The sequence below is a fragment of the Poecile atricapillus genome, chromosome W, assembly GCF_030490865.1.
Source record: "Poecile atricapillus isolate bPoeAtr1 chromosome W, bPoeAtr1.hap1, whole genome shotgun sequence".
NCBI classification, from domain to species: Eukaryota; Metazoa; Chordata; class Aves; order Passeriformes; family Paridae; genus Poecile; species Poecile atricapillus.
In genome coordinates this window covers 39,374,721-39,518,899 of record NC_081288.1, presented here as the reverse complement: position 1 = coordinate 39,518,899, position 144,179 = coordinate 39,374,721, and the positions used below count along the sequence as shown (strand labels likewise).

At 40.9% G+C, this 144,179-nt stretch overlaps 2 protein-coding genes across 12 annotated transcripts; both read right to left on the bottom strand.

Annotated features, from left to right (window-relative positions):
- Positions 1-48,413: 48,413 nt before the first annotated feature.
- LOC131591586 (Bardet-Biedl syndrome 10 protein homolog) lies at positions 48,414-50,493 on the bottom strand. Its single transcript, XM_058862423.1, has 2 exons — positions 50,264-50,493; positions 48,414-50,194 (listed from the first exon to the last, which is right to left on the bottom strand). Exons 1-2 carry the CDS (start codon positions 50,458-50,460, stop codon positions 48,442-48,444), a joined length of 1,950 nt encoding a protein of 649 aa, XP_058718406.1. The 5' UTR covers positions 50,461-50,493; the 3' UTR covers positions 48,414-48,441.
- A 2,766-nt stretch (positions 50,494-53,259) lies between these two features.
- On the bottom strand, positions 53,260-134,291 carry LOC131591585 (oxysterol-binding protein-related protein 8-like). Of its 11 annotated transcripts, none has more exons than XM_058862410.1 (24): positions 134,200-134,291; positions 104,899-105,000; positions 99,589-99,625; positions 95,725-95,859; positions 79,162-79,232; positions 75,768-75,848; positions 74,862-74,963; positions 73,985-74,188; positions 70,150-70,234; positions 68,870-69,041; positions 65,501-65,735; positions 63,940-64,124; positions 63,167-63,248; positions 62,381-62,479; positions 61,839-61,935; positions 61,363-61,461; positions 60,503-60,600; positions 59,741-59,830; positions 59,036-59,172; positions 58,473-58,658; positions 56,086-56,173; positions 55,578-55,680; positions 54,920-55,025; positions 53,260-54,699 (listed from the first exon to the last, which is right to left on the bottom strand). In XM_058862410.1, exons 2-24 carry the CDS (start codon positions 104,938-104,940, stop codon positions 54,564-54,566), a joined length of 2,670 nt encoding a protein of 889 aa, XP_058718393.1. In that variant the 5' UTR covers positions 104,941-105,000; positions 134,200-134,291; the 3' UTR covers positions 53,260-54,563. The 11 variants fall into 11 exon arrangements, with proteins under 11 accessions (XP_058718393.1, XP_058718398.1, XP_058718395.1 ...); XM_058862415.1 differs by having other exon boundaries at positions 95,725-95,856; XM_058862412.1 differs by lacking the exon at positions 134,200-134,291 and adding an exon at positions 130,172-130,190.
- Positions 134,292-144,179: the final 9,888 nt, after the last annotated feature.

Genomic DNA, 144,179 nt, shown 5'->3' with positions numbered 1-144,179 from the left:
ACAGAGATGTTTGAAGGTTGGTCTGGAGTGCATTGCCTCCCAGGCACATCAAGAGACAGTGAAAGGACTGAGCTCAAGGCAAAAACTTGCATTTTGTGTTTTTTTGATGGAAGAGGAGTTGCCCTATTTTGAATTTAGATTATTTTTTAGAATGCCATTTTAATTTAATTTTATTTAAGCAGCTTCTAAATCCCTCAAATAAATCAAATTTGAAATAAATAGACAAAATAGACAATGACAGGAGCAAGGGTGGTGGGAAGGAAACATGTTACCTACTTCTTTTCAGAGGAGCATCCTTTTTCATGGGAAGGAAAAACAAGTCAGAATTCCTCTAAGAATGCTATTGAACTCATAGCCGCTTAAGATACATATATATATATATATTTGCAGTAGAAATGTGTAAGAAAAAATATAGAGCAGCTGAAATGAAATGGGTACTTAATCCTTAAAATCAGAATATCATCAGACTGAGCACGTCCTTCCTTTCAGCTCTCACAGGACACTGTTTTTGCTATTCACTCATGTTTTTTAAATTCTCTTTTATTCCCAATCAATGCAATTTTTCAATCAATACAATTTCCCAATCAATGCAATTGAATAAAGCTGCATTGCCTGATAGGCCACAACTGTTTTCTGAACATTAAGTACAAGGAAATTCCCTGGGCTTCCAGGTTTTGTTTACATTCCTTTTTTCTACAACTTTTTATCCACGTGGCTAAGCACTTCCAGTGCTGGAATTCACATTGCAAGTGGCAGGTACAAATGATCCTTCCTTATAAGAGAAAACTTAGCAAAGTGAGTCCATTCAGTAATAATTCTCTGGAGAAGCACCAAATAACCCTAAGCAATAAAGAATTTTGCCTTTAGCTCTTTTCACCCTCATGGTTTCTAATGGGAAGAAGAAAGGCAGGAAGAGTGTGGTTTTCCCTTATTCATGTGAGTTTCAGTTCATGGTAAATGGGCAGAGATGGTATGCAGGTAGAGTGGATTTTTAGCAGTCAAGCAATTTGTCTGGGTAAGGTTTTTCCTCCTTAGTGCCATTTAGCAGCATTATTTTTGGATGAGACGTTAAAGAGAGAAGAAAGGGGCTGTGCAAAAATATGCAATGCCATGCCTAGATGCAATTTCCATGTGAATTATTTTAAATCTTCACTTCCAGAATGTCAAACATTAGGAAATAAATGCAGACAATTCTAGTTTCTTCTCTGAAGGAGATTGTAAGTACGAGATCATGCTTTTTGGAAGGTCAGATAATGCATTAAAATCCTGTAATTCCAACTTTGAGTAGGCAGTCCTTGCAGCAGCTCTAGAGATCATTCTGTGCTTGTTCCCTTTTAGATTGTTGTTTCTATATCCACTCTCGGAAAGGAAAAAGATGTCTGCAATACCTTGATCTGTTTATTTATAAATTGCCAGAACTTTGGCTGGAAACATCCCAGCACAAGAAAAAAAACAAAAAACACAACAAACTTAATATGGAATGCTATATTTTAATTAAATGGGTTTATGTTATCCTAGAATTTCTTTGCTAGTTTATTTTCTTTTCTGATTAAAAAAAAATATTTCACTAGTAGCAATGTACTTGTCTCTCATAGTTGAAATTAATCTTCAAAAGAATGGAAGTTCTTACTAAATATGACTTAATTTTATAATTTTGATGAAAAAAACAACATCAGTTTTGCATTTATCTCTCATCCTCACTGTCTCCATTTACATTTTCAGGAGAATCTGGAGCTCAGAAAAGGTGCCAGACTGATGGAGCTGGAAGCCAAGGCCTTTGCTGCTTTTCATGCTGCCACACTGGGGAGGGGACTGGGGGTGCCTGGGAGTTTGGGAGGAGACACAGCCAGGACAGGTGACCCCAACTGACCAAAGGGATGTTCCAGACCATCTGACATCACACTCAGTGTATAAAGTGGGGGGAAGAAGGAGGAAGGGGGTGATGTTTGGAGTGATGGTGTTTGTTATCCCAAGTCACTGTTATTTATACCTGGTGGGGCTCTCCTGGAGATGGCTGAACACCTGCCTGCTTGTGGGAGGTGAGGAGTTCATTCCTTGTTCTGCTTTGCTTCTGTGTGTGGTTTTTGCTTTCTCTATTAAACTTTCTTCAGCTCATCCCACCAGTTTTTACCCTTCTGATTCTCTCCCTAGTTCCACTGGTGGGGGAGTGAATGAGTGGCTGTGTGGGGCTTGGCTGCTGGCTGGGCTAAAACCACAACAGCTGACAACAACAGCAAGTTATTGGGCTTGAAACTATTCCTGCAGGTGCTGAGGAAGAGGATTATCTTCCATTGGGGAGTTGCTGTGTAATCTGACATTTCTGTAGTGCATCTCAAATTAAAAGTCCTCTTGCAAAATCTCTGACTAGCAGCCCCAAAGTGGCATACTGGGGAGGAGGGAAAGAAACAAATAATCCATCCTGAAACTCCACCCTGAGACTGAATGAGGCTACCTGAGGTGTGGCAAGGGGCTTCCAAAGTGAGGAGGCCATTTTTTCAGAGACATTCATTTTTGCCATGTGTTGGCATTATATCTAGAGGATGCCTCTCAGCAGGGCAAATGAATCTATGCCGAGTTCCCTGTAGCAGTGGCAAAATTGCATCCTGTGCCCTTGGTCAGCAGGAGCTCACTGCATCCCTCTGCTCTTCCCTGGGGCCTGCAGGACGGACACCTGATTAGCAGCTATGAAAATGGTGGAATTTTGCTTTCTTCCCAGTGATTTAATTTTCAGAAGGACAAAATTGTCAAAACCAATGGTGTTCTTATTCTGCATGTGTACAAGAATTGAGCCTGGGGCATTGGTGGGTGAGAATGAAAAAAATTAAATGCTCAATCTGCAGTTTGAGGAGAGGAGCACGTGGAGGGGTACAGGGACATCAATATGCGCATATCTCACTGGATTATTTGGCACTGTTTGTATGGGTTTCACATGGCAAGGTCTTGGTGTGAAGTGACCAAAACCCCCATACCCCATCTCCCTGCGCTGCTGGAGGGGAGAAGGAATCAGGAGCAAAGTTAAACCTGGGAAGAAGTGGGAAAGGTGATTTATGATTTGGTTTTATTTCTCATTATCCTACTCTGATCTGATTGGCAATAAATTCAATCAATATCACCAAGTCAAGTCTGTTTTGCCTGTGACAGTAGTAGGTGAGTGGTCTCTCCCTGTCCTTTCCTCCAGCCAGAAGTCTTTGATTGTATTCTGTCCAGCTGGGGAGAGGAGGGGTAGAGCAGCCTTGGAGGGCACATGGCATCCAGCCAAGGTCAATCTACCACATTGTTACAACATTTCTACAAAGAAAAAGGCACTTCATTTGTTAGAAATAGTCCGCTTTTTATAGTTTCTTTTTAGGTAGCATACTGTATATGGACTCTGTTGTCATTTGCTGTAATCCTTGCTGCATTAAAAGTTGTGTCTTGCTCAGTTGCACATGTGCAGTTTATGATGTGAAACACAATGACCCAGCTGACAGGATGTCACCAGTGTAACCCGCATAATCTGTCTCAGACACTTGTTCCAATGTCAAATTTCTGATATAAATCTATGGCAGTGAGTGCAAACCAATTCAAGACAGATGAGATGGCAAACACTGTGGTTCAGCAGCTTATCAAACTATTTTCAGGTATTCCATGAAGGCTTTTTTAGTGAAATTTTGTCCAATCTTCAAACCATTTCATTGAATAATTAGATTGCTTGGGCAGGGTGTGTCTTTTTTTGTGGGATAGTTTTGCAGATGGCTAAAATGAGGTGACACAAATTACCCTCTTGCTTTTCTTACCTAGGTGTTTAATCCAGCTTTTAAAAGCTGGATGGAACTCACAAGCTATCTGGTCAGGACACCAGAACAAATATTGTTTGGGGCAACCCTTCAGAAAACGATCTAAAAGATCACTACTAATGAATTTCCATGAAAATGAAATGTAAACTGCCATTAAGTAATGGTCACAATACTGTCTTTAACACGACTATCTCCTTTTAGTATCTTGGGGCTGTGCCTATGTATGCTACATACAAAAATACAATACAGAAAATGAAAATAAAAATAGGAATAGAAGATTTGGTGTTCCCTTTAGCTGAGTATTTAAATATCTGGTTTTCAGAAATTATTTCTATCCCATTGGAGAAAAAATGCATCTTGAAATTTCAGGAACAGGTGAGAATATTGCCATTTTGGGCAGCAGCATAGTGGGCCCAGAAAGCCTTAGAGGCAAGATCTTTTTAACAACTAACATAATCTGGCAAGCAAACAAATACAAAAGGCAAAGTGTGATGCTATGGGCTAGTTAGAAATGAGTACCACTTGGGATCTAAAAGCCTTTTTATGTAATATATGTGGAACCAGTTACCCATAGACCTGAATTCTGAAAATCTCCTTATCCCTGCTATTATCATTTTCTGGCAGGTGAGCTCTTACCTTTCTCACACTGCCGGCTGTTCTCTTCATTACCACAGCCCTCAGCTTACACAGGGGAAGTTACTGAGCTCATGCACACCAGTGAATCTGCAGATAACTCCAGTGTTACCAACAGAATTACCTTGTATTTTGCCCAGGAGAAAAAGAAAGAATAAAAAGATAATTTGTCCTGAATAAATAGGTGTTTTGTCTTTGACTCAGCCAGGTGTCACAGCACTCTCTCAGGTCCCATGTCTTTTTTTTTTTCCAAGGGCTGGACTTCACCTGCAAAACTGAGGCCTGAATCCATATGTCCTCACTTGTTTGTTACCCTCCAGACCACCAGCATCATGCAGCACTGTCTAGACCCCCATTCTTCTGGGTTATTTTGAAGTACCCAGTTCTAATGCAGAGTCATCCTACAAGGCACCTGAAGTTTATTATTTATTTCTTTGTATCAAGATATTAAGGTACAGACCTTCAATAGTGGCAAACTAAGTTTTTGTCCTTTCTTCACAGAATTTTCTTCCCTCTCTATTTCTGTATCTGGCAGAGCATGAAAAGATGAGACACACATTTGCCTGAATACATCTCAGAGGGCATTGCAGCAGCTCGGGTGGTAAACACAGCCTCTGTCTTCATATTGACAAAATAAAATAGGCCAGCACTCTCTCAGAAGCCGCATAATCTGCAAAAGCTGCTGACTGTGGGTAGCAGATGCTTGTGATTATCCTGGATACAAAGGGAATAGGACCAAGGAGGTCAAGCCAGAAGTAAATAGGGGCCATAGGATCTAAGTATGCAAAGGTAACATTAAAGATGAAAAAACTGTGCTAATGCAGATGCATGACTGACCAGTGGAAGGACCTGGTGAGGAAATTTGTAACACCAGCTTCAATTTTACCAACAGGAAAAAAATCTCAGAAATCTACAGTAACAAGCACAGAGTGACCCAGTAAGGTATTGTATAGCACAGGAGAAAGCACTTGGTCTCTGTACTCCTTTCTTTTGCTCTCTTTTATAGCACTCTATGGGTCAGAGCCACAGTGTCCTAGCAGGACAGGCTGTAGGACAAGGAGCTGTGCTTTTTCCAGGGTCCGTGAGCTCTGCTGAGAACAGGGCGAGAGATTCTCCTGCCTGTATATTATGCCTTGTTTTCACAAATACATCCTGAAAAAAAAATGAGTGCTTTGACTGCTAAAGTGCTTTTCCTTTGAACCTGACCCAGATCTTTCTAAACCGTCTCAGCTACAGAGCTAAGTGGAATGTGGCAAAATCCCACTGCTTGCCCTGGCACACGGCGCACCTCCCGCTGCACGACCGGAGTGAGAGCTCAGAGGAGCGGAGGTGGGCTCTGTGCTGCACACAGTCTGCACAAGCACTGGCAGGCATGGTGGGCATCTGTCGTGTCCCACTGCTGGCAGTGTGCTCCTGTGTTTCAACAGTGGCAGACATCTTCAAAGAAATGCTGCATTCTTTAATATTTAAACTTGCATTACTTTGCGGTGGGATTGCACTGTGTATGGTGTCCTCATGAAAATCCAGTCATACACTGGCTCAAGGTTTCACTGCAGTGTGCTGGTTGAAAACCAAAGGTTATCTTTGTACTCCAGTGCATTGTCAGTACAGGATTTCAGAAACACAAGAAACAATAAAATACGTGGGTTGGAAGCTGCCAGCGACCTTTTCCAAGGACTGACCTCCCCGGAAGTGTGTGGCAAGGATCCAGTACTGAAAGATGTTTTTCAAACAGACAGCCAGCTGAAATCCTAGCCAGGTAGAAGTACATGGGAGTTCTGATCAGCAGATTTCCACCTGGTTTGTGTAATAGGAAGGCTGAGGTGGAGCTAACATTTCAGTTTCAAACATTGGGTTTCAAACATGGTAGCCAAACAGTGAGCAAAGTCTAATAATAAAAGCAGGACCTTGAGGATAGCAGAGTCAAGGTCTGTGTCTACTCTTACTCCAGGCTGGTTGGACAACCTTGGCAAAAACTTGGCATCAAGGCATTCCAAGGCTGCACCAGAGTAAAGTAAATGGAAAGATGGAGCTTGCAGGAGACAGCTGCTCAAGGACAGAGGCAGGGCCATGACATTAGTGTGAGACCAGGCAACGGGTGGGGGAGAGAGGACTTTTGGGGAAAGACAATCAGGCACACTACTGTTCCAGGAGCTTAGCTAGAAAATCACAGGCACTGACAAGTGGGAGGAGGGGAGGCATATTTTTCTCCCACAATATAGCAAAATCAGTGCTCATTAATGGCTGCAAAACACTGCTGAATATGCAGAGCCCCACCCAGGCTGCTAACAAAAATGTGAGAGAATGGACAGAATTATCCTATTATTATTTTGCAACATTCCCAGGAGTAAGTTCAAATGAAGGATCCCTGCTCCACTATAGATAAAAGGTCATTTTACCTCTTAAATAAGGACTTTTTTTTTTTTTTTTAAAGAATGGTTCAGTAGAAATAATTCCCATGTAAGTGACTAGAGGCTGGAAGTGCACACGTGAAATCCTAAATTTTCAGAAAACCACAGCAAAATTGTATTCTTCATCTGGTCACGAGAGGGTGAAATGAAAGGAATAGCACAGGTCTGTCCAGAAAATCAAGAGATGCTTGTTGAAAGAGCTTTTCCTAGTGGTTATTATGCTCTCAGAATGGGGCAGGGGGTGGAATGCCAAAGAAAAAATATTAAAAGAGGCTGAATAAAAATGTAGCTATTTCCATTTCCCTAACCGTTATGAATTTTGAAAAGATGTTTCATCTTTTGAGCGAGACTAAATTACAGACAGGATGACAGATGGGGTTTGGGCTGAGTACAAGGCTCTGCTGACATCAGACTGCAGAAATGCTACCAGTTTAGGGACTTAGAAACACAACCATTCAAAGACCATTTATTGATTAGTTTGCATAAAATCAGAGGTTAATAAGATGCTCTTTTCCCCTATACATGAACTATGTGTGATTTCCTGATCAATGCTGAGAAGTGTTTAGGCAAGTGAAATGAACCAAATCTTGCTACAGCTATGCAGCTGCTCTGCATCTCTTTCTGTGGCCACCCCAGATGTGCTCACTGCCTAGCCCAATCTCCTGGCTCCCTGCCGTGCCAGTGTCCTCTTTTCCACCAGGAAGATGTCACTGTGCTGGGCCATGCAGTGAGCAGGTGGGCTTGTCTTCACACATCAGACCTAATGTGTAGCAGGTTGAGTTTAGGCGAGGCCACAGCACAGGGAAGAATCCCCGTTGCCAAGTGGCATTGAGGAGCCCAGCCATCTGCAGCTGATCACAGATCTCATGGGCAGGCAGATTGGCACATGAGGCTGTGGGCTGGGAGGTGGAACTCAAGGACAGCACATATTTCTGCTTGCAAGGGACTGTGAGTCAACAAACAACCGTGGGTGACCAAGACTGGTCGGTCTTTCCCCTAATCCTGTTTTTGGAAAGGTGCAGTGCTAACAAGGTCATGGTGTCATGCTGTCCTATTGCTCCCAGCAGCAGCAGCATGTTCCTGCCCCTTTTCCTGACAGCTTTTTCTTTCTCATAACAAGGCCTGGGAATTACCTTGTCTTGTGATTCATTCTAATGCTCCCACTGCTGTAATACCTGGTTTTCACAAAGACCTGTCAGGGTATTATTCCTGAGAGGTCGCAAGCATCACATCACCAGTGGAGCAAAGCAGGAGAAGAGGCACATCTGCCACATGGAGCACAGTGTGACACAGCAAGTGCTGAGGTCCCATGGACCCTGTTCCAGAGCTGGGACCTTCTCAGCTGTGTCTGGCGCGGTGCTGAGTGGGCTGCAGGCAGCTGGCTGGCACAGCCACCTCCCTGGGAAGCTCCCAGGGACAAAACTGCATGTGGTGACAAGGTGCCACATCAGTGCCTTGCTCCACTGCTTGGACGTGCCCAGGAATGTCCCAAAGTACTATTTTTAGGATATCAATTCAGCACCATTTTCAGGCATAGATATTCCAAATGGAAAAGACCTGTTAGCTCTCCTGACCATCCTTCTTGCCTAGGAATGGTTATGAGAGCCACTGATACCTGAATTTGCATCAGTCTTTCCAAGTGTTCTCTTTGCAAGTATAAGCACATTAGCTGCAGATTGTTCCTAACTTGCAGCTTCTGAATCAGACACACCACTGCTAGTGCTTAAGGGAAAGCAGGGAGCATCTGGGTGCAGCTTGCCAAAGGACAAGGCAAATCTGTGGGCAATAGTATTCATTCTTCCTAGTCTGCCTCCTAATAGTCACAGAAGAGGACAAGAAAAGAGAATGGCCTAATGTGTAACAGCATCATGCTTCTCCTGCATGCACTCACCCCTCCTGGTGCCTGCAGGACAAGTCAGATTTCCTGGGACGGGAGATGTTAGGCTTAATTCCTTATTTTGTCAGTCAAGGCAAATATCTGGAAATGTTAATTCCATCTCTGGAATGTGAGGAGGAAGCAACTATCTTGCCTTTACATGCTTAAATATCATTGCCTCCTGGGGATTGGCAGAGCCTGTTTGATGATTCTTAAATTGGGCTCGTAATTGCTTTTAGGAAGTACACAGGTACTGCTCACATTGCCGAACCAAGCACTTGCTTTATTATGCTAAGACTCAGATCAGAGGAGAGAGAAACAAGAACTTGTGAGCTCCTTTATACCCCTTTGCATCAGGAGTATCTCAGGTGAGCCTGCAAGGGTTAACCTGGCGCAGAGCTGCTGGGAAGGAGAAGAGAAACAGGGCCCAGTAGCAGACCACTTAGCTAGAAGCTAATTTCTCTTTTGCATTCTTCTGTTTCCCTAGTGCAAGAAGTTCCCAGCTTGTGACAGAAGTCACAGGGAAACTCGCTGAAAGTACAGCCTCCTGCCACCTCCACAAAGGAGCCAAAAATCACATAGCGCTGGTGGGCTGGGAAGGTTTATAAAACATCTTAATGTGATGCTGCTGTTTGTTAAACACTGAGGGCAGAATACAGAAACAAGGAAGCAGCGAGCCTGGCGCTCCTTGCTGGACCTATAGGATGATGGATGGGTGTTTTTTCTCAGTGCACTCAGCACTGCCCAGCTCCCCTGCTCATTCAGCATTTCTGCGGGGCTCTCTTGGCTGCTGTGAGCAGCTGAGGGTGAGCCCTGGCAGTGCCTGGCTCTGCGGGGTACGTGTGCCATTGCAGGGGACACCCCGCACAGAAACCGGACAGTACCACACCCATCCTGACAATTCATATGCTCGGACAAAGCAGCAAAACCAGAGAAATTGACACAGTTATCCTGCCCAGCAGCAGCTCTAAATGGACTAGGAAAGCACTAGAAGCTGCACAAAACCTTGAATTTTTTCAAAGAATAAAATCTGTTTTCTTTAATGCAATATTCCTTTAAATTGGTTTTTTGATTTTTTTCAGACAACTGAACAAACACAGTAGCAGATGGAGTCCCTGTTTCTTTTCCTGGCATGTTCACAGCTGGAGTGTGCAAAGCCTTAATCTCCATTTATAAGAATATTAGGAAATATATTTACATTCAGTGTTGCTATGGAGGCTGAACGGTAAATAATTATGATCTCAATATACTGAGATGGTTGGCAAGATATTAGCAATCAGTACCACAATACTTTTGTGTCATACTGCAATACCGAAAGATTTCTATAGGAAAATACCTGTTTTGATGTATTAATACATACAACAAATACAGAATTTTACTGTTATAATCCTACATAATACTGAGGTCATTTATATGGATTTTTTTTTAAAAAGAACAATATATAAAATTATTCTTTTAGTATGACAAGGCATAATTTGCAGGAGCTGTCTAAGGACTAGATTACTTTTAAGCTACAGTTTGGGAAAAAGAATCCAGCAGCTTCTTTAAAACATGTTCTGGGGTCAGCCCTTCAGTTATCACCTCAGTATGTGAGGGTGCCAATTAAATTTGGTGTTGACAAAAACTTATGAGGTTTTGTTGGTCCAGGGGCAGATGGTGGGGTGGTAATCAGATATCCAGAGGGCTGAAGTGGCAGGAATCAAATTGTATTTGGCAAAGCAAGGTGGAGGAACAGGCACCAGGGGATTAATAAGATGGTAACCTCAGAGCACATCGGCTGGAAACTGCAGGGGAGGAGAAACACTTGGGTACAGCAGTCAAACTCAGAGAGACTATGTGCTGGCAGTGTGATGCCTCAAATGGTCCTTGGGGACGTATTTCCAGAGGCAGGGAAATATGAGGCAGTGGCTAACTTTAGGCATTATAACAGTTTGATACTATGAATTATTGATATCATAAATGTTAAAGATTATCAATACATCGAGACCAAACACAAAACCGAGCAGCACAGCAAACCCTCCCCTGCTTTGGTGTGGAGTTTGTCCTGTTTCTGGTACAGCCACACACCACTGCAGTGGATTGGATATGAGGAGCCACCTTGTTCCTGGCTGGAATCTGCCCCACCTGCCTTTTAGGACAACCCCTACATCATCCAGATTCCTTCATCAGAGCCTGCCACCCAGGCTTGCTCCAAAGTTGAAAAGGAGCAGGTATTTTGGGAGCTGCAGTGTGTTTGATCTATTTTAGACAGCTCCTCTGGGGTAAGGCATACCATGTCCTGGAAGTGCCTGTTTCACTCCGTCGCTAGACATCTACATCTGCTCCCACCCTGCCTGCCATCAGCAGGCTCAGTCGAGTCCTGGCAGCCCAGCTGACTGTGGGAAAGTTTTGCTAAACAGACAGATTCCTCTCTGTATATTGCTGGTTTATTTACTTTTCAGGAGGGTGTTATTTATTTAGTTTTATTTTTGTTCAGGATCTCTAAATAGTTTGAGGGGTGAACTCTGTGTTTCAATTTTGAACTGCAAGTATCAATTTAAATACTTATTCTTGTTTAAGAATAAGTATTTTTGCTGGAAACTTCTTTCAGAGAGTTTCTTGAAAAAAAAATAACAAGGATTTTAATTATTGTGTAGTTTGTGCACTTGCTTTTAGGAAACTGATTTTTTTTTTTCCAGAAAATATATGACAATTAGGGATTTCTAGCCCTGATCTAATTTGAGTAAGCTGGCTTTGAGTGCTTGTAAGAATCCCAGCTGCAGATTTTAGACCTCATTTTGACTGACACATTCTTAATTTCAGTATGGCAACAACTGAGAAAAAGCAAGATTTTAACAGCCGCTCTCATGGTTTTACACCAGCAGTAGGAAATCCAGTTGCTGTTTCAGTCATGCCCCATAAGTGACTGAAGGCCTGTTTTGCAAAGCAGGACGATGCCTGTGTACATTCCCAGGCTGATGCTACCTGTTTGTGCAGAGAATCATAGAATCCTGGAATCATCAAGTGGTTTGGGTTGGAAAGAACATTAAAAACCATCTGGGCAGGGATAACTTTCACTAGACCAGGTTACTCAAAGCCCCATCCAACCTGACCTTGAACACAGAGATGGGAAATTCACTGTCCCACGTTTCCCAGAACAAGTACATTTGGGAACATGGAGGTTGTATATTGAGGACCAGGGCCAGAAGATGTACCAGTGCTTCCAAGGCAAAGCCATAGGTGGTTTTTCTTGGAAAAGAGAAGAATGTATATTACATTCTTTCATATTTCTGACTGTGATTGTGCCCCTTCCTTCAGCGTCTCTGAAGCACCAGCTCTGTCCCCTAGCAGACAGCCATTACTCATTACACCTAAGCCTTGCCATTATTTTGAGGCTTCAACATTAATTTTGTTGGATTCTGTTATGTTGTTTGAGGTGTTTCGAGGTGGTTCAGGCATCCACAGTGATCTCCAGGCAGTGCAGACCTGTCCTGTATTCACGCAGGTGATTCCCACTCACTGAAGAAATCCTGCTCAAGTAAACGTCAGCAACAGCACAAGTACAGAACTGTATAACCAGACTGAACACCCTGGAAAATTTTGCCATCAAAAGAAAGACAGCTCTCTGGAGCTCTCCTTTTCATATTCATGAAAGATGGCAGAACTGCAGAGGAGTGAAAGTAAACACCATGCATAATTTAACAAGTATTGGCTGCAAAAATATTTTTAAGATTACCTGCAGAAGACCCAGAAAAATGTGACTAATTCATGTTGTGTGGTGAGGAAAACAAGAGAGCCCTCATGCAGTTTGCCATGCTGCCTGCCTGCTGGTACTGCTGAGTGATGGTACAGCTCATGGTACTGCTCTGATGCAGCTGTCCCTGTCTCTGGTAGATATTCCCACAGAGTGGTGGTGTTGCTCTCAGTGCCATGCTTGTGCTCATGAGCACACCTGCAGCCCCATTTCCACTGACAGGCAATACATCTGCTTCCTGCCTGTCCTGAGAGCCCAGCCATGTGGTTAGGAGAGATGGATTTTGGCTGGGTTTCCCTGGCATCAGCCTCAGTGTTATTTCCATCTAGCTGTTCCTTGCCATGGCAGAGTAAATGTTGCTAAAGGCAACTTTCTGACAGTTTGGGATTTGGGTTGGAGAATGGATGGAAAAGAGTGGAAGCCCTGCTGGCATGCCATGTCTACCTACATACACCTGCTTTGAAATAAAAAGGAAATATGCAGAAGACAGAGTAAAAATCACCAGTTTTTAGCAAGAGGCAGAAGAGTGGCAATACTGAGCTGGCACTCTCTTTATATCCTCTCTCTGTATCCTCTCTCTAAAAGCAGCCTAGAACAGCTGCCTCCAAGAAACCTGGACACTACTATTATTGGTTCATTTCCCCTGGGTAAAATGTCTTTTGCACCTGTATTAAATGAAGGGTGTTACAGTCTGAGAAATGAGTATTTACATGTACATCAATGTAAATGTAATTTACAATTTATCCCTGTCAAATAATCACTTCCAACACCATGAATAGAAATAGGAAGCCTTTCTTAAACAGAGGGAAGGATTCCTGAATTCTGGTCTGGGCATACGGTTTGATTTTCTTCCAGTTTCAAGTCAGTGAAAATAAAGACTCATAGAGAAATCAAGGCCAGAAAGAGCAAAGAAAACTAGGCCAAAACAAAGCCAAAAGTCTGTAGGAATTTAATTTCAGAAAGCAAAGATGGAGTGCAGGAGAGAGGCCATTGTCATTCCAAGCTGGGTTAATGCAAAGCCTCAGAGCCTGAGAAGCTGGTTTGTTTTCTTCCTTCTTTCTCTGCCATATAGATATGGCCTTTGGGTAACCTGGGCATACAGCAGAAGAAATGTCAAGAAATCAAACCGAGTTTATTTTTTGGGGAATACCCATCAAGCTGCATGAAAGAAAAGGTCACTATCTATTTGACAGGGTTTAAAAACATTCCCTAGATTCTATGGCTGGTACAAAAGCCAAGGTTGTGTAATTCTGGGGAAGCATCAGTGGTCCTAGTGGTGTTTCTTTCCCTCTTCTCTGGAGAGAGAAGCCAATTAGAAAAATTAGCAATACTTAAAATTCTTCTAACTGCATGAAGTGTAGGCTTTTCCATTTACTTTATTCTGTTGCAGGCACTTCAGTTGTTGGATGAGTGATAATCACTGTGGGATTTGTGGAAAATTAACCTTACAAGACACCTCTTTCAGGACTGGTTGCAGGTAAGTTCTCCAGAGCATCATTTAATCAAATGGTTGTAGCCATAAATTATTTTTAACTAGAAAACAGATACATTTAAAAGAGTGAGATGCTGAATCTTGAACACTTCAAAAACAGTGAACAAAACTCCCCAGCTTTTTGAAAATTGCCTTGAGTTACTCAGATGTAATTAAACTTTCATTTTAATTAAAAAAAAAGAGAGAAAGGAAATTGTTACACTTTTACAAAAAGCTATTTTTAAAACTTGAATGGCCTGTTTCTCCTTAGTGTTTTTATCTGTGTTGAATGAAGTGTTAGGGATCCAAGTACAGCATCACTTCCCTCCCTGTTTCAGGGCTGTGTGGGCACTGGGTGCAGAAAAACATGATTCTGCATGGTCCTCCAGACAGGCGCTTGGGAGCCCTTTGCACATACCACTCAATATCTGGAGGCGAGATCATTAGGTATTAATAGCCATGTTGGTTTGTAGATGGCACAGAGAGCCCGAGGGATTAAAGATTTCATCTCTTGACTCCTCCTTGTGCACTGGAGGGGTGCAGTGCCCAAGAGATGCATCTTCATGAGTTTGCACAGCCATTAACTGCATCTGTTTTCCCCAGCTTCTCCTCCAGCCTGGGCCACGCTCTCTCCAAAGGGATGGTGGGCAGAGCCAAATTTCTGAGCAGTGGGAGCTGAGAACTGCTCCATGGGTGGGTATGGGTGTGTGTGTGTGGGTGGGTGTGCATGGGGGAAGGTGGAGGCACCCCCAGCACCTTACTGGGATGTGTAAGCGCAGGGGCCAAAGCTGGCATGGGAGGAATTGTCCAACAGCTGAGTCCGAGCCCAGATGCAAAGAGCCACTGCAGCTGTGTGATTTACACAGCTTTTGACCCTGTAAGAAACACAGCTGATCCAAAAAATATTCCACCCACATTTTATAAAGGGTAAAAAGGCCTGTTCTCCATAACGTGTTTGGTTTCTGCAGGTTTTGTCAATAAGCCCGACACAGATTCGTGCTTTAGGCTCCCAGACACCCACAGGTTTCCTCTGTGCCCTTGAGAGGGAGTCAGGGCCCTCCCTCCTGCTGCTCCCTCTCCATACAATGAACATCACCAGTTTCCTTATGTCACAGGTGTGTGGTCATGCTAAGGGCACAGAAAGCCAGTTTGGCAATAAAAATGCAGGCAAGTATCCACTCTCAAATCCAAAGGGCAAAGATGAACTCTTTCTCCAGAAAACCTTTGTCTGCAAAGAAAACAGTCCTGCTGCAAGGCCCTGCATGGGAGGTGCAAGTGAGTTTCTGCATGCAAAGAGCAGAGTTCCCCCGGGAAAAGACTTTTACTGTAATTCCCACCTCATCCATGTTTTTCTTTCAGCCCCTGTTCACCATTAATTATTTTTTCAGACTCTACCAATTTCTCCTGTCTTTTTCCCCCAGGCAATTGCTTCAAGGTACTTCAGCGTTAATGGACCATGTGTTTATTTTTAGCTCTGCATCTCTTTAGTGTAGGAGAACCTGGTGGATGGCAAAATAAGTACTTCTAGCCATCATGAACAAATTCTGCCTCTGGTGCCCTTCCAGATACTATTTTGTCATTTTTTCAATTAAGTGACAAAATGGTGACCTGCTGCACAAGATGCAACCTGTGCATCTCTGTGACAGGCACCTGCAGGCAGACTGCCTGGAAGGGCAGAAATGCTTCCAGCAAATTGTGGAACACCAGCTTCACCTCTCTGCAAGTGCACAGAAACAGCAGAGAATGGAAGAATACTCCAAAAGTACACCATTCCTCAGTACAAATTGCAGACCACCCCTTCCACCCCAGCTGGAAGGACTTCACAAAAGGTATGTCAGTGCTGAAGCACCCCAGAAAACATGAAACTATACTGAAGGTCTAACTGGTGGTGAGGAGGGTTGGGACAAAATGCTCACACAGGCACAGGGACAGCCCAGAACAAGCCCTTGGGCTTCTGAGTAGTATTTGCCAAACAAGTTCCTGGCTCAGGCTTGTTTTGTCTGAGGCAACTGTGTGCCAGCACTGCAGGTGGTGCAGAGCCCCCAGCACTATGGCGAGACCTAGAAACAGAACTCAAAGATGACAGCCCTAAATGATATGCACGCACACTCTCCAAGCCATGAGAATTCCCAAAACAGGGAGGGACCAACCCAGAATCAAAAGGTATCTTCAATACAGAAAAATGAGGGACCTGTATGGCTCAGTTAACTGGAACAGGGCTTATTCCTGCAATGTTTTGGTTGATCTGTTCAATGTTGGGCATGACTTTTCACCAGTGGGACACTCTTCTTGGACTGGCATTTATTTTACATTGTGCATTATTTGTGTGGTGCTTTTTAAAGCTCAAGGCTTTTCCTAACCATTTCCTAGACTAGTTTTTCATATTGACACCTGAGGTCTGCAAAGCAGAAGTGACACCACCACAGTGTTCCCTAAAGGACTTCCAAAACATTTCACTCAGCACGTGTGGATGTGGATCTTACCCAGCAGTTGGGAGCATCACTGTGGCTTTGCTGGGCTGCAGTATAGCAGCCCAATTACATGAAACACACAGCTCCCATGACTGACTTCCCAGACCTGGCACCTTGCTGATTGCACAAACAAAACCTGTAGATGAAGGCTGTATGTCTCATGACCTCTTTGCAGGATGCTGACACAGCAGTGTCCTGTGCAAGCAGCAGGAAAAGCAGGAGCCAGCACAGGTCACCCCAGGACTGGGCCATGTTTGCAAGGAGAAATGCCTCCTGACAAGCTCCTCTTTCCAACAGGCAGGTCTGCATGCTTATCTCTGGGGCTGAAGGCTTTCTTCAAAGCAGGCGTCAGGGAAAAACACCACCTGTACTTTGAATGCTCCTGGCCTCCTTCTGACCTTTCCTCAGCCCCCCTCTGGGAGTGAAATCTGGATGAAGGCAAGGATTACCTCTCTCCTTTCATATCAGTAATTAAGTGCAAAAGGATAAGGAGAAAAACTCTGGGAATTCATCCAAGAGAGGCCAGGACAGGGGGCTGGGAATTTCGTGTGGGTAAAAGTGTGGAGGTCAGGAGGTCACCCATCCTGGCATAGTGCTGGACAAGGATGGGTGAGCAAGCCCCATTCATCTTTGTTCCTCCAGTTGCAGCATTTTAATAATGCATGATGCAGGAAAGTGCTGCATAGAGCAGCTACTCATAAAGTCCATCCAACTCATGTGTGAATGAATTCCAAAATATTAAGTTTTCCCTTAGCCCTTAATAAAGAACAGGTTGAGCCCCATTTGGATCATTGATTTTAAGTGAGGGTTCAATATCAAAATGCTTTTGATGTATTTGCCACCTCTGTAGATTGTAGGAGTTATTTGCTGTTGCTGCATTTTTGATTTGTCCCCTGACTCTGGGAGCAGAGTTGGCAAGTGTGATCTCAGAGAGGGGGGCCCCTCTGGCTAGCTGATGGCTGGTGGCTGGCCTCCAGGATGACAAGGTAATGAGATTTGCTTGCAGAAGGTGTCAGGAGCCCCTGTGCCACAGCCAGCCTCTCTGAGGAAAGCACAGGGACTGGGCAGGAGAGGGACACAGGGATTCATCCACTCCTGTCAGCTCCTGCCCATTTCAGAGGTCAGCACACATGCTAGGAGGACGTGTATGCAAGTTCATGAGCTTTTTTCAGTCCAGGGGGAAAATATCTCACTGAATTGGATGGCTTTTGACCCTATTTTGGGTCCATACCATGCCACTAGAGTTTGTGGAACCTTATTAAGCTGGAAGCTCTTCTCTGAGGGAAACTAGTAAATTCTGTGAAGACTGTTTTGCAAAATTTTATAGTGCGTTTTATGTCTTTTTTAATTTTTTAACAGGAGAGCTCCACACTGGATGTTCTTTCATCTTCTTGCTTTCCTTCCCTGTGGTTGACAGTGATTCAGATCCACTGAGGGCAGAAAAGTCACGTGAGTACTTAGAAGGTGAAACATAAAGCTTAATGCTTAAATAAAAATTTGCACAAAGATTAGGCACTTTCTTGTAATTAATACCAATCTATAAGTTTTGTTGATGAACATTTCAGCCAATAAATGCATTGTATAAGTCTATAAAGTATTATATAGACTTATTTTCCCAAATTCCTTCATAGTCTTATAATTATCGAAGCTTGATATGTTTTAATCTCCATAACGTAATTGACAGCTGGGATCAGGAAGAAACGTATCCGTATGCCATACAGATATGTTCTACTTTCCCCAGTGCATTCTAGTGTGGATTTGTTTTCTTGGAGGTGTTTTTTTGTGTTTTCTGTAGCTTCATAAATAGGTCGCTGCTGAAGAAACAAGAAACGAGACCATCGGCAAATCGTGGTGTCACAGTTTATGCATTCCTGTGCAATATGGGGATGTGGGGGAATTCTCATTGCAGTGGGTGAAACAGTTTCCTTTAGAGGTCCCTTCCAACCCAAACTCTTCTATGATTCTATCCTGGCCTTTGGGTCAGTGACATCTTGGTCTTTATTCCCAAATCTGGTCTGTTTTGCTGAGGATTAGGATAACATTAGGATTAGGAAGTTTTTGCAGGGGTGTATATGTGTGCCATGAAGTTGCTCCTTGGAGTCAAAAAGAGAGCCCGTGCTGGTGCAGGATTTGACTGCTGGCGGTGAAGTATGATGTCCTCTCAGAAAGAGGGAAATTGAAGGAAGACATTTACACATGAGGTGCTGGCCCATGTGTCAGTTAGGCCACAGCTTTCCTGGAGAGGGGAAAGAAGGTGCTTGTGTCCTTGAAGCCATGTGAAGGCAGGCAGAAGGAGAGGGCACACAGTGCTACAGAGACCAGCACCCTGTGTCAGATGGGTCCGAGATGGGGACTGGAAAGGGACCACCTTCTAGTTGGGGTTACGAGATAATAAATCAGATGTCAGGCAGAGAGATGCATTGCCTGCAATTGTTTGCAGGCCCCTGTATGTGAGTTTATGCAAAGGGAGGAATGAGAACTGTGATGGAGGATGCAACAGAGGCTCTGCCAGTCACGTTGGATGTCCTTTGCATAGGGTCACCATCCCAGGGCACAGGCATGGAGCTGCAAATCCAGGTGTTGAATGCTGGAGCAAAGCCTGGTTGCCCCAGCTGATATGTAGTCCTGGCTATGTGGGCAGCAGGCTGTTCTGCAGGCACATGGTACAGGCAGCAGTCAGTGGGGGATGCACTTCTGGGACATAGGTGAAATGATGCTCTGAGGAATCCTTGCAGGGAAACATAAGGGCAAAGCATGAACAAGGGTCTTTCCTCGCCTAAGTGGGCACATGGTGTGCAGTGTTGAGCCCACCTAAAATTCTTTGTGCCCTTCAGATGGAAATGAGCATTACTGAAATGCTTTGAAGATGCTGCATAAGAATTCCCCCAACCCAAAAAGACAGATGTTAAAGAGCACTTTATGATGAATAAATGATGTGACAAAAAGGAACAAGAGTGAGTATGCAAGTGCTTCCCCCCATCACATGCATGGGCTCAACTCTTCCCTGCTGCTTCCTCACAACCTCTTTACCCTTTCTATTTTGTACTTATGGAAATATGCATCCTGTACTCTAACATACCCTATAGCCTTGCTTTATAATCCTCTGTTATCACTTCATCTTCCAGCACTTGACCACAGCACACTGCACAGCCTGACCCACCTTTGAAATAACTCATTTGAGCTCCCTCTTTGAGGGTCTGACTCGCAGCAGCCCACGGCTGCTCCGTGCACTGCAATGAAAGCAGGGCATGGCACACAGTGGGCTCCCTCCCACGGGTGGGCTCCTTTCCACAGCCCCCCAAATTCATGACTACTTCTTCTGCTTCTGTGTAAATGAAAACTGCAGGATCAGAGCCCTTAAGGGCTAGGAAATATTGTAGTGTTAACATTTAATCAGTCTCCTTGGGCAGCTCAGCTGGCAGGTCGTTAAGTAACAGCTGAGAAGGAGGCAGCAGGCAGCAGTGTTTGAGAAGAGAGAGTGAGAGGGAAGGAGGCGATGGATAGAGCTCACAGCAGGAGCTCCTAACTCTAAACCCTGAGCAGCTCAAGCAATATGTGCTGTATGTCAAAGGCAAGTAACAGGCAAGGAGACAGTAGTGGTTTTCATTTAATAGGGAAACATAATTTCTGTGAAATGCTGCCTGCAATATTTTGCCTCTCGGCAGCACAAGTGGTATTTGTGGGAGAGATCAAGTGTTTGCAAGCCATTGAGCAGGAATAAAACATCTCTCATGTTTCTCCAAGTGCCTGACTGCCTGGGGGGCAGTCACTGGACTCATTGAGCCAAAACCAATGGGAATTTGACAGTGTGGATCTTCTTCCCCAAGGATACCAGCACCCATTCTTCAGGCAGTGTGCTCCATTCCTAGCAGCTGGGCATGAGGTGCACAGCACTCTGAGCAGTGTGGTGGCACAGGGCAGTGCCAGGACACACAGCTTGTCAGGTCTCACCCATAGCCAGGTTCCAGGGGCTCTGCTCACCCTGCCAACATCAGAGACAGGGCAAAGGCAGAGCAAGTAAAAGGAGATTTGCACATCTCCCAACTCCCCATCTTATTTTCCCACTTGGATTGCAAACTCTTTGGGTAGGGGTCATCACTGGAACACAACCCAGAAATGTTTGGCATTGGAGATAATCCAGTAATAACAGGAGGTACTAGTTCTTCAGAAAGTTTGTTGCTGGATGCTCATCTCCTTGGATGATTCATTATTGATGGTCTCCACATGACTTTTTTCAGCAGTCCCTTTTAAGTTCAGTTATATGCTTCATTTGGAGAGAAAGAGGAACTGAATGAACATGTCACCGGCTTGTCACTTTTTCATTCCTCTTTCTGCCATGGCCCTTCCTTTAATAGTCTGTACCAATTTTAGAAAAGTCTCTGATGTCATTGGTGATCCATGGCCTCTGAGAACTGGAGAGCCAGCTACCAGTCAACGTGGGCTTGCTGCCACTTCCCAGGAAAGAACAGTGTTAACACAGGCAGTGTTGGTGCAAAGCTGATGATGTGCTGTGCGATCTCCTGCAGCTGCTTCAAAAATTCCATTTTTAGTCCTTTTATTGATTAAACTGACAGATCTTACCCCTGTTCAAGAGACATTTTAGGCTGAATGCAGCTATCAGATATAGAGGTACTAAATATGCTACAAGAGAAAAACAATAAATCTTTAAAGCCCCGGTGCCCCGCAAAGACAACTTGTGATCTACCTCAGTGCCCTTAACGCTTGCAGTCCAGCGCTGTGCTCAGCCCAAGCCCTCAGTCCAGGTCTTGGCGTACCTGATCCTCATTGCTAGGAGGAATAACGGAGGGCTGGACTCCCCTATAGCTGAGCAATATGTTCTTATTCTAGCTAAACATGTCATTGCATGAATAAAGAGACAAATCTAGTTCAGCTCTGTCTCAACCTCACTGCTGCATCAGTGCCATGAGCCCTGCAGACGGAGCCTGGGAGAGACAGCTCCTGGCTGGGCAGCAGGAGCTCCAGATGGCAGCTCAGCTCTGTGCCTATTTTGCCACAGTTGGAGCCAGAACTAATGAAGAAAAGATTTTCTGATTTTCCATGAAGTCAATCCTGGACTTCCCTGGTTGGACAAGAGCGGTAGGAGTGGGGAAGAACAAAAAAATAAAAAAACAACAAAAAAACCCCCACAACTTTCTCTCCTCTATCAGTGAGAGGGAGATAAAAATATGAGGGTGGAATCACATGGGTGAAATTAGCACTCTGCCAAAAGCCAGTAAGGAGTCCTCCATGGATTTCAGAATATGACAAAAAGAGGAAAACCCAACACATTAAATCTAGCCAAGCTTGAAAACTATAGCACAAAATCATTCCTACTCAGATGCCAAACCTAAACTGTGGTGAGAGAGAGACTTTGCTTGGCTGGAGGTTGGGCTAGCAACACACTTGGTACCAGCTGCTGTACTGTGTTAATGACTTCTGTTCAAGACACATATTGAAAGATGTTGCTCAAGCCATATAACTGTAAATTCTTATTAATTCTGGCATAAAAATCACCTGACAAAGGTGTTCCAATAATATTGCTTATTGTATCAGTTAGGAACAGCCTGAAGTAAAATCCCATTTTACTACAAAGAGCCTGTTCACAGCCTGGCATGCAGGAAAGGCCTTTGGAGAGGTTGTAGCTCACACACCCAGCGAAGTCACCTGGTGGCTGCACATGTCCCTGGGAGAGCCTTCATCCTGCAGGATCCACAGAGGCCTGCTGTAAATGGCTCTGCACTGCCAACCCTGGAAGTGCTGGAGGAGAAACAACAACAAAACTTTGACGTATGGAGGCTCTGGACCTCTGGGCTTTCTGCACATAGGAGCAAGACAGGTAAAGCCATGCTGGCCACTCTCACTGGCTGTGGCTGATACAGCAGCTGAGTCTCAACACCGCAGGGATGGCTCAGCAAACGTCCCTGTCAGGCTGGTGCCTCAATGGCTGAGCAGCTCAGAGACATGAGGTCCTCAAACCCCTAATCTGAATGTTCCTTGGATGATGGGATAATTCAGCACACACACTGGCAACTTGTCAAAGCCAGGCTTTTGCAGGCTGTCCTGTGCCTGCAGTGAAGAGGATCCTTCACAGCAGAGGCAAATTTGACAAGGCAGTGGTTTATGTCACCATGATCACTGACCAGGTAGATGTTGCACCATGCCTGGCGAGCAACAGGGACCAAATCACACACTAGGAAAATTCTCCAGAAAGAGAGTCCTGTGGTTCTGTCCTGTGGTTATGCTAAATGATAATCCTCCCACATCTAGCTGGGGCTTTTTGTTTAAAGTATCCATATGCTTTGATTTGCAGGCAGCAGAAAGCTCTGCTTGAGACACATCCATCAAAAATTAGAGCTCTTGATTTTATGCTCGACTCTTCTGATTTTATGACCAGGAATGGTGACTTGTGTCTGATGAGATTTATTGCTTTGCTGTCACTCTCCTGTCACCGTGCCGCCCAGCACCCAATGCTGGCACCCAGAGGTGTGCTGAGGTGTGCAACAGCACTGGGTAAAAACAGGCTGGGCTGGTTTTATTTCTGTACTCATTATCATTTCAGATTTATGGTGGCCTTTGTGTGCTGAAGTCAGAGCAGGGTTCAAGTAACATAAATTCAAATCCAACCCATGCCTAATGCTTCCCTTGTTCTCTGCAGGAAGTTGCATAAACTCCTAAGCTGCAGAATAGAGAGAAACCCTCCTAAAACTTTGCTGCCCCTAATGCATTGTCTGGACAATCTGCTTAGACTAGTTCCTTTGGACTCTTAGTTACTTCTGCAGAGGTGTTTGTACATCTGGCCCTGAATGTGGCTGAAAACTTGCTCTCCACATGTGACAAATCAATGAATTGCATTTACTCCTTCTGGCCTTCAGTAAGTGAGAGGCTCCAGAAAAATCCTCTGCAGGCCTCGGGATGCCACAGCCCCTCTGCCCAACAGGATACAGCAGCCAGGCACTGCAGGCAACAACTCAGTACAACAGACAAGCCATTGAGGACTTTACCAATAAAACTAGGCTTCGGTGTAGCTGGAGAGAAAATGGATTGATGCCGGACCTAGACAGCTATGAGGTGACAAGAAGATCCTGTTGGGAATTTGCCATTCCTTAGATCCATGTTTCTGCCCTCATACATGCGCAGTGCTGTTCAAAAACATTTCTGGGGGGTATCTGCAGCTTGTGTCCATCAACTGTCAGCAAATCATCGGCAGTGCCTGATGATGAGGAGATCGGGGTAGCTTGTGCCAGCTAAAATTTTGTCCTCCTGGCAAAAGCCATGTCAGGCAGCCAGGACATCCTACCCCAAGAACAGAGGAAATGGCAAGGCTGTGCTCTCATAACAGAGAGCAGATGACAGCTCAGGGATATTTTATTTGTTTTAATTTGTGGTATGCAAATTCAGATGCTGCAGCAGATGTTCTGTAGTCTTTAGTCAGAATATGTTCTCTGAATGTCACTTTACTGATCTTTCCTGCTTTTTTTGTCAGGTTGGTGATCCTCTGCATTACATTTCCTTTTAGTGCTTCTTTGTTATTTAGTGGCAAAACACCCTGCAAAACAAGCATTTTTTCTTCTGGAGGTTAGTGTGATCTGAATATCATCTGGCCTATTTCATATATTTTGTGAAAATATCCACAACCTTCTGCAAAGCTGATGTGGACAGAATTCTGACAGTCATCAAGCTACGAAAAAAAAATCTTAAATTATTCCATTTGGGGAATTTCTACCGGAAAGATGACACAGAGTGATGCACTTCACTCAAGTGTCCTTGAAAATACTTTTTATCACATCACTTTCATGTCAAGAAAGTGCTGAAAGCACTGATGGAAAAAAAAATCAGTATTCAATGTGCTTTCTGAGAGCTTTCTAGCAAACATACAGGAGTGCAGCAAAAGCCTCCATTTTTATTTTAATATTTTCATACAACTCCTCATCAGAAAACCAGGCGTGCTGGAGCTAGCAAGCTCCAGAAGGGCTGTGGCCAGCTAGCAAAGGGAAAAACATTCCCCAGTGCAAAAAAAATGAATACAGTTTACAATCTTGCAAAGTACACAGTAGCCCCTTTGGCTGGGCAAAAAGCTGGGAAAAGGGCTGGATGCTTTTCCCAGTCTTTCTCTTGGGAAATCCATGAATCAAGGGCTGGGGCATCATGCAACATCTCCATGAGCTGTAGGTTTGCAGTCATGTGGGGAAAATTTCCATCCAAAGATGAGTGGGATCTTCCTCTGTAGCTCTGTGGGGATGCTGCAAAGCTCCTGTGTGAATGTCAGTTTGAAGGTTTTGTTGCTTCAGCCTCTGCTCATCATCACCTCTCTCAGGGCTGCTTCTCCCAATGGGCTGTTTTCCCTCCTCCTGTGCTTCAGGTTTCACTTCATGTCATTTCTGAGCCTCACCTAAAAAAGAAAAATGTAATAATCTTCTTTGTCTAGAAAATTATTTTAATTAGCAGTAATTTACTAAAGAGTTCTCATGTGAACAATGAGAAAGATTAACATTACACATTGAAAATACATTCAAGTGACAGACATGTTTCTTTTACAAGACAGCATTTGACTCACTTAAATTTCAGTGGGTACTGGGAGATTAGTCTCTAGTAAATACGATCCAAATCTACCTTGCTGAGGGGGCAAATGTCTGTTCATCCAAGTGAAATATTGATTCCTCTGATGAATGCTAAGCTAACTCAAAATCTTAATCATCTGAACTGATTTCTACAGGAAAGTTAGGGTGACAAAGGTATTATGTGTTCAGACCAAGGGTCTTTCCATACTAGATGTCTCTGAAGCCAAGCCACCACACATTGGCTCTGCATAAGCTAGAATGTGGCCGTTTTCATCCTATTTTGTGTGTCAGTGATCAGGAAAACTTGGAGAAACTGCTGAGAATACTGCTTATAGTAGGGGGAGCACAAGGTCAAAAACAGAGGTTGATGATTTTGACCTGCTATTTGCATGGGTTTTGTTTGTTGTAGATCAAAGCAGGTACTCAGGTGGTGCGTACAACAATGTGCATATGTTAATGTGTGCTCTTATATATATATATATATATATATATATAAATATAACCTATGGAGGACTTTGGTTGCCGCTGTGAACAATTGCTTAGGGTTGGGCTTCAGGAGGGGCTGGGTGGCAGCAGGCAGCAGAGCAAACAGCAGTGTGTACATGATACAAAATGTATCACTGGGAGGAGCTGCTGACTCCCTCAAAGGCAGGAGGGCCCTGCACAGAGACCTTGGCATACCAGAGGGCTGGGCAATCACCAAACACATGAAGTTCAACATGGAAAAGTGCTGGATTCTGCTCCTGGGACAGGACAGCCCTGGATGGACAGACAGACTGGGGAATGAGAGGCCAGAGAGCAGTGCCAGGGAAAAGGACCTTCCTGGTGGATGGAAAGTTGAACCTGAGCCAGCAGTGCCCTGGCAGCCAGGAGGGCCAACCCTGTCCTGGGGGCATCAGGCACAGCATGGTCAGCCAGGCAAAGGAGGGGATTGTCCTGCTCTGCTCTGCAGTGGGGCAGCCTCACCTTGAATATTGTGTGAAGTTTTGGTCACCAAAATTCAAGAAAGATGTTAAATTATTAGAGAGTCCCCAAAGGAGGACAAGTATGATGAAGGGCTTTGAGGGGAAGCCCTGTGAGGAGCAGTTGAGGTCATATGGTCTGTTCAGCCTGGAGGAGACTGAGGTGAGACCTCATGGCAGCTACAACATCTTCATGAGGAGAAGACGAGGAGCAGGCACTGGTCTCCTCTCTGTGGTGCCCAGTGACAGGACCCAAGGGAATGGCCTGAAGTTGTTTCAGGGGAGGTTTAGGTTAGGAATTAGGAAAAGGTTCTTCACCCAGAGTGTGGCTGGGCACTGGAACAGGCCCCCCAGCACAAGCACCAAACCTGTCTGAGTTGAAGCAGTGTTTGGACAATGCTCTTGGGCCCATGGAGTGACTCTTAATGATAGTCCTGTCCAGGGCCAGGAATTGGACTCAGTGATCATTGTGGGACCCTTCCAATTCAGCTTATTCTGTGATTCTGTGAATATCTGCCTGTCACTGATAGAAGTCAAGGAGAACAAAATACCACAGTCCTGAGTGAGGACATCCCAGTTGTTCAGGCTTAACACTGCTTAGTTCAGGGCAGGACAGGAATCATCATTATGGACAAAAATAAACCCCAGTTGCTGTTGGAAGCTTTCAGAACAAAAGCAGGCTCGGAGCACAGCCAGTACCCTTCTTCTTGGCTGTCTCTCCCCCCAGAAACAGTTGGAAAGGCACAAAAAATGGGATTTTATTTTTTTCATTAGTCACAATGTTGTTTCCTTTCCATCTCACTTGTCCTCTCTGGAGCACTTGTTGGTGCCCACAATTTTTTGTTCACTACTATATTTCTGTGAAGAAGGACACAATGCCAAGAAGGCTGTTGCCACAGCGGTGGTCTAAGGTCAGAGGAGAAGCAAGATTTGCAAGGAAGAGTCATGTCTTTTACACCAAACAATACACTCAGAAAAAAATGGAGACACCCAAATGCCCCAAAACCTGCCTGCTCTTTTCTGCTGCCTGTGTCTGGTGGTCTAGTAAAAACTGTGGGCTCTCCTGACAGAGCCTGTCTCCTGATGCCAAGGGATGTTCTCTTTGCTCTAACGCTTCTGGTGAGCACAGAGACTGCCAGGTGCTTTGTCCCTGCATTCAGGAGTCCCATGAGAGCCTTCCCACATCCTTTGGTGGGGGTAGACCTGGAGCTCCCAAGCACGAGAGATTTCTCTGTTGTACAAAGCAGTCCTTTGCATAGTGAGACACACTGAGGGCACTGAGCCACCTGCTCAGCTAATTGTCTCCAAATGCTTTCCAGCATGTATAGACAAACTCCAGAGCAAGGAAGCACTGTATGTGCTCAGTCATGTGCTGTGAGAAACACACAACCAGCCTGCAGCCTTTGTCCTCACCAGCCAGCCATGCCAGCTAATATCTCTAAGCAGAGCCTGTTTTGCCCTTGATGGTATTTGATGAATGATCTCTCTCCCTATCCTTATCTCAACTCATGAACCCTTCATTAAACTTTCTCTCCTCTGTCCAGCTGCAGAGGAGAGCACAACAGTCAAGTCCCAGGCATGAGAATTGCCCTGTAAGGCTGGAAGAGCCCTCAGTACACACAGGCTGGTTTAAGTGTAGAGGACAAGGTCTGCAGGGAGCCATGGTTTTTTCCATCCCAGGGCTATCTTGCTTTGGGCTTTGCAGGTCAGTCTAACTGGGCCCTGGTGAGCACAGGCTGGGGTTTCCCTGGTCAGGTGCTCCTCACCCTGAGGTCCCTGGGAAGCAGATTGCTGCTTGCTGCCTTGGGGAGAGGGACTGCCAGCAGGATGCAGGGGACATGAGGGATGGGACAGTATCCTGCTTTGCACTTTTGGGGTCCCTGGGAGCCTGGGCCCTGCAACTGGTTTCTGAATACTGAGGAAAGAGTTATTTCTCCTCCTGCCCTAAAGAGAGGGCAGAATGGTTTCAGGTCCCTGCTGGCACTGCTGATACACCTTGGAGCAGCCACAGCTGAAAATGCTTGCTTCCTTGAACAAGGATTAAATAGCTCACCAGAATAAGCTTGCTGTGGTCTCTGACTTCAGTTTTGCAAAAATATCAGAAGAGGGTAAGGCCAGGGAAAGAGTTCACTTGCTCTTGTATTCAGATTGCTCTTTGGAGACAGTGGCTGTAAAGACCACTCATCCCTGAGCTCCGTTCCCTCTCTCTGTGTCCTGGCTGAATGGGGCAGCAAGGCAGCTCCTTCTGTGTGCTCAATTTTCACAGCCACACATAAGCAGTTTCCTTTCACCTGTGGCTACATGTAGCATCATTCAGTCTTAGGACTGAGTATTTTATCAAAATTTTGCAAATGGATGCCCCTCTTCCCCAAGTAGTCTGAACTCTGGAAACTCATTTGATTACTTCTTTTAATGCATGATGTCTGCTTCAGTTCTGAGTCCAAATAAAGATAAGGAAACTGCAGAGATCTGCTAGGCAGAAAGAGTTGAATTTATCTTTTTTTCAACGTGACAGGGAAAGGCCAGTATAAGCAATCCTGGAGGAGATATGCTCCAAGGACAAGGACAAGAGCTGGCAGGGAGAGTGGGTGGCTTGGCAAACCACCCTTCAGTGAAACCCAAGTGAAACCACAGCTCTGCTTTCACCTCAAGACTGCTCACCCTTCAAGCTTGCCTGAAGGGAGAGCCCAGAAACACCCCATATGCCCCCACACTCCCCTCCTCATGGTTTGTGTTTTTTTATTTCCATGTGCTAAAGCAAAGCGGGCAGCCAGCAACTCCTGGGGCCTTTTCTCTAACAGCCAGGGGATATTTTTGGAGGTGGATTAGGGGACTTGTTTGGTTGACTTTTGCTTGGTTGTCTCTCACTGGATCAGATACCAGCAGCTCATCTTCCCAGGACAAGAAGGTCTGGCAGGGAGTGTGCTGGTAGACATGGCTTAGCCGGCTTTCCTGCCTTGGGCAAATTGCCTCTCTGCATAATGAAGGCCATATCCTCGGGGCTGGCATGTGCCAGGTAATCCATACTGCAGGATGACTCTGCTCCAGAGGTCCTGAGAGCAGCACTAAAACCATCAGCACTTGGGCAGTCAGTCAGGAGATGCGGCAGCCTCAGTAACCTCCAATCCCAGCCAGGAGACGTCCTGAAGGAACCTGACCTCCAGATACCTTTAATTTTAGTCTGTACTGAGCTTCAGAAGGGTAAAATGAGAATCAGTGTGGGTGAGTCACCTCTCCAAAAGCGTGACAGACAGCACCTGTGGCACTGCCCTTTGCTGTGGATGGTGCTACAGGTGGACCTGCAGCCCCGTGGCCCTGGGCAAGCAGCTGTGAGCCACACCAGCCTCAACACCACGAGCCCCTGGAGCCGCCACTCCGGGTCAAGGAGCTGCATGCTGCAGGAGGTGATTGCTGTCCCTGATGGTGAGGACTCAGACCAGCCAAGGGCACACAGACAGGGAGCAGCAGCAGAGCTGAGATTGGGGCAGACACCCCTGTAGGGTCTGATACTGAATCAACACCACCAGAGCGCATCACAGACTATGATGCCAAAGAATGAGCCAGCTGAAGAGGATATTCCTCCTGAAAGCCCAAAAGGCATAGCAAGACCTGTGTGACATCCCTGTTTTCAAGCTCTGGAGGACACACACACATCCTGATAGTGGAGGCCTCATGTCACACGAGCAGTCTGGGCAGCTGCTTTTGGCTGACATGGTTGGGGCTGAAGGCAAACTGATGTCCTGCAGGCTCTTCTTTCCAGCAGATAAGAGGGATGTTCAAGATGATTTTAAGCATTTGGGCAACAGCAATAGCACAAGAGTAATCCTTTAGAGATAAGGGAAAGAAAGAAAGAAAGAAAAATTTGCAATGGCCAACACCATTGGGAGGGCATCTTGTCAAAACAAAGCAAGAGTCAGCTGGGGCTGAGGACAGATGGGCTGCTTTTGCTCAGCTGTGATTTTGTTGTTTATGCAGCCTCTGAAGCCAGCCTAGGTCACTGATCTCAGCTGTCAAGGACCACGAGCCCTTGCTCAGAGGAGTTCAGAGGACACTGCTCTCAGGGCAGCACAGACACGCTTCCACAGCACGAGGCAGGCAGAGATTTAGTGTTAGATGTTATTTTTTCTGGACCAGCCTCCCAAGCAAGGAATGAGCTACCAAGTACCCCCATTTAGACATTCCATCTGTATCCCTCAGGCAGTTTCTCAGGAACCAGGTTGATAGCTCTCTCGGTTAGAGTCAAAGCTGCTGTGGAATTCCCACTTACCGAGCTGGAGTCAGCAATGCTGAGGCTTTTCTGGAGTTTCACAACAGCCATGGTGCATTGATATCACTTACTAACTTGATATCACTTACTAACTAAGCAGAAAGTGAATTAAGGAGTCTGTGAGCCAAACCTCCTTTGGTCACCTCTATGTCCTCACCTACAGAAGATGCAAGTTGAAAACTTCCCACACAGCAGACCTGACCTCCTCCTCGCTTTCCCACTGCCAGTTTCCAGTCTCCAACTGACCAGCAATGGGAAATGAGAGATTAACAGTATTCAAATGGCTGTGTAGCACTCCTTACAATACCATGGCACTCCTGCTGTTTGTTACAGCCCAAAATGAATCAGTAGCCTAGCACAGGTCTCCAGACACCTGCATGGCCCTTGGTGAACACTTTCCTGTGCTGATGGTCCATCTTTGCATCCCTACCTCTGCCCACCAGGTACCAGTCTTCTCCCCAAACCTGACTGGGCACAGGGGAGCCGTTCTTTGAGGCTGAGGGCATTGACCTGCGCAGCCAGTTTAGCTGCTGTTACACACAAGCTATGTACCTATACATACCAGTACCTGGTCACAGGTATGCATACGTACACGCAGGTGCACACACCTGTGTGTGTGCTCCGGAGTGAGCAGAGGACCCTGTGCCCAGAGGCAGGAGGCTTTGTGCACACACGCTGCTTGCACGGGACCTGTCAGACCCCGATGGGTGCCGAGCCTTTCCTGTGCAGACGTGGTGCTCCAGAGGTGCAGAAACAGGGAGAGCTGCACCCCCACAAGGTCCCTCTCCATTGCCTTGGGCGAACGCGTCTGAGTCTGGGTGCAGCATCCCTGGGGACAGCAGGTGACGTGCCTTTTGTGCCCCATGGCCAAAGCACAGGAGTTCTCTGGCTAATTTAGCAGCTCCCACTCAAATCACGACTGCTCAGCCCCACGTGGGCTGCTGAGGTGTCCCAGGATGACCGTGCTGCCCATGAGTAAGCCCGAGCTGGCAGGGGCGGTGCTGGCTGCCTGCCGGAGCACAGCGTGTCCTGCCCCTCTGCCAGGCCCGCAGCTCCCTCCAGCAGCCAATTCTTCAGCAAAGCTGAGGTGACACAGCAGAAAGAGCAGTGTTCACTGGCAGAATCATAGCATGGTTCGAGCTGGAAGAGACCTTAAAGTCGTCTAACGCAATGCCGCTGCCATGAGCAGGAGCACCTTCCACTATAACAGGTTGCTCAAAAACCCTATCCTGCCTGGCCTTGAGCGCTTTCAGCTGAATCTCCTTCCCCTCTTCCCCTTCTGAAAAGCAGAAGGAAGGACGAAGCTGGATGTTCAGCTGTGTGACCAGACACCCCAGAGCCATGCATGGGCACCATGCAGGCAGGGGTCTCCTAGAGCCTGCCTGAAACGCTCCAGCCATCAGGTCAGTTCTGGGGGAGGTGACCCAACCAGGAGCTCATTCGGATCAGGCACACACGAGCTGTGCAGCAATTTCTGCATGAGCACTAATGCTTGTGCCACCACTGTGGCCTGAATTAGCAGGGGAAAGGAACTCTGCGTAGTACATTGAAGCAGCCCCACAAATTCACATTTCAGTGAATTCACACGTGTTCTTCAGAAACTGTCTCAGGGAACGGATGCTTTTATAATGTGCAGATGGGTACAGGTGTTAAAACTGGCACAAGTACAGGGTAGGACAGGTCTGTACCCATGCAGAAAGAACAGGAAATTTTGCTGCAAAAGACTGCTGTGGGAGACCTCCCTTCCAGCTGTCCTTCCCAGGTGTGACAAGATTTCAAACCCAGCTGAAGCAGCCTTCCTGTGGAGACCTGGTGCAAGAGGTGGTCTCCCTCAACCCACCTGCACCTGCATCCCCCCCTTGAGACCAAAGCTGTTGCTTTGGGCTATGCAAAGTGTGGAAACACCTCAGGAGGAGACACCAGTGATCAGGCAGACTGCTCCAAGCACTGGGCAGCTGGCCCTGACCAGCCTGTGGTACTCTGGGCACGGCAACCTTTTATAAATGTGGAGGCAAGCACTGTCTGGGTAATGTACAGTTGCGCTGGGTTTATTACAGCCAAAATGTGCCAGCAGGCAAGCTGTCACTGAAGGATTTACCCCATATGAGGTAAAGGACTTGCTCTCTCCTGAGACCACCATGTGCAAAGTCCATGCACTCCTCAGGGGTCAGTTCCCCAAAGCTTTATTCCAGATTCAGTTTCAGGTGAGGAAGAAATTGTTGCAACAGATGAGCTGTGCATGATATCTGCTTGTTATCTAAGGGATAGGTGAGGGAAGGAGAGAAGGAGAGAGAAAGTGTTGTAGGTGGACAAGGCAGAATAAAGGGAAAGAGAAAAAAAACCAAGATGAAGCCAAGATGAAAACACAAAAAAAGCCAAAAATAGCCAACCAACACCCCCCAGAATTAAGCCAGTCAATCTGCCTCTCTTTCAAGACAGTCAATTCCTGTCTTTCACAGCTGATTTCTCACTTGCTTGATGCCAATTGCTCAGGCAGGAATTACCTAATTATAGGCTGAGTTTTCCTGGAGTTTGCCTTACTACTCTACTGTGCATGATTCCCTCCTGGCAGCATCTGCGCCAGCAGCTACTGTCCACAGTCTTTGTATCTGGTGAGTGTGCTGCATCCCCACAGGAGAGGCATGAAAAGGTTGCTCCCACTTTTCAGGATGATTTTTTTTGTTGCAGGCCACACATGGCTGATAGTTCATGGTCCCTAGCCTTGCCTTACAGTCAGGAGAAAATGGATAGTGAGACTGACTTCTTTCACTTTATTTTCTTAATTCTTTTCTATTTCTTTAACATGGGCAACACTGTTCATCCTATAATATTTATTAAAGGCAAGGGAGAAAAAGCATGACAGTGATTCATTCATGCAGAGCAAATTTTATGGGAAAGTTTTGTTTATTTGTTGAGAAAAGGATTAAATTAAAACCAGAAAGAAAAAAAGAACCCAAAATTAAGAAAATACAGGGTTGGGCAGGGGTAGTCAGAAGACAGCTGTCCTGAAGGTGAGGCACAGCAAGGCATCTGTTGTCAGCCATCACAAATAAGTTGGAATCCACTTTCTATTGATTTCATCATTCACACATACCTGAGGAGGCTCCTGCTGTTTAATCCATGGCTTTACTAGAGGAAAGGCTGGAGATTTCAGCAGCAACCCTATTCTTGTGCTTTTCTAATGCCAAGGGTTGCTGTGGCACAGCAACAAGCCAAACACCCATCACACCAGCTGCTTCCTCACCAGCCCAGAGGGTGAATGAAGCACAGGGGAAAGCAGGATCAGCGTTTGGCAGGAGCCAGCAGGGGTTCTAACTCCTCCTTCAGGTCCAGGTCCTGATGCCCAGGTGAGGTTTTCATCCTGCACCACTTCACTCAGTGGATTTACAGACACAAGATTATTTTCAGGTTAGTGCTTTACAAGTATTGTGAAGATTTTTTCCTAACAAGTTAAAAAAAGAAACGTGAAAACATGACTTTAGCTTTCCAAAGCTAAAGCTGCTGTCCTGGGTATACCAGGGTCAAAACCACACGTGGGAAAAGGTGCCTTTCTCATTCTTGTTAGCATCACAGGAGCTGGCAGATTAAAAAGATACAATAAACAAGCAAATATATTTTCATAGTTCTGTGGTTTGAATCTCTAACGGACATCAGGAAAGTACCTCTTTTTGCAGTGAAGAAAAAGAGAAATACTTACAGCAATAACTGGCTTTATATGCTTGGACTGGGTAAAGAAAGGCCTGGTTTGTACCCTGCTGTTCAGTAACAGCTCATTTCTAGGTCTCTGACTCACTTGGAGCACAGCAGCCATGTACATTGTTTGCTGAACTGCAGCAAAACTGTGCACAGTGCTTACAGATAATGCCTGATGCTTTGTGGTGTAGCAGGCAGCAAATGCCTGCTGTGGGTGATTTGTACCTGAAGCAAAGCAGAGGTACACAATGAAACTCAAAGTTGCAAGGACTTGGTCTACTTCTGTAAGTGGAGAGAAGGCAGCAAACATGTGAACTCCTCCTATCCACAGCCACTGGAGGTACAGCCGGACCAACTTCTTTTCCAGAAGCATGACTGGGCAGGCATAAATAGCAGGTTGTGCTCAAAGAAGTCAGCTGGAGAGAACAAACCAAAGTGGTATCAGGGAAAGGGCCAGTTGTATGCAATACAAAGGGCCAGTATATGCAACATTTTAAGATGGTGAGTAGGAGCACTTTGGTTGGGTAATTCACATTACCTCCATTGAGAAGGATAGCAATTCCTGCTCATGCTACCATGTTGCTTTGTGGCAATGCAGCAAAAACATGCCTACAGTATGAGTCTCAAAAACTGGAGATATGCCAATAATTTAAAGGTTATTTGACCCCACAGCTTACCCAATAATTTCTGGACATTTGAAGCTTGCCTCTGCTGGCACTGCAGGAGCTATACAGCAAGATGTGAAGGCGGTTGCAGCACTTGAGTGCCACATACCACGGTGGCAGCTGCCTGGTGTCCCTTCAGAGGGGTTTGGCGTGTGCTCTGCCATCCTTGCTCAGAGGCACTGCCACCACTCACCTCAGTGGCCTGGAGCCCCTGCAGCCCCTGGAGGAAGCAGCCAGCCTCCTGGGGAGCACTGCCCTGCTCTGCTTTCCACGCCTGCCAGGGTGTCAAGCCTAAAATGCTCCCTTTCCAAATGAGTGCTGAGGAACTGGGGTCCCTGCAGCCCAGTCCTGAGATCTGCCTTAAAAGAAAACCATGCAAAAATGATCAGCTGCTAAGAAACAACGTAGTCTTGATGGGCTGCTCACAGGCACACCTCTCGGAATGGGCTGGCAGGGATTTAAAACACTGACAATTAAATGCAATCCATGGGCTTTGGTGGGACTTTTGAAAAGTATTTTTTGAGCAAAGCCTTGTGACAGAACACAGCTTCATTTTCAACAACTTTTAAGACTTTTTGGATTTAATTATAAATAATAATTTTTAAGCCTTTTACAGTTCAGGTTTCAGCTTATTTTTTAGCTATTATTCAATGTTTTCATTACTGCTAACTAAATCCCAGGAGCTTTTGTAGTTTTAGCCTGAATTAAGCCTTTATTCCTCATTTGTTTTAAATGCATGGAAGACAACTGAGTTGTTTTGTTTGATATTCTCCATGCCACGGTGAATTCTGTGCTGGTAGGACAGTAAATGGGCCATGTTGTTCATTAATTACTAATCCCTGTCACTCACATTTTCTGGGGAACACATGCTATATTTAGTCTTTATATTTGGAAAAACAAAGCTGGAGAACTCTCAGGCTTTTTTCTCATTAGGAGTCTTCAGAATATTCCCTAAAATTATAATTCAAGTTAGATAATTCAGTCACCAAGTATAAGTGTTCTTCATTAACCATGGTGGAAATTAGACCCTTGAATTGAGAGGCTAATTAAGATAATTACATCTAAAGCCTGAAAGGAAACTATACAGACATTTCTTAAAATCTCATTTGTCCTTATGTAAATCTGGACCAACTCCACTGTCATTTTCTGGATTTACACCCAAGTAATTGAAAGCACTATTGAGCTCTTCTAAGCCCTCAATATCAGCAAAAGGCATTGAAGTAAAACAATTAACAGTCAGGCTGTGTTTTTCTCTGTAACTTCTAGATGAACTTAATATCACAATGCTCCTCTTTCCAAAGGTATTTTGCCATTCTGATGGATTACTTATTTAAGGAAAAAAACAAATCAAAACCCATGATGTATTTAGAGGGCTGTCACCAATGCTGCCAACTTTTACAACATTAGCAAATGAAGAGAGTTGAAAAGTTCCAGTGTCAACTACTGCCTCCTCCAGGGCTGATGTTATTTTTAAACTGCGTCTTTCCTGTGGAAGGAACTTTCTCCTCTGCTGTTTCTTGTGACTGCCAACTGCACTGAGACCACCGTTTAGGAAAAAACACTGAGTTAATTCTGTACATGAACCAAGCTGAAAAGTGGATAAAGTGCGTGAAGAACACCATTAAATCATACACAGTTATGAGTTTTAGCAGTGTGCATTCCTGTGCAGTCACCTGCCATGCAGCTGTCAGGAAGGCGAACCCCTCTTGGCTTATACTCACTAGGAGGGTTGGGCAGATTTCTGACCACATGATGAGTTCTTCTGCCCCCCAGCCCATCCCACCAGTGATATCAGCTGTAGACAGATCTGTGCCAGTCTGTCTTACACAGAGCAAATGTGAACTGAAAGGCAGCCTGCCTAGACAGCTATGAAACGCCAAGCCCTGCTGTCTGCTTATCTCTTATATCCAAAACCAGTCATGAGAAATGGGGAGAGTTCACAGCTCTCCCTGACCCAGATCACCTAAGACAATTCCAGGAGGCACATACCCTCACATCTAAATTCTGAAGGCAGGCAGGCATTAAAAAAGCTGAAGACCCAAACCCTGCCCATCACCAAAAGTATCACGTTATTCCATACTTTGGAGCTGGTTTTTCTCTCAACCTCAAAGAACTGAAGGAACCAAGAGCAAGAAGCAGCCTGGAGGAGACCAGATGCTTCAGCTGCATACAGTTTACAAAAATACATTAACAGGAAGGAAAGAAGGGGATGGAAAGAAGGGCACTGTAAGATAACAGCAGGACCAACAGCTCAGCCCAAGGAGCTTTGCAGTCTCTTTCTGTAGGCTGATACCTACCAAGCAAATGCTTGCAAATCTTCTTGGGGTTCCTGGTTCTTCCGTGATCCTTTGGTGAGATTTCAAGACTAAAAACTGAGGGAGATTCACAACCTTTACCTGTTTTCACAGGCAGTGTCTGTGTAAGGAGGAAGGCCTCCAGGGAAAGAGAAAAGAGGCTTCCTTTCATCTGGGTCAAAAAAGAGATAGAGGGGAGACAGGTTCATTTAGTATAAAAATACTTAAATTGCTTCTACATATGCCTCTGAAGAGTATCCAGGATACCTGAAGCAGATGTGGCATCTGAGGCCAACATCTGTTCTCATTACTGATACAAAGTGTTGTTTCTTTTTTAAAAATTCTCTTCTTTGGAAGGTTTTTAGTGGCACTCACAGCAGTCAGACAGAGACTGCCAACCTCGGCATGGGAGGCTGCTGCATCACAGGGAATGTTAGCTCGCATCTGGAAGACGGCCAGTTCTCCTGCAGTTCTGGCATCTCAGCAGGAACTGAGAGTCATTGCCTTGCAGACAGCAGATATCCTCGGCTCAATAAACATGCAGGATGGTCTCAATGAAACCGGAGACAAATGCAAATGAAACCCCTCCGTCCAATCCCTGACTCCCATTCCCATTTCACAGCGCTTGCAGTCTGAATTCAAATTTAAGGAGTCCATGCAAGCATTCCATCAGCTCTCTGGAGTTCAGAATCAGCCCTTCCCAAATGTCCCTTGCCTTATAAACCTAAAACCTTCAAGTTGCCATCATGTGAGAACCCAGGTTCTGTAGAGTATCTTGAATTTAGGAAACAAAAGAGGTCTCCATTTCACCAAATGCAAAGGGGAGTTCATGCTTCAGGACTGTACACTCTGGTTTATTTTCCCATTTGTACTCAGGAATTTGATTTTTATATATTAAGGAAAATCATTGCAAGTAACTTCTTTCAGCAGCAGTAAGGCAAAGCAGCTTCCAAGGCAGCTTTCCATGACCCAGGGCATTAAACCAGTCTGCCCCTCTGTGGCACAGCAAAGCCAAAAAAACCTTCCTCTCCTTTCCCAGTTCTATACATTTAGAATGTAATGACAGTAGTCTGACATTTAATGCATCATACACTGGTGGGATTTGGCTTCTCCAGTCAATCTCCTTTGCAGCAGCAGTCAGATTTTAATCAAAATCTGTTGCTTGTTTTATGAGCAACAATAAGCATCAACCTTCTTTGTTTTTAACATAAAATTGGGGTTTCAGTTACTAATGGCGTATGATTCAGTTCTCTCTGACTTTCCCATATGACACTGAGGATAATTAATCAGCTTTTTAACACATTCATGCCTCTCTGTCCTTGTCTTTGCTGCTGGGATGTTCTGTCAAGGTACCTGTGGAAGTTCAAGTTCAGGGCATCTGGCTACAACTGACATATGTAATTCTACGAATAAATATCTAATACTCTACACATTTAAAGAATTGCTATAGAAATGACATTCTGCAAATTAAGTATTATACAAGACACCCAAGCAACGCAAATCAACTCTCAAAACACCCCAAAAAATGTTGTTTTTTTGTCCATTGGAACAAATCTGAGCAAAATTACTTCTTTCTCTTTTACAGACTAGAGCTGAAGGACTGAAATGTGGATTAAAATCCCAGGTAAGAACCTGATTTGTGTTGGAGCTGTTTTTTGTGTAAAGTTATATGTTATACATGTCTATTTTTATTTTTTAAAATGTGATCTCTAGTATCTATGGAGAAAGAAGCAAAATTCCATAGGTAAATGATAAATATGTAGGCATTGGACTCACTATTTTAATGGCAGTAGTAAGTCTTCCAAACTGTAGAATATTTCATGAGGATATTAAAGTTTAGTAGTCAAAAGAAAATGGCAAGACATTTTTATTGTGCTGGTGATTAACAGAAGCAAATATTGGAATTATTTGACGAGTATAACCCACTAAACAGTCTCCATCTCCACATGTTCCATCCTAATGCAATCACCCATCCCCAGTGTTACATGGCTAGTCTGCTGCACACTTAACCCAGGCTCCTAGCAAACCAAGTGATACACTCCACAACAAATGTGTTGTTCCTTAAAAAGTTACACCTGGACTTGGATTAAGGAACAAATAAATGAAAGATTGGGCTGCAAGGGGAGAAGAGAGAGTTTTCCAGGCAGTGATTTTCCATACAGCTTTCCTCCACTGCTGTTAGGAGACAGAGCTGGTGCCAGGCAGTATGGCAATACTCCTGGCTGGCTGACTATGGAGAAGGTCATATCATTGACCTGGGCATCATTATACCACACACAGGCCATGCCAGCTCCAGAAGGGAGGCAGCTTGCCTGGTTCAGCCAGGGATACCAGGGCTTCCTTTGCACCTTTTGGAAGTCACTGCTACCTGTTCTGGCTGGGCTACACAGCACATATCCTGATTTTCACAGAATCACGTTTTTACTTGTTCCAAGCTGCTTGGAGTTCAAATCACAAGCAGTGGCTCAGAGAAATAAAAAATAACAAAACAAAAATAATAATAATAATAAAAAAATTTAAAAAGAAAGTGGAGAACGGGAAAGGGGGTTCATTAAAATCACTGCATTTTAAACATTTCTCTGTACTGCATGCAAAAATCCTTAGCATGTAAGGGAGCTGGATTTTTATTAGAAGGGAAAGGAATGTAGGAAATGGTGCGTGCTTCCTCATTAGCAACTCAGTTTTCCTACAGCAGTCATGGCTAAAGGAATACAATGGGTAATATCCCCAATCCTGGTAGAAGCAGTTTTTCTCACTCTATAAAAACATAATTGAGAGACTGAGAGGATATCAAATACATTGCTTTTTTTGCTTTCTTTTTTTTTTTTTTTTTTCAAACAGACAATGATTGCATTTGCATCTGTCCATGGATTTCCAATGATTTTAAGCATGGTCTGAAACCTTTATGAATATGAAGCCCACTAATATCTCATGATGAAAAATTAATCACATGGGCATTAACTGACTTACTCCAGGCTATGCAGTAAAGCAGTGCCAGCAATGATAAAACCCTGGGGTCTTAAACTCTGCCTCCTCCTCTAGCTGATTACTGTCACTCCATGATATTTAATAGCTATTCCTGCAGAAGACCAACTGTTGGTTAGTTATTTTTACAATAAATGCCTGTTATTGTGAAAAGTTTGAAAAGTCCTCAACATTGGCTTTCTTTAAATTGAATATTCATATCTGCTGTTTGCTATTGAATCATTCAATGACTCTTAAACTTCATTTTTGAATAGGGTGATTAAAAAAATGTGAACAGAAAAATAGTAAGTCAAGAGAAATTCCAGCATCTCAGATTTTTAACAAAACATGACAACTCTCAGCCTTGAGGAAAGAATATAGATAAGGAATGGCCAGTGTCACATGGCACATCAAAACAGTGCCAGGGAGGAAAATTACGGAGGGAAAACACATGTCACATTATGGAAACTAAAGAAAGGTACATGCACACATTTCTTCCTACAGACGTGGGTGTTTTTATGAGTGGAGCAAATTTATTCCAAGTTCAAAACTGGAGCATTTGGAAAGCTCATGATGACAAGTGCAACACCATTAGGAGCTGTAGAGGCAGCATTTCAAGGCACTAGCATTTATTCTACCTTCTGAAGTGAACACCCACTCATTCTGACAACAGGAATCTAGAGGGAATAATGATAAAAAATTTATTTCTCTGCATTTCAATTTAAATTCAGAGTTCATTATAAACCTGAGCAATGTTAAATTGTAAAGATACAATTGTTAAAAAGCTGCACAGTTTATGAGATCCTAAATGCCGTTTGCAGATGCTGCTGGTTCAGGATCCAATCCTAACCTTGGGCACAAATTGTTATAAAACTCCAGAAGAAAAAATCCACTACTTTCCCCCAATGGTTAATGGAGTCAGATTTCCAAGATATTCAGAGATGTTTCCTACGTTTTTATTATAATTTGGTCTTTGCAGTTAAAATGCTACAGCCAAAGTCAGTCAGTTACTGAATCAATAAAAGGCTTTTGAAATCATATATTAATCATATTTACAAAGCCCTAGAGACACCACAGAATAAATGGTTAAAACTCAAATATGTTAAATACAATAGCAAGCAAATGATTGATGATCTTGTTCACGCATTTTAATTCAACCATGGTTTTTTGGTTTTTTTTTCAGCAGGAAAAGCAGTGTGAACTATTATTTTAAAAAATCTGGTATCAATCATCTTCTGCTCTAAAGTTCTAGGCAATTAATTTTACTGCTCTGGTACTCTGTCAATTCAATATCTTCTGTTTATAATCACTTGAATACATTTGAATTAGAGGTTTGGGGTCTGAATATGCAGAGGCTGAAACCTGCTGTTTTCAGTGAGGACTGCCATTTTTCATAGGTGCTAGCTATTAAATAAACAAGATGCTACCAATACTGGATTGGTATTGGAGATGCTGGAAATCTATGATTTTTACAAGAGTTGTTTCTCTTAATATGGTTCAGTCTTCTGAGAAATCAGAACTACACAAGAATTTTTGTTTTCCCTACAGTTCAATAAGGAGGGTAAAAGCACTGAACTCCTGCTATATTTCACTATGAAAAATAAGCTTGGAGGTCCTAGACTGGCTTTCTATGCTCTAACGCAAGTAAATTTAGCTTCATTATCTAAGGCCTAGCAGATGGCAAATTTATCAGCTGATGATTTATGACTTAAGGAAGAGTTCATACAATTATTTTCAAAGCAGTAAACCCAGCAGCTTCCCACTACAGCCCTGTGTTATTCAGTGGGTGCCCTGAAATGCAAACCTGAGTTCCCCAGGCTCAAGCTCAAGCCCTGAGCCCCTCATCACTGAGGCTGGGGAGCCAAACTCTGTGTTGCTGATAACAGCCTGTACCTGCAAAAGACCAAAGGATCAAAGCACATTCCGGAGGTTCAGGACAATGAGGACAAGATGTGCTATCTAAATAAATGTAATCCACACCCAGTAATTTCTTACCCACTCCTAGACACTGAGCTTCAGGAACAGAAATGCGAATCTTTATCTCAGGCTGCTGCAAGTTTAAAGCCCAGGACACCTTGAGATATGTAGACAGACTGTCTCCACAGCTCCTAAAGCTTTCCAAGATAGCTACTCCCTAACATCAGGACAGGAGAAAATCAGTTTTATGGATTTTATCTTTTACCATTTGGCAACTACAATCTACCAATCTTCCAAGGGGAGAGGAGAACTTAATGTCTTTCCTTTGCTACTGCTTCTCCACAGAGAGAGGTGTGAAAGCTGGGGCTGCTTCTCCCCATTTATGTATCTGAGACTATATTCTTCCTTCTACACGACAGTCCTTTCCTATGTTCTATTCATCAATCAACCTTCATCTTTCCTCCCTCTTCCTTTTGAACTGGGTCCTCTTATCTCCTGTCTTCTCTTATCTTGTCCCTCCTTCTCTCCACCCACACACCCATAAAGTTATTACCATATTTCACTGCCTCATGAGCTCTACAGTCAAGCAAAAAAGAAAAAGCAGTGACACAGGAGGGGGAAAATTCCTGCTTTCTGCGTGATTACACATTGGCTCCTCCTGTAACTTCTGCAGCACACAGGATTATAGCCCAGGTGGCAAACTTTTTAACAGAGGGGAGTCGTAGAACAAAATGATCCTGATACTACTTGCTAATTACTGCCAAGTCTTAAAATGTGTTTCACTAAAAAATTCTGCAAGGTGACAAAAATGTCTCAGATTACAGGGAATGTAATTTCTGATACTTGCTGCATTATAAGCACTGGTTGTTTGGAAATGCCAAAAAACCCCTCCGCTTACCTACACCACAGCTTGCAAGATCTACTGAGCTGCTGAAATTGAATCCTAAACACTCTGGTAAGGTGAACTGTACCACATCTAATCTTGGCACCATAGGACCCATCTTTGTGTGACTGCTGGAGTGCAAGGGCAGAGCCACCTCCAGTACCAACAGGAATGGCAGCAGCAGCCCTGCTGTGGGGCACTGCTACTCAGGATTATACTCCTAGCACGAGGACATGAAAAAACACTCATGCTAACAGCATCTCCAGTACAGTCAACACTGATAACAGATTTAAATTGTTTCAGCACTTTGTGAGTATTTTGTACTTTTTCAGGACTGTATCAGTAATTAAAAGTCTCAGTATTTCTGATTTTAGGAAAAAGCTCCCAAGCAGTTTATTTGCTCTACGAGTATAATCCAGTAGTTTCTACAATCATTTTTGATGCTCCAAAAGCAGTGGCATATAAATATAATCCTCATGTAAGATACCAGACATGCATCAAATCTAAAGTTAATATCTCAGTGGATGTTACTCTAATCTGGAGCTCTGTTCCCCACGTACACAGAGAAAGCCCTGCTATGTATTTCCTCTCTGCATTCCCATTTTAAGGTAATATTTAATCACATGCTTAGCCTGCAAAATGAAGACACCCACTGAAAGTAGGTCATGATTCTTATCAGGAGCAAGATCACCATGCTGGATTGTTTTACCAGGAATCTCAAAATAAGAACAGATTAGAAAATCTGTGCAGTAAAACAATACCTTTTTTAAAATACCTTTAATGGAAATTTTATCTTTTATAGTGATTTCTGCTGTTGATGGCTTAGGACACAGCCATGCACGACAGAGCATTACTGATGTGCCCTTAATCCCACACTGGACCAAAGCCTCAGTGTAACAGTTCTTTTATCTGCTGGTGACTTTGTGAGAAGCAAGCTGTTTGCTGAACCAGCACAAATGGTGTCCCTATGGAAAACTGTTTTGTTTCCTTTTTGCCAGGACTGTTTTTATAAAGGGTACACTGCTTGATCTATTACAGGAATAAGCATTGCTTACAAAGTCTGGTCCTTTATTGAATCATATCATAAAGAAGGAACTACTATGTGTTACATATATTACATTTTTGTTATTGTTTTTAGTTTTGGAATGCACAAAATTAAAATTCTTATTTTCTGGAAATAATGATTAGCTTAATATTCTATTAAGGGAGAAGTAATTTGCATAATCCTTGATCTAAACATCTATTTTTAGTCTCATTAACAGAATGCAAATGACACCTTACACAAAATGATACTGCAAAACTATAATCATGTTAATTATGCCCAATGTATTTCAGCCAATAATAATAATAATAATAATAAAACAAAAAATAATAAATAATAAATAATAATAAATACAGCCAATGCAAAGTGACTAGTCATAAATTCAGACATTTACTCTCTTGTTTTTTTAGTTTTAATAGCAATAATGGGATAAATACTATAGTAAATAGAGAAAGTATTTAATATCTGGGTTTACTAGTGACAAAACCATAGTAGTTTCTTAGATTTCAAGATCAAAATTAAACTAAACAGAATTTTACAACTGAACATTGAAAGCTTTTCTCTCTTAACAAGAGATTTAAAAGAACCTGACTAAAAACAATATGCAAGAGGATAGATTAACCTAAACAAGGATAGAAATAAATCAGCAATGAAAACAGAAGTTTCTACCACTAATAGCAGATCTGTCATGTAACAGAAAGGAAATTCAGAACAGATGAATGCAATTCTAGTGAAGTCCAGGAGATACATGCAAGTGAAGAATTTAATCTTCCTTAATCTTCTCACATGGTGTGATTAATCCCCTACCTTTGGGATCTAGACGATGACTTCTAGAGATAGCACCAGAAACAATGTAATTTTTCTGCATATAAAATATACAGAAAAATATAAAATATGCCATTATACAGTTATGTTCATGAATAAAATGGTGCATTCTCCTATCCCTTCTTACAAACGTGATTCAGCAGCGTGAGATTTGTGGCACAATAGAACAACATTCTTTGTTGTGCCTGGTTCCTATTTAATGATGCTCTCTGTATAGCTGCCAGAAACACTGAAGGTCAGCTAAGCATGGATGAAAATGTAAGGCCACGCTCAGGTTGCATAACTTCCACTAAAGAAGTTAAGCAATAACAAGTTGGTAACCAGGGAGCTGGTGTCATGGAGAGCAGAAAGCAGGGCCAGGGAAGGTGCTGAGTAGGGAGGAGCTGGCAGGGTCAGCAATGGTGACAGTGGCTCCAGGAGAGCTGGGGAGAGGAGCTTGCCTCAGTGTGGTCCCAGCACCTGCAAAACTCTGCTCAGACTTGACCCCCACACAAATCAATAAAAAACACTGTGTTCCTGACATGTAAATAGATTATTCCCATTCTCAAGAACTGCATGCAGGAGGCAGTTTCAACCTAGTCTCACTGCACATTACTAGGCACATGTATTAAAACTGGGGTTTTTAAAATGTAAGAAAAAGGAGAAACTACCTGCCTGTATATGTGAATCTGCTACCTGAGAAACAGGATTACCTTGCTTAAAATATACCTACCAGTCTTTGTGGGTGGGGTGAATGCCTTCAAAATATTCTGATGAATTTCATGTGGGGCAGAATCCAAGTTTGCTAAGGGCTGCAGAAAGGAGAGTTTAACATCAAGGTTTTTTTTAAGCCATTTTTTTAATCTTAGGCTATTAGCATTAGCATCCCTGAACTTTACATTGTATTTCAAGACTGGATCTGAGTTGAAACACATCCATGTGTACCTGACTTCCACTTTGCATGGAGGCCTACCCATATTTAGGGTTAAAAGTAGTAGAATAATGGTGCAAAATAGAAATAATCTCTGTGAAACAGTGCATGAAGAAAAAGCCATAGTGAATGTCCCAAACCACTGGTCCCCGTGGTTTTGAGTGATGTCCCAAGCTGTCCCAGGTAACCTCCTTGGTCCCTGTCACTGTGTCTAGAGACCACTTGTCCCCCTGTCAAAGGGCAAGCTACAGCTAGAGACAGCTTTAAAAATCAGGATAGCTGCAAGATGTCATGAACAATGGCATACCTGAGGCTTAGGTAACAAGGAACAGTAACAGCCCAAGCAGCCTCTGCAATGCGGGGCCATTGCTGTAGCAGGTCAGAAACAGCAGCAGAGCAGAAATGGCAGTGGCAGCACCTGAGCCTGAGCCCAGAAGACAGACTGAGCTGCTTCTCAGGGCTACAAGGAGACTTTCTCTTAGAGGGTAGATGGGATAGCAGTGAACCCAAAATATTTTCTAAGATAGATCATGTTTACACATCCTGGGTAATTACTGGAGAAGACTCCTAAGGATAAGAAGGACCTGAATCCAGCAGTAAATCTGTTCTTCTCGCCAAAGACTAAGTTAATGCCTTTTTTTTTTTTTTCTTGAGCTGGTGCACATCTTGTAATGAGCTTAGACTCCAGGACTTGGACCAAACAGCCAAATCCTGAACAACAAGCATCCACTTCTGCAGACCAGGACAAAGAAAGAAGGGACATTCCTCTCCAAGGAAAAAAAACTTCCACTTTCCCAGTTCTGCAGACAGAACAGGGAAACAGTAGTTCAGAATGGAAAACTGATTGTTCATAAAATATAAAAGGACAGAGAAGTCAAAGAAATATAGTTACTGCTTCAATGAATCTTCAGACTCGAGAGGTTTCACCAAAAACAGGTCAGAAAAAAGTTTTATATAACTGTCATTTTTTAATTCTCCTTTGTATCTCTGGCATGCAAAAGTAAGAGTTCTATATATGATAAAATTTCTGGACTTTCTTCTTCTTCTCAGTAAGAATGACACCATTTAAATCAAACGACCAGAAGGCTGTTCATGTAACAAAATATTTTTAATCTTTCAAAGAAAGCAAATCTGAAAGTAACCAGATGTGCAAATGGTATAAAGTAATGTCAAATGACACAGTACTCTCTTTATTCAGACAGCACCTTGATTTGGAATACAAAAGCTGCTTCTGCAGAGAACCCCTGCTGCCACCAGGCTTCACATGTTCTACACCACAGTTGTTAGACTACCACAGAGTCTAGCTGTGGTAAATCACTCATCCTTGGCCAGCAAGTTGGTTGTGGTTTGAAGAGAGCATTGCAGAAACTTATGCAAGAGCAAAACTGTCTCATCAGCTCATTACAAGAGTAAAATGCAGACCCAAGTGCCTGTTGAAGTGCCAGGGCTGGTGGGAGCTCCATCCAGGCAGAACAGGGCACACAGCTCCAAAACCTTCCACAATGGAGGTTTCTCTTGGCTCCTACTGGACCCTTCGTGCTAGGCAGCTTCCAAGAGCACATGGCAGCAACAAGAATGGGATTCTCCTTCCTCCCTATTTCATTCTCTCCCACCCCCACACCTGCCAAAAGATTCTAACAAAAAGAATTACTGTCCTTAGTTCTTTATTAAATCACTCTAGTGAGCTCTGAGTTTCATTATTATTCATCTGCAGATGTCTGTAAGGGTGTATTAGTCAGGAAAAAAAATTATTACCGTGTTTTATATTACCAGGAGTCTATGTAAAATGTCAATGGAAAGCTGTAGTCAAACGAAGCATTGCTGACAAAACATCTGAAAGAAATTTGGCAGTTTGAATCTTCTGAAGAAACTGAAAAAGGAAATGCATAAATTAACGGAGGGGAAAACAAATCTCTTTTCTAGCTGTAATCATCTCAGGTATAGCAGGTAAATATGATTTATGCTTATGGTTTTAAAACAGCTCCACTAAATTTTATTTGATGGTAGATTAAAAAAAACCAAAACCAAACAAACAAAAACAAAACAAAACAAAATAGAAAAAAAGGAGAAAAAAAAGCCATTACTGGCAGTATTATGCAACACTGGGAAACACACAGAGAACTAATTTGATACCACTATCAGCTGGTCAAGTTACTCAAAAACCTCCTCCATCAAACCTGTAGTTTTTAGGACCCAGCAGAAAGGGTGCAGGTGCTACTGGGCCTAAAGCAAATATTCTTACAGTGAAAAATCTAGGGAAAAAAGAAGGGAAAACCAGAAACAGCCAAAAATCAAACCCAGAATGAAATCCCACATGATCAAAGACTGAACTGTCCCAGCTTTTTCACACAGATCTGCATTACTGTCTGGGTAAACTTTTCCCATAAGTACATAGCCTTTCATACCAGGACCACAATTCAACCCATGGTAGTTAAAATTAATAATTGTACTAAGCAATGACATATAAACTAATTTTCCAGAGAAACTGCCATAAAGTCATGGTATGAAATTATTTTTAACTCTTCTAGTTCAACTGAAATGAATTCTATCTCCTATCAGAAAATTCTTCACTGGGATACACCACAGTGGTTTACTGCTGCCTGCCCCAGTGCTGAACAGGCTAACATTTATTTTTTTCACTTTATAGTCAAAGTCATGACATATATAAAATAGTTTTATTTAAAAAATTAATCTGGCTAATTATGAAGGCTATGAAATCCACACACCGGTAGATTAACTTGAAAGTTCAGTGGCTCATGTCATACTGGCAACTTTTAACATGCCAAGAAAACAAATCACATCTAGCTTGTGAAAACACTCAATCCACTAAAAGAGGCAAAAGTGACCCTTGGCTTGAATGTACATCCTCAGCATATAGATGGAGACTGCACTGCACATCTTCTGCAGTGGAAATCAGCTACGCTCCTTCACGCTCAAAATATCAAACCCAGTTTTCCAGTCTCAGCTGGTTAGCCTTTCTCTTCTATGAGAAGAAGCATCTTTTAGTCTCTAGCACCAACTTTTGAGGGTGTCCATTTGACAAGATACAAGGAAACAACAAATCATCAAAATCATCCTTTATTAACAATTTCAGGAGTCATCTTCTGAGTCACGATCCTCAATTTTTTGGAGCGGCCGCCTAATACCAATTACTAAGTCTATGGAGAGAAGCTCTGTAACACAATGAAGAACTGAAATGACTAACTGGTATTTGCAATACACTGACTCTAAGCCTTCATCGTTTACAGGCAGTGGCTGATTTTTTCGGAGCAAATTAATGGCTTCAAGATAGAATTTGGTAAAGCCATCTCGTTCTGCAGTCTGGTACAAGGCCTTGGGAATACTTAGCAAAGCATCAGCAACCGTGTTAGATACAATGATTACCTCTGCCTGCTGACACTGTTTTGCATAGTCCTGAATATAATAATGTAACAAGATTTCAAAGTAACCTCCTACTGGCAAAACTGATCCTGCTTCTATGAGGCAACTGGAGTAATCCTGTGCAATACCTGCACAACTCTCTTCCTGTTTAAATGGAACTGCATGGCAACACGTCTTCTCTAGACCTTTGCTAACATCCAGGCCCTCACACACAGTGACTGTATCAGTGTTATGTGCCACTGACACAAGAGTGCTGTGGTTCTTTTGATTGTGGACCAGCAGATCACTTTCTAAGATTTTTCTCTCTGTTTCATCACTAAGTGCTTTCAGCTGACATTCAGAGACCTGGTTACTATTACAAGTATTTTCTATCACCAGTTGTTTCTGAGTAGCTGAAGAATGCCAAGTGCAAACATCCAAGGTTTCGCTCTGGCTTTCACCTTCTGCTTTCCATTCCCCCCTCTGATCAACTGTTTTAAACAGCTGCTGCAGCATCGTGAACGCCTCCTGCAAAGCAGCAGCATGTTGCTCATTAACGCCATCGACCGGCCCACAGAGGATCAGGCAATGGGGCTGGAAGGCACACACACTGGTGAAGCCAATGTGGACGCATCTCTTGGAGGCGAGCAGCAAGGGCTGGCAAAACGTCACTACGGCAGTTTCGGCTATTTCTCTGTCCATGTTATCACTAAAAGGTGCATAAGGGGACACACCGGTGATTTCACTGATAAGGGCCATTTCTTCCAACGATAAGCACTCTACCACAGACACACCATATAATTTGGCAGAGTAGATAACTACTTCTTCTTGCTTCACACTCGACAGTAACAGCTTAACGTTGTTACTCTGTAAGCGTTTCATTACGGCTTCTATCCTGTTAGCGATCCAGCGCAGGGAAGCCTGATACTGACCTTCGGTGTCTACAACAAACTCGACACCGGGGGCCGTCAGGGCGGGCCGCAGGGGCTCGGTGACGAGCAGGGTCCGCAGCTCCCCGTCCGTCGGGCAGTAGGCAGCGAAGTCCCTGCGGAGGACGACGCCGGGCAGGATCCTGGAGCTGGCCAGGGGCAGGCCGGGCACGGCGGCGTGCAGCTCCGCGAACCGCCGGCCGAGGAGCCGCAGCACCTGCGGGCGGGCGGCGGCGGCCGGGCCGCAGCGGCGGCACATCTCGGCGCAGAGCCGCGCCAGGAGCCGCCGCTCGCCGGGGCCCAGCCGGCCTGCCAGGTACGGCTCCAGCAGCGGCTCCAGCAACCCGGGCGGCGCCGGCCGCAGGTGCCGCCGCAGCCCCCGCGCCGCCGCCCGCTCCAGCACGTGCGCCTCGAAGTCCCGCAGCGCCCGCCGCAGCCCGGCGCCGCCGCCCGCCGCCCGCAGCCCGCCCAGCACGGCCGCCAGCAGCACCACGAAGCTCTTGGCGCCGTCCCCCGTCGCGGCGCGGTGGCTGCAGGCGCGGGCCGCCATCACCCTGCGGGGACACGGGCAGCGTTAGGGAGCCGCCCCCGCCGGCCCCGCCCGGCCCCCCCCGCCGCGGTACCTGGCCGCGGGCGGCTCCACGCTCAGCGCCTCCAGCAGCCGCCGCCCGTCCCGCGTGGGCAGCGCCTCGCCCGTGGGCCGCAGCAGCAGCGCCCGCCCGCCCCGCGGCCCCAGAGCGCCGCGCACCGCGCCCGCCAGCGCCGCCGCCTCCTGCCACAAGCGCGGCCGCTCCGGGCCGGCCGCCGCCATGGCCGCCATGGGCGGGCCGCCCCTTCCGCCCGCCGCGCGTCACGGCCGCGCCCCGGCAGCGGCTGAGGGGCGGGACAGGGGCCCCGCGCTGAGGGGACTGAGGGACGGGACAGGAGCGGCGCACAGAGCCCAGAGACGCGGAGGTGCGACACATCTTTATTGGAGGCGGCCCGTAACAGTTCAGAGCCCTCAGACAAAGCGGTGATCCCGGGTGCCGGACAGGGCGGGACACGCGGGACGGGGAAGCGGGCGCTGTGTCCTGAGGGCTGATTTTCCCGCTTGGCAGAGCCAAAGGTCAGGGTAGGACAGAAAGGAGAAAAAGCCTAAATGATCTCGCCTTGAAGTTACAGCGTTCGAGCTCTTTCTGTCTTACCACAAAGTAGTGCAGCTTCACTATACACATCCCAGATCTTCCACTCTCCGCTTACCAGCCAGAAAGAAGGAATAGTGTAATGTTTCAAGAGCTGATTTTTTTTGCTCCCCCCCGAGTCTGACTAAGCAGGAACATCAGTTCTCAAACACAACAGCCCTCACAAAAGGTTTGATATTATATATGGCACAAATCTGGCAAATCTTTACATGTCTCCAAACAGCATAGAAACCCATCAAGAAGGCACTGTTTACAATACTTGAATATCTGCTAAATTTTCTGTGATTTGCGGGTACTCTTGAAATAAAAATAATTAAAACTTAGAGATGTACAGAAATTTGTTACACATTATTTACACAAAAAATAGTAATAGCTAAAAATAACAGCCTTCAAGAAACACTGAGTTACAATCTGTTTCATAAACACGAGTCTAGGAAGAAAGAAAATTGCCAAAGGCACAGAAGGGCGGCAAACAACAAACAAAGAAAAGAAACTGTAACCATTACATTTTACAGGAAAACCTTGCCAATAAATTTGTGAGATTTCACAAGTGGGAGGAAGGACACGAAAACTGGGCTATACACCCTCATCAATTAATACCATCTATTTAAAAGGAATCAACACATGAAATTCAAGAAACATCATCTACTGAGAATGATACTTGTTGCATTTCACATGGCATATTTACTTTTTCTTAGCTTAGGTTATCTGTACCCAATTAGGCAACCGGTACCTAAATGGCAAATTAAAGGCATAGAGTGCATTTGAAAACAAACAAACCAACCCAACAAAACCATATGGCAGTAAATTCTGCAGATATTTCCTGTACAAGGAAAGAAACCCAAACAAAACAGGATTTTGAAATCAAATGTGAAACAAGTGCTGTTATAAACTTTAAAAACTAGAAGGCCACAGCCCTCAAACATCTGCAAACTGTACAATCAATTTTTATACATGTGCAGAGCTCAGTCTTAAACAGGTAGTAGTCAAAGTCTGCTGTACATCATAGCTAAAGAGACAATGGTGACACACTAAAGAAAAAGATCCATACCTGTCTGTGACCAACTGTACAGTAAAAATTAGGGAAGAAGTTTCTTTGTTCTATTCAGATGAGAGAACATACAAAACCCAGCAAAATAAGAATTACCAGGTATTCACTGTACTTTTCAGAATTTATCCAATCATAAAGTCTCGCAGAAGTCTGCAATTGTACTTCTTAAGAAGTTTCATCACATATCCTTTACCTTTCCAGATCATCATTAAAACCACTTTTTCAATGGAATTCAACTCTAAAAAATAAGTTGAAAAGGAAAATAAGCATCAGGATTTTGTTTTGCTCTGTTCTGTTGAGTTGAGCATGAACTTCAGCTATGGAGTATCTTTTTAGTCTGTCATTGTCCAACACCAAGCTGCCAGCCAGCCAGCTGGCTGGGTCAAATCCACTCACTACCATGTGGTCCATGTAAAAATGCATGCAGACTGTGTTACTCACTGCTCTTGAATAGAAGTGATTGAAAAAATCAGCATGAAAAGGCAGAAGGATACTATTTACAAGGGAGATAAAAGCTTGTAACTATCAGTCAAGAGTTTAAGCACCACATATTTAGCAGAGTACTATTTTAGGGGATTGAAGTTATTGCCCAAATCTCACTCATTGGATTATTCTCACGTTCAGAGTATGTTTAAAGGCTTGCAATGGATCTCAAGACAGGTGAAGCTTTGAACTCTGAGTGCAATAATGAACAGCCAAATTCTAGGCTAAGAATGTTCAAGTGAATGCTGAAATACTCTGCTTTCCTAATTCCATTTCATACATGCATAACAACTTCAGTTGCCATTTAGAGACTGAAGCATTCGTAATTACTTTGTTTGTTTATGAAGGGACTTTCTGTGTTCACAAATTTTGCCCCATCAGCTGTAGATTTATTAGAAGTCCAACCAGGTTTGGTCTTGCCCATGGCTACAAGATCTGGTTAACGTAACACGTTCCAGAAAAATTATTCAAGACCAAACCATGCTGATGTGAATCTGTACGAAATATGCTGAAGTTCACTGCTTACACAATAAACTTTTATACAGCTGAGGCCCAAGGAAGAGGAAAGGTAAAAGAGAAGGGGAGGTGCGTGAAAGTGTCAGCCACAGAAATATATAAGCTGGATAGACAAACGAGTAAACAGTATTTTCACTAAATACTAGTGAGACTGATGCAGAACAGAAAGGCAGATCACCTTGAGAGTCAGGTAGGCTGCCCAAGGCAGAGGCATAACCTGGCCATGGCAAAAATCCAAACATGACTTTCAAACTGTTCCACTGCCCAGGATGGATTTGATTTCTGAGAGGATCCTCTGAAATTGAACTTGGCTGTCCATTGTGCCATTCATCCTCCTGTTGTCCCACCTGGGATACTGAAAATACCTTTTCATTTCTACAGTCCCTTTTTGCCTTGGTATGCTTGACTGGCACAGGGAACTCGCCAGATAAACACCAGCACTACTTTTTTTGCTGGAATTTTACAAATTCTATACATGCATATATTTCTTCAAATAAAAAATATTACAAAACCTGGTTTTGAATTTAAGCTTTGCATGAATTTGTATGGCTACAGCATACTAAGAAGGTGCATCCATGTATTCTGGTAGGTAGTATATACTTGCAGTAAAGAGGGATTTCACAAACACTTGGATTTTCTTCTTATTTGAGATATGTGGTATTAGCCATCACACAATTTCTGACCTTTCCATGTGTAAACACACACATTTTCATTTGCAAGTCTACTCACGACAGTAGCTGAATCCTATTCTACATTGCCTTTTGGAGATTGAGCTCAAGCTACACACTAAGCATACCTCTTCACATTTTGTTCCAAAAATAACCATGAGTTGTGGCATCAGCAGTCTGTCTGCTTACCGTGACATGGCCATACACAAACGTAAATCCAAAGCTGTAGATTTTTCAAGACTTACAAACATACCAGAAATCCTTGACATTTGCAATTCATGAGAGAGAGTAGACCAAAACAGTACCTCCCTGGCTGTTTTACTGTTAAAAATGTGCTCTGTACAGTAGATGTGGGAATGTTTTTGTGATCAATCAGAAGTTTTAAAACTATAAAACAGCTGGCTTACAAGCTTATAGTAATTCAGGATAAAAACCTTATACTTCCAAAACCAGTCAAGGACATTATGTTGCAGATTTCCCAAAGACTTTAGCTTTTTACTTGCCATTTCCTAACACTCATAATTTTTCATATAATAATGTATTTGTTTGACCTTTAACAAAAGTTTACTTCCAAACACCCAAAGCCATATACAAAAGCTGTTGGCTACTCCAAAAGTTTCTTTGTTACAAAAATTATAAGTTTATATGTAATGAAGAATGCCTGTCTACCATTCTACCATAACAGGAATCACATCCTACCTATGGGGTCTGACCTCAGTGTTTAACTTGATCTATTCTGTGGTGCAGATTCATCGGTATGACGCAATATAAACACAAGGCTGATGTTGTATGACTGCGAGACAGAGGCACACACCAGGAGCAAGAGTGTACTGGCACTTACACAATTCTTACTGCAACTGGGTAGACACAAGTATGATTCTGAACCATGAATGCTGAGGCAAAGTTCTGTAAGTTGTTGCTACATGGTTCTTTTACATAATATTGCATCATTTAAAGTCCAGCTTAAAATGTGGTCCCCAGTAACAGTTTGATCATTCCAGTTCAAGAAGGCCCTTGTTCACACTTATTTGAACAAGAAATTAATGATAAGCTGCAGCAGAACCATGAGTACAATGAAGACATAGTGCTTAAACTGCAAGGAATGGTAGTCCCAGGGTGATGAATGAGAAGTGACTCTATTTCGTAGTGCCATGATCTCCCTGTAAGACACAAAACAATATCCTGTAAATTACTGACAATTTGATATTTTTTACTATGTTAGGGCTCCCTACAGAAGGCAGCTTTAGGGGAAAACTAAGAAACATCAATGAGCAATGAATATTTGAGAAGAGTAAAGACACATACCAGCCTCTATGGGAAAAAAAAAATCATGAGATTACTATTCTGTAAACCATTTTAAAGCATTTTAATTAGTACTACCTCTTAATGTCTTCCTGTGTGTCCTTTATAGACTCAATGGCACCCTGCAGTTCACCAAGATCTGTCCCTTTTTTTCTTATTCTTGTATTATGCTTCAAAAGTTGTGCTAGAAGGATACAAAAGCCAGATGTAATTGACTGAAGTAACTGCTGTCATAAAAGGACAAATGACAATCTAAAGCTGAAGTAAAAATGAGGAGAAAATTTTCTAACTAGCTTCTATTGAAAACTTTATTTCAGAGTCACCTACACCACGGGACAGCAACTTAAGTGCTTGAAATATCTTTTGAACACTCATCATATTGTTTAGCTTCTGCAAACATTATCAACAACAAAAATCTACCCTCTAGCCACATACTAATCTACAAATTAAAACAATTAACCTTTTAAGAAAGAAAACAGTTTATAAACACCATTCTTTTTCCCTAGATATCAAGTATGTGCAGCACTTAAGTCTACCTACACTGCATTTAAAAAGACAGGAAAATCTGCAATTAAAAACATGAGCCATTCTGCTCCTTTTGTTTTCCAGAACATGCTTCACACATTGCATGGAACTAAAGCATAATAAAAACATTGAGATAAGAGGAGTATGTGTGACACTGAACTCTTCAGCTGTCAAATTTATTATTTCTGTATGTAAATGTATCTTTTCGTACCTTCACTCCCAGAGGAATCCTGGTTATCAGGCTCTGGGGATGAGAAACCACACTCTCCTTTCTTCTGACTGGCTGGCTTTCGTTTGATTTTTGGAACAGTCACCTAAAATTGATGAATTTATGGGTTATTTCCAGAAAACCAGAACTGTAGCAAACCAGCACATTCAAACAATCACAGTTAAGAGCACAATATCTAACAGGAGTACAAGTAAAAAATTTTGATGTATTAGCAGTCTGAATTTTGTGCATCTTCCCATCTAAGGGAAAAAGTACACATTAAACTGCTGAGCTCAAGTTTGCGTATTTTATATTTCTATCCAATCAAGTAATTTCTACTGCTTAGGATGCAACACAGAAGTGAAAGACGTTGTATGGACTGTGTGAACAACATTTTTGTAGGATACTAGCATTTCCCATCAACCTCATTGCTCTGATGATCTATATACACATAATGAGTAATATATACAAGCTCCTGGATTTTGCATGTGCTGTCAGAACTGGAACATACCATTGGTGTCCGATGTCGAACTTTTGTCTGGATTGTGCCATCTTTTTCAAACTGGATCATATCATTCAAAGGGTCCCATGGTCTGGTACTAGACAAAGTGAATAATATTAACATTACAGCAATTTAAATAAGAAATATTTCCTTGCTCAGAAACTACTCAGTATGAAGAGGCTAAAACTCACCCTGTATAGAAATCAGATATGGCATCATGATCTTATCTTCTACCTATAGTCCGGTCTTAACCTGAAGGGCCAATAGAGCTAAAAAATGAACCTCATCTCCAGATGAAACCCCCAGCCAGCTGATAGGGGTACAAACTATTAGATTAAACAACAATATTATGAATTCTTTTTGCCAATCATATGTATTTGCAAACATGGAAAGATTTCCTGCTTCAGATACAGTTATTATTTTACAACTACAGGGAAATTAGGGGAATTTAAAAATCTTTAGACAGCTTTTTGTTTTCTTTTTGTCCTTTTAAAAGATGCCTATGAAGCAGAGTTTAAGAATCAACTACCTGAAACCTGCTTTCACCCGAAAGTGGCTTATGGTAATCAAGATTGGTTTCATGAGACACTATGCACAGTTTTCTTGTACTGATTTTTTAAGAGTGTTTTACCAATTACCAATTCTGTAGTCTGCTAGAGAATTTAAAAAATAACACAACAGCATAGCTCACTGGAGAACAAGCAGCCAAAGGAAAATACCAACGTCACGACTGATGACAGACTTTTCAGGACAGAAACTGCAAGTGAGCTGCAGGAAGGATATTCTGACGCACAGCTTTAGTGAGAGTAGATTAAACACGGATTTCCTTTCATGTCCTCCTGTATGCCTTTTAAAGAGCTGTAGCTGTTTCAGATGTTGTGAACACAGACCTGCACTTACATCTTAGCTTAACCTGACTTGAATTAAATGTCATCTGAGGTAACTGGGTTAAGAACTAGGCATTGCTCTCTTCTCTATTTGTAATCCAGATGCTAAATCCATAATCCAGATACCTTAACAAATGCTCCAGCTCACTGAACATCCTTCACAGTAAGTGTAGAAGACTGCTCTCTACATGGACCAGGTGGTGAGCCAGCATTATATGCTTGAAAAGAGAGAAAGGCTTCTTCCAGGGAATGCTGTCAGTGCAGACTGCTCTCTGGCACACAGCAAAATTTCTGTGGCACATCCTTGAACCACAAGGCCTCAAGGACATCAGAAATAATGCAGATTAACATGATAGATCTTAAAGCTGCAGGGTTGAGTCTAAGAGATTTCAGGTATGGTTCTCTTCCTAATGGTTCTGCAAAGGGTTAAAGAGTATGGGCCGTCAATTCAGATAGACTGTTCACAACTCTTCCAACAGGAAGAGCCATCAACAGCACTAGAGAATTCAAACCAAGAGCGAGTGCTTCACTGAGCATTTAGTCTAGTTGGGGAATTTCCCTGCTACATGATGTTTTCAGTGATGAAAGTCTGCACAAATTTAATAAGAAACCAATGAAAATCATGGAAAATAAATATATTGAGAGTTGTTATACACACAGATTCCTTGTTTAGTTCCAGAAAACCTCCAAGTTGCAAATTTGCTGGAGACATGTAGAATGCTCAGGATTTTTGTACTCTTCCCTGTACGTACACTTAGGCCATTACCTCAGTATCTCCATTCTTGAACAGAAAGGTAAAGGCCTCCCAGGTTTAGCCATGGAAACATGCTTCCAGCATCCACAGGTTCAAAGTTACTTAACTTTGTGTGTATCATCTTTGGCTATTTTACTTTACAAACCCTACAATACAGAAGCAAGCTGGGTACTGAAAAAAAAACCTCAGCAGAGCATGGGTGCTCTGTGAAAACCATCACTAGTGAAGGGCTCAGCTTCAAGTTGACTTTTGAAACATTGGTGAGGACACAGAATGCATCCTTCCAGGAGTCAGGGACACAGCTACATCTTCAGCTTCTGACCCACAGCATTACACGAAGACATTCACAGACACTCTTGTCCAGGGCATATTTGACAGGCAGAGCTACCTGATCCCAGCGTTAATTATTGCTGTCAACCTGCTATTCTAAGAATTATTCTAATATATAGCAAATTAAATGGCTCAATCCAGCTAAGCACAGGCTTCTCTGATTTTCAGACACTAGATTTTCTGATTTCCAGCTGGTATGCCTATATGTATCACATTTTCCAGTTTGGGAAAATCTATGTAGATGTTCTGGTCAGTCTAGGGGGAAAGAAGGGAGGACAATGCACCCCAAATTCCCAAGCCCCCAAAAAATCTATAACATAGCAAGGCTACACGGCTACATGTAAATAAGCTATATGAATTAGTTCTTTTGTTGCAGAAACCACAGAAAGAGGCTCAGCAACATTACCAAGCACTCCAGGACTCACTCAGCATATTTGTAGTGCCACTCTCCTGTGACTGAATCCTGATCGAACAGCTTGCATGTCCACTCTTCACCCTTAAGTTTCCTCTCTTTGGCACTCTTTCTCTGAGCTTCTTCCAGAATATACTTCTCCTGAGTAGCTTCTGTTTGGTCTTTATTATTTATTGCTTTTGTCACTTGTTGCCAAAGCCTGACAAATGAACAAAATACAGAGTCACCAGAGTCACAATTTGGCTCACAGAAAGAATTGCAAACAATTTCCTCAATTATAGGCTAAGTAAATGGACCACCTTCCAAATTACCCATATTACCCTTTTAATAGATGTTTTATATACATTTATATCGAGATTTCCTGATTATAAGGTATTATAATAATAATAAATATATACAAATATATAAATAATAATAATAATAATAAATAATGATCTTATATTTAACAATGTTACTTTTATCATCAAAAGCTAGTATCATCAAACATGGGAAAGTAATTATTATTTGCTTCTAATTTGGAGAAGATTATGAGTTTTATTTTGGTAAAATAAATAGATGGTTCTAAAGTGAACTTACTTCTCTGACTCAAAGTCATCTTGCTCCTCAAACTTCACAGTGTATCTATGTAATCTACGCTGTTTCATATCAGATGTTGGGTTCCAGAATGTCTCTGAAACACCTGTCTTCTTGTCACTAATAATAACTTCACTGTCCTGTAACAGATATGATTGGTATCTTCATTGTAATTATCTCCAAAAGTGCCAAAACAACAAAAAAGCAAGGAAGAAGCCTTTTTTTTTTTGTAATAAGAACTTATTTTCTTTAGAATGCATGCAGTTAAGAATAATCAGATATGCCAACTTTAAAATTATATTTCTGCCCTCTTTGCTAGGTTCTAGCTTGGAACAGAGATGCAATGGAATCATTACTACATCCAAAAATGAGTGATGCCATGCCACTGCACCAGAACTGAAACAACCTTAAAAATTTCATTCTGGTGCCATAAAAATTCTTAATAGTACTCATGCATATACCAAAATATTTCACAAGCTTAATTGTGAAGCAACACTTCATTTTCTTCACAAACTACTTAAATGTGCACTTTTCCACCTTTTAAGAGCTGCAAATAGAACAATGTTGATTCTATACTTGCTTGAATACTTTCTGCAAAAGCAGTACTGAACTTTTTTTTAAATGTGAGTCTTTTTTGTATTTAAGAACTAGTTTCACCTGTCTCAACCATCAGCCAGAATTTATAAAAGAACATCACTCACTACTTACCCAGTGACCCTCTAATAAGGCCAGAACTTCTTTGCCAAGCTTAATTCTCCCTGATATTTGGTTAACACTGTCATTGTTACCCAAAAAAGGCTGCAAAACAAAAGGAAATGGTTTCATGTTTATTTTAATAACATTTTATTTTTGCTTATATTTTGTTTAAGGAAAAATGTGAATTTGTGAAATGTGCTGTAAACAGCCCTGATATCTTTAATATTTTATCTTCTACCTATTAAAGGAGTGTAAAACCAGAGTAAGTAGTTTCTTATTTCCTCCTTCTGAAAAGATTTTCTGAGTAAAAGTATTGTGTAACATATGTGGAAAGAAAACAGAAAATAATGCAGAAAACAGTGACAATATCCCGAATGACACAGTCATTTGCTACACTTATTTCACAGCTTTGCCAAGGACCATTTGTTACTAGAGATTTTATTTTGTAGAAACAACAACAACAATTGCCAGGGATTTTCTTTGGCCTTTTGACAGGCTGCCCATGTATCCTGTGGACTGACAAGGCAAATTGTCAGTTAACACAGCCTCCCAACTTTAATGTTTGCCCTATAATTCCAACTGAATACAGTTTCCTTCTCCATGTGCAGACTTCTTGAAAACTGTTTTTTCAGCTTTAAATCAGTTTCCACCTCAAGGATAGCAAATGCATTTTTCAGAAGCCATCTAGAATTAGTTGACAAACCTTTGTTTAGCTCATGTGAGTGGACATTATGTTCATTCTCCTTCTTGCGCCCACTCACAGCATTCACTAACCTTGAGTTTGAATTCAATTGTTGCACTGTAGCCAGTTTTCTCACAGGTGATGTTGACTATTCCTCCAAGCTCCAAGGTCATTGTTCCATAAAGAATTCCTGCAAGAGAAAAAAAAGCAACAGAAAAAATCAAAAACCTCCAGCTAAAACAAATGTTTTTAACTGAACAAAACAAAACCCCTAAGTTGCTTGGGTACAATTGCTAGGGTAAACATGCTTGTGCCAGAGGAAAAATTGTATTTTCAGATGACCTTTCCTGTGTGATTCTGTGTATTCTAAAAGGGAATTCTGGAGTATATGGGTAGAAAATACTAAGTTACAGCTTAAAAGTGAGCAATTCTGCAACCTATTATGTGCTATTACCTTCCAGAAAACTTACAAAGCACTGACCTGTTTCCCATAGTGAAACAAAGGGCAAATGTTCATGATTTATAATCATGTGACTTTTAATCAAATCACACTGTGGTGTAGATACTACGTTGCCTTTCATGTTTACTAGAGGAAAACAGTGGAAAAGCTCAAAGCTGCTCTAAAAAAAGGCAACTCAAACAGTAAATTAATGTCACGTAGTGACAGATAATCATGTATGTACATATGCTCTTACTATTTCTTACTAGTTAGGAAAAAAAAAATCTTTTCCAGTGTAAAAAATTAAATCATGGCTTAAACAACAGGTGTATTTTTCTCCTGATAAAATATGTGGAAACCTAGAGCCTCCAATGTTGCCAATGTTCAGAACACTCTCCTCCAGAGGACAGGCTTGAATTCAACACAGCATATTATTTAGAAAAATGAACTATTTAGAATAATAAAATTATTTTCTCATAACTTTGCCAGCTAGAGAATGAAAAAGAACACTACCTTTACAATGGGCATATGGCATTGTCATTACATAATCTTCTCCCCTATTTAGAAACGTTAGCCGTCCTTCTCCATCTAGTATGGCAGATAATGAATTCCCTGAAATTCAAAGACAGACTGTCATATTTCTCACCCTGCAAGACATCAGTAATAATTTCCTAATAATAACTAAGCAATACAATTAAAAAAATCAGTATATTTAACACTGCAACCTACCCTGTCTAGTGGAGCCACTTTAATACATAGCATTCTCCAATTAAAAACTAAAACATAAAAATAATATTCAAACATAGAAAACATTCAAAAATAGAAATTAAAATTCTGAAAACCAGTAGCAAGAACTTTGTAAGGAAAGGACAATACAACAAGCAAAACACTGACCCTTCTAAAAGCCTTTCATCCACAAAACATAGCTCACGTGCACCAATTTTGCATGCCTCAATACACATACAAGCAAAAAAAACCCCATTATTTACCATAGAATTTTGATTTGGCCAGAATGCTACCACTAAGGCAAAAACCATCTTTACGGTTGCTAACATAGAAGGCAGATACTGGAGGATGATGTGACACCTGTTGGAAAAACAACACACATATTTGAGAAAAACAAAAACAAGCAATATAGTAAATATAATATAAATGTTGAGCTAATAATGACAATGCAAAATTCAGGCTGCACATATTAGAGTGCAGTTAATACATGAACAGTTTGACTAAAACCTTTAGAGATAAAAATCAAGCAATCACCTACTGAATTTCAAGAATTAAGAAAATCAGCCAATAACTTGTTCCAGGGGAAGAGGAACAGAAGTACTGGAAACACTTTCTTCCCTCTCTCTCTTTAGGAAGACACACTTAAAAGAGACATCTGTAAGAAAACTATGCTCACTGGGAGAGGTTTTAGGATGCTATTTGAAGACTTCAATATATTTTCTGAAACTACCATAGCATTTAACTAGCAAAAATATACACTGCATTTATTTTTCTTTAAAATATTTTTTCCAGTTAGTGCATCTACCTGTTCTGCAATATAAAAAGTCTTGCTGTTTGTCCTTGGATGAATCCACATGCAGCGGAAAAACTCCCCAAGTATCGGATTGTACGGCTTTTTTAGTCCCTAAACAGAAATTGAATAGAGAGTAACCATACTGTGCACTTACACAGGTCACAAAACACTTTATCAGTCTATCATTGAAGATAAGACACACAGGAAAAAAAATTATTATCATATATATGCTAAAGTACATGGTACTTGATTTCATCATTTGAATATTATGCTCAATTAGTCTGCTCTTCATTCTAAGGAAATCATCATACATTCAGTATAGCAAATAAACTATTCTACATGTAAGGACACACAGAATATAAGGGGTTTTTTTGTTTTTGTAGAATTATTACAGAGCTTTTATCCTAAGTTAGGTAGTAAGTACTTTCTGTCAGCACTATTTCCCAACAACATGACTATGAAGAATATTTAGTGCAAAGCTAAATGATGTGGTGGAAACATTAGTCCTCCAATTTCAGACTTATATCACTGAAGAATGATAAATATAGAGCTGGCTCAACTTCATAAAAAAACATTTAGTTCAACTTCTACTCCAAGGGACAAATGCAATTGAATATAGCTTGAATTGAATGGCTAGGGACCAAAAATTTCCATTATGTGTTTCTGTAAGCAATGCAAACTTAACTTTGATTTTTTAAAAAGTGCATTAAATTTAAAAAGAAAAACTTACTCCAGTATATCCCTGAGTCCTCAAACTAGACGCAATGACTAAAGACAAAATAATATGTGAAAGTATACCTTTGGCTTTTTGTAGAATCCTGATAAATACCATTTCACTACTTTTTTCATGCGGTTGTAAGCATTCTCTTCAAGAGCAGCTCTGTGAAACACAACACACAGATCAAGTATCAGTATTGCATCACTTATAACATGCTATCAATTGTTGTGACATATCTTCAATGTATGAGCTGACTAAAAGAAGGTCTGTGATTTGTACTACTGCAAAACTTTCAGTCCAATCTCACCAAATTTAAAATTTTCAAATAATTGTCTGAAAATTGAAGTCAAACAAAAATACCAGAAATGGTATTTCCATATTTGAGTCTGTTCTTTGCAATGTTAAATTCTGCCCCACCTCCACTCAAGTTCTTCCATTTAGTTTACTACTTTGGTATCTTTTTACTACCAGCCTGCTTACATGCAGAGCTCTGAGCTGAATAATATTTCAATTTACAGTCTTTAATTTATTAGCTACATTTGAGCAGGCAACTATAAATATGGACAGAAAATAACACTGAATTAAAAAAAATAACTAGTATTGGTTTCTCATTTAAAATATGCTTCTTGAAGAAAAAAAATTGAACTAATTTTCTGAAGTCTTTCAACCAGTCTTCAGAAGCTAAACCAGAAACGCCTGCAACATGACTACTATTAAATTGTAAGAAGGGCCAGACTTCAAGATGTATTATATGACCTCTCATGGCAGTTAGCTTTCAGAAAATGACAGTATCTGACACTGTTTTAATTTTAAAAAATGGTAAGGATGAAAACCAGAGACTGGATTGACTTACTCAGACAGAAAGTCTGCATGGTAGTAGTAATCAGACAGCTTGTCCAGGAAAGAGCGAGGTTCCAAAATAAATGTAGGCAGTACAACCTTGGACAAGTCCATTCCTGGCCTGACTTGCTTCAACAGTGTCCAAATCAAACTTTTGTTTTCTTCTGACACTTCTTCTGTCTGAGCAGCCTCACCTGCCTAGGATGAACCAAAAAACTGCTTACAGAAAGGACAAAGCAAACAATCCTCCAAAAGACAGGTCAACACATTCTAAGGTTGCAGTGAGAATGGGAAATGGATACTTAAAATAAACCACTCTGAGATGCTAAAGCAACTATGGAAGTTAGATCAAGTTTCTATAAATGCACTTATGATACATCTTTAATGAAGTATGACAGATCTACTATTCAGCATTAAAAACTGCATTTGGTTTACATTATCTCTAGCCTGGAAAAATTTGAGATAGAATGTGGTTCAGAAATCCTTCCTTAGTCCTTCCCTAGGCATCACCTGCATTACTCTCTTCTCAAATGCAGGACTTAGACACCAAAGGGCTGGTCATTCTTCCAGCTCTTCCTAACCATAAAAGATGGCATGTCTACACTTTTCACTGTCTGGGATCAGTCAGCACCATCAGTGGTTTTCCTTAAAAAAAAAAAATACACAACTTAGGGGTAACTGAGCAAAACCAGCAGCCACACTCCATGCTCCTTTCTGTCCAAGAGGGGAGATATTATCCCATATAGTTGCTGAAATCAAGAGCAATGGTTGTAGGGAAAGCAAGGAAAGGCATCCTTTTTTCCAGAACAGTTCTAAAACACATACTCAAAACTCTGTCACTTAAAACTCCTCAGCTTTTTCTCAAATATTGCTGTCTAGACATGGTACTAGAAAGCACTAAAGTGTAAGATATTCAAGTTCCATGAGTAGAAAAAAAAAATATCTCACAGTCATTTCTCTTAAGAAAAAAGAGGAGATTTGTGAAAAGACTAATTTTGATTTCTGTTACCACGATTTTTGGTTTACAAATCCCTGTCATATTTCCGTGTATAGGCAAATACATAAAACAACCTGCAGAAGTGGAATAGCAGCTCTGGGGAATCATTAGAATGCAAGGTGACATCAGAAGCACAGCAAGCCTTCCACTAAATTCTGCAGACTACAACTGCTTAACTTCTCTCTTACAGGAGGAAAAAAAGAAGTGTCAGGTTGCATTCAAACCTTCATTTCAAAGATTTTTACTTAAAGAAAAGAACAGGTCTAAGTTAATAAAAGCCAAACAGAAGTTTAACAACAAAAGAACAAGTAGTCATGATGAACTTCTGCTGCAGGTCACCCTTTCTGTACCCTCTGTCTGAGCAATACACTAGGTAATTTCCTTATTGCTGTTAAAATCTCAGCACAAGAGTGGCAAAGCAGAGCAGAATATGGGTGAACAGAACCTTTCCTATATTTTATTGCTGAAAATATGAAAGCCAATCCTGCAAGTCAGCTTTCAAGTGGAGCCTGACCCTTAAAACATCAGCTTGCTATTTGGAGAAACTGCTTACTCAGTACATCAACAGCACTTTTACCTCCCCAAGTTCTTCATGATTCTGTTCTAAGTAAATGGTTTCCTTGATATCAATTGGTTCTGGATCGACATAAGAATCATCCTGTCGCTCCGATGTGTCACTATCGCTTTCTTCACTTTTCCCCAAACCATCATTGTCAGATTCCTCATGGTCGTGGTCATTTTCCTTATCAGACTTGTCAGAGTAGGTATCTTGATCTTTGAAGTGATGCCTTTCCATTTCACTGTCATTTAACCTATTAAAAAACAAAGGCTAAATGAATCTTTAACTTTACAAAATCATTTAATTGTTTCCAAACCAGGATCTTAATAGAATACACACCAAAATTACCAGCATCAAGACTGAGGTGGCAGCAGTCTCAAACTAGTCTTGCTGGAAACATACTGGATGTATACTCTTCTCACTGAACTGTCAAATGACACTGATGAGCCTGGGAGATCAAGCACCTCTCTAGGAAGCCTGTTCAAGTGTCTGACCATATGCTCGGTAAAACACCGCTCCCTAATGTCCAGTCTAAACCTATTCTGATTATCCTTTAAACCATTCCGATGCTTCCAAACCAGAGAGAAGAGTTCAGCACCTCTCCTTCCAGTTCCCCTCCTCAAAAAGCTGTAAGAGAGCTCAGTTTGCATCTCAGCCTCCTTTTCTCAGAAGGAGACAAAGTTCTCAGTCCCTCCTCACAGATCATGCCTTCCAGCTCTTTAACAAGATTTGTTGGTCCTCATCAGAACATAGTCAAAAACCTTAATAACCTTTCTAAATTTTGAGGCCCAGAAGAGCACACATCCCTCAAGGTGAGGCCACACAAATGTTGAATATAGCGGCATAATCAACTCTCTTGACAAGCTGGGTAATGTTTGTTTGTTTGATGCACCCAAGGATGGGGGTTTGCCCTCTTTGCTGCCTGGGCTCACTGCTGATCCATGTTGATCTCACTTGTCAGACAGACCCCCTGGCCCCTTCCCACTGCCCCTCATCTGGCCCTGCACTGCCTCACAGCCTTGGGCCACCGTGAGGGCAGGGCTGCTCCCCAGCCACGCCTCTGCCAGTCTATTCTTGTGCCTGGCATTACCCTGCCCTAGGTGCAGAATCAGGCACTGGGACTTCTTTAATTCCATGCCACTGATGATTGCCCAGCTCTCCAATCCAGGCAGAACCCTCTGCGAGGCCTCTCATCCTTTGAGAGAGTCAGCAGCACCTCCCAGCTTGGTACTGTCAGCAAAATTCCTAAGAGTGTATTCAACTCCTACATCCAGATCACTGATAAAAACACTGAACAGAACAGGCCCATGACTGAGCCCTGAGGGACACAGCTGGTGTCACCAGCCAAATGTAGCTGCATTCACTACACCCCTTTGAGTCCTGCCATTCACCCAGTTCTCCAACCAGGAAGAACTGACCCTGCTCAACCAGGACACATATGAACAGCTCATCCTTAATACCCCATAAGCTGGCATGGGGAATTAACTCAGCTATGGGGAAGCTGTGAAAATGGGAGGAACTTCACAATTGCAGACTTTCTGGGCAGCTGTTATTTGTGGAAATTAAAAAGTCACAAGAGAACTTTTGGAGACCTCCATGGCCTGGTGAGAGAAACTCCTCTCCCTACAAGAACTGATGAAAGACTATTGTAGAGGTGGTAGCTGATTGAAAATCCCAGGTTTTGTCTCTATGTCAGCTGGGGAAAAAATAAGTCAGGCAGGGGGAGGAGAAGTGTTCTAAAAGTTTTATTCTGATCTTACTATTCTTTTAGTTCTATTAATAAAGTTTTCTTTATACCTTTTAAGTTCTGGGCCTGCTTTGGCCTCCTCCTAATTCATATCTCACAGCAGGAAAGGAGTAAATAATTCTAGTAGGTGCATTGACAATTTTAGTCAGTGCTAAACCCACTACATTATTTGGTGCATTGGCCAGGAAACTCAAATTGGCGAACTCCAACCACTACAGGTTGCAGGGGGCAAGCATTTGCCTTTTTTGTGCTTTTCTCAGACTATCTATGTATTACACAAAAAAGAATTGCATTTCTCCCAGTCCTGGTCTCTCTCTGGCAGAGCATACTTGTACCAGCAGTACAAAATTTCTGCCCACCCAGAAAAGACAAATGGACAGTTAAATCTTCACAAAGTATGTTGAATTGGTGGAAAGTTACTGAGATGGATGCCTGAGAGGAGGCTGTGAACACGTGGGAGGCCTGTTCTGGAGCAGGCTCCTGGCAGGGACCTGCAGACCTGTTGGGAGAGGCCAGCGCTGGAGCAGTGTCCTGGTAGGACCTGTGACCCTGTGGGAGACCCATGCTGCAGCAGTCTGTGTCTGTGTCTTCCACCCCCTGTGGAAGAGGGACCCACATGGCAGCAGTTTGTGGAGAACTGCTGCCCATATGATGGACTCATGCTGGAGAAGTGCAGAGAATTATCATTATCCCTGTGAGAGGGACCCCATGATGGACTCCTCTCCCTGAGCAGCAGCTGGAAAACCATTCCCTGTCTCTGTGCCTCTGGGGAAGGAGGAAGGGGTAGGAAGGAGGTTTTTTTTAAGGTCTGATTTTACTTCTCATTATTCAACTCTGATTTTATTACTAACAAAATTCAATTAATATCACTAACTTAAGCCTGTTTTGCCCATGATAGCATTTAGTGAGTGGCCTCTTCTGGTCCTTATCTCGATTCATGAATCCTTTGTTAAATTTTCTCTCCCTATGCAGCTGCACAGGGTAATGAGGCTTCGGTGGGTGCCTGGCATCCAGCCACAGTCAATCCACTACAGCCATTTATTCACTACACTTAATTTATTTCCACAAAAGCTTATGCTCACAAAAATTGGGCTGAAAGTTTTTATTGAAATAACCAGGGAGTAACTCAAGGGCTCTCAGACATTAGATACCAGGTGATATAAGACAATTTTAACTTTTATTCATTTAATCATAAGGTGACCGAATTATTATTCATCCGTCTGATGATTCATGCTGAAACCGTTTAAATAAAGCATAATTTATTTCTTTAACTAAAAAAGCAGCAACTTAAATTCACATCTACCACCTTTTGTCACATGTACTAAGCTTCTGACATTCTGCTGAAGCTAACAAGAGACACCACCTTAAAATTTTAATTTTTCTATTTTGAACAGTTTAACTGAGTACTTAAACTTACTGATGAGATACTCCTAGTTCCTTGGATCAAACTTTCCCCTGGATCTGCTTTGCTGGAAAAAAGATTTTTTCATTTTATGTGCAGGGCATAAAACACACTGCAAATAAGGCATATAAAGAGAACTCAGGAGCAACACAAACTGCAGCCTTAGCCTCCCCGTGGTGAAATTATCACTACAAGCTTCTGCCAGAATGCAATCAGGCTTAGTAATTAATTCACTTACGGTAAGTTTTCTCCACTGTGTAAGTTGTTAGCACGAATCAGACCATAGAAAGAGACATGAGTACTGTCGGCTGAGGAGTTCAAGTCGTGTTCTTTACCTTCCCTAATCATTGTACGTTTAAGCAGACCTGAACACTTCAGTGCTAGCTCCAGAGCATCCATCCAACACCTGCCTGAAGACAAATTTAGTATTAGACTAAAAATTAAGGATTTAACAGAACTATACCACTTCTGTTTCCTAAATGGGAAAGTTAGTCCTTTGGGCCTGCTTACATTGCCTTTGAAGACACACTTCAGAGTTGTTCCATGTTACATGCATTGGATTTTACGGTCTGGTGGGGACATAAAAATATCTCACAACTGCCCAGCTTTGGTACAAGGGATGCTTCAGGGCAGGAGAAACAAGGTAAATCATGATTTTGTTAGAGCATATTCCAGCATTTCTTCCTTAATGAAAGCCTGACGGTGGAATGCCCCCAAAGTTGCCTGCAGCCCTGCTCTAGCTCTGAAGACTAAGTAACTGCATCATTTGGCAAAATTTACCCAAGTAATATAATAATAGCATGGAAAAAGAGCTATAATGATAGTGTATAAATAACATTTCAAAAGATAAAAAGCAGATATTCTAATTTTCTTTGGCAGAAAGTAACTGAACAAATTTGGGTATTCTTTCCCCTTCTTACTACTTATTTTCCATGTATCTAATCCATTTCTCAATACAGAAGAGAGAGTCTGGTTTTTAAAGTCTGCAGGAGTATGCTTAATTAACCAGTAGATGAAAGGCACATGCTAGAAAGAGCCACACAACAGTTTGGTATAACTTTACAAGGTGGTTGCACTGATCACCATCTTCCCAGTGAAGGGGTGTTTACAAAATGACATTTTGAAGGTATTTTTACTACTAGAACTCAGTGCAACTGCTGCACTTAACACATAAATGCTTTAATAAGAACACATCCATATTAGCACATTACATAGGCAGTTGATATTTAGACATACATTAATATAGCTAAATCACAGATAACCCTTTCCCCTTTCTCTACCCAGTCAACAAAAGGCAACTGCAAGGAGTTAAATAGCTTTTCCTTCAGGTCAATATTCTCCTTTAAAAACCATGAAAATGTACTAGTACCAAAACATTATTGAATACTCTAAATTAAAGGAGAGCCTTCACAACAAACTACAATCAAAGTGCTGTAGCAGACATGATAAGACAATTGAAACCATCTTTCTCATAACTGACTGTTGTCACTGCTGAAAATCAGTCAAGTATCTATTTACCATCTGATTCTGAAGCGGCTCGGACAATCAAGTAACTGGTGGGCAACGGCAGAGTTATAGCACCAACTGCTTCACCTTTAGGGCCCTTGAAATACACAAAACAAGAACGAGCATCAGATATTTTAATTCAGTTTTACAGTTTATCATTCAATGTAGTAAGAAGCTGACACACTGCAGGGCTATTTACTGTTACTCAGCAACATCTAATGAAGACATGAATGGAAAGATGGACAGCCCTCTTTCACTGGATTTCTTCAAAGACTTCATTCTAAGTACAGGACCCAATTCAAGCCCACTTCCCAAAAGAATGGTGTTTGGGATTTAAAAAAAATAAAATAATTTGGTTTGGGTTTTTTGTTTTTGATTTGGGTGTGTGTTTTTTTGGGGGGGTGGGGTGGGGTGGGGTTGTTTATTTGGTGAATAAATCAGACTTGGCCAAAGTTCTATTTTCAACTGTGAAGTTCTTCACACTTCACATTTTTTTAAAACAAACAAACAAACAAACAAAAAAACCCCCACAAATTCAAAAGACTTTCCATTTCTGTCAACCTTCATTTTGGAATAAAATGTTAAATAACCATTTTAAAGTCCCTTCCAAAAAAAAGTTTATCTACGGTAACTTTAAGACAATAGATAGGCAAAGAGGGCTGTATTAAACATACTTGAAGCTATCGCTGAAAGCTGGGTTAAGCCTGCCTAACTGATGAGTTAACAAACTTTGATCTTTACTGATTTGCCCCAGAGAAGCCTAATGGAAAGCCAATATAAGGCTTAGAAGAGGGAATTGGAAAGCCAGCAAAAGTTTTGAGCAAAAGCAGATAAAGGCAGGTAATTTTAGAAGCAAGCAAATGAAACAGCCAGAACATTTCTGAGGGCGAGAAGCAGGTAAAGGAGTAGTCTTGGTGGGACTTAAATACCAATACAGGTAAGCTAGTGCTGGTGTAAATGATGTTCAGAACTCCTGAGGAGTCAGTATAGAGTAACAGCAATTGGGTGCTAGAAACAAGATTCCAAACCTCAGTCTTCCTCTGAGAGAGTGGGAAGGTGTGCCTACAAAAAGTCTTTGGTGAAGCAGCAACACTGGGGTTAGGAGTTAGTGGGTACCAAGAACCAAGAGGGACAACCCCAATGCATGACCACTCCTCAGCCCAAGGGTGGGAAGGCAGGGAAGAAGCCCAGTGTCACCTGAGGAGAGGAGAGCACCATGGCACCACACCAGGCAGGGATGGGAGACATGCTGGGGTGCTGCCAGCACTGTGCAAAGTCCTCAGCCACCAGAGGGCCTTGAAACTCTCTGGTCACAGAACACTGGGGCACACTTCTGCTCATGAGATCTGCCCTTTGGGTTTATACTGTGGCACTTTAGGGTAGGCTACTTACTCTGTACCAAACAACTACAGCTTATAGATGAAGTGTGGTTTTGGTATCTGGTTTTGCTTTTTTTTTAATTCAAGAAAGTTACAGTCCCTAAGTGTTCTAACAATATATTGATTAAAATCAAGTGAGTAATTTTTAGCAAAGATTTAAGTAAGGTGACTCATTTTATATAACTGTTCATGATCTTGATTTCCTCTAATTGGTTACTGTTCCAACAGCACCGGATACTCTTCTTTGGTATCACCCATTATGGTTTCAAAACCAATTTCCAGTAATTAGTGATCGGTACAAGAGGCACATTAATTTCTGTTTGCTGGGTGACTTTATTTGGATTGTCTCTGTTTCTGGTGGAATGCTGCTACTACTCCAAGCCAATGGTCAAGTTAAAAATTCTGTTATATTAAAAAATGTTGAAGTTTACTTCTTACAGAATATTCATGTCAATAAAACTCAAATGCCATGAACATTGTTTCAAAGACAACAATGGAAACTGATATGCAGTCACCCTAAAATTTACTCAGAAAAGATTATTTGCATTAACTTGTCTAATTATTAATTTCAGAAATTGAAATGGCATCAGGACCAGGCACACAAGGAAGATGAACACAGTACAGTGCATCAGCTACCTCAGAGTGCAGGGGGAACATCAAAGACCACAGCAACAGGCTTAAGGGAGCATGTGAAGTGACTGACCACAAACTACTGCAGAAGAGAATTTGCAGTCTGCCAGAACTACACCATGGGTAATGTGTTCAAGTCAGAAAATCTCCTGCAGTACTTATACCTCTATACATGCTTTCTGCAATGCTATCTTTCTGCACTAACTGCAAACAAGGCTCAATTTGCCTTGGACTTGAGGCTCTTTCTGGTAAATCTACTCTAGATCAGTCAATTGCTAATACTCTCATGCAAGTTTGCCTCGTAATAATAAATCTGTAACTGGGACATTATGATTGACTAGGTAAATACGGCAGAAAAGGGTTTCAACTTAAAGGCCTTTTATCTAATGGAATCCAGTAATTCTCAACTGCAAATAGCCATACCAAAATGAACAGATGCCACTCCAGCTCTCAGCACATTTAGAATGGACAATATCAATTTGTTCAGGTTCAAAATTTGACCTACCTTAAAAAAGTAAAAATCTGGTAGGGCATGTCCTCTAAATTCTAAATATCTATTTAAAAAAACAAACAAATCCATTTCTCACTGCCAAGCAATTAAGAAATATAAGACTGATTTGTGATCCTCTGCAGACAGGCCACCACTTTGCAATGTATGTATACATATCATAATAAAACACATTAACACCAAATGCTATAGCTTTGGAAAAGGATATGGACTTTGTGTTCTGCAAATGTGAGATCACCACTAATTACTGAAAAGTTTGCCTAAGCAACAATAAAATAAAATTATTCAAAAGAAACTACAAGTGATTTGATCTAAGTTTGGAAAATCAGGTAACACTAATAAATGATCACAATCCAAAATGACCACACGCATCAGGAATTATACTGGCTGACTTGCCTAAGAAAAGGATGGCAAATTTAACACAGCATATTCTACAGATGTGACAGTAGATCTGTATCAATTTAAGATTTAGAAGAGCTACTAATTGTGAGATTGTAAGATGTATATTTTAGAGAGTATAATTAATTATAACAAGGCTCCTAATATTGTACAGTAATTTCATCTAAAGCAAGGCGTTATTTCAGAAGGAAAATATGTTCACTTGTGCTGTGCTTCCACATCCCCTCTCCACATGTAAACAAAGAACAAGGACTACAATAGTTTATCAGATTATAAACAATGAGTAAGAGCAAGCATTAAAGATCTTTACAAGATATTGAAATAAACCTCAGCAGAACACTCCTGTGCTTTTCAACACACTAAGAACGGCTCACAGTATTATGCCGCATATGACAAGGCAAACAGACATCAGAATTGAATGAAAACATGTATCTTCCTAACAATAGAAGAAAAAGGAACAGCCTTGGCTAACAAGTTTCGATATGAGCTATGATTGCACAAGCAAGAAATCTGCTTTCTGACTCTTACAAGCAAATTGAACTAAGGTGACATTTTATTACATGAATATAGAAGTTGGACACCAAAAAATGTTTATAACTCTTTTATTTTGGCAAATCTCATCTTAATTTCTCAGATTTGACTGGTGTAAAATACAACACTCATTCCTTTAATTCGTGTGATTGCCAGTGACTGCATTAACCTTTTTAATGGCAACCCTTTGCACACCACACTTCCGAAGCTCTTTAAGCACAGACAGCAGCATAAATCAAATACTTTTTCTGAATGGGACTAGATGTGCAGGGCTTACATTCGTTATCAGCACCACTGAAGTTGAAACAGAAAACACAGTTCAGCTTTTCTTTAAGGTTGTATTTACTCATAGCTGATTAATGCTAGTCATCCCTTAAGAAAGATACATGCTACCACTAACCTTTGTAGCCCATATGGTCTGCTCCAAAGGATGAAAAAGTTTGAAACAAAACCCATCTTTTTTAGAAGGCCTCTCAATGAGTTCACAAACGTTCAGCAGCACTGTTCCTACCCACTGGTCGTTTTTGGGAGTTTTGTAAAGAAGCAACACTCCTGGTTTCAGTACACACCACAGTTTGGTCCAGCTTTTCAAGGTACCACGAATCTGTAAGATAAATAGTTACAGTTGTATCTCAGTGAAGTCAATACCGAAACCATTCCCCTTAACAAAATTAAAACTGATTAGCTTTTATTTCAGAGCAAAGTTTATCAGGTCTTTCAAGAGTTTACCCAAGTTTATTAAAGAATATGAAGGTATACTTGTTCCTCTGTTTTGATGAATACTCCTTTCTACAAATGGGTAGGCACGCATCCAGATATGGGAAGTATGACAATTCAACTGAACTACTGTTGATATTATGAACTGCTATTTTTAAGATAGCAGTAACATCTAGTTCTTAAGAGAGGAAAGGAAAACTATCAGAAATACACAAAGAAACCTGCATTCAAATATCTGACTGAATCATTTTTGCAATTGTTATGTATGTAACACACCCACTTCAAAGCGTAAGAGAAGGACAAAATGAGAACAGCACAGCCAACTCATCCCAAGTTGATGGCTATGCACACAAGAATAATGTGACTAGGGTGACTGCAGTAAGGGGGAGCTAAGTTCCTCTATTGGTCCCCTAGGATTTGAGCACAAGGACCTTGGGATGCCATTAGTGGCTGCTGTGCCTGTAGAAAAACATTAACAGCAAGTAAAAGATTGATCTTTTTCTATTCTGGCCAGAAAGCAGAAAGCAATGAAATGCTCCATCTTCAACTCAGATTCTGACCTTCAACCAGTCAGCCATAACAATAACTGAGGGGTCCGTGATTGTGCTAAGTAATTCTTTCGTGGCTCTCTTCTTTTCTTCTCTGTAGTTTTTCTTTTGAACCTGCAAATAATAATAAAAATGTTCACAATGTCACAGTCCTGAGGCAGTTATCAGCACAAAAAAGTACTGACCAATACAAGCTGAGGAAAAACTTGCTAAATTCAATTTGCAATATAGATATATAGAAAAATAGCTTTAAAATAGAGTATTTGACTTCAAAGTGCAAGCACTTACTTCAAGATCAGCTAGGACACAGACAATTTTGGATTCTTTTGCAATTTTATTTTTAAACTGAGGACTTTTAAACTCCTGTTAGAATCAAAGGGAAGGAAAAACCAGCCAAAACAAGTTCCAGTATACAGGTACATTATCTGACCCATGGTCTTTACCCACCAGTTATGTTCCTACCCACCAGGAGAAATTTGAAGCAATGTATCTCCCTCATTTAAAGTCAAATAATTTTACATTTCTCCTGAAATGGTATCTACCAAACAGTGGAATTTGGTCTTGATACAGTACAGAGGGAAGAAGGTAATAGAAATGCATTCAAATTGCAATTTTTATAATTCCATTTGTTATTTCATTGCATGTAGATCTCTGAGGTCTCTGCCAATCTGAAATAATCTACAATCTTCTGAGTTATTCCACAATACTGTGCCATGTTAAAGACTGCATTATAGAAGCCATTACTCAAGTAAAAATACAGTAAAATTTGAAGAAACTCAACAGCACAACTTCTCACAATACTTAAATATTCCCTAAGTATCATCATTATTTGGCATTTTTGTCTTCCCATCAGAGAATAAGGTAAAACTACGTGAATGCATTTACAGCCCATGAGGAGTTACTAGGAAATTAATTCACCTTGAGAGATTCTTTTTTTGTAAGTTTGCTTGAAGATTGAGAGATGTCCTTCTCAGAGCCATTGAAAAGCTTGGATTCAGACTGAAATTCACAATACACATAATAAATAAGTGACAATGATAGATACAAGAATATGTTACTGATGCTGACAATAGCAAGTATTTGAAGTGCAATTATGTTTGTAAGGTTCCCATTCCCTCTCACTTCTCTACTGCTTCCCCCATTAAAAGCCCAAATAAACCAATAAACCACAACTTGTAACATGAGCTCTTCACCACTCATTCATGGAGTCTCTTTTTATGGGAAGGGTTTTATGGGAAAGAAGTCTGAGGTTCTTTCCTTTGGAAGTATACTGACCTATATACAAGTAAGTATTTAGCTCATGCAGACTGTTACTAGACAGAGCGTGCTTGAGTAGTTAGACATTATTTTAGCAGAGAGAGAATGTTTTCGGAGAACCCAGGTGTTTTAACAGGATATATGAATCAGAATATAGAATCAGCTGTCTTCATCCACAGCTTGACAGCTTCTCCAAATGAACTGCTATAGAGGCACTTACCCTGTGACTCATGAAGGAAAATACAGCCTCTTCAGTCTAGGATTCAGTGCTCTAGAAATCATCAGAGCACAGCTGCCCACTAACGGCACTTGTTCTGCTCCTTGCACCCTAAATCCATGCTCTGATTACTTTGCAAGTCACCTTCAAGAAGCTCACGGTGGCATCAGGCAGGAACAAGCCCCAGGTTTGTTCGTGACACCCGAGTCCTGTTCCTGCAGGACAATAGCTGCCTCAGCACCACATGATCTCTCCCCCCACCTCTCCCCTGTGTCTCATAAGGTTCAAAGATTACTCCTAGGGGTTTGTTGCCTACTGGTTGAAAGGGAACCCAAGCCACCAAATATTCACTTTGGGAACAACACTCTTTAGGAAAAATAAAAATGGAAAAAGAGGAATCTAAGAGGAGTCTGTCATGGAGTTTTCATATCATTCCTATTGGAGGTCAGAGAACACTGAGTAGGTATTGACTATATACAAACTTCACATAAATTAGAGTTGTGTTTCTTTGTGCACTGAAACATAAGCCTGGTGGACCCAAAATTTCTGCATTGTCATAAATAGAAAACCAAAACAATGTACCATTCTAAACTGTGTATTCAATTCAAATTCAAGGGCATATTATCAAAATTGACCTTCAAGATGTTCCACATTTCAAATGTCAAACTATAGTGCAAAGTCTATTCACTGAATACTATAATTCACTGGAATACTATAAAATGACAGTCAAAAAATACACAAGCTTTGAGTACAACTTACAGCAATAATAAAAACAGTGCACTTGAGCGTTCTTTTATCTCACAGGCTGCTCAAACAAAAGAAACAAAGCCTAAAGTGTCACAAGCTGTACAGAACAATTTAACCTGGATTCTGCTTTACATCTTTAATTCAGAACTAAGACTTTACAGGAGTCTATTTTGCTACTGTAAAAAAGATATGTGCAATAATTGGCAAAAAGTAATTTTAGCTCAAAATTATTTTAATGATAAGTAAATGTTCTTTAACTTCTGTATCTGCCTTGGAAAAATGAAGAAAACATCTTGTAATAAAGGTATATTCTTGACACTCAAAATTCAGCTTTAAGATGAGTGTACAACTTGAAATTAAATTCCTCTCTCTAGAATTTAAAAGAAACACAGTACTTTAAATGTAGTAAGAGAAGAGGGGATAAATGATTATCACTGTCACATAAGAAGAGGTAATGAACTCATTATGCAAGCTATAATGGAACAACTTCAGGAAAACATTCATAAATATTCTAGTTGCTCACTAACAGAAAGCTAAGGCAATCTAAAGGTCATGCATAGAAAAGCCCCAAACCAGTAAGTTTCCCAGGCTAAAAAAACTCATTTTCTCATGGTTTCAGTTTTAAAGCTCATTAATATGACACTGAGTAAAGGTCTACATTTAGCTGCTCAGTGTTATGAGACAGGTCAGCAATCTGTATATTTTTTAAGCCAGCAACCTTCTCACCGTTACATCTACACAAAGCAGATGAGATAAAAAATTTAGAAGAAAACACCTTAAGAGAACCTGCTGTAACTCCCATCAAGGTACATTCAGTACCAGATTCCAGGCAAGTCCCATCACTGCTTTTCCATTCTCCCTTAGGAAGAAGGGCTGCAATTTTACTTCCACTAGTAAAATTAAGCCCCAGATACAGCATTAAAAAAAAAATAAATAAATAAATAAAAAAAATAAAAAAAGTGAAGAAAAACATGTATGAGCAGAAGTAGGAATATTGGTCTCATCTTTGACATAAAGGCACAAAAAATGTAATAGCAAAGAACCCAAAGACTTAAGATCCTGTTAACACAAGAACTAAGAAAAATAAGGGAGAGGAAAAGGGAATTGGATAGTCAAAGATAAAATGATTCTTTGGAGTCCAGAATAAATCCATGTCAAAAGAGATCATATTAACTTGATTTCCAAGTCAAACTGATTTTGAAGTTTCTGGACCAATATAAATATTTTTATCACAAGATAGTAAAGTATACTTCTTTATATCCCTGACAAGTGAGGCTCTAGAATGCAGTAAAGCAAAAAGATACAAGATTTTGTGATTCCAAGTCACATTTAAGACACCAACAGTTTGAAATCCTTAACTACACACCACAAAGCTGCATCAGCTGCAGAAACTGAACTGCTTATCCCATTGCAATTTCAACACCACCACTTAAGCCTGGAAATCTCTTTGTTTTCCTTCAGTATCTTTGTAATATTTCTCTTTATAGCTCTGATATATCAAATACCACAGGAGAATTTGTGCCAGGACCTCAAGTGCAAATCCTATCTCCAAGGGGTCCTGCCCAAGCCCAGTACCGAGTGCTGTGGGAACAGCTGTGTGCAAAAGCAGCAAAAAAAGCAGGAATTTCCCCTTTTCCCCTGGGAGCTAGCTGTGCTCGAAATCAGGTCATCACCTTCCAGAGCAACCCACACCTCCTGCATCCCAACAGTCTGTTTAAGTGTCTGTTACCACATTTGCTTCTTTAAAAAGACAGTGGACATCCCAGCAGAAAATAGAAAACCACACAGCTGGGTAAGTTAGAGCCTTTAAACTCTACAACAAGGCAATTTCAAATAAATGGCAAGGCAACTTCCCACTCCAAGATGACAGCAAGAAGATTTCATATTTAATTTTCATTTCTTTGAACCACAGATTTGGATGTGATGTCACCCTGGGAACTTTATTAATGATCTTTATCTATTGCTGAATCTGACGAGTAATCTTTAGGATTATCTACAACAAAAGTTAAATACATTTGCCTTTAATTAAAAATGTGTAACTCCTTTACACACCAACATTTTTAAGTGAGGTTAGGAGATTGTTTTCCTTACCTTGCTTTTTGACATAGAATACGCTGAATCGTCTTTACTTTGTGACACATCATCCTTCCCTTTGTCAAAACCTTAAAGAAAAAACAGCATTGTTGCAAATGATTTAAATTCATTAGCAAAATTTATACGAAATAGCTTTTGAAATAAATTTGCCAATGCATCTAGTATAAAATAGTACAAGTAAATCAGATTTTCAAATAACATATACATACCAATCCGTCTTATCAGTTGAAAACATACCAGCTGCTACAACATACACTAATTTAATACTTGCCACTAAGAGGCAAGAACAGTCCACTGCATTGCGATAATGCTGCATCTGATCCAATAACCCAATGAATTGTAAATATAACGTGCCAACTTTTGTCCTTTTATTTTCTCATTCTCCCCTACCTGCATACATGCAGGCACAGAGAAAAGTTCTAAATAAAGCCCTTTTTTGTTTGTTCATTTCTACAGCTACATAATTGTTAAATACCGCCTACATGAAAGCAAATCCAATTCAAAACACCAGTCAGGATTTTTTTGCAAGAAAATGGAAAAAGTTCCTTACATTAGCTCTGAATTTATATTTTCCATTTGACCCTGAGGAAGCATAGCTACATGGTTTTATAATGAAACAGTTGTCAAAATCCCGTATTTCTCTTCTCTGACAAACCCCACACTTCCTCAGTATCCAAAAAGCAAAGTAAGTTGGTGTCCATGTGACAATGGAAAATAGGGACACAACTGGTACGGGTGCTGCCACACAGCTGCTATGTGCCAGAGAGCATATACTGAGAGCCTGGCACCCTCTCGCAGGAAAATCGCCTACTGTGCTTACAGGACACAAATCTCACTCGCTTATCTGTTTTATTTGAAGAGGGTGGTGGCAGCATAAAGCTTTTATAAGCAGGAATAAAACAGATTGCACAATGCATTTATCCAAGTCCACAAGCCATCATTTACACACCCTCCGGAGAGGAGGCAGATGAGACTATGAAGTCGTGCATGGATTTCAGAACAGCCCAGGCAGCTGAGAAGCGTGGCACAGGGGTGTCCAAGAGCTGTGCCCATGAGAGGGCATTGCAGCAGCAGGGACACCCTGCACCAGCAGGACAGTGCACCCTCAAACAGCGCACCAGACACAGCACCAGCAGGCACGCTGCACCCATGGACACCACCAGTGCTTTGGAGCATCCCTCTGGCCATGGTCTTGACTTTGAAACAGGAATCAGTATTCTGATCCTTGAAATGAGAAGACTTACCAGAGAAACTCCTTCATTTCACATTCTTCAGGGGAATGTGTGTATGTGAGGGAAAACTACGAATTTTGAAAGAATTTTTAACTTTCTGTAGCAGTGTTGGGTAGTTAGCCCATAGTAGGAATTATTTTTATTATTAATATCTTCAGCCTTCCACAGCTTATAATAACCAGAAACTCTTAAGACAGAACTGTCACAATTACACATCCTGAGAAGATTCAGAGTTAAAGGAGCATTAGGTTGATCTCCAGGTTACATGAGAAACCTTAAAATTCCTCTTGATTTTCGTTTGGTAATCAGTCTTTTGGGGATTTTTCTCCCTTGATATTTATTACCTTGTGTAGATATTCCTTTTTAAGATCAGATCTCTAAAAATTATGTACTGCAGTACACCTTCTCATGTTACATTCACAGAAAGAAATCCCTACATGTCTTTACAAACAACTTTTACACATCTTCATAGAAGCCCCATCTGGGCACAGTTGATCAAATCCTTCATTTTTAAATTCTTCCAACACATCTGCAATAGATATGTTCAGCTAATGAAAACCTAGAAGACCATTTGACAACAGGGAAGAAGTACCTTGACAGGCGGAAGATTTGTAGTACGAGGGAATCCACAAAAACTCCAGACACCAGAAACCACATTTCCTATATAAATACCAAATGCAAAAGCACATTTTCTACAGCACTAGTTATCAGGCATGAAACAAAACAAAAGGTTGTTTCAAGCCTCAGAGGCTACACTTGCCTTACTTCACTGAGAAGTTACTGGATTCAGTGCCAGACTTAGGCAGTCAAACACACACCAGAACCACAGCAGAGGATTTCTCCTCATCCCAGTGCCAAAAGAAATTCCTCAAAAATCCCACTGAAAATGCAATGCAGGCATTTTCTAATGACTTTCCCATTTTTGTTTATTTAATGGCACATACAGAAGCCTTAGTGAGGGGGAATCAGCATGGAAATGCTAAGTCAGGATCGTTCTTACATAAGAGAAGCTATAACTCCAAGCTTGCTCTCTAAAGCACAACAATTTTAAGGACTTTACACATCCTTATCCAACAGACATACATTTTTTATTTTCACAAACAAGCTTTGCATCAGTATCACCAAGAAGAAATGAAACCAGAAAGAACTATTCTGTCCCAGAGAACTGGACACAAAGACCAAAGTTCAATTGCATTTCCATGAATTTCACCTCCTCGCTTTCAGTGTCTCGAGCTGGAGAGGTGCATATGACAGTTGATTCATGAACTTACCCACCTCACCCCTCCTCACCCACAGCACAGAAAAGGACTCTCTCAGGGGTTCATTAGCAAAGCCAAGTCAGGGTGCTGCACCTCCTGGAACACCCTGCACTGCCCCATCTCAGTCTGTGAGGAAACCCAGTCATCCAGCTTTGCATCCCCCACCATTCTCCTGGTAACCTCCCTCGGTGTAGAGAAATAACCTCACAATACAGACATGTGTGGAGCAGAGACTGCCAGAGCACAAGAGGCTAGAAGTAGGGCGTAATAAAAAGAAAGTGTTTCAAGTTTTTCAATATTTATCAGCAGTGGTTTTGGGCTTAATATTTTAGCTTACTTGTTCTTTCCCACCTTGTAACTCAATCAGCAGCTCTTTAATGAAATAACCTGAGCCTACCTTTCACAATGTAGAAATTCAGGTGTTGAACACAGTCCCTTTCTGTAATTTCCTCTCTACTGAATCCTTTGAATTTTTGTATAATTTTCTATCTACAATCCTGAAAGCAGTATTTAGAGTTAAGACTACTGTACTCTCTAAAGCGGTTCTGAGTATCAGCTATTGCATACAAAGCAAACACCACATCTTAACAGACTTTATCCCAGTGTGATCTCCCTTATCTTAACAGCACAGGTGCCATGGGCTCTGAAAGATGATCCCAATGCCAGTGCAGTCAGCCACAGTTCATGGTATGACCTCAGAAGCCAAGGGAAACTGTCCATTAGAGCATTCCTACAGTGAGCACTCAGCATGTTCTTCCAAAACTTGCGCATGAAAATCTACATTAAAACTCATCAGGAGCTTTCAGAGATATTGAAGAGCCTGACAGAGGAACCAAAACCCTTGCATACAAGAGGTCGATCAAATAGTGCTGCTTTAGAGATTGAGATAGATTGTGTAGTCAATAACAAAAAAATTTAAATAAATAAATAAATAAATAAACCCAAAAACTTCAAAACACTGTTGTTGGCAAAAAACAAGGCTATATACACTGCAAAATTAAAGACTATTAGAATAAAGACTGTGGCAGGGTACAGTTTCAAAATAAACTGTCTAGATAATAGATTTCAATTTTCAAGCATAACACACTTTTTAAAGCTGCACCCACAATCTGTCCCTTCAGTCAGTTTTGAAGGAAGGGAAAAACCAAAACCAACCACATCTCTTACATCTCAAATACTGGTTTTGTGCCTCTCAATAAATGCCATCTGCAATTATGATAGATGAGAAAAATACATCAGAAAATAAGCAAGTTACTTTCTGATGTCAGATCTGTTTTATCCATAAAAGAAGTAATTACTATCCACTGGAGGCTCTTTTTCAAACACAGAAAAAACACTAAGAAAGCAATGCAATGCATGAAAAGATCAAAATAGCAATCCAAGCAACAATATTATTGACTTCCAAATGAAAAGAAAGGAACAGCCTGATTTGATTACTGTTGTGCATGTGCAGTTTTGAGGAACAAGGGATTGAGCTGGAAAATGCTTCTGGAAGAAGTATGAGCTGTACTTAGTTGGCATTATCAATACTGGTGCTATATAATAAACACATCAGAAAAAAAAGGAAAAATCTTTTTAAAGAATTGAACACAGGGAACCATAATCTTTTTAACTGACTGACTTTCAAAAGCATGTTGACAACCAGATTTAAGAGCACAAGCCCATATTAACTAATTCAGATTCCTCCATGGACTTTGAGAGCAAAGCTATCAGAAAAGTACGCAAAGTCCTTTTATGTATTTTCTAACAGCAGTGTTCTCTTTTGTAAGCACCATATAAAATAAATAAATAACCAGAGACTGTCATCACTGTAACTACACATGACTATATATAAAACAGACAATTACTCTTTGCTTAAACCAGTCTGAAAGAGTATATAAAAAATGTCCATTAAGCATGTTAAGAATGTTGAAATTCTTCAGAGATATATGGAAGATTCCAAAATAGAAAGCATTTTTTAATTCTATGTACACACTCAAATGTTTTCATTAAAAATGCTTTCTATTTGTTCTGCATTTTAAGTAGTCATTCATTGTCTGCTTGTGAACAGTGATCAGCTTTAATTGCAGAATTCTATACAGAAAGGAAGCAAATACACAATGAGACCCTTTTTCCTTTTTCCACTAATTACCAGACTACACATTTACTTTAAAGGTAGGAAGCACCTCTCTAGTTGCCAACCCCATGCTTTCAAGTTTTGAGATCTTTTATTTCGTAAGCAGCTTGAATAAAAGTCAGTGTTAGATTCTTGATAGAAGGCTAATCATTTCCTAAAACAGAGTGAAAGAAAACATTCCAGGATAAAATAAGTTTAATAAAACATGGTGTCTGCAACCTCCCCCATGCTCTGCACCCAACTCTGCTCCAGGGCTTCAGAAGCAGGGCTTAAAAATTCAGTGAGCCATGCTGCAGGAGGCACGTAATAGAAAGTGAAAATTATTTTATTCCCTCTTTCCTTCCCCCCAACATCCTGGCCCTGCAGGACTACACAATAAAGTGCATCTCTGCGCATGCACAAGACAAATCACACAACCAGAGCACTTCTGGAAAGAATGCACAGTTTGTACTATGATCCCCTTCAGGAGTGGGTGACCTTGTAACACATTTTCAAGAACTGAGGCTTTCTGAAATAAACTGCAGAAATTCAGGTACCTATGTCAGAAGCACATTGTGAACAGTGATGTGCAATGATCTACAAATTAATTTCAATATTCCAGTACTGATTTTCAGGAAACAACCAATCTGAGCAAAAAGGAGATTAAAGCCCTTTCAGGGGTTGTAAGTCTTCAACTACACTTGCACTTCAGAGTTTAGCAAGGCTATGGTTTTAGCCGTCATTTCTATCTTGTAATTTTATGTCAAATCGTTGATGACCAGCCTGCAGAGTTCCCAGTAGTTACAGCTAAGTGAAAACCTTCTGCTGTACCTTACAATTTTAAAGTAGATCCATTATGTGTGTATGGTGGGAGGGAAGGGGGGGGCACACGTTGGAAAGTACAAGAGAGGAAAGCATTTATAAACCACATCACAGAACCTCAGTCCTAAAAGCCCAAACAACCAAAACAAACATTCCACTCAGTCTCAAATAAACCAATGCATTTTGAAGTGAGATTTGTGGCAGTGTAAAATCTAACTTACTCATTTCCCTGTCTGCAAATCTCGCCACTACAAAGAGCTGTTATCTAAATACATACAAGCAATACTCTTTCTGATTTCTACCGACATCTCAGTACATTACTGCCATTCAAGCGTGAAAATTTGAGGTGGAAATTATATTCGCTTCCGTACATTTTAAGAAACGCAAGACCGAAACAAACCTGGTAAAGCAGGAGAGAGCTCGTTATATCCGCCAAATGAAGCATTCCGGACGAGCTTTCGGCCATCAGCTCTTGGAGAAAACACAGATGAAATCCCAGCACATGAAGAAAACCTACGTCGCACTGGACCTTCTTCCTTCATGAGTTAAGGTGTTTGTGTAAGGATTATGTTCTCTGTGAAAGCTGGTTAGCATAAGCTGCTTGGAGCAAGAGTGTTGCAGTGGCAGCCTTTTACCTCACATTCTGATGAGTGGGATACAAAAGAGGAAAAAAAAAGAAACAAACGAAGGGCGCGCATGAAAAATGCAGTGAAGAGACAGAGGCTGCCAAATCAGCAGCAAGCCAAGCAACACTATACTCCTCTCATCAAAGCCCTTAGGATGCTTAAAGTGGAATGGCTTTGCTTCAGCTCCTTTTTCCTGGGAAACACACTTAATATCATTTTTTTAATGGTATATATGTTTTAAGGATTCCTTAAATCAAGTTCCTGTTAGTATTTCAAGTCCCAAATTTATATTGCACAAAGAACAACTCAAGAGCTTTGTGGCTTCCCTGTTTGATACTGTGGTATGCTAAGGGAATCTCAAAAAAGGGAGTCAACTGCTTGCATTACACAGCCAAGTTGAACTTTCCTGTTCAGGCACTCACCTGACTAGTTTTTGTCAACAGACATGGCCTCTACATTTTTATTTCTTATTTTTCTTTAAAAGGTGAGGCAATTGCTTTTTCTTCTTAAAACTCTCCCATATTTTTATATACAAACCAGCCTGACTCACGGAAGAGCTGCCCTAAATGATCTCCACAAAAAAGGCTTTTTATTATTAATGCCCCAAATATTTTATTCAATGAATAAAACACTTAAATGGGCCACCTTAAATTTTAAACATAAAAAAAGATTCCAATAAACTGTGCTTCAAGACTAGAAATTTGCTGATCCAAACTCCTCCTGCTGGCAACTACCAGAATAAAGCCAAATAATCTTTCCCTAACCACCTTCATCCACCGCTCATTACATCAGCAGCCTCTTTGCCGCAATGATTAGTGTGCACATCCACCCTCTTGCAAATGTGGAACTTCCTTCACTTAGGTGTTTCTCCGCTGGTCCCATTTTCCCCATCAAACCTTATTTCTGACCAGCTTTTGAAACCTTCTCTACTAAAAAAACAGGACAAAAGGACACCAAGACTTGCCTTGAAAATAAGAACTTGAGTTCTTACCTTACTCCATACTAGATGTCTCCTTTTCTTACAAAGTGAATCACATGCCCTAAATTAAATCAATAGTAGCGTGAATGTGATTAATCCTGAAATAATACTATTTACTCCATCTCCTTATACAAAGAAGTATAGTTAACTTCCCAGCATATGACAAGGTGAAAAAAAGTACCAGAAAAAAACCAAAGATGAGGCATGGATAGCCACCAATAGAAACCATTATATTCTATATGAAAAACATGATTCACTTAAGCACAGGGAGTAGGAAAATCTGGATAAGCATCATGTATTCGGGCCTGTCTCCATTTATCCAAGTCTGTGCCTCACTTCAGCTGAAACAGTCCTTGTCCAGATGTCCCAGAAGGAACAGAAAAAGCAGCTAAAAAACTAAAGGAGTAGAGTGGCTGGGCAATGAGGAAGAAATACAAGGAGGGAGAATACAGCCATTTTTTCTGTTTGGCTTTGGTTGGGTTTTTTTTGATTTGTTTATTTGCTTTGTTTTAATAAACACAGCTCCATATCACCTCTCCAAATCTGTCTTAACTACAAAACAGAGCAAATATCTTGGTCCAAATCTATTCAGAATATGCATTTTCTTTTCTTTCTAATTAAAGTCAAGAGAAAGCTGCAGTAGGACTCCCCTTTACAGACAGAAGGAACTGTATCCTCTCATTACAGACCTACCTTGCCCAGTTAATGGGGCTGCTCTCCTCTTTCAGAGTCAGGGCCATGACCCTGCCCAGAACACTCTGCTGACCCTGGTTTCCATGTCTCTCTCCTACCCGAGTGGCTGGGTCACACACACTAAAGGTTCCTCCAGACACCCACACACCCCTTGGTCTGCATCTGCCTCCAGCTGCTGAGCCCTACCTGCCAGCCCACCAGCTTGTTTCACAGCCGGGTCTTCTCTGCCATCTTATGTTCACTAAGAAGTGGCTGTACTTCCAGGGGTTTCAGGAAACAACATAATACTGAAGGCCTGGCCTTTACTTCTCTCCATGCCCTCTCGGGTCCCTTGACACTGCTTATGTAGCCAAACTGTAAACAGGAACAGATTAAAATACCTTTTTCTCCTTCCTATGCCCTTTTCTCCATTTAGAACTGAAACTGAACTCTTTGGGTAGATAAAATTAAGAATTTAAATATGGATAAGGTTACATTTCCCCTCTCTGTGGCTCTCTCCACTCAAGGAAGCTGTCAGCTGTTATTCTAAGCACCTTCTGCTTTAACTCAACAGCAACACAGGAGAGGAAGGCTCTGAGCCCTTTACCAAAATACTACTCTGCCTCACCACTAAAAAAGAGGAGGAAAAGAAAAATATCTAATTTAAGCTTCCTCCTCCATCTCCTCACCCCTTCCCGCTCGAAGACCAAAAAATTGCATACATCTTTTCTCTTCTTCTCTCCTTCCTGAAAATAAATTCAGACAGAATAGGTCCATCTTCTGATGCAATCAAACTTTGTGATCTTAGGCTAATGTCCCAGGCAGCCTTCTATCCTTTTGATATTAGTTTTGAGTGCCTTAAGAATTGATATATTTAGAAAATACACTCATACACAGCTTAGAAGTTTACATAGTTTCAGATACAAACAGAACTACAGCCAAGTCCAACTGCCTAAGTCAGACATAGCAGAAAAGCCTGCATAAACAGGGAAGTATCTGCACTTTACCTTAAAGGCATCAGGTGCATGACACAGTGTATCCACACATGAATATATGAGCTTTTTCCGTAACAAAAGTTTAAGTCATGATGGGAGGCACTAGATTAAGTATGTCACTGAAACTGAAAAAACAAAAGTTTCCTGTTTTTTCTGATTTATAAAACACCTGTATCAGTAGGAAGACAAAAATACCTACATTACTAAAATATTTAGTTCCTGTATCTCGGGGCAGGAGGGTGTGGAGGGAGCACAAGGGGAAGGATCCACTCCCAGTCAATCTCTTTAGAGGAGGAAAACTTATTTAATGTATGTATTTTTCTAAAGGACAAAACACGTTTCTCACAGCAGATATTGAATTAATATTCAATATCTGCTTCTTCAATAGCAAATAGTAAATGCTGGCTGAAAAACCAATCCTAATCTTGTGCTTAAGATATTCTTCCAGGATACTGCCTGGAGCAAAATATAAAATCTCAGCGTACAAAACAAAGTAGAAGATATGTGGAGTTCCAACAACTTCTGAACACTTTGGACAAAGTCTGGTTTTAGTTTTAAAACATTTCTCCAATGGAAAAATATTTACAGCTGAAAAAAACCCACAGTCTTAACAAAAAAGACCTCTCTAAATTGTAAAGACATGAATTCAATGAAATTGAACTCAAATCTATCTGGACTACTCAAATGAGGAATTTTCAGTATAATAATCCTTTTTATAGAGATTTTAGAAGTTCAGAATAACTAACACATTCTACAAATTGATGCTGATACAGTAATACAACTATATCTAGTGATGCAAAGTAAAAAAAAATATCCTTTTCCCTTTACAGGTACCCAAGGAAAAGCCAAAATCTTATTAAAACCAAACTCTGTGAAAGCTAGAGAAAAAAGAAAGAGGAAGGAAAGCTCGGTGTAGTAGAGGAAGGCAGAAGCCTTTTAGACTTGCCCTGCAATTTTGACAGTAATTTGCCCTGACTTTTCAACATTACTACCTTTTCTAGTAGAATTCTCCCCCCAGTCCATGGAAAGGTCATAAATAATTCTCCACATGCAGTATAAACACACTCTTTGCAGCATGCCGAAGACAGTAAAACAGGTAGACTATCATACCTATGAAGGTTTTATCCAACACCTGCTTTTCACATGTGGATTTCAAGTAGAAGTGTTTTTTTCCTATTTAATAAAAAGAGTATTAAAGATATACTTGCCTTCAGCACTGATATTTGATTCAGAAAAAAATTATACCTAAACAATGAGACTACAAGTTGCAAAGTAGTTGAGAGAGGCAAATTTCTTTCACCAAATATTCTTCTGTTCTCTGGTGTTCCCAGGTCCAGTACAGTTTAGCTGAGGAGTAATTCCAGAGGCAAGCCTGAGAGTGGTGACCAATGACCACCAAGTCTGCCCATGCACTTGGCTGCACCTCCTCACTTGCTAACAGCCTGCTCAGCTCCTCCCACACAGAGTAAATAGCTTTGCTCACTGTTCAGGTTTCAGCATTGCCATCTCAACCCTGAGGAAATTCTCAAAGTCACGGCTCAGGTTCAAATAGGCCAGTGCTGCACAGACTGTCATGAAGAAAGAGAACTTGCTTGAGATGTTTCACAGCAATCAGCCCTGCTGAGCCTTTTAAATCCAGTACCACACTTTCATAAAGTTATAACCCACACAGAAAGCAGTATATGCAATTTACCCAAGCCATAAATACTGGGTGGAGTAGCATTTCAGAAATGGCAAGTTCTAATAAACACAATGACTTGCAGAGAGGAATGTGCCAGAGTATGCATGACAGTAAGAAAGCAGGAGGTCAGGATAATGTTTTCAGGAGACTAACCACACATAGCAGAACTTAAAACCTTTTACAAGAAATTCAGTTCTATGACACAGACTAAGATCAATTTATTCAGGAGGGCTCAAGCTCCTGCTGTCACCAGAGCCTCGCTCACATCCCATTTAAGACAAGCATCACTAAAGCTACTCCTAATAAGTTAAACAGTTTTGTGGAACTGGGGCTTCACTTCCAAACTCTGTCAAAAAACTAAAAAGTGACTGCCCATGTCCCTAGGCTCAGAACCTGCAGCAGGATAACAGGCATTAATCCAATACCACCTAAAGAACAACCAGTGCCCATGGCTCCCACACACTTGATTACAAAAAACTTCCTCATCATCAAAAGCAAGGCAAGACTCTAAGGTGTTAGAATTCTTATATGGCAGGAGAAAGCAAAAATATTACCATTTTTCTAAGATATTAAATGCATTCATTCTGCAGAGAAGGTGCCTTACTTCAGAAGCAACACTTGCTGTTCATACTGAAGTATTAAGAAAAAAGCTTTTTGGAGACCCTCAAGTAGACCTTTAACAGTTTCTTCTTTAGCAGTGAGACAATGAGACTGATTTATGGGAAGATGAAGTGAAGTAACAAAGCATAAAATGCTTAGTAATCAGCTCTTCTTACTGTGTCAATACAGTAAGTTATTCAACCATTCTTCAGCTTCTCTGTTCAAAGAAGAGACATAGTGAAGGGAAACAGGAGACAGGATGAAGTTACTTCCATGACAAAGTCTGTCTACATGTAGAGAGTAAACTCATAGGAAAGGTGAAAAGAAAAACAGGAATCACTATTAAAGATAAAATGTAACCCAAATATCCAGAAAACAGCTTGGTTTAGAACCAGATAGATTGGCAAGATTTTGCCATCTGCAAGCCAAATACTATCATCCAAAGGAATTACTAACACACTGAAAGCAATAGTTGGAAAAAAAACCCCAAAAACAACAGCACAAACTGTCATTTAAGCAGTGATCAACTCCCAGTGGACTTACAGCTTCGCCTGTGCTCAGTGCATCCATCTGCTGGAATTATGGGCAGTGGGATTTCTCTCCCCAGCTCCAAGACAGTTCCCCTCTGCTGTGGTTTCAGTCCCATGCATCCATATGAAAAAACAGGCTCTTCTGACCTCTAGGCAGAAACGTGCCCAGAGCACCACAGCCTAGTGCCTGTCTCAGGTAGAGCTGCCAATACTTTAAAAAGGCTCTGAGTTCACTGTCACAGGGCTGCATCTTTCCTTCCATCAGTCCACTGACAGCTGGTTAAGAGCAGCTGCATTGCTGTAGCTCTGGGGCACCTTGCACACTGACCACTGGGAACCCAGAACAGGGATGACGAGTCAGGAACTCCAAGACCTTTGTGACTGCCCAGTGAAACAAACTGTGCTCCTGCTGTCAGCTGAGCCAAAAAACTGAAACAAATGGGTTTTTTTAAGCTGCAAGTTGCACAGGTCAACAACAAATCAGTTTTAACTTGTTAGTTGCCTTGGGTACACAGCCAGTAACACCTGAGTTTGGTATTTTCTCAGTCATTAAGGCTCCAAAGGCATCTCATCCCTTCAACAGCTAATAACTGTTCTTTAGGACCCACTGCTTAAAAATGCCTATTCTTCACTTTCCACCTTCTCTCACATACAAAAAAGGTTAAATTCCTATTTTCTCCAAAGATGCAGCATCCTGTGGATTAAAATCCTAGCACTAGCATATCCTTTAAATGTTTCCTCTGGAACTGTTTAAAGTACAAGCTCAGCACAGCCAAAAATGCCCTCACTCTTCCCCAAAATCACCTTAACTTCCTTCCAATTCATGGTGATCATCATAATCATCATCACTGGCAGACGTGTAATTTTGTTTCCACTGTCAACCCTCCTCCCTGCACCTAAGCCACTTCTGCTTCTCAGTCACGAAACACAATATATTTTTAATCACATTGCAAATTAACAACTACTACTGCTCTGCTGGAAAAGAAAGGCAGATCCTGTTTCTTATCTCCTGTCAGACTCCATACGGGCACACACATCCCACAAGGACACACTCACATTTTCACCTCACCTGCATCTCACTGATGTTTTGAATAAAGACAGGAAAAATACAGAAAAGTCTGACATTCTCAAGCATTCTATTACAGAGTTCTTAATAATACTATCTTAACTAGATTCCTCTATTTACCACAAATATTGCTATTTAAGCATCTATGCTGTCTTCATAAAAAGTTTGAAATATGTTTTAAGAAAATATTGGTAAGTTAAAAACATTGTTAATAATAATTTATAAGGAGACTGCTGACTTTTTCATAAATTTCATGTAATAACTGATAAAATTAATGCAGAAATAAAGAAATAGATCAGTATGCCTCAGTTAATAAGGTCTACAAGAATTCAATTTACCAGGGATAATCTGACATAAATGACATCAGCAAGCAAAAGTCAGCTCGATGGAAGTTCATTTGTTTGTTCATTACTAGTTAATAACATTTTTAACCACTGAATGCAAACACAGAAAACGAGCTAAATTAGCATCATACAATCTGTGTGTCAGCTGCTAGAACTGAAAGATGATTTAGCAGTGCTAACATGTATGCACTACACTTAAAAAAATATGGTCTTGGCCAGTTGGCAAGGCCATGCTGCCCACTAGAGCCTAAAGACACACCATCCCACAAACATAAGCAAAGCTCCACAGATAAAACTGCCTCCCCAAGCTCATTAAAGTTTCCATCAAAAGGCTACTGAATTATTTAGGTCATATTCCAAGTCTGACCAGTCCAAATAAAATATTGAACAAAAAAACACAGTATAATCATTTAGTATGTTCAAGACACATTAGTTGTAGCACTATGATCAGGACTAGGCTATTCTGACACCCTAGTTAACTACTTGATAGGCAAGGCAGGAATAAATTAAATCCACATAAATTAAAATTCAAGTTAAAATCATACAGGAAAAATCTCCACCATCCCTTTTTTTTAAAAGTACACTTCCATCAAACAACCTTGCTAAAGCTTTCTATGGAAGTGAGACACCTACACATGCCAGTTTGCAGCCTCACAGGCAAGCTACTTCAGCCTCAGAAGAAAGGACAGCGTAACTTCAAGGATCTTAAAAATATTTTGTAAAACAGTGCAAAGATCATATAGAACAGTGACATTTTAAATAGACTTATGCTGAACAATCACTAGACAACACTGCCAGATCAAAATGTACTCTACATTTACAAAATAAACTGAACTGGACTCCAAGAAGACGATCTCTATCTCAGTCTCAGACAACATACTCCATCTCACAAGAGTGACAGGAGTGAGGAAGGAGGAAGACATATCTTGAAGGAAAATAGAAGCTTTCTGAAATCCAGAACTATGGTCAGAAATTACCAGAAATTAAAACACAGTATTTATACACAGCAGCACCTAAAATGATAAAATACATACAACTTCACATTGATGTAACATGGTTCTCTTTGTTCCAAATAAGAAGTCAGTGGCTCAAATCGATGTTAATCTGCCCTCCCTCACATTAAGGCTCATATAGTTTTAACCATATTTGTAATACTTGTCATTAGGATCTTACTTAAAACACAAGCAGATGACACAAGTTAAGCTTGTTCCAGATTTTCCAAAAAATGGTCACTGAGCATGGCTGTCCCTAGACAGCTGCTGGACAGCCACTGTGGTGGTTTCCACATTAACACCAAAGTTAGTGCTGGTTGTTCCAGAGACTGCCCCATCATAGGCTCTGTTTCATTCCAACTCACCTGCTTTTGAGTTACAAGTTGTATGCCAAAGTGGCCTTGCAACACAGGTGCTTTTAATTCAGGCAGCAAGAAACAACCTAGGTAAAAGTGGCCCAATAGCGTTGCACAGCATCCAACTGCCCCGCAGCAAAGGCTAAGTACCTGTGCCACAGCTCTCCCTTATATTTATTGAATCTGTTCTTTGTAGATGGCATCACACATTTTTCTGTTTTGATTCTCTGTTATTCTGTGCCTAGCATGATATTGAATTATTTACACAACTCATCTCCTAAGGATGAGTTTGGTGTCAGTGACTAAAAGCATTTCCATTTAGTTCCTTGCAAATGCCTTCAAATTCTGTATCTAAACATTTCCCATCTCATTGTAGAGTACCACAGGCACATTGTAAAGACCTTGGTTAAAAGGATTTCAATTACAACAGTCAGCCTCAAGTACTCCATCACATTAAGCTCTGTTCTACTTCATATTTGTCAGGCTTCCATGACATCTCTTTTCTCCAATATAATAAGCTCACATTTTGCCAGCACTGTAATTTTGCCTGTAATTAGGAATACCATGCATTGTAATTAGGAATAAGTACCACTGAATATTCACCCAATTTTTAAATGTTGGTCAACCTACTCCATAAAAATCACCTCCCAAGCTGGAGATAGACTGCAAGACAACTGTGGGTTGCTGAAACCTAGCCCACATTGTACCATTTCTCGACTAAAATTGAATGCAAGCCAAATTTCTTGTTTTATGGAAGTGTAGCCTTATATCTAGTAGTGCTTCTGGAAAACTAAGTCAGTGATGACTGATGCTAAAAAAATACAAATACATGTCACTGCCTTAAATTCACTTATATAAGTCCTGAAATATTCAGAAGGGAAAAAAAGAAAAACAACAAATGGAGAGAAAACTTAATATTTGCAAGGAACTTGATGTAGGACAACCAAGTCCTAGTGCTTTTCAAGCCCATTTTAATGATTTTCCTATGAGTGAGAGCCCTGAAAAAACGCAACGGTTTGACTTTATAACTTAGTGGGAACATCAATATTAAAAGGAAGAATTTATTAGAATACTCAAATACACGTACATAACTCCAGCATTTGTCTAGCACAGGATACAACACAGTACAGAGAGAAAATAACCGAAAGTTCTTTCCACATAATATAAATTACAAACAAGTTATATTTCTATTATATAGAAAATATTTCTGGACTTGACACAAGCCAGAGGACATCAAGTGCTGTTTCCCTGAGATAACACCAGGAATTAGAATATATATCTGAGCTAGCTGTGTGTAGTACCAAAAATACTACCATAGTAACTTTAGAATACACTAAATGCTACCAGATTCAGCACAGTAACAACTGTCTTTGTTTCAAAGTCTTTTTCTTGTCTAATAGAACTGAATGGGAAAACAGGAATATGATTCAAAGTTACCCAAGACATTGCCTTTATTACTCTGAAACACTAGTACTACTGCTTTGACAAAGCAAGCTATGGCACTTAGGGAGACTAACACCAACAGTTAAAAACTGAAAACCATTTCACGAACACTGCTCATGAAAAAAAATGAAGGAAGCATGGATGACTAGCATAGCTGCCCATAGTAAAATGGAAGAGAATTTTAAAAGCCTGAAATTTTCACTAAGAACTTCACACACCCCAAGAAACATGTCCAATGATTTCCTAAGCAATAAATGCAAGTAGTTTCAAATGCAAATAAGTGCAAGGAGAGAAACTATTCCTTGTTTTTTTGTTTCTTGAATAGTTTATCTTTCACTTTCCATCCCATCACTTCTCATGGATCTAGAGCTTGTTTCCAACAGGTTTAGCAAGGCAGAGGGACCTTGCTTGAAACCTGGCAAAAAATAGCATTGAGACTTTTTTTTTCTTTTCTTTTCCTACAGAGAAGGGTCTTTCAGTAGAAGTAATTGTTGAAGTATCTTTCTACAAAAGTCCCACTTATGGTACATCATAACATTGCTGCATAAAGACACAACTTGAATACTGAGAAAAGAGTTACCATGGGTTTTACAGGACCACACACAAATAATCATTTACCATCATGTGGACTGTTCTCCCATCAAACAAATCATAGCTTGCCTTAATATACTAGTCCATCACATAGGGCATTTTTTTCCTGTTTCAGATTAACACAAAGATACAAATAATTACATACAAAGTTTCAATATACTTTTTTCCTTATCTCTTTATTGTAAAAGGCAGTGATTTTGAACCAGTATTTGGGACAGATAATTAAGTTCAGAATTTAAGTTCTTTAAAACCTCTGTAAAAAACAACTTTGTCTTACCTTGACTATGGGTAGTTCCTGGACTGAGACATGGTTGGAGTAACTCTTTGGTTGGAGTAAAATAGGCTTCTCTTCCCTGGTGCTGGTTCATTCTTCCTGGAGTTACAGGCAGTTCATCACTGTTTGTTACCACTGCTGAAATGCAAAATGAATGCTCATTCAACGATGTTATGTGCTTGTGTACAGATTTCTATTAAGAACTTCACTGTCATTTATGAAATTGGTATTCAACTGCTCTGTTGTGAAACATTTCAAAGAACTGAGGTTTTCAAACCAGATATTTGCTTTGGAGAGGATGGCAGAAAGAAGCCAGCAAGACTGGCCTAAGACATGAGGCAAAAGATGGAAACAAAAATTAGCATGAGGTTGGAAAGGCTGATACTCAATACAGATACAGCATTGAGCTGTTGCTTATTTTCTGAAATACTTATTTTCTTTGCCACTTCTGTGACTGTGACTTCTGTGATTTGGTTTAACTAGCCACAACTCAGCCAACCCATGAAACAGCTTGCCAGATCAAGCTGTACCAACATCCCAGAAAGCTAAGATGAATGTCTGTATATATACATCACAAGAAACAAGTCTTAGCAATACAAATCATGTACAAATTCTGTCAAGGCAAAGTTTTAAAGCAGAAGAGTTACTCTCCTCATCAGTCTGAAAGACTTGTCTGGTATCTTCTCACCTATTTCTAGGATCACCTGGCCAGCCATCCTGTTTTACAGTTTCTGTACATTTCGTTAAGCTGCACACAACAAAACTGTACCTTTTTTCATAGTCAAAGAATGACTGCCTCTGTAACACCTGTCGTGTGAAAGTAGATATACTGACAACGTGCTCAAAGAGGGAAACAAGCAACATTTACTAAAGAAAAGACTGGAACTTACAACACTGATGATTTTAAGAGTTCCCAAGCTTTCCTTAAAAGTTCAGCAGAAGATTTGAGTCAAACCAAACAAGTTCTATTCTCTGGATGGACTCTGAAAAGTACAAAGGCCTTCTTAGCTTTATCACTACTCTTATTACAGTAGTGCAAACATTTTGCAGCAAAACCTGGAATGAACACAAAGCAGTATGAAAAAATAAAAAGGTGCTTGAATGTCCAGAGAAGGGCAAGGAAGATAGTGAAGGGTCTGCAGCACAAGTCAGATGAGGATGGCTGAGGGAGCTGGGGTGGTTTTAGCCTGAAGAAAAGGGGATTCAGGGCAGACTTAACTGTTCTCTACAACTTCCTGAAAAGTAGCTTCTCCCATGTAACAAGTGACAGGACAAGAGGAAACAGCCTCAGGTTGTGGCATGGGAGGTTTAGACTAGATATTAGAAAAAATTCTTCACCACAAGGCTTCTCAAGCATGGAAGAGGCTGTCCAGGGAAGTGTCACCAATCTTGGAGGTATTTAAAAGATGTATAGATGCTGCAGTTGGGGACGTGGTTTAGTGGTGGACTCCTGCTGGGTCATGGTGGCAATGCTGGGTTAACAGTTGGACTTGATGATTCTTAAATGTGTTTTCCATCCTAAATGATTCTGCAAGGATTGCAGTACACTCACCTGTTATTATTTTTCTACAAGAGATAAGCCATCTAAAGCTCTGCTCCAAACAAACTATACTCTATGTGAACTGCTGCTGAGGAAAAATATGTGAGGAAATGGACAAGCTCATTTTACCAGCTCAGAATTCGAGTGTCAGTGCCAGAAGGCTGGTATTTCAAAGTAGTGTCTGATTTTGCTCTTCTTGTTGTACCAAACTAGCTGTTTATTGTTCTGCAACTACAAGTAAGGGAAAGGGGGGAGCAGGGCAGCTGCTGAAGTCTTGGGAAGGGACTGTACCACAGAAGGACTTGTATGTGAAAATAAAAAGGGGGGTAAGAAAACAGTTGCATCACAGGTTTGCACAAAATACATCACTGCAGAGAGAGTGAGCTATACTTGTTTTAAAGATTTAAGATGTACAGTGCAATGAAGGAGGGCAAACTTTCAGCCAACTAGCTGAAAACTCCTTATGATGAGCCACTGGCCACTTAGCTTCTGCAGGGATGGGATTTCTCAGCCTACTGTGCTCTGCCAGTGCCCCCACCAGCCTCTGCAGCAGGTGACACCATGGGCTCCACAGCAGGAACTGCACTAGCAACCCTCTCCTGAGTAACCTGTGCAGAAGGCTTGTTTGTGAATGGGCAGCATGCAGCACTGCTAACTCTTTTTTAAGCTTTAAGCTTTGGGAATTCCAAAGGTTTCTTTAAGCTGTCACAATGCAATAATTTCTCAGGCAGCACTTGCCAGTAACCTGGAGCGTAAGCAAGCTCTGCACACGAGTGATACTAAAGCATGAGCTACATTCAGCAGTGGTGACTCAGTCACACTAACGGGACTACAAGCTACAAGCTCTCTGTAAAATTCATATTCCTTCATTAGTTGTCAATTAGGCCCTGCAACAACTCCTAGAACTGTCAAAAAGGCTCTTTTCCTACCAAACAGAGTTTATGTACCACCTAATACATAACATGTGAAAAGCACTTCATATGCCTGGGGATTAAAGGTTAACTTCTTAAACCAAGTGGGATTTTGAGAAATTCAAATAAAGCTGAATAATGATTGGCAGGAGAGTTTGTAAATCTCCTTTTTACACAAAGCATCATAAAAGTACTAAACAAATGGAAATAAATCAGTTAAGAACATAACTATTTATCCACACCATAGCAACCACCAGGAGGAAGTTGTCCCCCCTCCTGCAAAATGCCGCATATCCTAATGCTCAGACAATTTGCTCTGAGGTGAGGGAGAGACAAGGCATTATTTTAAAGAAACAACAAATAGTAAATATCAAAGCCTCCCTGTGACTCTTTAGAGGTCACATTTTAGTACCAACAGTACTGTTTAGAGTTGAAAAATACATACTTTGTTCATGTTCAGCATACTGGTCATCAAATTATTAATATAAAAATTTGTTAGTACAATTTATACCTTAGAAGAAACATAAATTGGGGTCTTTATAGCAAATTTATTTCAGGTAAAGTTATGAAAAAAAAAATCTGAAGTGTCAGATTGCCACTTCTGTTTCTATAATGAGCCTATGAAAGTGCCTACACCACTGAAAAGAGCACAAGGACATCATACACAGGAAGAGGCTTATTACAATTCAATTCAACATTGTTTTTTAATGTCTATAATATGCCATATCAGCTAAGACCACAGCTTCTGCACAGATTTCTCATAGAAAAAAGAAACAATTTATGCCTGTACCTTTTTTTTTTTTACCCCAAATACGCAAACTCTTAATTCCAGGCAAAATTACTCTGCCAGTGGTACCAGTAAGTCTTTGGCTGCATGTACGCACATAGATACATCTGAAGTTTTCCCTAGCACCTCACCAGGTCCAATCCTGAAGAATTACAGAATATATACACCTGTTCAATTCTGAATATGTAATATTATTGAAATGAAGGGAACCACACATAGCACTAGAAGTTGACAAGCTCAAAAATAAAAAACTGTTTCTGAACCATTATTTCTATACCTTTACTATCTATACTACAATAGCATTTGAACATTTAATTTCAAACTGATAAAAATAGCCTTTTCTCTTCCAGATAAATAATATAAAATATTTTTTTTTCTTGCCATGACTGGGAGATGTGAAGAATAAACTTTTTCCACTAAAAAAATAAAGGCTATGGTAGGGAAACATTTGGATGAGTGGTATGCCAGGCAAAACATTTTTCCAACAGCAAATTTTCATCACACTTCAACTGTATCAATTACAATACAGAAGAATACCTAGTATTTATCCCAGCAACTATATGCAAAGATATATGCTAACTACTATAAATATATGTGCAAACATAATGTAGGAGTGAGGAGTCACTTACTTGATAGTCCAGGAGAGTCTCTGTTCTCACCATGATGCTGTGTACACATAGAATTGAGGAATGAAGAACAGCAAACATAAAAATCCAGGCCAGGAAGAAGCAAGTGCACAAAAAGCAGCAGCAGCAGCGGGAAAGAAGGACAATGAAAACAATGTTAGTTCATAACTAAAATACAACATGCACCTCAATGCCAAAGGCAAGATCTCAAGAGACTCTGCAGTTCAGAAAAGTTGAAGCAACAAATCTGACAAATATGCTTATTGAAAAAGCCATTATTAGAAGCCATCATTAGTAAATAGTGACTGCCTCAACCACTTCTTCTGAGGAGAAACTCCAGCAGCAATTTAGGGCTTGTATGACTTGATACACAGCATTTTTAAAGAGATTTTAAGCTGGACTGATTTCAAAAGACTGAAGCCCTGAAGAAAGCTAAAATAACACAAAATGTTTCCAAAACCACTTCACTTTCAGAAAAGCGTTTTGGAAGGAAAAAAAACTTTAAAGCCATAAGTAACGTGCAAGCTACTAATGCTAGATCCAAGCCTAAATGCTTTTGCGTACAAACACAAACTTAGAAGCCACAGATCCAGTTCATCTACAAACACAGATAACATTTGAAATTGCTTAGGATGCAAGACAAACAGTGCAGCTTTAAAATTAAGAGGATATTTTATTATCTAAGTATTTCCATAAAACCAAGTTGCATAAAATTTCTCTCCCACTGAACACATCATACAAAGGCACTAAAAGAGGGTAACTACACAGTAAATAGCCTGTACACCTTTCTGATATTTGATCTGGAGTATTTTTTAAATCTTTGCTAACCAAGACCACAATCAAGGCTAAGATCCCACTGTGCTCAGCTATGTACAGATAAAAGGCAAATTCCACTTACGTCTCTAAGGATTTACTACATTTGAAATCAGTGAATAATAGAAAAGGAGAAAACAAGAATACTGATCAGCATGAACATTTCCTCCTTAAAAATAAAATAAATCCAAACATGACATATCTTCTGTATCCGAAATACATAAACTAGCAAAATCTGTGCTCTGCTTTAAAGAGGATCCAATCTTGCCTCTCTTATGAGGACTTAACAGCAGGAAATATAAAAAAAAAATAAATCAAAATGTTTGCAAGCAGGAATCTTGTCTTGCACTCTTGACCTCAAAACACTGATTTTTTTTTTTTTAAATCCCTCACATCTGCCTAAGGGTGTTAAGTTGTAAATTGGCAGCGCAATATGCAGATGCGAAACACTGCAATGATATACAGCAATTGCAGTACACATCATTGGAAAGGTGAGGGGAACCCTTCTTTCATAATTCTGCACTTTCTGGAACAGGACTCAACTGAACAGGAAAAACTGTAAATATAAATAAAATATAAGTACACTTGGTAAATAACCTTCTATTCCCACCAGAGATTAAATTCATGTCAAAGCGTGAAACCCATTGGGTAGTAGTTCATGAAACGTATTCAAGAATTTAAGGGCTTTCAAGGCAAAGTGTTTATTCCTAATGTACAGATAACATACTGCAGACTAGGAAACAGTTTATGTTCAGACTGGAACTGTTCTACCCTATGCTGATTTTAGATTCAAGAGACTAGTGGCTGACAAGAGAACAAGAAGCCTGCAGAAACTGTACAGAGATCTAGCAACTGACTGAAAGAAAGGGAGCACCGCTATTCAGCACTGGGCTGTTTTATTTGTCACTGGGAGCTGGAAAGCAAGAGAATGGAACTGGAAAAATACACTGTCAACAGACACACAGGATCAGAAGTACCTGAGACTCAGCCAGATGCTCACTCACAGTGCACTACTTACATGTGGAAGAAACAAGAGTGAAAAGGCACCGCAGCAGATCCTGTCTCACTACCTGCCCTGCAAGCACCCTGGCCAAGATACAACGTGACACCAGAGAGCAGGGCAACCCGTCACCCGAGATGATGATGCAGGGGCTTTTCATGTAAATATTTTAGCATTGCATGGTTAATCCTATGAACTGGTACAAACAGCTCCTATGCCAGAGGCTGAAACACAAGCCTCTCTAACTCTGTCCTTCATCTTCTCCAACTGACATTCTGTTTACAGACCAAACTCCCTCTGTTGCTGGTCAACACCCTCTCTTCATCAGAGGTATTTGAGTCTGTGTGTTTACCTAAAACCTGCAGAATACATATTTCTAAACACTGGAGCAAGATGAAATGAGACTATTTTGGTCAAAAAGACCTTTTCATTTTCAAATGGCCTTCTGCACCTCTATCATCTGCAATTCATATCACTGCAGGCTAAGGTTCCAAACAACTAAGGGAACAAAACATGATGGTTTTACTACTTTAGTGTTTTTTTCTGAAAAGAATCCTCTCAGGACATTCCTGTCCCTTACCACCCACAACTCTTATTCTAAATATACAAAATTAAGAGAAACATACACATAGTCACAGAGGCAAAGCCTACCCATATTTTCACATTATATAATTGATGACTTCGATTAGAGATTACAGAACAAATCCTCTGACAGGTTCTCAACACTACATGATCAATTTCAGTTCTACAGAGGCACAATTTAAAATGTTGCTACCAAAATATACGAAATCTAGACCTCCTCCCAGTAAAGTTTTTGACTAAGACTTAGAAGTAAAACCAGCAATATAAATCCAGCCATATAAAGTGTCATATGAGACAGCAGCTGTAATAGTTTTTATACAAAGACAGCTCATGTGCTTCAAAAGAGTACTATTTTTAGATGTTCATTTCTCAGAAATAAAGCTTATAACAACTGCTACAAAACTTCAAGTTATATCTGGCAAGTTCTTCTAAAAAACAAAATCCTTTTCCTGTTGAATATTAGGGTAAAAACAAAAGCATATGTCATGCTAGCATGTCCGAATATCATATTACACAAGCTTTTTTAAAACACTGTTTTTACAATCAAAACATACAGCTAAATTTTTAAGAGTTTAAATGAACATTCTAAAGCCAAGTTTGAGTTTTCCCCTTGCTCCTTGCTGAAGACAGACTTCCCCTGAAGGCAGTCTCTGATATGTGTCAGTCATTAAAATTAATCCAGTTACACTTAAATTCAGGACCCCTAATCCAACCTGCAAACCTGATCAATAAAAAAGACCTCTATTCAATGCTTCAAGGAAAAAAGGTACTTTTATGTCTGTTGATGTATTAAGTAGCAAGGACTGACACTGACTGTATATCACAGGCATATTATTTATTAAATATATGCCTTAGCAAAAACTAGAAGTGACTAAAAATTACTAAAAAATATATTTCAAAAAAAGAATGGTTTACACCATACATTTCAATGTAATGTTCTAAGTTCTGGGGCAATGAGACTTAATTAAATTATTATTTTTTAGAAAAGTAGACAAAAACTGTTCCCAAACTAGAATGCAGAGCATCTATTAGTTTGCACTCTTTTAATGGTGTCAGACTACAAAAATAGTTTGCTGAGCTGTCACAGCCTTTGTCTTCAAATTCCTATTCAGGACATATCAACCTAATTGTTAGGAATTGCATTTAATATAGGACTTTTCTCTGTATGCTGATTCTGGAAATGCAATAGCACAGCATTAAGGTCTGATCTCCTCATCTTTTGTTCTTTTATAAGCAAGCCAAAAAAGCAAATTATAAAGCTGACACCTCTAAAAAAAGGTTTTTTTAAATACCTCCAAGAAACATCTCAATGGACTTAAAAGTGGAGAAAAAAGTTGATCGGTATTCCTCAAGCACATTACAATACATGCATTTAATGAATTTTATCATGACAATGGAACTTTAAAAAAAAAACAAACAAACAGTTTGCACCTAAAAGTCTGGAATAGTGAAAAATTTTAAACATGATTTTTAAAAAAATTAATTTCTGAGAAGTGTCAGGATTTGCATTGACTACAAGTCTTCAAAACTACTGGGTCAATCTCTCTTGAAATACATATCATATTTTTAATATTTAATTTTCACTTCTTTTACTATGATATACAATAGGCTGTATATTAGACTACCAAATAAGCTTTAAAAAACGTTTTTACCACCTGCAGTGCAACACACAAAACTGGCTGATATTTTGATAAGAAATGCTTAGAGCAGCCTATTACAATACACCATCAGTTAAAGTATTCTGAGATGACACTTCAGAAGCACATTGAATAAAAGGCAATCTGTCCTCATACTTAGCATTCTTCTAAAGGAGTCTTGGTAAAACAGAGACTCATTTTGAGGTACCTTCTTATGATCATGCTCTTCTGAAGGCATGTCACAAAAGGAGAAGTAGCACATTTTCTGTTACTTTGAAGTGTTTTGTAAACTGGTACTTTTTAGCACATTTTGAGGAAACAAGGAGCCCAGCTACTGAACTGGAAGCATTTTTTTAAGAAATTAAAATACTCTACTGCACAGTTGACAGATGATACTCATAGTATGTTGCATCTGGGATATAAATGCATGGACCACACAGCAAATCAATAAATTTGTTCATTACAGAAAAAAGCCAAGAATTTTCTTAACATACTGCAAAACAGTTTGTCTCCAAACTCACCACTTAAGATAAAAACAGTAATAAAACACTTGATCCAATTAATAGCACTATGTAGTACTTGACTATCACAAATGAAGTTTGTCAGTAACGAGGTGTTAAGTTTGACCTTGACCTCAGTTACAGAAAAACATATCCTATTTTGCCTTTGGAAGGCAGTGCTTTGGAAACTATAAAACACTTCCTGCTTCAGCTGTTAAAGTGCTTCTAGATGACACAGCTTGTGGAAAAACTAAAGTCTTAAATAATGTCAACATTTATGATGACTGATGATGAAGCACAATAGTACCCACTAGCCTTTCCTGTTTTTAAACTGTGCTTAGAAAGAGCTTCACTGCCTCAGATATTTTATAATAAGTACAGATTATCAACTCTTACACCTCAGTGTACTCTGATAACATATAATTATCACTCCTTCTGTCTTTTCTACTCCTCATTCCACCAAGAACTACATTATTTTTTTCTATTGTCCATAGTCACTACCTAGCAAAGTATCAATTAGACTGAGAGGAATACCTTTTTTCTTTGGGACTCAGACAAATTCCAAAAATCAAATCCAAAATCTGAAAGTATTTTGACATTCAGCCCTCCTGCCATGAGAATCTAGTAAATGATACATGATACTAGATGATACTCCAAATGCATTCACCAGAAAAGCATCAGTTCAAATCAAAAGTGAATAGATTCAAGTAATTTAGCCCTTCCCCTGCAAAAGCATCTTCACATTTATCTCATTACACAAAAGCACACTTGAGTTACTCACTGAATTTCTATCCAGTTCCCCATCAACTGGAACGCTCTCCATGTTGAAAGGGCCTGTTCTGTCGCTATCAGTTAGAGTTCTTCCATCCTGCTACTCGAGATCCTAGAAAGGAAAAGAAAAATGCAATCATTTAATTTCAAGGGCTGAAATCCAGCAGAAAGCTACACTTTGTCTTCCGTCCATTTTAAGAAGCTAAATAGTCTCGTATGGTAACCTCTGCGTTTTACAGTACCTTGCAAAACATGAACTTGGGAGAAAATCAACTTGGGAATGGAGAGAATAGTTTCAGATAAAATAGCCAAAACAAAAACTACTCACAGAGGCAAGCACTCACTTCTACAAATAAGGAAGAGTTATGCAAAAAAAAAGAAACCCACAGGTTTTGCCCTGCACTTCCCGTTGTTCCAGAGTTCCCAGCAGCACATCGCTCCCGCCCCACAGGCATGTGCACACCAACTGTTTGGGTACAAAACAAAGCTGCCCCGGAGAAGCCAGAGCTGAGGGCTTCCCAGCATAACTCCAGAGACAGCCATGTATTGCTTTGTGGAACCAATACACAGAAATTAAATAATATGTGCAAGCCAGCACCTTCTGTGGCACAGCAGGCACTCATCTGGGGGTCACCACACACAGCCAGAAAGCAATGCCTCATTCCCTAGGCATTTCCTATTTATTTATTTATTTTTTGCAAGAGAAACCTACAATGAATCTTAGTATTCATAGCATATTTAAAGTCATTAGTGAGACAAGCACACACCCTGGAATCAAGCAAAACTTGATGGGGAAAACAGTGCTTTAACCATTGATTTGTTAAGCAAATCAAAGAAGTGCAGACCAAACTGGGACGCCTACTGAGATGTCCAGCTACAGCCCATCACTCTGTCTCTCTCTCCAAGACCTCCATCAAACAAGAGAGCAGTGGAAGAGAGGATGTGTGCTTACCTGTTCGAAACAGTACAGTCAGCATCGCGCAGGGAGAAATCCCTGTGGTCCCACCCTCCACAAAGCCACGCTCACTCTGTCCTTCCCGCCAGCCACAGCAAGTGTTGGATCTGAGAGTTAGCCCAAGGACAATTTTCTCCTTTCCTCTGGCCTTGGGTGGGGTGAGGGGCAGGAAGCAGCTAAATTACAAACTCAATTGCTAAACCAACACTTGTGCAAGAGCCGGGGTAGCATGGAGGTGATTTATTTTTTTTTATGTTAAAATGTTAGCATATTACGCTTAATCTGTGCACCAAGCTAATGGCAATGTTTAGTAAAAACAGATCAAGTGAAGACAGAAGGGTTAGGTGGGAAGACACATCACAGTTCCTCCAAGGAACCTGAGGAACATCCTGAATGCAAGAGGATGGGAAAAGGGCAAACAGGTAACCAGAATACACAGGATCTTCTGGTTCAAGGTCTGTCTCAGGAAATAGACACTCATAAAAACAAATCTCACTAAAAAGAATAACCTTTTATTCAACTGCTTTCCATGTTTTATTATAATTGTTTTTTGGTTTTGTATTATGTAAAGCAAGTTAGAATTTTCCCTCAGGAAAAAACATACTGTATTAATACACTCTAGCTAATCACCGTAACATACGCCAGTAAACCACAAAAAAGACCCATTAAAAAAATAGTTTAACAAAATGACTGTGTACTAACAAAATTGTGAAGTTTTCTATGACTTAGTCCAATGAACTGAGGAGGACCTTGTTCAAGCACCTGAGTGATTAATTGAGGTGGCACACAGCTAGGAAGCATGGCTAGATGTTCTCATGTAAATCAGAAACAGCAGACATCTGAAAGGAGATGACTACAAGTTATTAATTTGCATTAATAAAAGGAAATATGCCATTACCACAGAAAGAGGAATTCACCCTAAAGCTCTGTTTCCCAGAGCAGCAGGCACTGAGACCCTTACCTTCCACACCCAGACATGAGATGCAGAACTAGGTAATGATTTTTGATGTCTGTTCCTTGTCATCGTTCCCCCACACAACCATTTTAGGTTCTCTTATTAGCAGGAACACCAGACTGCATGCATATTCACTTTGCAGAAACATCAAACTCTTTTAAATAGGATGAAAAATGAGTGGCATTACAAACAGATGCAAGCAGTGCTATTTAAAGCAGTTTCTCAGCTTTTTTTTAGTTACACAAACTTGTAACCATACTCAAGTTATCAAAAGGAACATATAGTTGTTGACAGGAACATTCAGCCTAAAACACTTTTAACTTACTTTTATATTTAACATTTTTTAACACTTAATTTTTTTATTGCCAATGTTCCTGGTGTATTCTGCTTCTCCATCTGTTCATGTGACCACAGCTTTCCTTATCTCAAGAGTGGTACCATCAGAAAGGTACCCTAAGGTCTCATTCTTAGCATTCATGATCGCTTGCAGTCCCGAAGATTCATTCAGCACGCTCCCAAAGGCTGCAAGGGAGTCTTCTGGGAAAAGGAAGGAAAAATTTCTACCTGCTCATGTTTAAACACTAAAGCAGGTGCAGAAATGGTTAAGGACTACCTTTCCCCGAGCTGTTTAGCTTATGAGTAGACAGCCAGCTTGCCTTATTTTTCTTGGCAAAATGAAGGCTGAAAGTGAACAATATTGCTTCTGTTGTATGCCAAAATAAATACAAAGGAAGGAAAAGGGCTGTCTCAGCAAAAGGATATTGCCAAAAAGTCAAATAAGTATGAAATTGGAGAACAGATTTATTTTTAAAATTACAGAATGCTTCTAACCATCTGAGCCCCAAGGCTTTGAAACAATTTTCCAGCCAATGTAGGGAAGGGGAATTTTCTTATTTGTAAATGCAGCCAGGTTATTATGAAGTGTGCTTCCACAAGCAAGCTCTTTTCTGCTTTAACTGATCCAACCATTAGATTTGAAGATGCAACCCCAAATATACCATTTTATTGATTTGGGGCTTTTTTTGCACTTTTACTGCTTTCTATTACATTCACAAGTGTTTGCAGTTTGGTCAGCTTGAGGTTTTAATTAACAAATGCTCCTTCACAATCATAATTCTTAAAAGCTGAAGTGTTCAGGAGGGCACACGCAACATGAAATTGTTTGAAAATAACTCTGTAACGGCATCCAGCTAGTCAGCTATTTTTCCTTTACAGACAATGGGTATAATCAGGCACTCAAAGGTATTACTTACTTTAAAGAACTGTAACAATTGGACAAATCCTGCCACAAAATAAGCTTCTCTTTCTCTCCAACTGTGAAGATGGCTGAACAAGTCAAAAACACATATTTAAAGCAAAAGGGAAATGTTTTCCTCTTATCACACAATCCATAACCTGTCCTGTTAACACTTGTATTCCATCTTATTTTTGCTGCTGACACCAAAGTGTGGTGCAGCTGGCAAGCTGGAGGGAAGGGGTGCCATCCAGAGGGACCTTGGCACACTTCAGAGTTCGGTCTGTGTGAACCTCAAGACATCAGTTCAACAAGGCCAGGTGCAAGGTCCTGCACCTGGGCTGGGGCTATCCCAGGACAAATACCTGCAAGCACGAATACGCAAGGCTGGGCAGAAAATGGGTTGAGAATAGTCCTGAGGAAAAGGAACCGGGGATACTGGTGGATGAAAACTAGACATGACCTGGCAACATGTGCTTGCAAGTCCAGAAAGCCAACTGTATCCTGGGCTGCATCAAAAGAAGAGTGGGCAGCAGGTCAGTCCACCAGGTCATTCACAGATCTACTCTGATTTCACAATGTTTATATTTGATATTAGAAATAAATTCTTTACTGTGAGGGTGGTGAGGCACTGGAACAGGCTGTCCAGGGCAGCTGTGGGTACCCCATCCCTGGAAGTGTTGAAGGCCAGGTTGGATGGGGCTTTGAGCAACCTGGACTAGTGGAAGGTGTCCCTGCCCATGGCAGGGAGATTGAAGCTAGATAGTTTTTAAGCCACTTTCCAACCCAAACCATTCAGTGGTTCCATGGTTTAAACAGATTGCTTCAGCCATTGGTAGTTTTTATAATTTGGTTTTCAGTTCATTGCACCTTGAGAATAGGAAAATCCTCTGTAGGACTCCCACAGAAGAGAAAAAAAAATATGCATCAATGAAAGCTACAACTCCACATGGACACATGCCACATTTCACATGCCACAAAGTGGATATCTCAGTACTATACTGTTACCCAATATTCTCTTAGATATAGTTACACAGACCACAGATCAAAAGCAGCACAATTTAGGTGCCTCAGCCACAAGAGAAACAGTGGCAGCATGCTTTTGTTCAGTTCTATAGAGATCAGTGAAGTGGATATGGCAGTGTTCTGCATTGACTTACATATTCTCTATGTTAACCAGATTATAAGCTTTTATTGCAGGTTATGTTTAACTAAATAAAGGAGTTAGTAGGCAATGCAAGGCCCTTTTTCTGACAGCATATCAAGAGCTCATCACCAAACATGATATTTGCTCCAGGCACAAGAGACCTTAGCCCTGACACCATGACAGTGATATTGTTGGTATATTTAAAACATTAAATCATAATTCAGTTCACAAAAAGACTCTTCCTCCCCTTCTCCCACACAAGATTAGCTTCAGTTCAAACACTTCACTGAATTTGGAGAGTTTCATTAAGAGTCCCCACCGTCCCCACACAAATTCCTGAATTTCAGCCAAGGTGCAGTCACAAAGTGCACATGGTATAGATGACCCCTGAATTTAATACATTCTCTTTTTAGACAACGGACCAAGTTACTTGAACACCTGCATACTGTATTATATATAGGCAGGTTTTAGCTTTCTTCCTAAGGACTGTGACCCATGGGCACTTGCACTGCGACACTGTTTTGTGATCTGTTAGAGTATCACAGCACCCTCCTGCACTCCAGCACCAAACCTCACAGGCGAGCCCAGCCTCACCATGACCTGCATGGTGAAATGGCTGCTGCCTTCTGAGCCAGCCTTTCAAGAGGGGAACTGCTCTCCCGGGCTCTGACCTCCAAACTGACCTAAGCTCTGCTGGATGCCTGCCTTCTTTCCCTAAAGCCTAAAAGAAGCATTTAAATTGCCTGAGATAAGTATCAAATAAGAATATACCGTAATTTTTTTTAAGATGACACAAGCATAACAATACATTGACTTTAAAGATCAATGTGGCAGCAAGCAAAGGCAAGGCACACTAGGAGAAAAGAAAACTAGTTGTTTACATTGATTTCAAGAAGGATAAAAATCACCTAGGTCCTTACTGGAAAGCAGAGTCACAACAGTACCGATGAAATGCTATTTCACAGGGAATCAGAGAATGATCAAAGTAGGAAAAGACCTTTGAAGGTCATCTTGCCCAAGCCCCCTTTTGCAGAAGGATGTCTAGACAGGTTTTGAATATCTCCAAGGATTAAGACTACACAAACCCCCTAGCCAACCCGTGCCAGTGCTTGGTCGCCCTTCAAGTCAAAAAGTGTTCCTGATGTTGGGCAGGAACCTCCTGAGGTTCTATTCATGCCCATTGCCTCTTGTATCATCGCTGAGCACCACTGCAAAGAGCCTGTGTCTGTCACCTTTATACCTTCCCTTCAGGTATTTATACACACTGATGAGCTCTCCCTGAGCCTTCGCTTTTCCAGGCTGAACAGACCCAGATCTTTCAGCCTTTCCTCACACAGGCCTTTGATCATCTTCACAGCCCTTCACTGGATTCTCCACTACATCCACATCCCTCTTGTAACTGCACCCAGCACCCCAGATGTGAACTCAGCAGTGCTGAGTAGAGAGGAAGGATTGCTATTCTCAACCTGCTGGCAATTCTTTGTCTAAAGCATTCAGGAACACCATGTGTCCTCTGTATGGCAAGGGCATGTTACTGACTCATGTTCAACTATCTGTCAGGATAACCAGGTGAACTCCAGGTAAGCAGCTCTATAAGATCCACAAGGAAGTTTAAGGTAATACTCTTGACACAGGTATCTAAGTGCTAAAACAACTAGATATTAAGAGATAACTATAATGGTTATAGCTACCTATAACTCCTAAGAGGTACAGGATCAGTTTTAAGAGATTAAAGGAAATCTATACCCTAAATCTAACTAGGGTGATCAAACCAAGGCTCTCAAAAAATCTAAGTGTCTTTCAGGCTGTTGTTTGACTGCCAAAGGCACTTTCACTTTGCTCCATGCAGGGGGGAGCAACAATAGCACAGAAGGTAATAGAGGTAACATGTCTTACTCTCAAAGCTCTTTGAATACCAGTGCACCAGAGGAAAAGCAGCCTCTTGGTTTAGCACAAGGCTGCAAGATCATCTTTCTCAGCTAACAAGTCTGCACACCAAGTACACTTCATTATCAAGCTACAGATCAGGCCAGCTTCTTGCACATGACACAGTGCCACTGCACGCCAAGTACCCTGTGTTTGTTGAAATCAGTTCCAAGAAAGCAGGAACTGAAGCAGAGTTACTGGTAAAAATGGAGAAGGGCCAACAGGCTCAAAAAAAATCAGCAAAAGATCTGGTAAACAAAGAAATCACAACTTTTTCTCACCTCTCAAACCAAGCATCTTACACTAACAAGGACCCAAAAGAACTAGAAACCGGTTGTATTTTGCAATTCTAGAAGAGAAATCTGAGAGTTGAGTAAATCTCTAGATTAGATCCCTTCTACTGTGAAGTCAGTCCAAACAGGAGAGCTTGACAAAACCAGTAATTATACAGAAGTCATAGATGACAAACTGCATAATTACATTAACTCTGATTTGCAAGGTTTGAATGATTAAAAGTCCGCTACAAGTATAAACACACCAGAATCAACAACTGCCTCAAGTTCCCCAAGTACACTGTAATCACTTACTGCTATCAGCCACCAAATCTACCCTTATGAAACACTTCCTTCCACCCTGATTTTCATCACCTGCCTTCTCATTTCCTGAATAAACAGTCCATATGCAGAGCAAGCTGTTTCCTCTGTTTCTGTACTGCCGTTTTCAGAAGGGAAAAAAATAATCAAATACCAAGCCACCAAAAAAAAACCCAGGAAAGCTGAAATGTTTAAGACCAGGACTTGAAAACACCCCTCATCTGGAAAAAAACCTGGCACAGTCCAGACACCTCAGCTATCTTTTGAGAGAATTAGATGGCAATGAAGGCCAAGGAAAGCATAACAAACTTCTGAATACCCAGTACAACTTCAATAATTACTACCTTAAACTGGGTTCCACAAACAAACTTGTCTTGGAAAGAAATGAAAGAGTACAGAAAATATGGTAAGAGTCAAATACAGGTACTAAATCCCAACATTTTCTCTAAAAGCTTGAGTTCCCAGGGTTCTGGAGCCCTTTGGCCATTGAAATACACTTCAAAGCTCTCAAACTTATCCCAGTCTTCATGGTAAGTATTGTGTAATACTGTTCCCATGACTCAAACAAGTTGTTGGTCTTAATGGTAAAAATGTCTATTTCTTCACTTAAAGGTGTCTAGTTACCTGCAGCCTGTTACACTTTGCCTCCACGAGCCATTTTTACCCAGGGCTCAGTCTAACTTTGGAGCATCAAAATAAGAGAGGCAATAAACCATTGATTTTGTTCATTTAAGAGAGAACCTATGAAGTTTCATAAAATATTCAGATACTTTTTTGTTTGTTTCATTGTGAAGTAGGAAAATATTTATTCAAACCTTACAACACCAAATCCAGCATTTTATTTTTAGATACATTTATTTTTTACTTTGCTGCAGTACTAACCAGAAAAATAAGCAAGTGGGTGTCATACACAACCTTAATGCAAGGTTGAATTGGCCAATGACAGTCTTGATTATGAAGGAAAAAAGATGGACTAAAACTAAGTGGTTAGAGACACTGCAAACCATATTCCTTTCAGAACTCCACCCTGTGATTTTCTTCTGCATCTGCACAGTTACTAATAATAGTCTCTCATATAATACTCTATGTCTTTCTCATCTCCATTTTGGCAGCTGTATGAAGAGGCAATGTGACACACTCTGCTAGAGACAGCTGGGAGGGATGAGGAGATTACCAATCCTCCATGCCTGGTCCTTACCACCTCTTTCCCCACTGTGGCTCAGGTTTTCCTGAACTGCCAGCAGACCTGTCTGTGCAGGTGCTCCCTAACCCTCTTCTGTCAAGAGGATCCCACACTATTGCAAATTATTTTAAACAGACACTCACAGAATGTGTATCATTTAAACTGAGCTGGTCATGGGACTTGTGCTGGCCTGGCACCGCAGGGATAACAAACAGCTGAGGGACACCACTCACCTCCAATCCAACCATAACAGCCTGGCTGCAGCTGTAGACTCCCACAACACCAACTGAAAACTATTTCAGGAAATGAAGGGAATCAAGCCAAAGCAAAAGGAAAAGTAATGTTGTTGTTAGAGGTTTTTCTGAAATGAAAAAGTACGGTAAGTCAGCAGAGATGTTTCCACCAACAAAATGGACAGGTGGCAGAACAAATCCTTCTGACACTGATGCCAAAAAGGAATCAGCTGCCCTCCTGAGAGACCAAATAGATCTGGATTTCTTCCGCATGAATCTTTCCAAAACAAAACACAAGACTATGAAAAATGTTTAGAATATAAGAATTAATTTATTGTGCTGAAAAAGCCTTAATAAGAGGATCTTAAAAGTCTACTTTAATACTAATAATGATATATGATGATATAATAATATAATGTATGATATACAATGATCTAAACATTTAAGTTATAATGAGATAATGCATAAAGAAATATTTTAAGTCTCATCTGCAGGTCAAGAATACAATCTACTTCATAAGGAATAAAGTTTCAGAAAGCTATTCTGAGAGTATTTATAAACAATTGCAAGTAATCATATGTCCTGTGGTGACTTTATGATACTGGTATCCCCAATTGTCTGGTTTATGTTATATATTAAGTTCTGCACCTTTAAGACTGGCTGAGAGTGAGAGTGGGGGGAAGAAGACGCTGCAGCTTGTGTTAAAGAAAAACATCACTCCCACACATCTCGCTCCTGGACTGTGGTGTCTGCAGCACGGACACACGGCAGGACAGAGCTTCTCTCTGGCTTTTAGTTTTAGCTAGCTGAGGCAGAAGAGTTCCCTGGACCTCTTTTTTCTTTTTTTTTCCTGGATCTGTTCAAACCTGCTCTGGACTGAACACCCAGCCAAACCCCAGGAGCTCACGCCTGTGGCCCACCGGGGCCTGGGCCTCGGCACTTTCCAGCGCCGGAGAGACTGATAAGAACCTGAGCGAGCCGAGCTACACCACATGAAAAGGACTTTTCTTCCTAGACTTGCCATTCCATTGAACAACAAGAGGTTTTATTATTTAATATTATTCAATTTCTGTTAAATAAACAGCTTTTTCCACTTTTCTCCAAGGAAATTTTTTTCCTTTCCCAAACCAGTTGGGGGGGAGGGGTCATTTGAATTTTTTTTCCCTGGGGAAACCCCCATTTGGAGTTTTTCTCCCAAATTTGCCCTAAACTAGGACATCATACCATTACAGATGAATGAATTATTAACTGCTAGATAAACTATATGTGACTAGGTGAGTGCTTTTTACCTACTGCAAATAAAGTAAACAAGTTAGCTTAAACTACCATGAAGTTTCTGTATCTCAGAAGCTGCAGTGATTTTGGTTGGACAAATAGGCACCAACATGCCGACAGACATCATTTGCCACATCAGACGTTATTGCAGTCAACTTCCTACATGAATCCATAAGATTTTCCATTAAATGAATACTATACCTCCAAAACTGAGCCAGTGCAAAGACCAATTTTCTAATGGCAAATCTGCTAGTTTTTTAGTCCTTCCTTCGCATTATATATTTTGCCACCTCTGAGAACTGAAAAGAATGCCCAATGTATTTTCAAGGGTGAGAGAGACCTTAGGGCCTCTTTTAAATTTTCATAGTTATTGAAAGGACACCCTAAGTGTCAGATCTCCCAAATACCTACCAGTACAGAAGCACTTTTCTATACCCCAATGGCTGTTTCAGCCAAGTAAGAACTGAGATTACCTCTATAATGAGCATCACAGGAACTCAGTTGAGAGTAACTACAATCCTAATTTCTGCTCTAAACTGAAATAAACAAAATAGAAAAATCAATTCAAGCTCCAAGATTAGAAATATGAAAGAAGTCTTAACACAGACAAACAAGTTTCAGTTGAAGCTTTGTTGTGTGAGAAGTTTCTAGGAAATGGGTTTTCTGCAGGCTTAAATGCAGATATTTCAAACAGGAACCTTATGTTTATGCTCATGTACAATTTAATTTTCTTATTTTAGCAGCAGTCTCTCTTCTTGATGTTAAAACAGAGTTGATGACATAATAAATGGCCTTCATTTCAATTTCTTTCACCAAGTGCTAGAAGGTAGTTTACTCAAGTTTAAGACACAGGATATCTGTACAAGAATTTAAGAACAAAAGGTCAGAGTAGCCTGCTGCAATAGAAAAAACCCTAAAAATCCTAACTTAAAGCAGCAGCAGGTTCAAACAGGCAGCAATAGTATCTGGTTTACACATCATGGTTTATTAAAAAGCTTTAGAAAGTCTAATTTGGATTTCCATTGGTTATGCCAAGTTTGTTTTTTTCACTCTAACACTAAAGTAAAACAAGATGATGAACCCAGCTCTGCTTTTTAGATGTCAGTGCTGTTCTACATGATCACAACTCAGGATCTTTTGTAGGTTTTATGGCAGGGCTGGTTTTTTATTTGTTTTCATTTGTTTATGGTTTGTGAGGTTTCTAGGGATCCTAGGGAGGAAAGTTGGGGTTTTTGGGGAGGTTTTTCATTGTTGTTCTGTGGAGTTTTTTTAAATACAGGAGACAAATATTGCAAATAGACTTCATACAGGCTTAACAAGTACTAGTGCTTTTAGCACCAAACATCCAAGTTTGTCTTCTGAAGCTACTGAATAACTGTTGATCAACTTTGATTTGGAACTGCTACAACAATCTTACATAGCTTTTAGTTTAATAGGATGAACCAGTAATACTTAAACAATATTGCCTGATCCACAGGAACTGTACAGTGTTATTGCATTGCAGACTTGGCAAGTGACCTAACACTAAACTTCTTGTTTACCTACCCATTTCTATTTAACAAATTACAAGCTCCTCTATGGCACTTCTTTGGGCAGTGAGAAGCACCTGGCCCACCACAACAAACAGCTACAGATGAATTACAAGCAACATCAAGTGACAATTTACCTGCAATTCACAGCCCTCAGAAATCAGTATCACTGCCTAATTTAAGCCAGACCAGTGCTCACACTATTTGGAACAAACAAGCAGCTTATATAATTATTTTTTTTTTTACAGAGAAGTCAAGCCTTTCACAGATCAAAGCCAGCCCTCAAGAACAGAAATTAAACATAGTTGCTCCCAAAGCTATCACATTTCTGAAGAACAGAATGCTTTTTGCTCCCAGTACTGCAACGAGTCACCAAGACTTTTCATAGCATGAACCAGATATTATGAAGGTACTTCTAATGTTCTGCTGCAGGGACCAATGTAGAAGTTACTATTTTCTCCTTCAATCAACAGAGAATGTGATCCTGTGGTTGGGATAAAGGGTTTCTGTTCCCTGACAACCAGGGAGTGGTGGTAAGCATGGACAGGAAAATAAAGTCTTGACACCTCCTTACAAGTTATTTGAAATACTTCAGAGAAGAAAAAGAGAGAAAAAAAATCACATCCTACGAAAAGCATTATTCTGTTTGAGGTTAAACAAATATTTAATGGACAAGGAACTTCCTCCTGCTCTTCTACACAGTCCACTCAAGTACTGGGAATTCTCTTTCCCATAAAATGGTTTAATGGGGCCATCAGATAGTTTGAGCACCTGATTTAAAGTGAATACAATCCTCTCAGCTGTGCAATCCCACAGGACTGTGTGATAGCAACTTTTGTATCCTGCCTCCCCACCATCCTCCATCCAGCCCCCCAATAATCAGTTAGTTAAAGGAGGCAAGAGACATCACATAGCTCAGGAATGCAGAAGAGAGACACAAATCCTGGGAAGGAAGGAAGCAATACTTGTAGGTTCAAACAATTTCAATTGCTATTTTGGCAATAAATAAGGGAAAGAATAATTCCAAGATGGAATGTGTTTCTTTTTTAAAAGAAAAAAAACCTACTTCCTTCCCTTTCACAGCATTACAATATTCCAATATGTCCTCTGAACTGACAAGAATTATCAGTTAACAGCATTTTATAATTTACTTTCATATTTAAAATCACACACAATACCAAGATAACACAAGCTTAACTACCGAGATAATATTAGCATAAAGCAATTCAATACCCTGTATCTCTGCCAAAGCAGTTAACTACACCTCTATGTATAATGTTACACATTTTATTCCCTTAAAGGCAGCTTACACATGTATTTCCAAGTCTAATGCTAATTTCCATGCTTCACAAAGTAAATGGGGCCAGGCAGCAATAGCTCAGAAGCTGTAACTGAACAAAAATGTATGTCCCAACCTACCCATAGAGTAGGAGTGTGTCCCTGGGGTACATTCCATCCCTGACACTCACTTTCACGCACTGCACTAAGATGTCAGAAGGAAGAAAACTGCAGGTACCCATTCAGACTGCCTGCAGGAGCAGCTCTAAGAGTAACTGCCAGCACATGCTTCCAACCATGTGCAATGCCAATAGGGCCACTGGAGGAACCTTGCATCCTGCACCTCCAATTCATTACTGAGTACTGAAAAACAGCTGTCACAGACACAAACTAGTCAACTTCAGCAGGTACACTGTAGTAACAGTTGGAGTATTTAATTTTTTAGAACTATGATTTATCCAAGAAATCTTATAATGAACATGTAGGAGAGTACTAATTTATTGGCTTGAGGGTTTTTTTTCCAAAACTGTAAAGCAAAAGCCGATATAACACTGATTTTAATGACAGCAACAAGAATGCAGAGCCTCTAATCTCAAAACCAGTTTGGCATACAAATCTTTCCCATGAGAAAAGATTTCGTTCCTTTATTTTGCAGCCCTCAACAGAATTCAGAGAAGGATGAGCTGTCTTTCTGATGATTACAACCTGAGAAAAAATACCATATGCCAGTAGTTCATAATACAGTGGCACGTTTTACACTCCCATGACACCTTCTAGAACAACTCCAGCTTTTTCATTTCCAAATTGTCTGCAACAGATATGGAATATGAAAATAGGGCTTGTAACTCCAGGAGTGCTATTAACTTCATAAAATCCAGATTAAAAGTGAGTAATAGCCAGATAGATATTTCAAAGCCATTTATTAGCACCAAACTGTAAAGTAACTGAGACACCCATCAAAGCCACCTAACCAAGATAAGCACACAAACTTTCCAGTTACAGCATGAAATAATAAGCAGCTTTCCCCCAAGAGAAAAGCACTATGCCAACACGTCACATACAATGAGAATTGACCGTTCCCAAACACTGATAAGTATAATTAACCTTCTAACTCTGTCTTTGGCCTTGCACATTAAACCTGAATTCATCTTGAAAACCAATTAAAATGCTAAGCAGTCTGTCTTCTTTGGAACTGGAGAATAGCATTCAATAAAAAAAAAAGCATAGCACAATTGTCTCCTTAGACACCTTCAAGGATCTGTTAGCACTTTTAATAAAAATTGTGATTCATAAATAAATCACATTTTAACAAGAACTGAAAAATTCTTCAATTCTACATGAAGATCCTGAAACATTTAAGGTTTATGAAGGCAAAATTAAAGGTTTAACAGAAAAAAATAGCCACAGAGAAGAAAGATAAAGATGACCTAGGTGAGCTACAAAGTTTGATTTTGCCTTTTCATGCTATATTTAACAACAGATATTAATTGTATGGTACAGTTCCCAGTCAAAGAACTTAACTTCTCTTGCTCTCTCATTCGTTCTCCTTTTTGATTGACTACTGATGAGGAAATTACTTATAATTTATGTCACCCAACCTGCTTTTTTTGGCTGCCATTTTTAAATTAGCAAAACAACTAGATGGGCAGAAGGAGACAGAATTCTCATTTTGCTTTCTAACTTCTTCTTTCCTATATAATAGATAATTCCTCTTACAAAAAAAAAAAAACCATGCCTACTTGCTATGAAATTTAGATGCATGTGACAGATGACCACATTTCTTCTCATAACTTTACTTGTTCAACAGAAGGAAAAGGAGGTAAAGTGATTTCTGATTCTCTAGTGAACCTGAGCTGAGTACCATTTCAGAGTTACTACTCAGTTTTAACATCAAAATTTTTTTCCACTGTTGTATTTTAGTATAACTTCATTCACTATTCGAGTTCAGAGTGGCATTAACTACTTTTTCTTCCCCATTTTCAGAATTTATTTTTAAATCTACACACTATATCTGCTTAACAGTATTATACTGTTCCAGTATTTCAACAAGCTTAAATTAGCTCTTCATCTTGAAAACAGGTCCTTTATGAAGTGGCTCCAAGTCAGAATCATCTTCGTGTCACATTTCATGCCTTATAAGTTCCAAGGAGCTCTCTCGATGCTGTTCAGCTACCCCTGACAGTGCTGTAGATGGCAGTGTTTCACAGAGCTCACCTCCCTGCCCTAACCTGGGGCTAAGGACTGCAATACAGGGAATACACCGTAAGGCTGCTTCAAGAATCTTCAGTTCAGGCATTTCCGTAACATATCATACAGGGTAAGCGTGTATACGAAATGCTTTAATTTGAAAAGCAACCTTCTCAGATGACTAAAGAAATGTATCATAACACCAAACAAAAATGTTAAGTTACTGCAGGTGAGATCATCCTTATAACGGAGATCCACAATAAACTGTTCCCAGATATGGCATTTGAGCACACTCAGACACCTAGTTTCAGATTACCGAAAGAAAAATCAAGTTTTCCACAATAACCTCATATTTCTGACTAGAAAGTGCTGTTCTAGTGCAGGTATACATCTGGATTTCCTGGGCTTTCACTTTACTTGAAACTGAGGCACTTCCAGAAAATAATTTCCTGCACAGAAAACATCTCAGTTTCATGCTAAAATACAGTTCTAGTCTGTCAGCAACACAATTTCCATGCAGAACCCCCCAAAAGTAGTCACTTTTGCCGGGAAGCTGACTGTTCACATCATGGCATGCATGTACAAGTTTCACAGGAATGAACTACCACTCACTCCTGGCAAACTTAAGTAACATGAATCCAAGTGTATATATTGCTTTGACTTCCAATTCCCTCTCTTCCTAAAATTTTAGCAGGAGCTGACAAAAGCAAAGTATGCTATAACTCACTGCTACAACTCTTACGTGTTCTGCTGCACATGCCAGAGGACTGAGGAGCAAACTCTGCAAATCCCATGCCACCATCATGGTGGGTTCACTTTATTTCATAGTGGGTAGAAAAATGACTCCGTCACTAGCAAGTCAGTAGCTTTAGGAACCACCTCAACAGCAATTTCAGTGCTCCCTCAGATAAAATCCATCTCCAAGCTGTCAGCCTCATTATGCATCTCAAGTGAAGTACCTAACACTAGCTGCCAGGACACCGAGCATGCAAACTTGTCCTGGTAATGCCCACAAATCAGAATTCATAGGAGTTTAGCACTTCTATTCCTTATGAGGAAGGACAGGCTGCTGAAGATCAAAATTATTGTCTTTGCTACTCAGCAAAACATTTGCAGGGAACTAGAAAATGCATGTGACACCAGAAACAGTGATGCAGGAAGAGCAGAAGCCAAGACAATAATATGTCATCCTCATTAACTCAGAAAACAAAGTCCAAGGCTGTGATGGAGAGTAGACTGATACCACTGCATTCCACCAGAGTATCAGCAGTAGGGCTCCTACAAGTGCTGGTCAGAGCAAATAAATTTGTGCAGATAATCTCCCTGGACTCAGTACTGGGAGGAGTGGAGTGTTACTAATTTTGTTTTATAGCTTATGCTTGCAGCAATTTGTTTGAGGAGGGAGGAGACGTTGACATAAGCACCTGAACTGCAGCTTCCCCCACACTGTTACAATAGCATGATCTTTGCAAGGTAAGCATCAAAATCAGCCAAGCATGGGATTCAAGTATAGACATTTAAAATTTCACAACTGCAAAATATTCATACATCATGCAAGCTTCCATCAGTGAACACGCGCATTTTTATCCAGAGTAAGTGAAGCAAAGCACAAGAACACAGAATGCTGCTAGATTTCTGAACTGTAAAGATAGGCAGGACAGCAGCAAAGAAGAAAAAACAAATATGCTAATATACGCTTAAATGAAAGGAGAAAGGTGCATGAGGCTAAAGATAAAACTTTCATTGACACAGAATAAAGCTGGGTTGGAGAAAAGATGTTTAGAAGTGTCAGACAATTATAACCACAACAGTAAATTACACAGGGCCATCATCTAAAAGATGACTACAGCAAGACAAATAAGGAGATAAATGTATTTTTTTTAAAACACAGAACAAATTTCAAGCAAACATGACCCTGCAACAGGATAGCAACTAAGGCTGCCAGAGCTCAAGTGGGATTTTGTTCAATACTGATGGCAACAGCAGCATTGTGTCACAAGAAGAGAACAGATGCTAAGCGGAGTTGGAAAATTTCACCTATTATACCTGTGAGTGGTAATAAAAAAGCCTCATTTCAACTCTTGGGACCCTTGACACTGGAGAAGGGAGTGAGGATTCAGTGAGAGCTTTCAGACTGAAAGGACTGACAACATATGCACACCTTCCTTCACTCAGGTCCTTTTCTAAGACTTCATATGAAACTTGTTTAGCAATTACTTTTCGCTCCTCCACAATTTTCCCTGCTGCAGAACACACTGTGCAGATTGCAGGTGGTCAGCTATAGCAAGTTACAAGTCATTAAAACACCATCTGCTCCCTGACAAAAAACAGCAAATAAAAAGATCACCAAAAAACCCCCCACATCCCTTTCTTCCTTTCCTCCATCCAAAAGTTTACAGAGGTGCAAAATCAAACATTATCTCTATGAAGACACTAAACTACATTCAGGAAATTATTCTGAGCCAAGAGCTTGCTTTTACAACATTTCCCTCAAGACCTTAAAGCCAAATGAATCACAACAGATGCTATTCATTTGGCAAGAAAGACAACCCAAGCTTCTTAAAATCTGCATTTGTAAGACAGAAGTATCTGCTAAGCAAGCAGTTTATGTTTTAATCACAAGAAACTAAGTCAAAAAACCCTAACCAAACCACACCACAAAAAAAATAGAAAACACGAAACTGTTTAAATGAAATTTTTAGCTAACACTGGAAACTCATGATGTTTTTTTTAAGCCCACAGAAATGTCTACAAAATGCCAAACTGAATCACAATCCAAATTTACATGTGATACTGCAGATATTTTTCAGCCATCACTTTTGAACACCATATAGTGAAATTGACATCAGGCCGAGCTCTCTCACTCTAATTTCCCTTTCTTCTTCCTGGGCTGCCAGCACAAATGCTTTTTTACATAGCAAATTCACCAAAGGTCAACTGCCACATACAGAGTTAAAAGGAAAAACAAATTAAAACTCATTATCTTTATTTCTTAAGAACAATACACAATGAAGTTACCCTTAATACTGTTTTCTTAAAATGCAACAAACCTTAGCTTCCTGAAGTTTAAAATTAAAGCCAAAACCCAAAAGAGCCAGCAGCTAGAGAAGCTTTTTTTTTTTTTTTTTGAGCTTCCTGCTGCTACACAGCAATAGCAAGTATCTACATTGTTACAGAAAAATCACTGGTTTCTTCTTCCCGAAGCAGACTAAGCCATCTAATTTTTCTGCTGGATCTTCATCAGCCTGATGCATAACATACTGTTGCATGATGAAGACAGGAAGATATGGTTTTTAACTGTTCTCAGCATGAGAAATGTCATGCTGGTAAGCATTTCAGATACATAATGAATTCTTGTACCTGTAATAAGAGGAAGGAGTCCACAAATTATTATCCAGAATAATTAAGGAAGAGTGTTCAGAAATAAATCCATGTAAGGGAACAAAGAAGGAAAATGCAGGAAGACAGGCAAAGCTACAGCTGCAATATATTTGTATGAGCATCCTACTGGTAAATATTTAACCTATACAGGATGTCAAGATAAATAATCTCTTTTGTGAATGAAAGACTACAGGTGACACTTTGAAGCACTCACAGAATACAGCAACTGAAACAGTATAGCTAATGTTGACTTTTGCCTTATCATGTTCATGCCTCAATTCCATCTATACTGCTAATATGGCCATTAATAAGATGGAGATTATTTCAGTATATTTACATTAAGAGATAACACGAGTCCTGTTCATAAGTAGGTTATATTTACAAAAACAATCTAACAATCTCAGAGGAAAGTGACTTAAGATAAGCAAAAAACCCCATTTTTCTTCATTTCATAAAGAAGGATGAAATACAATTCGATAATTGATAAAACAAATAGTAAAAACGTGTATTGCAGTTATTTTCTAGTCAATTAGTAGCAAAAAAATAAATATTTATACTCAATAAATGGCACAACATGCAGCCATCGATTTTTTATGCTTGAAAAATAACCACCACCTACCAGATCTTTAATCTTCTTTTTGACATAAATCCAGCTCTGTTTAGGAAGAAGATAGAAATCAACAGTAAGATATACAAGGAAACCTTTTAAGTCTGCTGAAGACAGATACTGTTTATAAGCCAAAAACAAGGGGAAAAGATCAAAAGTTTGTTTTAATTCAACAGGGATGTGTCTCTGAACACCAAAATAGCACAACTTGTAACACGTGATCTGACAGTGACCAGAGCAGAGGTCTTCTAGAAATCAAAAATAAAGCAAAGCAAAACCACCAAAAACTAAGCCCTCTCAGACCACAGGCCTCATTTCCTTCCACCAGTTCTTAGCTTACTTAAGAAGAAAGTATGTTTCCCTGCTCCAAGCTGACAGCCAAACAGAGCTGATGACATTGAAAAAAAACTGATTATTAAACTTCAAAGAAAAATATTCTTGTTAGCGCATGGAGAGGAATATTGAGTTGTGTTCTTTGAAGCACTGACAGTAAGTGGGTATAGTTAATATTTAATTAAAGTAGCTGACATGGTACAGATCCATCTGTACACTCTGTCAAGTTTATTTTTTGCCAGTTTCTCCTTCACTTTATAGGGCAGCTCATTGCTCTCTGTTCTGCTTTCTACCTTGATTAGAATGTATAAGCTTTCTGCTCAGTGCTACTTTGCCTCAGCAGACTTTTTTTTTTTAGTCAAAGGAGAACTTTTCTCATGAAGGAAGAACATTTACTCTTGTTGATGATTTCAGAACTGTGCCTTAAAAATTCTGCTTGCGCCCAGTAATTTTGTGTGCTATTTAAATAGATGGAATTGTCATTTCTGTAGAGGAAATTCTTTCTGCTTGCCAATATCAGAGACCTCAAGTCTTTGCTTTCCTCTGATGACTTTCTAGTCCAGGTATTTTAATGTAGCTGTTTGCATTAAGGTTCAACCTGACCATTTTCAAGGCAGCACAGGTTTGTAGCAGTTAACTACAACCCTGCTTGCAAGCTAGAATCAAGGCACTGTTTTTAAAAACAGCAAGCAGTAGATCTTTATAGGTAGCTTAGTGTGGGGGCCTCAATTTGGTGTACAAAACAAGATCTGAAGGTTAGCTTATTGGCTTCTCTGCACAAAGAGTACTTTTTAATTACTGATAAGAAATTACAGAATTGTGATTTCAGCAGAGGAAATATGTACTGTAACATAAATCTTCCAGCCTCCAAGAGATCATAACAGACGGCACAGCAAGACAGTGTGAGAATTGTAACTTGTCACGTATTGCGCCAATCCATTTTTTTTTTTGTAAACACACTAATTGAAGCAGAGATACCTTCAAAGTCTGCAATTTCCATCACACAGATAAGCAAAGTTGCCTTACTTACCCATACTAACAACTTTTTTTCTACAGGGGTCTGCAAGTAAAATGTAAGACTGCAAGTCACAGCTACCTCGATTGCTGTGCTAGGCTGAAGACATAGCTGGGGGCCCTGCATTGAGAATTGCCAGCTCACAGTTTACAGGAGGTTATCTCCTTCTAATGTACTGCTAGAACACTCTTTCCTATGCAAATATATACATGCACACATGCAAATTACATTCTACAGGTTCAGCGAGTTCTTGCAGCAAAGCAGATGCTACATCAGCCCTGTATCCAGACAGAACACACCACTAAGTAACACTGGCAAAAATATCACTTCAGGAAAAGACAAAAATAAACCCTCCTCCAGCTAGTAGTCCTCCACAGTGTCTGATCTATCTGGAGAGAATATAAGGGTGTCATCTTGCCCTCTCCTAAAACTATGATCTCCTGAAAAACAGCTAAAGCCACAGTTAGTCAGATGGCGCCTACAGCTACAAGAAATCAGGCAGAAAATTCCCTTCATCAATGGTGATTTTTGTAGACCTAGGCAGAAGACAGATGGTAAGTATCCAGTGAAATTGGAACAGGTAATGTGGCTGGAACTGCAGATGAAGTAGACACAGGCCATGTCTCACAAGAAAAAGCAGCAATCCCAGATGTCCTTTCCTTAACAAAGCTAACAGAAGGAGGCCCTCACCATCCTGCTTATACAGAAAAAAAGGGACAGGACAGAAGCAAAAAAGCCACCTCAACAGCGGCAGAGCAGATGCTATTACGTTAGCAAAGAGATGCAAGTGGCTTCACTCACAAAAGATACTCCTCCATTAGTAATGTGCATATAACATCCACTTCAAGCATGCTAGACATCAGCTACAAACGCATGGCCAGATGTTCAATCACACTAAATTGAACCTATCTGCTACTTCAGGTAAGAACTGAACAGTATTCCTCAGTCCTCCTCCTTTCCCTCTCCAGAATATTACCACACCTTTCATGACATTGCCTGAATTGGAAAAGTATATTAGCAGGGACAAAAATCAGAAGCCAATAAATCATTGTAAGGTTCCCACATAAGAAATGGAAAGAGGAGAGCAGCAGATTTCTTATTCAGGGAATCACTCATGATCAGCCATCTAGAGAGCTGGAAAATATGCAAGTCTAAAACCCCTACTGATACGGAAATTTCTCCTTGTGTACCTTGTCCTTTGGCTCCCCAACAGAAAACCTAAATGACTTCTGTTGCAGAGACCTCCCTTTTTGCCTCCCAAAGTGGAAAGAGGGCATTAAGAACAATGCCCTCTAAGAGAAGAGAGCATGTCTGCATTATCTTCTGCTGCAGCATAATCAGTTACTCAACTGTACAGTCATACTAGCAATATTTAACATGTTTTCCAAAATTATATTGTCTGGCATACTATACCCAGAATAAATGTGTGGTGGTTGTGTAGTACATGTAACAAATCCACTGAGATGAGTCAAAGCCAAGTTTTCCCTCCATTTGGCCCAGGTTTACAGTGCAGACTATTAACCAAGTTCAGCTGGTGTACAATGTCTCCATGTGGCAATATTGTTCAGAAGGAGAACAAGCTATTAGAAACAGTGAATTGACACTAAGCTGATGCCAATTTGTGGCTCAACTCTACAGAACTTGTCCTTTGCAGTTTTCCCTCCCAATCACAGTAGCTGTTACTTGACATCTTCAAGTAATTTTTAAGGTTTTTTTTTTTTTTAAACTCTGTATCTAGACAAACTTTGTTTCCTCTAGGCTTGGATTAAACACATTCCTAATTACTCAGACACTCCTTGCTAAAAAAAGCAATAGCTCCTTAGAACGCTGCTTAGTAGCAATGGAAGTGTCCCTTCCAAGCCTTGTCATTTTCATCTTGTTAATGTTTCAACTCAGAACCACTACTCTGTTTCTAGAACTGGTATACGAGAACACAGTTAACACTTCCCTTATGTACCAGCCTGATCTCTTTGGCTCCATTATTCCATATCTATGCATGGACTATGTATAAATAGAATCATCATGTTTCAAGTACTTAAAATATATATCCTTTTTTTTAAAGTTACTCAGTCTTTATTAAAAAAAATCCAGTAATCCTGAGTGTCCAATAGTCCCTCAAAAAGTACAGTACAGCAGCTTCCAAGATGTGGAAAAATGACAACACTAGCATTAGTCACATTAAAGTATTCAACTTCTACCAAAAAATTAAATTATTAAATTAAATTACATCCACCGACTTGGGGAAAAAGAGCACTTGGTTGACTTCACAGGTACTCTTCACCTGGAAATGACCAAGGCCTGAGACAAAGTAGTTCCAGGGGTTCACACTATCTCCACCCAGCACCACTCCTACAGTTTACATCCAATTTATCTCCCAGTTGTAACTCTATGGAGCCAGTGCTCAGTACAGCACACAAACGCAGTGTCATGTCCAGTAGCCATGGTGTAGATGGCAAGGAGTTGGCACAACTGACATGTTCCTACACAGGAAACACAAAGATTATCTGTGCCAGTCTACAAAGCAGGAGATGCACCAATGGTAAACTGCCTAAGAACAAATAAATGCCTCCATCAAGAAGATGAGCTGCACATGTGAGGTGGGGATGAGGGAGAAGAAAATGCTAAGTGGTTGGTTCACTCTTAAAAGTCAGGTCCAAGTAACATAGACTGCATTATATGCATAATACATCTGTTTAGGCCTAAACATTTTCCTTGCAGTATGTAATCAATTGCAGTACTCCAAATGGAGATCTAAACTGGCTCAGTTCCGTTCAGAGACACAAATAAATTTGTTCTTATGATTGCTTTCCACTGGAAAAAGTACTGAAAGAAATATCACAAGAGCTCTGATTACATCAAAAGCCTTATAATAGAACTCTTATTGGACAAAGGTAAAGGCATGCAAGGAAAGAGACTGGTAACCTACAGCCGTGTTAAATATTTGTTTTTGTATTTGTTATCTATTTAGAGTTTCAGACAAACTCTAGTATGTTGCAGTCCCTCCCAGACTTGTTCTCCAGTGAGGAACAATAGGAAACACTCTCCTGGTACAGTATGGTGCTGCTGTGAGTCCCATAGTTGAAAAATAATGAACTGCAGTTTATGCAGACCTGCTGCTTTAGCGCCTAAACAATATCCAAGCTATCCCTTCTGTGCTAAAGAACAACCTTTGACTAACACAGCATAAAGGTTCACAAGTTGCACCAAAACCTCCACTGCAAATAACCTGGCTGCTCTTGCCCTGGCAGCAGCAGCACCCCACCACACAAAGAACAAACCTCCTGTGCTGCTCCTCTCCACCTCCCATCCCCTTACACATCACATGTCTCTCAGGCAGCCACCTCCAAGGTGAGACTGGAAGGAACAGCTTGCACTGGCAAATGGGATTTATTCAGAAAGCTTCGAATGGCTGCGAACACTATTTTTCCCTAACTGTAGTCATATACTCTGCAATATTTTCCTGCCCTGCAGAAACAAACCACAATATGGCCTGCTTCAAAAAAAAAAACAAAGTGACCCATAAGCAGCTATTTACATTAGCATTAAATATGCAAGAATAAAGAAAAAATATGTCAATTAGTACTGAGAAGAGCTTATATCCATCACCATGTATCCTCATACCAAGTGAGCTTTTCTACCACACTGCAACCAGACCAGGGAAAACTAATGTTTCAAGTTTCTCAACTCAGTGCCACTTAAAGAGTATCTATTCACAGATTTACAGCATTAACACACTAATTTTTAAAACCTGCAAAGATTGCAGGATCATAAAATATATTAACTAAAAAAATAGGTCAGTGCAATATTGAAGCAAATGTTGCTCATATTTTACCTAAAAAAATATTCACTTTGCCCATAAAGGACACTTTTTACTACATATCTTAGACGTAATTAGAAAAAAAAAAAAAAAAAACACATGAAATTTCAAGCAAATGAACTTGCTATGTACTTGGCCAAGTGTTTAATGAATCTTAATATGTCACATTTCACCTTTAGAATAAAGCCAGGAATCTTATAATTCGTGAACTTGACACCAACTAAATCTATAATTTACTTTCACAAATCTTTTATCAACAATATGACTCCCTTTTGAAGTATCACTGGATAGTCTTAAGTGATAAATTTCTTGCCTTAACTCTCCAAATCATCTGTAAGAAATGCAACATATAAAGAATAATTTTTGTGGAAAAACAAGCCAATCACTGGGACATGGCCCTCTTAGGTAGTTAGAAAAAGACCAACTGTACATGAGACAAAGCCAGGTTTGGAATGATGCTTCTGCTACTTGAAGAGTCACATAAACCATTTGTGGGTGTTATCCGTTACTTGTGAATGAAGTAGAATGAGAGGTGAAAAGTATCCTTTAATTTATTAAGCCTTGGGAATTCTTAGGACTAGAAAAATAATACCCAAGCCACAGTCAAGTACCCAACTCAGTTTACTAGACCACTTGCTCACTATCAGCTTTAAACATGTGAATTCTTAAAAAACCCACCTATTTTCTCAGGTGTAATTCCTTAAATAGCTGAAACTGTCAAGCAAAAAAAGTCTCCCTACAGCACACATGCTTCCCTAAGCTGAACAAGAGCACTCCACTAAAAAAAATTCTTTTCATATGCTTAAATGACCAGTATTATACCTGCACTTCCAAGTCCAAGCCTATTCAAAAGAAACTCACTAGTCTTTTGAAATAACCTTCAAAATACCACGGCTTCCATTTCCAGGCAAGAAAAAAATAACTCTGGAAGGAAACATGCTGCTTTTCCTTATCTCAACTTAATAGTCATATGAACAGCTTCTGCAGGACACAAACACTGGGTGACAGGATTAATGCACTGGAAAACAGCTGAACATACAGACAGCATATGAACTAGCTCAGGCTTAGATGCAATGAGAACACTTTCAAATGGATGAATGAATGGTTACATGAAAAAATAAAAATAAAAAAAAAGGAAGATCAGATACACATTCCCATATTTTGTCAAAGTCACCTTAACTTTAAGAACTTCTAGAGACAGATGCAGCACTTTTAGTGTATGAATGACAAGTGCTGTACCCTGTGCTGAGGGAACAAGCTGAGAAAAAACCTCACATCCACAATTAAGAGTGTGAAGAAAATGAGGTTTATTTATTCCTCTCCTAGCACCAGAAGTCCAAGCTATTTCCTCAAAGTGAAAATCTGACTTCCCAAATGCCTCCTACCATCTGTCAAACAGTTTTAGCTGTTCTCAAGAAGCTTCTTATGCTACTACACACATTACATCTGCAACAGATTTCCTTCTTGTAGAGTACAGATGGGATTAAACACTGTTTTATAACAAATATAGCAAAATACTGCTCCAGATTTCCACTGTGTACAATCTAGAACCAGTTACTCTGAATAAAACACTTTTAACATATCTGCTACTAATCAGTGGCCTATTATGAGCACTGTTTCCCAAACTTCACTTACTGCATTTATAGAATTCAACACTCCACATAGGGCTTCCTTTTAAAATCTAATGTCAATCCTCACAATGTCAAGCTCCACCATGGTCTGAAATTATCAAAATGAGACAAATTACCAGAAGAAGCATGCAATTTGCTGTTCCCACAAGCTGGACAAGCATATGTTAAAGACAAAGCTACGCAGAATTGCTTCTACTGCATCTAAAATGATGGAGTTTCTTAGGCAGAGAAGCTACCTCCCTGATCAGAAGCTAATTTATAAAAATATCCCCAAACCAATGCAGATTCTTTAAGTCCAGGGTCTTAATCAGTCCACAAGGCAACAATAATATATCTCCTTCTACTAGTTATCAACACCATGAAGTATTTTTCAAAGTCAGTAACTCATTTTTTTCTAATTTCTGGTTACTAGATCTTCTAACACCTAGAAAACTTGTGCAAGTCACACTTATCTCAGTATTTGTTCACACATTCTCAAGAGACGCAAGAGCCTTACAAAGCCCTTCACGTTGCTCTGTCTTTAAACTCAGAGCATGACTCTCCACTTTGTATTAGTGGGAAAGGTGTAGGCAGCAGAGGGAAGGAAGGCAACTATTTACCAGCTGAAGCTAAACAGAGGTTCTCAACTTTACCCAAAAGACAACAGAACACCAAAAGAAATCACTCAAGCAAGATCCAGAGACAGTCCTCTAAAATTAATCAAAGGCTTTGGGAAAAACATTTTTTTTTTTGTTGCTGTTGGGTTTTTTGTTGGGCTGAGGTTTTTTGAAACAAAAATGACCAAGACTATGCCTATCATTTCTTCTGTGTTAAACAAGATTTATTTCTGAACTATATTGCCATATAGAACTATATTACCATATTAGAATCACCTGTTCTAATAGAAGATAATTGTAACTGCTGTCTAACAAAACAGAAAAGATTAACTAATTCAACTTCATTATCACATCAGAATACTGAGAGGGGGGGAAAAAAAAAAAAGAATACAGTAAGGGCAGTTCACTCAGGAAATTATCTAAAGAATCATTTCACACTTAGAAGTAGTATTTTTAACTTCCTCATCGATTCACCAAAATAGCCTAGGCAACAAACCAAGCTGCTTCACTCTTCCTGTGAAAACTGACTATACAAACACCTCCCTCAAAAAGCTTTCTGCTACTGCTCTTCTGCTTCCCAACTGTACATCTGCCATAGAAGCAAGATCTTCATTAACAGCACAATTTGTTACAAAACACAATTTACCTGACCAAGATGTTCACATTACAGTTTGGAGAATAGGATCATCAACTTTTGTGTTGTGTAACTTTAATTACATTGCACAGACTGGAGAAAAACCCACACTTGTAGGGACTAAGACTATGCTGTTTTCTACAGCTATCACTATTTCTTCACTGAAGGTCTTTTTCTGTTTTCCTTCACAATTCTCCATTTTGTTGAATAATAAAAGATATTCTTCTGTGTTTAATCATAAATTTGAGTAATGTAGCACTTGATGCATGCTCGTTAAAAAGAAACTAACAGAACTAAAACCAACCACATTGCTTGGCCCATTGGGAAGTTTGTAGTATACAACATTATGTAAATTCTCAACAAATTTATTTTCTGTTCTGAAGCAGAAGACCAGGAGACTAAGAGATAAGTTATCTTACAGACAGCCTAAAGCAAGAGGAATTTCACAGCATAGGAAGGGAGAAGGGAGAAAAGGCCCTTAGAAAACTCTCCTGCATGCTTCAGGAAACAGAATTTGTGGGAAATGCAGTGGCGAAGCAGGTTGTAAAACAGTAATCAGTGAAGAGATGAAAGCCTAATAACTGACTCGACACAGTTCATTAAAACTTGGCTGAGTGTTCTATGCAAAGATTTACTGGACAGAGAGGAGGCTGGAACACTTCTTCACAGAATACAAAGTTTGCATAGTTTCTTTGCTAGGTAGTTGCACAACCATTTATTTGAAAGTGTAACAGCAGACCAGACAAAAGAAAATGGGTAAGTGCTCCATTGCCTAAGACTCTTCTCAATCTCACTTCAACCGAATTTAAGATGAGGCAATCTAAAAATGAACAATCTTCAACAAACTTCCCTTCCACCAAAACTATTTTCCTTTCATTTCTGCATTTTATTTCTCTTTGGAGCAAAACCTGAGATAATATAGCATGCACTATTAAAAGAACAGGAGCACAGAAGTCTGACTTTCTGTCCCAGTTCAGGTCCCCATAAAAAGTGTATGAATCCAACTTTGTTTCCTGCAACATCAGAAAATCCCTCGTCTTGTAGAAGTTGACAAACATCCACAACCATTTATAGAACAGATTTTGAGGTACTCTGGGGGTTTACATGTGCAGCAGAGATACGAGCTGGACAGCCATTTACTAAAAAGCCTAAAAACTACTAAAAATTTTTAACTAATTTGAAAAAGCAGTGTGTTGAAAAGAAGCTCTTTCCCTGACCCATGATTAAAGCAGAAAAAGGATTACTTATTGCTAGGTCTAAGCTACATCAGCCTCGAAAAATTTGGTTTACTTACAACATGATTTATAGGGTCTTTTCCAAGCTAAACGATTCTGTGATTTTCACAACTCTATAATAAAATAAAACAAAAATAAAGAGGAGCCAAAGGGTCCACAGCTGACCACAATCACACATCTGCTTTTTTCCCCAACTAGTTTCAATTCTGAAGTAGACACATCAAATCAGCATCTGGAAAGGAGGGCTCTAGGACCAGGTTTTGGAAAGCTGTATAACCACAAAACAAATTACTTCAAAGCTCAGGAGTTTTGACTAAAAACTAATTTGACTAAAACCACAACTTACCTCCGAAGTTTGCAGGGAATTCTAAAACAGAATAGCACAGAAAATTTCACCAGTCCCTTCTACAGTTACTTGATAGCAAACAATGCAATCACATTCTTCTCTTATTTCCTGTATCATTTCAAACCAGAACTGTAACAACTCTAAACTCTCGTTTGCCAAACAATAGACCTGACAAAGACGAGAGGGAAGCACTGCTCTCTACACAGTTCTGGTGCTGCCCATCGTGTTCACTTCGGACTAACAACTCACTACTAACTCCTGTCTTTTCAAAACGGAGTTGATAATTAACAGGCATTAGCAAGGTCCCGACTGCATTAACACTTAACAGATCAAACAGATTTATATCTCCTATGATTAAGTGAAATTACTGAAGCTATGAAAGTTGCCAGATGACTGTTCTTAAAAGGTTTCCTGATCTCAGCCCCAAGAACTCTGTTTTGTTTGGACAGTGGCAGCACGAAACACGTTAGAAACATCTTCAGTGACACTCCGAATTGACGGCTTTCCTCCTTTCAGGAGAAGAATTCCACAGCGCACTGCTATAACACACAATTTGTGAAGACTGTTATTTCAGGAAACCGTGTGAGCCTCATCTGAACGATCACCGAGCTCGGAGCCCAGGCTCTTTGGGACGCGTGCCATTTGCAAGGCCTGCTAACAGAGGTGCAGAAGCGCGGCAGGCAGCGCCACGGGACTGGGGGCAGTAACTCGGTTTCGCTGCCCAGGGCAGGGCTGCAGCGCAAGGTAATTTACGAGTGCGAGGGCAAGGAGGTTACCGGCACTCACGGGCGCTACATTTTAACTGCGCTGAACGCCACCGCTCCAACGGCGCCGTGCGGGCCCGGGCTGCGCGCACGGCACCGGCCACAGCCGGCCCGCGCCTGCGGAGCCCCGGCCGCGGTGCCCGGCTCCGTGGGGCCGTGCGGGCGGCCCGACACCGCACCGAGCCGCCGCAGCCCGCGGCACCCAGCCCAGCCCAGCCCGCGGCACCCGGCCCGGGCGGCGCCGAGCCCTCCCGGCGCGCAGCAACACCCACCGGGCCCGGCGCTACCGGAGAGACGGGGGCGGCGGATCGCAGCAAACCCCTCCCGCCCGGCAGCCGGGGGGAGGCGGCACGCAGGCACCGGAGGGGGCCCGGCCGGCACCGTGACACACGCCCCGCGCCTCCCGTCCGCAGCCGCGGTCGCGGCGGCGCCGCCCCGGAGCCGCCGCTGCCCTCACCTCTGCCCGCAGCGGGTCCGGCGGGAGGCGGCTGGGACCCCTCCGCTGCCGTCCCCTGCCGGCGCGGGCTGCGCTGGTCAGCTCCCGCTGCTGCCGCCGCTGCCCCGCCCGGTCGCCGCCTGATCCGCTCAGCCGCCGCGGCGGGAGGCGCGCGCGCAGGCGCGGGAGGGGGCGGGGCCCGGGAGCCGCCGGGGGAAATCAGCGCTGTTCATCGCCGCTGTTCGTCCTCCCAGTTCATCACCGCACTTCATCGCCGCTGTTCATCACCGCTGTTCATTACCGCTGTTGGTCGCCGCTGTTCCCGGGTCGGGCACGGCCCTGCCGAGTGCCGGCACAAGTGCGGGCAGAGGGGGCACGGCGCCGCTGGTACGCCACCCGGCGTGCGGCTACGGGGGAGCTTAGGCAGCGCCAAAGTAGTAACGGCGCAAATAAAATGCGGTCTGAAGCATGCCCGAAAAACTGCAAGACGTGGTCTCCGATGAACATCACAACGGGAACCCGGCATTGCTTCTTTTTTTCCTTTTTTTTTATCGCCTCAAAATGTGACTTCTCAGAATCACAGAATCAATTAGGTTGGGAAAGACCTCTGGGATCATCGAATCCAACCTATGACTCAACATCAAGATGTCAATTAGACCATGGCACTAAGTGCCGCATCCAGTCTTAACACGTCCAGGCACTGACGGTGGCTCCACCACCTCCCTGGCCAGCCCACTCCCATGTCTCGTCACCCTTTCCACGAAAAAATCTTTCCTAATGTCCAACTTAAACCTTTCCTGCTGCAGCTTGACGCTGTCTCCTTTTGTCTTGTTGCTGGCTGCCTGGGAGGAGAGACTGACCCTCACCTGGGTACACCCTCCTTTTGGGGAGCTGGAGAAAGCAACGCTACCCCTGAGCCCCCTCCTAGCACTTTCAAACGCATCATCGGTAATAAGAATCACCGCGAGCAACTTACATATATTACTGCATTTCAAGTAACATCAGCATGCCCCTCACCTCGTTATCACCCGACAGCCCTGAAAACATTGCAAAATGCAGAGCATCTTCACTTATTTCACGGGAAAGTACTGTCAATACATTTAGAAGATATCTGGCACCTTCAGCACTGACCCCCAACAAATGACGCAGAAAAGTTGACGCGGGATTAATGTTTCCAGCTCCAAAAATAAGTCCTTTTGCTCCATCCAACTTTCATAAAATCATCTGCTATATCTCAATTATGTAGCAGTGTGACTAGGAGTCCATTATCTTGGGCTAATGTTCCACTCACAATCTTTTCATTCTGTTCCTCGGAATCAGAGTTAATTAAAAGGCTGACTATTCTTTCCTCAGCACTCTTTAATGCTTCGGCAGAAAGATGTGTATATATTCCTGGCTGTGGAAGATTGCTTTGTCTTCTCAGCAATGAGGTACAAAATGTTGAATAATACAGAGAACATATCTAATGATAATGATAATATAATGATTGAAGTTTCTTTGAAAAATTGAAGTTTCTTTGTGCAAAGCTTTTTATAATTAAACAATACTTCTTCCCAAAGGAGGGCTCTGGAATGAGCTAATTCACTCTGACAAGAGCTGCTCACCTAGGCTTTCTTGCTGTGGAGCTTTAATTCACAAGGGTGGTTGCAGTCTACAGAACAGACTGAGTCTGGCTTTGGGAAGCAGTCCTGCACATGTGTGCAATTCATGACTCATTTATGTCTTGCCTTGTGACAGAGCAATGCTTTAAAAGCTATTTTCAAGGACACTATATTTCACACTTCAACACTTTGAGAGCTCCATTAAAAAAAATGAAGTTCTTCAAATCGTACTAAATGCCCAGGGAGGGATCACAGTTTCAGGTATACAAAGTATGCGATATTAGGCTGTTGGGTGCAGCTGAGTGACTATGCCAGGTGAATCCACACTATGCTTTTTGCTTCTCCTGGAGGGCACTGATAAACTCTCGTTATTTATTCCTCAGACTGCTTTCCTAGCTTTGTAGAGTTCTTGTATTCTTGTCTGAGATAGAATGGCGAGGCTGGCAGCACACCAGAGTAGCAAAGAGCTTGTGGAGAACTTTCTCCTCATATGTGTGCTGATGCTTTCATCACACACAATGCTGAATTATGGCTCAGATATATTTCATTAAAGAATTTCCAATGGGAAAAATGGGGGTGAAATGCCTTAAAATATCACAGCTTCAGACCTGAGGACACAGAGAACTGATGAGTAGTGAGTAGGTGATGAATAGAATCCTCACTCCTTAGAGGATTCCTTAGTGACTCCTTAGTCAAGTGGAAAAAATACTTAACTATCACCACAAATACAGAAAATCATAGCTGGGTTGGAAGGGACCTGTAAAGGTTATCTAGACAAAACTCCCTGCCAAGTGCAGGGATACTTCCACCTAGACCAGGTTGCTCACAGCCCCATCCAAAGTGGTCTTGAATGCTTACAGGGATGAGACATCAGCCACCTCTCTGGGCAACCTGTTCCAGTCTTTTACCACCCTTCATTATAAGGGATTTCTTACTTATATCTAGTCTGATTCTGCCCTCCTTCAGTTCAAATCCATTCCCCCATACCCTATCACTACACACTCTTGTGAAAGGTCTTTTCCCTGCTTTGTTGGTCTGCTTTAGGCACTGGAAGGTGCCATAAGGTCTCCAGAGCCTTCGCTTCTCCATGGCAAGCAGCCCCAGCTCTCACAGCCTCATAAGAGATGTGCTCCATGCCTCTGATCCTCTTCATGGCCTTCCTCTGGACTTTTTTCAGCAGGTCCAGATCCTTCTTATGTTGGAGATCCAAGAGCTGGATGCTTTGGACTAGGGAAAGCATTTGCCTGCAGTGTAGACATCTGTGACAAGGAATAAACAAACAGGAAGCCCACAGCTAGCAGAATAAAATAATTATCTAATTTTTTCCTGTAGAAACACCAGAACTACCAATCCTGTTAATATGAGGGTCAGAAAAAGGATGTGAAAAATGTTCCATGAAAGGGGAGAAGCTGCTTTCCATCTTGGACATAGGCTTTTAAATAGGGCATACTTCCAACCCACTTAAAATAGCAGGGATTCAAGTAATTTAAAGGAGGATCTGATGTTTGAGGTTGTCAGGGAATGGCAAGGACAAGATTGTTCCCTAAGGGAAAGGTGAGTGGGGAGCCAAAATTGGTAATGTACCTGTCAGGGCAGGTACCTCAGCATCCAGGACCCACTGTCACATTCAGCTCAGCCAGACAGACAAGAGACAGTCAGAGTCAGCCAGAAGCCCAGATGATAAGACAATATCACAATGAAGGGAGAGATGTGAGGTGAAGACAGAAGCAAAATCCCTTAGCTGTGGGAACTGGATGAGGTCCAGCAACCACCAAGGCAATGAGACCAGGCTGATGTCAAGGCAGGAAATCAGGCCAGAGGTTGAAGCTTGAATCAATACTTACTCTAGCACAGACTTAATACTCTTCTAACACAGCTCAAGTAAGGACTGAGGGCCCAGGGCTGTGCTTAAATAGAGCTCTTGGGCCTATGGGTACAAGTAGAATCTGCAGATGAGGCTGCTGAGAGCCATTAAGGCTTATTAATGCACTTAGGACCACAAAGAGTTCATCTGGTCCCTTTTTTCCTTACAGGATAAAATTTGCAATGATACACTGAAGCAAGCTTTTCACCTCAGCTACCCACAGCTGCTCCTTTCTGACTCAACTCTTGTGAAAGGAGGGGTGAAATGGTGAGAGAAGAGCTGTGTGCTAGACATGAAGCTGAGCCACAGGAAGAACCACTTCCACCTGAAGTGTGGGAGCTTCTGGCAGTGCCACCATCTCAGGGTTAGTTCCCAAGTGCATCTGTTCTCAGAAAATAAGATAAAATACTTCAGAGTTGAGGGTGAACAACAAAAAGGCAGAACGTTTTGTTTTGTGGTTGTGCACATCTTTGATTATGATATGTACATGATTAGGGCTGGTAGATGCTATAGGAACACAAACAAGCTGTGTTCAAAAAGAAGATAAAATTTGCATTAGTCTCAGATAACCTGCTTGCAGTGTTGATAGAGGATATTCATTGTAATCCTGCTGGGTGTTGTCTAATTATCTAGTGTTAGCACAAGCCACTTGGGGCTTTACTGGTGAAGGAAAGCAGAGAAAGACTAAAAGTAACAGCAGAGACTGAAGTAATGTAAGAATTCTGCAGTCCTCGCAAAGCAGGCTTCTGCACACACTTTATTTTTTGGTTTCACTGAAGTGAATAGTAGTTTCCTGCTACATCTACAGGTGTAGGGAACTCTGACAACATGGGGGAAATTAACAAAACCAGAAAAAAAACCCCTGAAATACTGTATTAAAAATATTAAGAGGAAAAATATAGCAATTTTATGTTTGCAGGGAACCGGTCTTCTTTGCACTTCCTGGAAGTTTCAGCTTCCAATATCTGTCAAAGAGAACAGAGGTTTTTGTTCTCTGCTTAAAAAAAAAATCATTGTAGTAAAAGCTAAAATCAGGACCATTGTTCTAATTAACAAATTTTGGTTTTAATTAAAAAGTAGCAAGGGTTTGGCAGAGAAGTGAAAAACTTTGTCAATAAATGCTCACTTAGAGTGGTTTTAGTGTGTTGTGGTGGAAAGAAGCTGAGTTTTGGGTCTCTCTTCTGTGGGAGAGCCATAGTGCTGCTGATAGAGCCATGAGCTCTGTGGCCTCTGAGCTCTTGTGGCTCAGATTATCTGCAATTATCTGCATTCTGACATTAGTGAAATTAGAATTTTAATTAAAATTAGAATGGATTATTGTTGGGTGGTAAGTACATTGTATGTGGTAGGAAACAATGTTTAATAGTAGCCTTTTTATCATTGAGTTTGGTAATGCACAGCTGGTTTAGAACAAACGTTTTGAAGCTTTAAAACCACTGACATTGCTAATATTTTGAGTCTCTCATTTAAATTCAGCATGTTTATACTAATTAAAAATGAGATTAAAATATTTCCACTTTTATTCTAAAAGCCGTATGGCAGATATCTGAAGTATTTCTTATTTACAGTACAGTAATTCTCACTGTCTTCAATTTCTTCAGTTACAGATGCTATCCTTAGGAAATTACTTTTGCTGCAGTAATCCATCATTTACCCCAGTCATTCACAGGGCTAACATAAAAGAAGTCAAACTTAGTTTTCCAGTGTTAGATCACATTTTTTTTTTATTAGATGCAGAACTAGTCATTCTGTCACAGACCTTGACACTGCAGAATGTTCCTCCCTCCTTTAGATCTAAGCTTGTCTCTATGAGCTATGCCAGTCCTGATTTTCTGCATTATATTTAGTTATTTAGGACATGATGTTACAGGATTTTTAATTCAACTCAGGCATTTTTCAAGTACCCGCATATTTTTATTCTTTTGCATCACCAGTTCAAGTATTCTTAGCCCTGATCTGGTTTGTCATTTCTGCAGCTTTCAGTATGCTCTTGTCTGACAAGTCTTCTTTAAATATCTGCTGTATCAGCTCCTCTTCTGTCTTAGAGAAGCTCCTTCCCCCCATGTGTCTGTTTTTAGCCTCCAACTTTCATGTAGAGAACTTCACATTTCTCCTGTACAGTGAACTGAGCTTGATAGGATTATATTTAGCTGTATCAGTAGGATTTTAATCCAATAATCCTGTTGAGAGGGAGTTCTTCCAGCAAGGACACCCAATGCACCTGTTTCACCTGCCACTTAGCTTGCACACAGTAAATTTTCTCAGAACTCTTCGGGTTAGTTTTGGTATTGTGAAGAAATAGAGAACAGCAATCCATCAACCCTACCATGATGATAAATGGTAAACATGAAGGATGTAAAACATTCACATTGAATGGAATGTCAGTTCTTTCTGCCTGCTGCTGGGAAGTAGTGAATGAACTTCTTCTTTTGCTTTGCTTATATGCATGGCTTTTGTTTTCCCCATTAAAATCTCTATCTCAACCCACAGGTTTTCTCATTGTCACCTTTTGGATTCTCTCCCCATCCCACAGAGGGGCTGTGGGGGGTGTAAGTGAGCAGTTGCATGGGGCCAAGATGCTGGCTGGGGAAAACCCATTGGTACAATTCCTCTACCACATGCCAATTTTTTTTAGGAAGAAAGGAAGACATAGACACATTAAGATCAGGATGTTCCAGGTTGAACCTTCTTTTCCAGAATTTCTTGCTGATATGTTGTGTTTTCCTCTGTTACAGAATGAAATAAATATATTTAAAGTCATAAACCTGTCTCTCAAAAGGACAGAACCTACTTGTGGGGGGAGAAAGGAATCTCCATAGTTGTCAGGCTTCTTTCTGATCCCTTGTCAAGTCAGTGGGCAACATCTGCTGGCCCTTTCATTATAGATTTTTTACCAAGGCTCTCTTCTCAGTTTCCTTTTGTGAGTCTTTTTGTTCCCTGGGATGATTCTTGCACCCTTAATTTTTTTCTTTCAATAACTCTCTTCTATATTGGATGCAATATCATTCCATAGCCTAAATTTGGAAAAAATAATTTAATACAGAGTGAGTCCAGGCCTTCCCTTTTCTCAGACCTATTTTGGATTGCTGGCTGTGCAAGCCCATTCAGCTGGACCATGACATGTAACAATGTGGTCCCCCTGTGACTAGCTGATGAGATGGATGCTTCAGTTAAAGCAACAACTGCAACTGGTCCTTAGCAGATGCTGTCTTGCTGTAAGCCTCCCTTCTGACCCTTGACTGCCAACTTGATTCATACCCTTAATGTATGTAGGTTTTATGTCTTTCTATTGTATATCTTTAAAGCAAAATTCACAAAACATTCTATTTCCAGGCCTCACCTTAAGCAGTGTTGATCATATCTAAGTTCCTTCATTTTTTTTGACAGATAGCTATGTTCAGTTAGCTTGTAAATGCTTGGTCTCCAGCACATCATTTCTGAAAACAAAACATACATTCACTGTTCAGGGCAGTTATATAGTCAGTGCTTGGGGGATTTTGTCAAAGAAAGTGTACTGTCCCATTTGATTTCCTCTCACAGACAAACATTCATTAATTCAGTGTCAAGCGCAGACATCTCTCAGAGTCTTGTTTGGATTTTTATTTAGCAGTAGGGCAATTGAATCAAGACTCCATCCACCTCTGCAAATGTGTGTTGTGATTACACGGTCTCCAGTCTTTCAGAAGCTTATGAAACATTTTCTAATCAGGGAAAGACAACTGAAGCAATTTTCTCTCTTTCAGCTCTTGTACCACACAGCTCCTGTGTTATCTGACACTTCGTTTATATTGTAAGAAAACCTGATGCAGAGAAAACTACGTAAAATTAACACACCCCATGTGTTTTTAGGTCCTTTCCATGTCATGCCATTCTATTTTGCATTCTTCATCATGTTTTTCTTATCTCCTTAATATAAAAGGCCAGTGCCTCACATCTGGTCCTTGACAGGCTGATCTTGACATGCTGAGAGCTCTGTTTATAGATGTAAACATCACAAATGAAATATGATGTATATGCTCACCATTGCCCCAGCTACAGGAAACTTCTTGTCATTCCTCTCTGCTCGTAGCCTTGCTGTCTGCAAATCTAGTTGGAAGTTGCCTAGATAGCTCTGCATTTCTGTCTTATGAAATATCTGAGCTGTCTTTTCCTCTTAGGTTTTATTTCTGTGTGTACAGCTGTCATGAAACTTGTCCACGAGCAACAGCCTGAGTCCTGAGCCCTTTATTTATTTGCAGAAAAGAATATACATTATCACAGATGAGGGAAATTCTAGAGGCCTGTGAAATGGAAGTCACAGTGGCCATCTTTGGAAGGACGGAAGGGGAGAAGAAAGCAACCAAGGAAAATACACTTAACCCCTTTTACCTTCCTAGAAATAGCCCAGCATAAGTTATGTATGTGTAACCCCTAGAAGATAACAAGGTAATGAGCAACAGCTGGCATTAATAAATCAGAACAAAGCATGTAGAATTACCCTCCTTTTCTCTACCCAAGGAATTTTTCTGAATGTGACAAAGTCAATGTGATATATTTTAAATTTGGTAATAGTAAGTACAAAGTTACAGTCTACATACAACATCTGTAAAGTGGGAATATAATATATATGGAATTTTATTTTTCTGGATTGAAAAATGGAAAAGATGACAGTGGCTCCTGTGGGTTTTAGACAATGGTTAAAGGTAATAGAATAGTATCCTTAATTCAATGTGCTTTACTGAAATAAATGTGAAAGTTCATGAAGTTGAGCCAGTCTACAGCATTTATTTGCTGAAGGAAAGCATTCACACAGCAAAAGTTTTCTTCAGTAACCATGAACACATATGAGTGAAAAAAAAAACATTGCAATTGGACACTTTATTACATTATTCTCCAGTGTGCATTTCTAACCTGTGCACTGTGGTACTTTTATACTTTTATACTTTTATACTAGAAAGGAATCTACCTCTTCTTTATGAGCTTCACCAGAGGGAATGGGTGTGGATCCAAGCTTATTGCATCCTGAAAGCTGAAAAACATAGTTTCAAAGTCTGATTTTTTTCATGAAAGTTTTAACTTAGCAAACAACTCTATTAAACAATTCTTCTCAAAACCAAAAATGGCTGAGCCCTAGATGATTACTTCTAATAAATTGTGGTGATTCTGAATTCAATCCTGCCTCCATGGCTAGGGTTCTGTAAAGTCAATGGAGTGATCAATATAGCATAACTGTGAAAATGACTAAAACCACCTGCTCCTTCCCCAGCACACCTCAGAAAAGCACTGTTTCTTGGGAGAATGTGTTCTGAACTGCTGTACATCATACAAATGATACAACTGTGAAGTCTAAAATAGAAAAACAGACAGCAGAGGGAGGCATACGAGTAGGAACAGGAGAAAAAATGTGGACTTGGGACCTGAGAGCAAATGGGATGAAAAGTGAGAGCATGTGGTGCAGAGGGACAGTGAAGGGCAGGGCTGCACAAGTGGGAAATGAGAGGGTAACTGCTGGTAGGTACCCAGCCTGTGAGCCTCTGAAAAACCAGCCCATTGCTGGGATTAAAAAAATCAGGGGAGGCAAGCTTGAATTTCCTGGAATTGGAAAGAGGAGTTTGTTTGTTTTTTTTCCTCTTTGTCCAGTTTCAGGTGAAACACTCTCAACTCAGTGAATTTTTACTTTATTTACTTCCAGGTAGCAGCAGCTACTGATCACTGATTCAGGTATTGGACAGAGAAAAGAGAGAACATAATTAAACATTTTAAGAGATACCTTTCATTCCTCATGCTCTGCTTTGGCCAAAATCTCTCCTGCCTCCATGGTAGTCTCCTGTTTCACTGCAGGCCATGCATTGTCACCCCAGGGGGAGGTAGTGTTTGTGTCATGCCTGCTCTCTGCCACTCTCCTGTCTGCAGCCCCTTCCCTTCCCACTCCTTCCCTTCAGGGGCTGCATATCCCCAACATTTCACATGACATCCCCAGCTGTAACAGAGGTCTTAAACACCTTTTCTTTCTGGTAAATCCATGGTTTTCTCTGGTACTACAAAAATGGCTAGGCAGGCCATAGAATTGTTAATAGCACTATTCATATACATGCAAAAAAATTCTAGAAAGAGAATGTTACTTTTAAACAATTTTAAACAGAAAAATTCTAAAATGCTGCTGAATATATTCAAACCAAATCAAGGTTCAATGGTTTTGCCCCTAAATACCCTCCCCTGTCTTCCATCAGATACAATTTTTGTGTCTCCTAAAAGCTGCCATTAGCCTATTGATGATAGGGAGAGTCTGCCTCTTACTAAATTTATCTGCAATGTGGTCCTGTGTGGTGAAAACCAAAAACAAGGCAAAATACATCCAGGTACTCCATCCCTGCTAGTGCAAACACTTGTGAACAATAATGTAATCAAGTGGTAGCTAAGCTATTTTTGTCCCCAGAAGTCTAAGCTTTTTCTTGAAAAAGAGAGAAAGTTCTCACATATGCAGTTTTTTCTCTCTCTGTAAATCATGTACTGTTGCAAACATTAGTTGTGATACCAGCCTGTGAGGATGGTGATGG

Bases quoted from the DNA above. Each gene is read 5' to 3' on its own strand.
- LOC131591586 (XM_058862423.1), bottom strand. From the start codon at position 50,460: ATGGCGGCCATGGCGGCGGCCGGCCCGGAGCGGCCGCGCTTGTGGCAG. The intron at 50,195-50,263 runs GTACCGCGGCGG...GTGTCCCCGCAG, and splicing joins GTGGAGCCGCCCGCGGCCAG to GGTGATGGCGGCCCGCGCCT.
- LOC131591585 (XM_058862410.1), bottom strand. From the start codon at position 104,940: ATGGAGAGCGTTCCAGTTGATGGGGAACTGGATAGAAATTCA. The intron at 65,736-68,869 runs GTAAGTGAATTA...GTTTTTTAATAG, and splicing joins CACAGTGGAGAAAACTTACC to GTTAAATGACAGTGAAATGG. The intron at 63,249-63,939 runs GTAAGTCAATCC...TGTGTTTCACAG, and splicing joins CATGCAGACTTTCTGTCTGA to AGCTGCTCTTGAAGAGAATG.